Source organism: Mesoplodon bidens, assembly GCF_964165515.1.
Source record: "Mesoplodon bidens genome assembly, chromosome: 6".
Lineage (NCBI taxonomy): Eukaryota > Metazoa > Chordata > Mammalia > Artiodactyla > Ziphiidae > Mesoplodon > Mesoplodon bidens.
In genome coordinates this window covers 13,303,768-13,408,042 of record NC_138162.1, presented here as the reverse complement: position 1 = coordinate 13,408,042, position 104,275 = coordinate 13,303,768, and the positions used below count along the sequence as shown (strand labels likewise).

Here is a 104,275-nt window from a genome sequence, read left to right as displayed (position 1 = left end):
CCTTTATACTTCTTCAGCTGCTGATTGCTAAGTACTGTGAACTGCTTCCTACCATTCTGTAGTAAACGTTGCTCTTACTCACTACGATCTAGTTCCCTCTTCCTTCCCAGGCAGATGGCATACAGCACTTCCTAGCCCTTTTGCACTTGGCAGGGGCATGCGATAAGTCCAGGCTGAGGCACTGAAAAGTCGCTCTTCCACTGGCATTGTGACTAGCAATATCACAAATAGTGGACCCACTACCATTCTGGGTCCCCAAGTGACAATATGGAGCAGATTGCTTGGCTCCAACCCTCCTCACTGGTAATGTATGGTGAGTAAGGAAGGGTTTTTTTGTGTTAAGGTCACTAAGATTTGAGGGTTCAACTTTCCTACCCAACATGCCATTCCATAATTTTTTTCTCTGTTTAGATGAATCAGAATCATTTTCAATGTCCTGACAAATTCGGGTACTGGTACAAGAAAGAGGGGTTGTAGGCAACATAAACTTGGGGAAACTGGGGGACTCTAGAATTGGTTATTAGGCCTTGCTTGGGGCTTAAAGGCAACTGAGAAATCACATTAGTATTCAGAGAGAGGTATGTGGCAGGCTATGAAATATGGCATTAAACAGCTAATTAAATTATCCCTGGACTCCCATGAATGAGGTGCTCACTGATGACAAAGGCTTTGGGGAGCAACAGTTCCTGCCATAAAAATATGATGATGATGATGATAACTGGTATAACACTGACTTATGGGCCAGGCACTACACTACATACATATATTAACTTATATAATGAAATGAAGGACATAAAGAGATTGAGGACCAACTGGCAGGTTAAATGGCTGTATCTAAAGGCACTAGAGAGCTTAAAGAAAAATCACAAAGCTGGAGTTATAATCTCCTTTGTGATTCCACCTTCCATCAGATAGCTGTGCCCTTCATAGTTGTAGGGGGTTCCAACTCTCCTGATGGCCCTGGTTTTGGGCCTTTAGTAAGACCACCTCCTTCTGACTCTTGGGTTGGTCACAGCTTCTCAGTCACCTCACTGTCCCACTGAGCTCCCTAGCAATTCCTTCACCTGTGTAACCAATTCTTGAATTAAAACCCCTCATTTAAAAAACCCAGATTTTTTTGACTAGACCCTGATTGATATAGTTCCTAGTATATACTTGGGGTACTCTGGTATCAAATAGCTTTTGCTGTATAAAAACCCACTCCAAACCTTAATGGCTTAAAGCAACAATGCTTGATTTTTGCTCATGAGGCCATGCATCATTTTTGCTGATCTGGGCCAGGTTCAGCTGATCTCAGCTGGGAAAACATCATGTATCTACAATACTCTGGTCGGTTGGTTTGGGGATTGCTGGTCTATATTCACGTATCTGGCAGTTCAGTACATTAGCTAGGGCCATGCAAAAAGGCCATGGATATAGAGAGGGGATGATAATGTCCATTTTGCAAACTATCTGCCAAAGACCCTAAGCAATTGTCTCTCAAAATGGGATTCTGGTATTGGGTTGCTCACCTATTTAAGTTTGACTACCATGAAACTGAAACCACTAGGTGGCGTTTCAGGGGGCTCTTTATGTCTCAGTGCAGAAAGAATTCAGTGAGAGGCAAAGTAATAGATAAGAAGCGTTTTATTAGAATAGGACACATGTGAGGCTTACAAGCGGGCAGGTGAGAGGGTGCCATGCCCCGAGAACTTAGTGGGCTACAGTTTTATAGTCAAAGGAAAAGGGGGGAAGGGGAAAAGACCACTTCCTTCCTCATTCTTGAGTAGACGTCACACTTCCATCATCAGCTCCTCCTCCAGGTTGGGCAGGGGAGTTTTCTTGTCCCTGTGCGGTCAAGCTAGGACTGTCATGGCGCTATGGAAACATTATTTCACGTCTCAGTACAATGAGGGTCCTTCACATTGAAATGTCACCTTTCCACAAATTATTTTTTATGTGTGCAGAGAGCATGTCCTATGGGTCATTAACTTACTGAGCTCACTGGGCAAGATGTGGGTCTCATGCCACCATTGTTTTATTGTTTTGGGGCATGTCTCATTCTTCTCTTGCATGGTTTTGTTGCTAAGCAAGCCTGCTTGGTTTTGTGGTTAAGCAAACCTGCTTTCTGGAGTGATCATTAACTTACATGGTTCTCCCATACTTTTTCTTTACTTACAATCCCCTAGTGGGATTAAGTATTTAATTATCTACTTTGTCCCTTTACTCTGTCCCTATCAAAACCCTGTTCTACTTGTGGGTTACTAGAAATCTGTGGTATATAGTGGCATCACAATTATTTAAATTATAACCTATTATTGCTTGGTAGGAAGTGTCAATCAAAGGGAAGACGGGCTTCCCTGGTGGCGCAGTGGTTGAGAGTCTGCCTGCCGATGCAGGCGACACGGGTTTGTGCCCCGGTCTGGGAAGATCCCACATGCCGCGGAGCGGCTGGGCCCGTGAGCCATGGCCGCTGAGCCTGCGCCTCCGGAGCCTGTGCTCCGCAACGGGAGAGGCCACAACAGTGAGAGGCCCGCGTACCGCAAAAAAAAAAAAAGGGAAGACATTATGTAGCTGCTGTACGAGCCCTCATGGTTATAATGAGGACAAGGTCTGTGGGATGGGATTGCTGCTTCTGACTGTTCTGGAGAGCTTAGAGAAATAAAATAATAAGTCTAGAAATTTAAACTCTCAGTTCAAGGCATGGGCACAGAATAAGATCACTCTTATGGTGTCATTTGGTGTGTGTGCGTGTAAGTGGTCATCATGAGGATATGGATCATGAGCTGAGGATAAGGCTCAAAATCTAATTGTGTGTCCCTATCAAATTCACGGATGAAATACTGATATTTAGCAACTGGTAGAATATTTACATCAGTCTCTGACCCATGGTGTAAGGGCTACTGTGGTGAGCAGGGTCAAACGGAAGCCAACGTAAAAGACTCTCCTACTAAATAATAAATCAGGTGGAGTCTGTAAAGATTAGTGCAACGATTAAGGACTTGAACATTACAGGCTGTTCATCCCTATCATATCCTTGTTTAACTTGCTTGTTTGGCCAGTATAAAAGCCAGATGAATTTGGAGAATGCCTGTGGATCATTATAAAGTTAATTAAGTGGTGACTCCAATTACAGCTACTTTTCCAGGTGTTGCATCTTTTTCCTGGAGTGAATGAACATGGTCCCTGGTATTTGGCCTGTAGCTGACAGATGTTTTTCCTTATATCAGTTATATGGATTATCAAAAGCAGCTTGCTTTCACCTGGCAGAGACATCGATAAACCTTAGAGCTATGTGAATTCTCCTGCATTGTCATAACATAATCCACAGGGTCCTTGGTCACCTGGGCAACTCCCAGGATATCATTGTTAGCATCTTGCTGAATATTTTGAGCAAAAGAGAGTAAGAATCCCAGATGTCATGCTAATACAAATGTATACCAGAAGGTGGAAGAAAAACCCCATCACAGTTCAGTGGCTTGCCACACCACTGATGTTTCTGAGGAGCATGCAGGGTGTATCTGCTCTAAACAAGTTCCTGCTCATTGCATCACTTACCAGCAAACCAGGGGCATCAAGCTCAGTGGGACTGTTTGGATATTGGAGGCAACATATATTGTATTTGAGTGCACTGCTCTGACCTATTTATTGAGAAATTGGTAACCCTGACAATTTTGAGTGATGCCCAGGGCGAGGGAAGACTCTCTATAAGATAGAATCTGCAGAGGAAGCTTCTGTGCCCCTTAGCAGATTCACGTGGAAAATACACTGTATGGAACATTTTGCATAGCTCAGGTAGCAGATGAATGCTGGACACATGGGATTCTAAATCTGAGTTATGACCTTTCCTACCCACCATGAACTTAATGTTATCTGATCCAACAAACTAAAAGCTTAGCTATATGCAGCTACAGTCCATTATCAAATGGAAGTCATTTTTAGGAGCCTGGACCTTGGTAGATTGGAACATTGGTAAGGTCAGAAGTCCTGTAGGGGCTGAAATAGGCACAGAGTGTAAGGATTATGTGTATCCCATGAAAATGCTCCCCAAAGAGTGCTCTCAGGAGAGGAGGTTCACAGTAATCAAATAGAGAAGATCATTTGTTCTGTGATGTTGGTCAGCCTCTTTCTGTAGTCACCCCAGTGCTTGCTTGGGGGGCCTGTGTACGAAATGGCTTTAGTGGCAGGGATGGAGGCTCTCCACGGGCTTAGTAAAACAGACTGCCATCTGAAGCCTAATCTGGCCTCTGCACCCTGACACTGAATTAAATCTCAGTGACAGAGTTTTGGGCGAAGTAGAAAAGAATAGCTTTATTGCTTTGCCAGGCAAAGGGAGCCACAGCAGGCTAATGCCCTCAAAACTGTGTGTCCCCACGTGGAGAGAGTAGTGAGGAGTTTTATGGTAATTGTTCAAAGAGGGTGTGATCAGCTCGTGGGCATTCTTCTGATTGGTTGGTGGTGAGGTAAGTAGGAGTCAGCAACATCAACTTTCAGGTTCCAACTGGTCTGGGGTCTACGTGCTTGTGGGCAGCATACCATCATTAACCATTAACTCCTTCCACCTAGTGGGGGTTTCTGTATCTGCAAAACAGCTCAAAGATACTGTGTGTATCCTTTGATGGGGAACCAGGACCTTGCCCAAAGGCTGCAATACTGTTTCTCTTGACTGTGTGTTTCTCCCTTGTCTTGCATCCCCTCCCTTCCCTAATTAACAACTGCTTGAATCTGTCCATTGGAATGAAGCCTATTTCCTGTAATCAAAGAAATGGGGGACACAGAAAGGCTTTTGTGTCCAGGAGCCCCACAGGGCCCTGCTTGGTATCACTTTCATCACTGATGACCTGGCCTCTGCTCCACTGCTAAATGCCCAGCCATCCAACAGCAGAGGCCACCCAGAGTACTTCATATGGTGCCTTTCTTCTGAGGGACCAGCTGGCCACCAGTGGCTTATTGGTTACCTTGGATCTTTTCCATCAGGGAAGGGAAAGGAATTTGTCCTCAAACAAATATATTCTGAATACAGATTGCCTTTCTCCCCCACAGTGCTTTTTTTTTTAATTTATGTATTTATTTTTGGCTGCCTTGGGTCTTCGTTGCGGTGCACGGGCTTCTCATTGCAGTGGCTTCTCTTGTTGCAGAACACAGGCTCTAGGTGTGCAGGCTTCAGTAGTTGTGGCTTGCGGGCTCTAGAGCGCAGCCTCAGTAGTTGTGGTGCATGGGCTTCGTTGCTCAGCGACATGTGGGATCTTCCCGGACTGGGGCTTGAACCTGTGTCCCCTGCATTAGCAGGAGGATTCTTAACCACTGCGCCACCAGAGAAGTCCTCCCACAGTGCTTTTGTCAGCACCACCACTTGTGGACTAATAGAAAGCTTTATCCATTGCCTCTGATGGGGAGATAGATTTTATTGTCAAGTAAATGCTACAATAGGCTCATGTCCATGGGGTTCACTGGTTTTACCATGTGACTCATGATCCAGAAGCAGCTAACTTTATGAAATGGCTGGCTGAATACTCAGTTGTAGTATCAGCTGTAAGGCAACATTATGTGAGGTTGAGGTGCTATCCTAAAGGTGTGGGATATTTCTCAAAATAGTGGCCACTATGTCATACTGTCTTCCTCAAAGCCAGAATGCATGGGTCCTAGAACTAAGAGGTAGAGATGTAAGGCCTTCTTTTATAATTGCACCAATTAATCCACTGGAGTAATATTTGCTTTCATCTCTACAATCTTGGGCTCAGTGAATTTGGAAGGTCCTAGGGCACAAAGAAGGAATGTTTCCACTAGGAAACACAGTGATGGTCCTGTTGGATTGGAATCTGAGACTCCTCCTGGCCATTTTATGTTCTCATCATGCTGAATCAACAGCCAGAGAAGGGGTCTGGATGGGGGGTATTGATCACAATTACCAAGATGAAAGTAGATTGCTACTACACAATAATGGAAGGAGGACTGTATTAAGAACTCAGGGTGTTCCCTGAGAGCTTCTTATCCAACAGTCTTTGTTAAGAGAAAACCGGCAATCCAATAAATAAAGACCCACAAAAGACTCAGATCCCACAGAACAAAGGTTTATGCCACAGCACTAGGTAAAGAACCCTATTCAGCCGAGAGCTTCTAACAGAGGGTAAGGAATATGAAATGGGTGGTAGAAGGAAGAAATTATAAATATGAACTTGATCTTGTAACCAGCTACAAAAATAAAGACTGCAGCAGGCCTGCACATGTTTCTTATATTTATATTACAAATAGAAACATAATATATATATAGTTATATATAAATGTATATCTTTATATGTTAACCAATTATTTCCCCTATTTCTTTCTTCTACAATTTCTTTCTTAATGAGGAATGTTAGTTCTTTTCTTTACAATTTAGATCAAAGCTCACCAAACTGTGAAGAGACACATATGATCCTGAGAGAGAGGACCTCATATCATCTGGGGTTCCTGGGCATGGTGAGGGAAATTATGTCAGGTGGTAATTTGTGTTTCACCTTTTTGAGAAGAAAGTGATTCTTTGCTTGCACAAAAGTTAGTTGAATTCTGCAAAGTGGAAACATGAAGTTTTATGAGTTAGGTATGGGTGGAAGAATGAGAAGGATGGGTGGAAGGCAGAATGGGTGGGCTGTGGTAGCCATTGGTCTGTTTACTTTTGGGTCTCTTTCTCATTTTTCCCACACTCTGCCCAATGTAGCAGGGACCTACATTTCCCAGACTCTCTTGCATCTGATTATTGTACAGCACCAGAAAATGGAAAATACTGGCATAAGAGAGCAGGGTAGAAGGGAGAAGCCTGTATATTTCTCTCTCTGTGTCTCTGCCTTTCTCTGTCTCCTTTGGGTGGTGTCTCTAGCAGTGACTAAAAATCCTCTCTTTGTTGTCTCATCTCATGCCAGGCAATTCATGCTAGGTTCTAGCTCTTTCTGGACATCTACAATTTTTTCTCTAGCCCTAGGAGTGCTGTTGTCTTCATTAAAAAAATTATATATATATAAATTTTTTAAATCTACAAATAATAAATGCTGGAGAGGGTGTGGAGGAAAAGGAACACTCCTGTATTGTTGGAGATGTAAATTGGTGCAGTTGCTATGGAGAACAGTAGGAATGTCCTTAAAAAACTGAAAATAGAGTTACCATATGATCCTGCAATCCCTCTCCTGGGCGTATATCTAGAGAAGACTCTAATTTGAAAAGATACATGCACCCCAGTATTCATAGCATTACTATTTACAATAGCCAAGACATGGAAGCAACCTAAGTAAGTGTCCATCGACAGATGAATGAATAAAGAAGATGTGAGATATATATATATATATAACTTATTTGCTCCTCAGCTCTTTTATCACCTATATGTCCAGTTCCCTGTGTTAAATTACCACTGTTTGAAATACCTAGAACAGTAGTTCTATTTTCCTAACTAGACCCTGACTACCGATAAAATGTGTATGCACGCAAGTACATGTGTAAGTATGTGATATAAGTCAATATGTATAAAATAGTATATAAGCATATATGCATGTGCATCCACACGTGTGTGTGTATATTCATGTGGTGGGCATATAAATGCATATAAAGGATATATCGAGTGATAGGTTTTCAAAGGGAGAGTACAGGAAGACTTTCAATTTTCTCTCTATATTTAAATTTTTCTTATTAGTTTTTACAACAAACAACTTGGCAGTTTCAAAACACATAGTTCTTTTTGAATGACTCAAAGTTTTCTAAGTAACTGTCTACCCCTCTGGTGGCAGCTTTAATGTCCTCAAAATTTTACAGAGAGAGTAGATTAGTATAGTTGCACTGATTTCCCTTATCCACACCTTTAGACAATCCCTTTTCTTAAGCAATATAAGAAATATACGTCTACTTGGATCAATGAAAATATTTCAGGTTTCATTTTCTCCTGACAGATTCTATGTTATCCAATGTGATCCAAAAATAATATGTCCTAAAAATTCACACAAAATATAAAAACACTATATTTCCATCTGATGTCAATACATTCATTCTGCAACTGCTATATCCCTTGTTATATGATTCAAAAAGAATGTGAGGAAAAGTATAAATACACTGTGTTGGTAAGCTTGTCATTCTGTTAGTGATTTTTTTTAGCGCTAAAATTTGTCAATACTAGTTTTCTAAAGACAAGACAAAATAATGCTTTTAAATTTAGAAACACAAGGAAGGGCTATAAAATTACAGTTTGTCTAAGATAGTCATAATTTTTAACAGCCCAACAGAGTTTGACAGTGTTAATCTCACTATTAATTCCAAACATATCCTAGCAGTATTCTGGTGACAAGACTTTAGTGGGTTTATGGAGAAAGAAATACTTGTTTAAGTGACTTTCATCATGCCACACTGCTTCAATGTTATTTTTCTTGTTCAAGATTCCTTTGAAGCATTCCCTGGCAATATTGAGAACCTGAATGGGAGTACCACCAAATACAGCAGCATGGTAATAAAAATCTGCCTTACCAATAGGTATATATGCTTCTGATAACTGACTTCTCCCATAAGGTAACTCAGTAGGACTTGTCTTATACCAATGAGCATGTAACTGAGCTACTGACTCCCCCAGAGTTTCCAGTCCATATTTTCTTATGAAGATTTGATCCACATCCATGCAGAAGAGGAAATCAACTTCATATTGGATGTGATCCACAGCATGTTCACTGATGGTCTTCATGCGCATCATACTGATATCTTGCCATCTCTTCTCTCGCTTTATTTCAAAAACTTTCACTGTACGGAGGGGACTCAGCTCTACCCAAGGCAACTCAGAGAAGTCATCTATCAGGATGTAAATTATGACTTTCTGGCCAGCCATAAAATATTTATCAGCTGATGATATAAATGTGTACAAATAGCCGTCAGTGTATCTGTGAAGTAAATAAGAAGCAATTAAGTTCATATTCTTATAGTTTAGTGGAACACATATTATTTAAATTACACTGTAGTTTATCCAAAAATTCTACTAAGCAACCAAACATGAGATATGCTTTTTGAGTTGTATTTAAGTAGTATAAAAGTGAAATTATCTGCCTTTCCTCTCCTTGATGAGGTTTTATGGATTATAGGAGAGAAGAGGAATTCCTCATGAGAGAGAATGAAACTTGGTGAGATCAGGAAACTGCACAGAACCCAGCACAAAACAAAAGCTAGTTTTCAGGGTTATCAGAACAGTGGGGGCTTGCTTTGGAGGATGTAGGCAGGAAAGGTCATGGGTCATTGCAAGAGCAGTTATTGATGTTTGTGGCTTGCTTTTTTTTTTTTAATTTTATTTATTTATTTATTTATTTATGGCTGTGTTGGCTCTTCGTTTCTGTGCCAGGGCTTTCTGTAGTTGCGGCAAGCGGGGACCCCTCCTCATCGCGGTGCGCGGGCCTCTCACTATCGCGGCCTCTCTTGTTGCGGAGCACAGGCTCCAGACGCGCAGGCTCAGTAATTGTGGCTCACGGGGCCAGTTGCTCCGCGGCATGTGGGATCCTCCCAGACCAAGGCTCGAACCCGTGTCCCCTGCATTGGCAGGCAGATTCTCAACCACTGCGCCACCAGGGAAGCCCTGTGGCTTGCTTTTATTTATTTATTTTTTGGCTGCGTTGGGTCTTCGTTGTTGCACACAGGCTTTCTCTAGTTGCAGCGAGCGGGGGCTACTCTTCGTTGCCGTGTGCGGACTTCTCACTGTGGTGGCTTCCCTTGTTGTGGAGCACGGGCTCTAGGTGCACGGGCTTCAGTAGTTGTGGCATGCGGGCTCAGTAGTTGTGGCTCGCGGGTTCTAGAGCGCAGGCTCAGTAGTTGTGGCACACGGGCTTAGTTGCTCCATGGCATGTGGGATCTTCCCGGACCAGGACTCGAACCCATGTCCCCTGCATTAGCAGGTGATTCTTAACCACTGCACCACCAGGGAAGCCCATGGCTTTCTTTTAGAGTAGTTAGTTATGCATAAAAGGTCAGAGGTGACATGCTTTGTATCCACTGTCTGCACTGTCTTTCTTATTTTGCCATATTTTTGCTAAGATTGCTGGACTGGAAAACAAAACTTTCTCATTTCCAGTCTCTCCAGCCAGTTAAAGATTCTCATAGTAATAAATGGCCTCAGGTAAATTCAAAAAAGGAAAGGTAATATACGCAACTAGTTCAAATGATGTTCATATAATCATTAAAAATAAGATCTGGATATTGATCAGAGTTTTAAGAAATATAACAGATGGGGTCAGGAGAAACTTTCTAGTTTGGAATATCTAAAATTATTAGGTACATTATGACAAATATCACTTAAAATACTGTATTGAGCTGGAAGCTAGCAACTCAAATCCAAAGTCCAATTTATCCATATTTCTTTTATGGTTAGTGCTTTTGTGTCATACTTCAGAAATCTTTGCCCCCTTAAGGTAGTGAAAATATCCTCCTACATTTTCTTCTAGTAGCTTTATTGTTTTATCTTTCGTATTTAAGTCTATTATCCATTTGAATTAATTTTTGTGTATAGTGTGATATAGGGCTGTTTTGTGTCCATCTCAGCCTATAGATGGTGATGCTATTGGCTAGGAATGCCTAGGGGCACTCACTTGAGTCCCTACCACTTGTGGTGAGACAACCCCACTCCCCGCCAGACACTACCAGAGCCTACATTATGGCTGGACCAGCACTTGTCATTCTTATTATAATTGCAAGATGCACCTCAACAACAACCATCAGGGAACTTTGAGAAAATAAGCTTTATTAATCACAAATCCTGGTATGCGTGAGGCCACACAGGGAGGTCACAGTTTGGAGGGGGCGGGGAGAGAGAGAGAGAGAGAGAAACACGAGGACCTGGGGTTCTACCTTTATTGGGGTTGAGGGTAGGATGCCTAGGGTTTTGCAAGTTCACTCTTAATTGGCAAATTTTAAACATAAGAGCAAAAGTTAAGGCAACAGAGGGAAAAAGCGGGGTCATGCATACGATCAGTTCTGTAGATCAGATCACCCAGGGCTTTCTAAAAGGGAAATTTCATGGGTGGGATGACCTGGCTCTTTATCTAGTTGTTTAACTAGTAAGCGTGCCACACAGCTGGCAATATATTTATTTGAGATAGATGTCTTTAAAATAGACGTCTCAGGGAAGTCCCTGGAGGTCCAGTGGTTAGGATTCCGGGCTTTCACAGCAGATGGCCTGGGTTCCATCCGTGGTCAGGGAGCTAAGATCCCACAAGCCGCGAGGTGCGGCTAAAAAATAAATAAATAAATAAATAAAAGAAAATGGATGCCTCAGCAATCAATCAAAAGCTTAATGTCAGGCATTTACTTTAAAAAAAAAAAAAAAAGCTTACTGTCACTACAATGGCAAACTTTTTTTTTCAATTTAGAAACTTTCTATTTTGGAATGCTATTAGATTTACAGAAAAGTTGCAGATATATTATAGAGTTCCCATCTATACTCTACCCACCTTCCCCTAATGTTAATATATTGTATAACCATAGTACATGTGTCAAAACTAGGAAATTATCAGTGGTAAAATACTATTAGCTAAACCACAGATTTTATGTGGATTTCACCAGTTTCTCCCCTAATGGCCTTTTTAGTTTCCAGGATCCAATCCAGGACACACACTGCATTTAGTCACTATGTTTCCTTAGTCTCTTCCGCTCTGTCAGTTTCTCTTCTTGTTGGTCATGACCCTGACCATGTATTTTGTAGAGTGGCTCTCAATTTGGGTTTTTCTTAAGTAAAGTTAATTTTAATACAGTCAGACTTATCAACCTTTTCCTTTATGATTAATATTTTCCATGTCTTGATTAAGAAGTCCTTTTCTAGCTTGAGTTCATCAAGGTATATTATACTTTTTCCTTTACCTTTTGGTCTTTTTTTTTTTTTTTTTTTTGCGGTACGCGGGCCTCCCACTGCTGCGGCCTCTCCCGCTGCAGAGCACAGGCTCCGGACGCGCACGGTCCCCACTGCTCCGCGGCATGCGGGATCCCCCCAGACCGGGGCACGAGCCCATGTGCCCTGCACCAGCAGGCGGACTCCCAACCACTGCGCCACCAGGGAAGCCCTAACTTTTGGTCTTTAAACTAACTGGTATTTGATGTTTGTATATGTTTGTACATGATGTGCTATAGAGGTACAATTTCAGCTTTCCTGTATTGACACTGACTTTCTCCAGCATCATTTATGGAAGTCTTTCCCTACAGGTCTACAATGTCATTGTCAATAAATAGAAAGTCTTTAACATTTGCATGGGGCTTTCTGTTTTATTACATTGGCTTATTTGTTCATCCCTGTAGCAGATATTCATGTCGAAATGTTCCATATAGATACTTTCAATCTTTCCTCCCATTTCAGTCCCACCTATATTCCTAATTTCAGGGGAACTTGATGCCATTATTCCTGAAACTTTGGGGGTTCTTTAACACAGAGAGGGGGTTTCATGGTGAGGTGAATGAGATTCTTGTTTCAGTGCCCCTTCCCTTACAGAGGATCCTTCCAAGACTCAGTGTGTTCTATTGAGGGTGGGTGGGAAGGAAGCAGAAACTCCATCTGTGTCCTGAAGGTAGGAGCATTGCCCCAGCATGGGGTCACTCTCTATGCCCTGTTACAGATCCTGGGGCAGCAACTTGAAGGGATCAGAATGGGTCTAGCAAGGAGGTACACGGGAAGCTTCTGAAAGGATTCTTTCCTCCCTCCTCCCTTTCTTCCTCTTTCTTTCTGTGTTCTTTTTTTTTTTTAACTATAAATTACTATCAATATTTAATAACAAGTTACTGTAAGGTTGATAAACTTTATAATTTTAATGGGTGATATGTACATTGTTCAACTTAATACTTTTTGTACTTTCTTTGTATGATTTTGATATCAAGGCAGCACTTGCTTCATAAAATTATTTGGGAAGTGTTCCCTCCTATTCTCTTTTCTGAAAGAGATTGTGTAGAATTTATGTTAATTCTTCTTTAAATATTTGGTAGAATTCTCCAGTGAAGCCATCTGGGCCTGGAGACTTTGGGAGTTTTTAAAATTATGAATTCTATTTCCTCAGTAGCTATAGGGCTATTCAAATGATCTATTTCATGTTGGGTGAGTTGTGGTTGTCTGTGCTTTTCAAGGTCCATTTCATTTAAGTTGTCAAATATATGTGTGTAGAGTATTTTATAGTGTTTCCTGATTATCCTTTTGACGTCTGCAAGGTCTGAGGTGATATACCCTGCTTCTTTCCTGATATCGGTAATTTGCATTAATTTTTTTCTTTGCCAGTCTTCCTGGATGGTTATGGAGTTTATTGATTTTTTCCAAAGAACCAGCTTTTTTGTTTCATTGATTTTTCTCTGCTACTTTTCTGTTTTCAATTTCATGGATTTCTGCTCTTACCTTTATTATTTCCTTACTTCTGATTTCTTTGGTTTTATTTTGCTCTACTTTTTATAAATTCTTGAGATGGGATTTATTGATAATCTCCCATTTTCTACAATAAAAAGCCTGAATGTAAAGGACATTTGGCAATACCTACCTTCCGACAGCAAACACAGTCAGCCCCACAGTAATTTTATGACTTGCATAATAATTTTCCAGTGCCACTTCATTGTAAGTACCATGCCACACAACTGGAGCTGACCAGTTGGTAGTCATGTTTGAGAGACTTGATGCACTGTAAGGAAGATGTAAGAACTATGAACAAAATACTTTTTAATAAAACTGTAGTAGATATTGCTAATGTATAAAGCCTGTGTCTGACTGCAGCATTTCCTTACTTCTAACCCAAAGCCTTGATGGTCATGATAAACTGAAGAAACAGTTTATCAGAAATGGCTAGATCATTACAAAAGTTCATGTACTGATTAGTTATAATGTGCTTCCAAGATCCTTGAGGACACATAGTTAAAATGTTGCCCAAATTCTAAAGTAACAATTTCTCTTATATTTGGACAAAATCTACTGTCTTAGGCTTTTGGACATTGATTATTTACAGAGGCCGTATTTTTTTAAATGAACTTCCCAGTTTTCATAATCTGAAATTATACCAATGTTAATATTGCTGCATACTGTCAGAATCAACTTTGTCAGAACTTCGGAAGATAGCCAAAGGTTTAGAGCAGCCAAGCAAAAGTTACCTTAAAAAAAAAAAAGACTCAACATCGTAGGAGTAGAAAAGCTTTGTGGTATTTTAACTTGCACCAACTCCTTTCCCAGTATAGCTGTGGCATTGAAAACACCAAACCATGTTCCCAGTGTATCTGATTCTGAGGACAGAAGAGTAGATCTAATTCCCAAGGCATTATGTTTTTCTCTTTTGACCTATATGAGAGTTCCTTGAAGGACTGACTCATAGTGCTTTCTTTTCTTTCACTTAGAACTCTCTCAGAATAGAAAAGTGGCTAAGTGGAGGGTATTCCTTGAAAAAATTTTTAAAAAGAACAAGTCCCTGCCACCTGGGTCAAAGGATTACAGTTAGAATAAACACTAGATATGCTGAAAGCCTGGGGAGGAAACATTTGAAAGACAGTTCTTTGGAAAGTAAGGGCTTTGACAAGATCCCATGTGTAACAAAGAATTGAGAAATCCATGCACATGTTCAGGGAAGAATGCATGTTCAGAAAAGACCTTTGAAGATCCTAGGCTTTCTCCTCTGTCTGATATTTAGGCTCAAGGCACACAGGAAGTGAAGGCTAAGGCAGAGTTGTAAACAGCTGGGCTGTGTTGAAGGAGGGCCCAAACACAGAGACAATCTTCACAGACTATAAGTGTTTTTTTTCTTTTTCTTTTCCTTTCTTTTCTTTTCTCTTTTCTTCTCCTTCTTCTTCTTTTCCTCTTTCTCCTCCCCCTTCATCTCCTCTTCCTCCTCCTTCTGCCCTCCAATACATCTCTCTCTCTCAGGCTTTAGGCACTTAAGGAAATCTCTGTCAGACTACTAGCTGACCACAAGCTAAGGGTACAGAGACTTCTGAGACCAAACAAGACAAAGAATACAGTCTTTAAAAATAGTTTAGAAAAGCCACTAAACAAACAAACAACCATAACCAACAGCAAACAAGAACAACAAACTCTGAGGAGGCAAAAGCATCTGATTTCCAGAGTGACTATATTATAATACTCAAAATGTCTAGTTTTTTTTTATTTTTTTGCGGTACACGGGCCTCTCACTGTTGTGGCCTCTCCCGTTGCGGAGCACAGGCTCCGGACACGCAGGCTCAGCAGCCATGGCTCACAGGCCCAGCTGCTCCGTGGCATGTGGGATCCTCCCGGACCAGGGCACGAACCCGTGTCCCCTGCATCGGCAGGCGGACTCTCAACCACCGCGCCACCAGGGGAGCCCAAAATGTCTAGTTTATAACCAAAATTTAAGTTATGCAAATAAAGAAGAATGTACAGCCCATTCACAGGAAAAAAATTAACGAGAACTGTCCAGACATTGAGTTTTTCTAGAAAGACTTTAAATCAACTATTTAAAATATGTTTAAAGAGCAAAAGGAAACCATGGGCAAAGAACTAAAGGAAACCAAAAGAATGATGTCTCAACAAATAGAGAATATCAATAAAGAGATACAAATTATAAAAACAAACTAAATAGCAATTCTGAAATTGAGAAGTGTATAGCTGAAATGAAAAAATTCACTTTAGGGTTTCAACAGCAGATCTGAGTAGGCAAAAGAAAGAATTAGACACACACAGAACACTTTACCCATCAACAGAATACATGTTTTTCTCAAATACACATGGAACATTCTCCAGGATACATCAAATGTTAGGCCATAAAACAAATCTCAATGAACTTAAAATGTCTAGAAATATGCAAGCCATCTTTTCCAATGACAGTGGAATGAAATTAGAAATCAGTAACAGAAATAAACCTGGAACGTTCACAAATATCTGGAAATTAAACAACACACTCAGAAAACCAATGCACCACAGAGAAAAATCATAAGGGAAAAAACAAAAGCAAAAAACCCCAAAAAATCATAAGGGAAATTAGAAAATACATTGAGATGAATAAAAATGAAAATACAACATACCAAGACTTATGGGAGGCAGTGAAAATCAGTACACAGAAGGAAATATATAGCTGTAAATATCTATATTAAAAAAAGAAGAAAGTTTTTTAGGTTATTACCTAGCCTTCTACCTTAAGGGAAAAAAATGGAAAACTAGAAAAAACTAGGAAAAAAAGGGGGGATAAAACTAAAACCAAAGCAAGCAGAAGGAAGAAATAATAAAGATTAGAGCAGAGATAACTGAACAGAGAAAAAAAAATATAGAATCAATGAAACCAAAAGTTGGTTCTTTGCAAAGATCAATGAAATTGACTAACTTTTAAGACTGACCAAGAAAAAATCAGACATGACTCAAATTATTAAAATCAAGAATGGCAGTGAGGACATTATTATAGACCTTACAGACATAAAAAGGATTATAAGAGAATACTATGAACAGCTATACACCATATATTAGATAACTCAGATGAAATGGACAAATTCCTAGAAACACACAAACTACTAAAACTGGTTCAAGAAGAACTAGAAAATCTTATAGACCGATAACAAGTAAAGGCAATCAAAAATCTCCTAACAAAGAAAGCACAGGGCCAGATGGCTTAACTGTTACACTCTACCAAACACTTAATTAACACCAATTATTCTCAAAATCTCCCAAAGAAATAGAAGAACTTTCTAACTCAATCTATGAGGCCAGCATTCCTCCTCTGATGCCAAAGCCAGACAAAGACATCTCAAGAAAACTATAGATCAATATCCATTATGGATATAGGTGAAAAAAATCCTCAACAAAATATTAATGAACTAAATCCAGCAGCGTGTTAAAATCTCACCATGACCAACTGGGATTTATTCCAGGAATGCAAGGCTTGTTCAACATACAAATATTAATCAATGTAAAACACCACTATTAATAAAATGAAAGAAGAAACACATGGACATTTTTACTTATGCAGAAGAGGCATTTGACAAAATCCCACACTCTTTCACTATAAAAATACCCAACATATTAGGAATAAAAAGGAACTCCCACAACATGGTAAAAGGCATCTTTGTAAAACTGACAGCTGACATCATACTTATTGTTGAGAGACTGAAAGCTTACCCTCTAAAGTCAGAAACAAGACAAGAATGTCTGTTTTATCCACTTCCATTCAGCATTGTACCGGAAATTTAGCCAGAGCAATTAAGCAAGAAAAAGAAATAAAAGGCATCTAAATTGGAAAGGCAGAAGTAAAACTATCTCTACTAGCAGAGAAAATTCTAAGAAATCTACAAAAATTTATTAGAACTAATAAATGTTGCAGGATACAAGGTCAATATGCAAAAATCATTGGTGTTTCCATACACTAGAAATGAACAATCTGAAAATGAAATTTAGAAAATAATTTCACTTACAATAGGATCAAAAAGAATAAAATATTTAGGAATAAATGTAACCAAGGAGGTGCAAGACTTGTGCAATAAAAACTACAAAACATTTTTGAAAGAGATTAAAAAAGGCCATAAAAATGGAAAGACATCTGGTGTTTATGAATTGGAAGGCATAATATTGCTAAGATGGCAGTACACCCCAAAGTGATCTTCAATTCAATGTAATCCTTACCTGTAGAAGGATTAAATAGTGTCCCTTCCAAATTAAAGTCCACTTGAAACATCAGAATGTTACCTTATTTGGAAGTAGTGTCTTGCAGATGGAATTAATTATAATGAGGTCATTCTGAACTAGGTTGGGCCCTAAATCATGTGACAGGTGTCCTTATAAGAAGATTAAAGGACACATAGAAGAGAGACACAGAAAAAATCCTTGTGAAGACAGAGGCAGAGATTGGAGGAATCTCTCCTAGAACTTTCAGAGGAAGCACGGCCCTGGGTACACCCTGATTTTGGATTTTTGCATTCCAGAACTGAGAGAAAATAAATTTCTATTGTTTTAAGCCACCCAGTTTGTGGTGGTTTGTTATGGCAGCCCTAGGAAATGAATACAATACTAATTTTCCAACTGCCTTTTTTTTTTTTTCAGAAATGGACAAGTTGAGCCTAAAATTCATAGGGATTGCAAGGGACCCCAAATAGCCAAAACTGTCTTGTAAAAGAAGAACAAAGTTGGAGGATTCACACGTTTTGATTCAAAGCTTACTACAAAGATACAGTAATGAAAAGAGTGTGGTTATTGGCATAAGGATAGACATCTTTAATCAATACATGTCTACATCAATACATCTATTGATCAATAGATCAATAGAATAGAATTGAGTCTGTAAATAAACCCATATAACTACTTTCAAATAAAAGTGCCAAGACCATTCAGTGGAGGAAAGAATAGCCTTTTCAACAAATTGTGCTGTGACAACTAGATATCCACATGAAAAAAAGGAAATTAGAGGCTTATCTCATACCATATACAAAAACTCAAAATTGATCAAAGATCTAAATGTAAAAGCAAAATTATAAAACTCTTAGAAGAAAACTACAGTAAATTTTCATGATCTTGGATTTGGCAGTGGTTTCTTAGATATGACACCAAAAGCACAGGAATTGAAAGAGAAAAAAATAGATAAATTGGACTTCTTCAAAACACAGAACATTGTGCATCTAAGGACACTAACAAGAAAGTGAAAAGACAGCCCATGGAATGGAAAAAATATTTGCAAATCCTTTATCTTATAAGAGTCTAATAACCAGAATATATAAAGGACTCTTGCAGTACAACAATAAAAAGATAACCCAATTTAAAAATGAGCAAAGGATTTGAATAGACATTTCTGTCTATATACAAATGGTCAATAATCACATGAGAAGATACTCAACATCATTAGTCATTAGAGAAACGTAAATCAGAACTATAATAAGATATCATTTCACACACACTAGGATGGCCATAACATAAGCAAAAACAAAAACAACCCCACAAAATATAAAATAACTAGGGTTGGAAAGGATGTAGAGAAATTGGAACACTCATACATTGTTGGTGGGAATGTAAAATGATGCAGCCGCATGGAAAAGAGTTTGGTGGTTTCTCAAAAAGTTCAACATAGAATTACCATGTGACCCAGTAATTCCACTTATAGCTATATACCCAAGAGAAGTAAAAACACGATTTCAAATTAAAACTTATACATGAATGTTCATAGCACCGTTACTTATAATAGCCAAAAAGTGGAAACAACCCAATGTCCATTAACTGATGATTGGTTATGTGGAATATCCATACAATGGAATATTATTCAGCTATAAAAGGAATGAAATACTGATATATGCTACAACATAGATGAATCTTGAAAACATGCAAAGTGAAAGAAGCCAGACATAAAAAAACACATATTATACTCCATTCATATGAAATGTCCAGAACAGGCAAGTCCAGAGAGATGGAAAGCAGATTAGTGTTTGTCAGGGACTGGGGAGAGGGGAATGAGAAGTTACTTCTTAATGGTACAGAGTTTCTTTTTGGTGTGGTGAAGATATTCTGGAATTGGATAGCCTCTGAATTGTACATTTTTTAATTATTAAAATGGTGAATTTTATATTCTATGAATTCAAATCTATAAGAAAAAAGAAAGACAATCCAATGAGGGTTGGGGAGGGGAAGAGATATGAATTAGCATTTTACAAAAGTGAATATCCAACTGGCCGATATTCATATGAAGAGGTATTCAACATTAATGGTCATCAAAGGGAAAAAATGAAAAATGCAATAGGAATTGATGTTCAGTTGGAAGAAAAAGATTCTATTAGCTGTTTCTTTCAGAACTTGTTATAGACTGAATTGTCTCCCCCAGATTCGTACATCGAAGCTCTAACCCCCAGTGTGACTATTTGGAGATAGCGCCTTTAGAGAGGTAATTGAAGTTAATGAGGTCATAGGATAGGGCCCTAATCCAATAGCACTGGTGTCCTTATAAGAAGAGGGAGACAGCAATCCCCCTACTGGGCATATACCCTGAGAAAACCATAATTCACAAAGAGTCATGTACCACAATGTTCACTGCAGCTCTATTTACAATAGCCCGGAGATGGAGACAACCTAAGTGTCCATCATCTGATGAATGGATAAAGAAGGTGTGGCACATATATACAATGGAATATTACTCAGCCATAAAAAGGAATGAAACTGAGTTATTTGTAGTGAGGTGGATAGACCTAGAGTCTGTCATACAGAGTGAAGTAAGTCAGAAAGAGAAAAACAAATACTGTATGCTAACACATATATATGGAATTTAAGAAAAAAAAATGTCATGAAGAACCTAGGAGTAAAACAGGAATAAAGACACAGACCTACTGGAGAATGGACTTGAGGATATGGGGAGGGGGAAGGGTAAGCTGTGACAAAGCGAGAGAGAGGCATGGACATATATACACTGCCAAATGTAAGGTAGATAGCTAGTCCTGTTCCTGTAAGTCCCATTCCAGCAATGTGTCTTCACCGCAGCAATAGCAGTTCCTTTCCTGAGCAGCAGTTGAATCCAGCTTTCAGTTTTTCCAGCACCTGCAAAACTAATCTCACTGTGCCCCTCCTTAGAGGGCTGGTTCTCTGCCCCAAGAGGCCTCCCTAGAGCTCAGAGGCACCAGCACCAGTTGAGCAGCTTCAGAGTTTACGCTCTGTGAGATTCTTCTCTAAGTTTTTAAGGTTTAATAATTCCAGCCTCTTCCTTTTGTTTCTTCAGCACTGGGGAAAATAATTACTTCCTATAGTTGTTCCCTCCATAACACCTTAGAGTTCTCTTTTCAGTCTTTCAAGTAGCCTAGTTAACAACTTTATACTAGTCAGCAATTCTTTATACTAAATTCTCTGTTTAAATAATTGGTGTGCTTTTTGTGCCCTGATTAGATCTGACAAATGTCATGATATTATGGGAGGATGAGTCATGGACCATTATCCAATAACTGGATGTCTCCTTTCAAAGTTTTAATTAAGAGAAGTCCTCAGATCTACAGCATCAAGGTGAAAGATAGGTGGGTAGAGTAAGAAGATGGCGGCAGAGAGGCCAGAAGAAAGCCGTTATATTAAAGCATGAGCAAAGATAGCCCGTCTACCTGATTTGGGCTTTGGTTCTCTCATGGGTGAACTGAGGAGAATCAACCAAATGATCTCAAATATACCCTTATGTTTTTGACCCTCTGTCATTCTAGGACCCTTTGTGTTTCTGTCATCTAAATTCTCAATTCATTGAGGATGTAGGTACTAATGTCCATTACCAATTGGTCTTGGCTACTGCTTATTTTTTAAAATACAATCAAAAATCCATCTGCTCTCCAACATTTGGAATGCCAATCATAGTATTGTTGCTATCTATTAACTTCTATTGAGCAATCTATGGATTAATCTCACACGTGTTAGGTTTGGAATTCTTACTTGGGAAAAAACCAGTCTGACAGCTTTAATTCTTCTGAGTATTCATAGACCTATCAGGAAAAATAATGCAAAGAGTCACATTATATCTACTAGAGTTTGAGATAAATGAGTGTCTCTCAAGTCATGAGCTGTATTATCAGAGGTAAAATGCAAAATAAGCATGAAGGAGTAAGAAAAATAATAATGAATTTTGATGTTGGTGGCATGGAAACATCATGATTTCCACCCTCAAGTTAATTCTCTGTGCTTCCCAGAAGTCTTCATCTGTTTCCGAGTTCTCATTCTCAGCTTCTAAATTCACAGAGAAAATTGTAGCCGTCATATGAAAGCTCCCTCAACTTTCTACCACCTCACCTCCAAATTTACCTATAGTGCTGAATATTTTTTCTTTCTATCATAATGAAAATACATCCCTATTTTCCATCTAAGGTTAGCCTTAAATATCCTGTCTGCTCAGCAGCCTCGATTTGATAATTATTCTCAGAAGGGTTTTTCTTAGGCCCTCTGTTGGATCAACTGACAATCTTCTGGCCATTTTCCTGTGGCTTCAAGTCCTTATGTATAATGATACTTTTTCCATCAGTTTAAGACTAGTATATCCAACTGTGTCCTGATGTCTTCTACTTGAATTTTGCACAGACACTACAAAATGCAGATGTTTAATGTTAAAGTTATCATCTCTTCCCCAAAGTAGGTCCTCTTCATATGTTGCCTTAACTCACTGGATCTGCTTGGATTTGCAAGGCAGAAATATGAGAGTCCTTCTACACTCAGAGCACTCCCTGAATCCCAACATCAAACCCAACATTAAACCCTGCTGGTTTTACCTCCAAAACATCTTTCCCGTCCATCCCTTATCTCCATTCCCTGCCACCACATGACTTCAAGTCAGCATCATCTTTTGTCGGGGCTACTGCAATAGCCTCCTAACTGGCCTCACTGTACACTTTAAAAAAAGACTTTGTAGTATGAAAAATTTCAAAGGTACACAAATGTAAAGAGCACAATATAATGAACCCTCGTATTACTATCCATATAATTAGCGATGTGCTACCCTCTGCCTATCCTTGCATTGCCCCTGTTCAACTCATTCTCCATATACTTACACTCTGCTTCCAATAGCATGTTTCTGAAGCACCAGTGTTGCCATGTCATTATTCTGTTTAACAGTGTCCAGTGGCTCCCCTTGTCGTAAGGATCATGTCCACATTCCTTATATGGCCACGATATTCTGCATGATCTGGCCCTTCACACTGTTCCATCCACCTCTCTTACCTAGCCCCACACCAACAATTTTCTAGGCTCACTGGCCTTTTGTTATTTCCTTAAACATGCCACAGGTTCCACCAGCTAATTCCCACATAGCCTTTAGGTCTCATTTAAATATCCCTTCCTAAGGGGAGTATTCCCTTATCTGCCAGATGAGTTTAGATTCCCTTCATTAATCGCTAATACTTATTGAATACTTTAATTATCAAATTTAATTCACCACTATGAGATAAACTGAGGCACAGAGAGCTTGTATTATCTTGTCCATAGTTGCACAGTAGGTGAAAAGACAAGCAATCATGCCCGAGTCCTTACTCTTTCTCTTCCCTAAATACTCTAATAGCACCCTGCCTAGGACACCCTTAGAGAGCTGATCCTGGGCTGAGTTAATGAGGGGATGAGGCAGCTATGGAGCTGAGTCGTATGTCATGAGCCTGTCTTTGTGCCTGTGTACACAGATGGGAGTAACTGCTATGGCAGAGTGTGGCTGAGACATGACGTTCTACCAGGCACCAGCTTCCACTGATAGTGATGCCTTGGCTGAGGAGTATTACTATGCTAAGGCTATAGAATCCTGATGCTAAGGAGAACTAACATTAATACTAGAGAGAATGATTGTTAGGTTGTATTGCATTAAGTACATTTTGGCAGAAAACATTTTAATCCATTCTTTCTCTCAGTGTCTGCTGTAGCAGACTTTCCTTGAATGTTCCCACCTTTGCCTAGGATTTTCCTGCTTTTTTCAGGTGGTTGAAAGTTCCAGTGCCCTGCTAGCCATGGCTGTATATAGGGGAAACATACTCTGCCTGGTACATGAAAACCTTCTTTATTACTTTCATGCAGAGCACCGCTCACCCAAGTATGGAGTCCTGGTCTTAGTGGGGGTGTTAAAAATCACGGACCCCTCAGAGAGACCAGTCCCTGGACACAACGAGCAGCAGGAAGCAAAGTTGCTTTCACGCCACTAGGTTTGTTCCCAAGACTGTAGGGAGAAGTTGAGGAACATCTTACGATATTGAATCTTGGACAGTCTTTGGGGAATTTCCTCTCTGCACACATTCTGATGGCATGATTTTGTAGGTGGTATGTGGTTAATACCTGAGAGTCTGTTAGCCAACACTGGGCTCCTGCGTGTTTTCCCAGAGCTTTAAAGCTTGGGTCCTTTAAAGGACCCAAGGTTCCTGGAGGCAGGGTTCTGGCTTCTGTAACACACATCCTCTATCCAGGTCTCATTCCTCTAATCAGAGGTGGCGCTCTGCCAGTCTGCTCTTTCTTTGACTCCTAGTACTCTGACCTTAAACAAATATCTCCAATGCCTATTTGTACAATTGCTTTGGTCTATCCTGTCCATCGGAACCAAGGACTTGCATGTAGTCCACGGCCCTCCAACTGATTTCATCTTCAAAGAAGAGGTCATAGCATATCTGTAGATAAAGACTTACCAGCACTGATATATCCTTTGTAGTTTCTTTGTGCTTAGGATAAATGAAAAGCATTGTATTAATTTTAAAATAAAGGGCTCCCACATTTAAGATGACTAGAGTTATACCCCTATAAATCCATTAATTTTATTACCTAATTTTACTACTTAATATTACCAAATATTTAATGAACATATAATGTTATGCATGGAATATTTGTGTCCCTCTCAAATTTATATGTTGAAGTTCCAACCCCCAGTGTGACGGTCGGTATTAGGAGGTGGGGCCTTTGGGAGGTGAGTAGGTCATGAGGATGGAGCCCTCGTGAATGGGGTTGGTGCCGTTAGGAAAGAGATCCCATGGCAGAGATTCTTCTGCCATGGAAGGACACGTTGAAAAGATGGCTGTGTATGAACTAGAAAGTAGGTCCTCAGCATACACCAAATCTGCCGGTGCCTTGATCTTGGACTTCCCAACCTCCAGAACTGTGAGAAATTTCTGTTGTTCATAAGCCAACCAGTCTATGGTGTTTTGTTATAGCAGCTTGAATAGACTAAGACATACACTATGTGCCAAATACATAGCTGGTTATAGAGATACAGTAATAAACATGATAAATGTCACTGTAGTTATGACCTCATATGCTATATCTTAAAAAATAAAGTAATTATTTGAGATACAAATGACAGAGAAACTTACTTAATAACATTTAAACAACAAAGTTTGTGGGAACTCCCTGGTGGTCCAGTGGTTAAGACTCAGCACTTTCACTGCAGAGGGCCTGGGTTCAGTCCCTGGTAAGGGAACTAAGATCCTGCAAGCTGCATGACGAGGCCAAAAAATCCAACCAACCAACGAACAAAACCCCAGTGAAATTTGCTAATTGCCAATGAAGTCTTTCTTTTTGCTCAAATATGTGGAGGGCAAATACCACACTTAGTGTCTGAAGTCAACAATATTAGGGACATTTCTTTTTTTTAAAAATGCCACCTATTGTGCTTCCCTGGTGGCGCAGTGGTTGAGAGTCCGCCTGCCGATGCAGGGGATACGGGTTCGTGCCCCGGTCCGGGAAGATCCCACGTGCTGCGGAGCGGCTGGGCCTGTGAGCCATGGCCGCTGGGCCTGCGCGTCCAGAGCCTGTGCTCCGCAATGGGAGAGGCCACAGCAGTGAGAGGCCCGCGTACCACAAAAAAATAAATAAAATAAAATAAAATGCCACCTATTTAAAAACGGCAGTTTCTCTATAACATGTACTAACATTACACTGCCATAATTACCTGGTAACTGTATTGGTGGCTTAATGTTTCTTCTCCTCACAGACATGAGCCTATAAAATTTACATTTAACTCTGATCACATTAGAAACAAAGAACTTTTATGCCGAAGGCTATGTTTATGCTGATATACTTGGATATTATTTGGATATAATTGGGTATATTTGGATCAATATATTTAGATGCTGATCCATTCAGGGGGAAAACCTATCACCTTTCTGACATACCAGATCCTTACCAACACCAGAATAAAGTATCATTAATTTTTTAAAGTTACCTGAAATGATACGCTCTATGCAAGGCCCATAGAAACAATAAAATTAATAACAATTGAATTATTTTCCTTTGGTATCTCATTCTTTCCTGGGACGATAAAGAAACAGATAAAACGAGATTAAATAAAGCACAATGTACACTGTATGCGGTGCTGAATCCTACCTCTCCATGACTTAAACTATGTGAGGTGATAGCTATTGGCTGGGATGTAAGGCACCTCTGCTCCTTGGATATCTGTCTATATGAAAATAGACTTAAGTGAGTAGAAACACTGTTTATTCGAGCTAGCTGCCCAAAGACTTAGGACATTAGCTGGCATAAGCTGACCTGATACAAGAGCTCTTACAACCTTTATTTGTCTTTTTCTAAAGTACAAAGGGCTTTTCCTACAGAAAATAAAAGTATAAATGCCACTTCCAAGCCTAGCTCACAGGGTGGGTGTCAGAGAAAGAGATCATTATGAAAATACTTACTTGGACTCTAAAGAGTTGTATAGTTATGAAGGAAGTTATTATTTTTAATTAAACAATATTATGAAGATCATTCTAAGAAAGGTGATAGGATTGCTAACAGCATAACATATGTGCCCCTTCTCAAAAGCATTTGAATATAAAATTGATTCAGACCACTGGCTGGAGGCTAAACTATAATTTTTAGATTATTTGTGCATTGACCTTGGAATTTGAGCCATCAAGTTTACAGAACTCCTTTGTGATACGTAATCTATGGAATATGAAATTCTCTGTGTGCAGAAAGGAATTAGATATGGCTTGATGGTTGAACTTAAGGACAAACTGTTACCTTTTGTTTTACAAAGATCACATAGTAATTTTATATAGCTTCTTCTTAGAGATTTAACATTTATGGTATAATGGGTTGGGAATTCATGTAGAGAATCCTAAGAGGGTAGACGGTTTTCAAGCAGGACATTTTGAGACCTTTGAAAAATCGTGAATCAGATAACCTAGTATTTGTTTGGTGATACTCTCCAGTTTGTGTGTTTATTATTTCAGTCTTCTGTGACTGATGATGTCATCAGATTCTTTTTTTGATGATGAAAGAATTAGACACTTGTAGCCTTAACAATTCATATGCCAGTAGCTCCTCTTTGTCATTACCAGGGGACTAGATTTTGTCCAATTAGAAAAAAAAAATAGGATAACTTAAGTTTCTTTCTTTCCTTGGGGATTTTTTAAAGCTTCATAATACATTTTTAACTGAAGTATAATTTACATAAAGTAAAACACATGCAATTTAAGTGTACAGTTCATTGGATTTGTAACAAATGTACATGTGTATGTAAAAACCACTTTACGATATCAACAGCTCCATGATCCCAGTAACTTTTCTTGTGCCCCTTGGAGTCACTACCTTCCCCTACCCAGGAAACCAGTTTTCTGATTTCTATTACCATAGCTGAGTTAGTCCTGCTGTAAAACTTCATATAGATAAAATTGTACTGATATACTCTTTGCATTTGGCTTTTTTCACTCCAAAGTTTTGCAGCTCACCCATGTTGTTGTGTGTATTTCACACCATACAAAAAGTTAATTCAAAATGAATTACAGATCTAAGCGTAAAAGCTAAAGCCACAAGCTTTTAGAGAAAAACATAGGAGAATATCTTTGTAACTTGGGGGTAGATAAATGTCTCTTAGGTGACAGAAAACAACAGCTGAAAAAATGATAAACTATACTTCATCAAAATTAGAAAAACTTCGGCTCTTCAAAAGACACCATTCAGAAAAAGAATAAGGAAGCCATTACTATTCACCAATGGTTTATAGTTACCTGAAATAATATATACCATACATGATCCATACAGGAAATAAAATCCATATCAATGTTGGAAATTTTCCATTGATTTCCATTCTTCCTAGAAGAAAAAAAGGAGGTGGTGAAGGAGGATAATTAAATTAAATTAGTGCAGAATTAGAATCTATTTTGGGTCACAGCTGATTAGATTATACCAGACTAATACTCCCATAGATAACAGTCATAAGCTCTGGATGAAATTTAAAGAAAAATTAAATAAAATTATCTGAAGGCAAAGGAGAGGAACAAAAACAGACCAATCCTTGAAAGGAGGGAAGGTATTGGGTAAAATTCACATTTATACAGCTTTTCATTTGAGGTTATCTCTCAATTCACACAGAGCTAGGTGGCTAGAACTCACATAGAAAGACTTGAGGAGTCAGAGGGTAGAGTTGTTAGATGTAAAGAGGCTGAAAAGTAATAGAGAAATCCCAGAAAGAGGGATACACAAAATGGGGTATCCCAAAGTCGGCATACAGACTCTGACCAAGGGACTCCCCTGGTGGCACAGTGGTTAAGAATCCACCTGCCAATACAGGGGACACGGGTTTGATCCCTGGTCTAGGAAGATCCCACAAGCTGAAGAACAACTAAGCCCGTGTGCCACAACTACTGAGACCACGCACCACAACTACTGAAGCCTGCTTGCTCTAGGGCCTGCGTGCTGCAACTACTGAGACTGTGTGCTGAAAGTACTGAAGCCTGCACGCCCAGAGCCCATGCTCCACAACAAGAGAAGCTACTGCGATGAGAAGCCTGTGCACCGCAATGAAGAGTAGCCCCCACTCGCCACAACTAGAGAAAGCCCATGTGCAGCAACGAAGACCCAATACAGCCAAAAAAAAATTCTGACCAAAACCTTGGATGACAACTTAACTGTCCATGCATGGGAAAGATTTCAGTTTCCCCAGGAAATACGAATATCTAAGAGGCTATAAAAATTGAGTAATTTCAGTTGATGTCCCCTGCAGGAGAAAAGGGGTTTGGAATTTGGGTCCAGACCAGTTAACTAACTGTTCAAACAAAAACCAGCACTCTACAGAGGAAAATAACAGAATCCAGAGTCTCTACAACATGTCATCCATAATGTCAGACATATATTTTTTAAAAGTTATTAGACATGCAAAGAAACAGGAATATGTGACACATAGTGATGAGAAATGGACCCCAGTATAACTCAGATGTTGGTTATGGCAAACAAGGACTTTAAAACAGCTATTATGAAAATGTTTGAGAATTTAATGGACAACTTGGTCAAAATGAATGAACAGATAAGGATAAGCAAATAAATGGAAGCAATTAAAAATGGCATACTAGAACTTTAAAAGTACTATATTTGAAATGAAAATGTTAGTGGGTGGGCTTACAAACAGATTGAATACCATAGAAGGAAAGGTCAGTGAAATGAAAGCTAGATCAATGTTAATCATCCATTGTGAAAAAGAGTGGAAATTAAAATCTATTTACATTTAAACGGTATTCAGAATCCACCTTCACCACCCACATATGGAAGTTTCCACACTCTCTCACTGTGAGAATCTCACCAAGTTGGGTGCCTTCTGGAGGAGGGGAAAAGAGGGGGAGAATCAGGGGATGCAATGCCCTTCAGTTGGACAAATGAGGTGGTGAGGCATGAACAGGCATAATAATATAAAGAAACCTATTTTAAAGCCCACCTCCTTTCAGGAAGTGTTTGAGATGGCTTACAATTAAAGTGTGGTTGCAATAAACAGGGAAACAATACAAGCAAAACAAGCAAAAAGGAACAGAGAGAGAAACATCTATTTAGTCACTCAGGTAGGTATTTTCACATGACTTTGTTCATCCCAGCCACTCCATGAGAATAATGGTTTTACCTTTATTTTCATTTACATTTAAAATAAAGTACTGATAGGGAGGGACTTACTTGTCATTTTGCTATTTGCTTTCTTTATGCCTTATAGCTTTTTTTGTCCCGTATTTCCTGCATTACTGTCATCTTTTGTGTTTAGTTGATTTTTCAGTAGTGAAATATTAGAAATTCTCATTTCCTTTTGTATGCATTCTACAGCTATTTTCTTTGTGGTTATCATGGGGATTGCATTTAACATTTTGAAGTTATAACACTCAAATTAGAAGTTATACCAGCTTAACTTCAATAACACACCAAAACTCTGTTCCTTTACATCTCTGTCCCCATCCCTTGTGGTTGTTGATGTCATGAGATTACATCTTTGTACATTGTGTGCCCCAAAACGTAAACTAATAATTCTTTTAAATGTATTAGTCTCTTAAATTATGTAGAAAACAAAATTTGGAATTACAAACCAAAGTTATAATAATTCCACCTTTTAGACCAGTAACTTAAAAAAATATGTATTTGTCTCTTTAATAATGTAGCAAAAAAAAGTGAAGTTACAAACAGTTGTTACAATACTAGCTTTTATAATTGCCCATATATTTACTTTCACTGAGATCTTTATTTCTCCATATGGATTTGCATAACTGGCTAATGTCCTTTCATTTCACCCTGCAAGACTCCCTTCTGGATTCCAAAGTTCCCAATGAGAAATCTGCCAATAATCTTATTGAGGCTCTGTCATATGTGACAAGTCATTTCTCTCTTGCTTCTTTCAAGATTTTCCCTTTGTCTTCCAAAAGTTTGATTATAATGTGTCTCAGTGTGGGTCTCTTTGAGTTCCTCTTACTTGGAGTTTATTGAGCTTCTTGGATGTTTACAGCCATGGTTTTCATCAAACTTGGGAAGTTTTCAGGTGTTATTTCTTCAAATATTTTCTCTCTCCTCTCCTTCGGGGGCTCCTCCAAAGGAGGTCACTTATTAATTTTCCCATTATATGTGTTGTTTTTGAATGTCCTAGTCTTTAATATCTGGTCCCAAAGAGTGAAAAAGAAAAATGAAAGGAGAGGTAATGGGTGTTGACCCTTTAAATCCCCTGAAAGTTACTTCAGCCGGAGAGGGAGGGGCTTGCAACAATGGGGGGAGTTGCAACAACAATGAATGCCTATCTCTTTGTCTTCGCCTCTGTGATCAGAAGCATCAACCAGCAATCAGAGCACAGATACCCAATATTTGGAGGACAGGGTCTTTTTGCCCACTCTGGCTTCCACAAGCTGTGGGTGAGTCACCGCAGGAACACATGCACAGCTGTCTGCCAAATGGCTGGAAGATGGGGATGGGTGGCTGCTACTGTGCTAAGAGCTGAAATTGACTGCAATTAATCTTAATTTACCATTCAAGTTTTCCTCTGGAAGTTGCAAGCCTTCAATAGACTCCAGAGTTCCAAAATAGTTACATCAGACAATTCTGCCAGTCTAGGTGGAGAGACAGCTTCCTGGTGCTTTCTACTCCACCATATTACGAGAATCCTCTTCACCTGGGAAGCCCTTAAAAGTCCCAATGCCCACGCATACCAACTGAATCAGAACTTCTGGGGTTGGAACCAGGCATCAATATTAGCTCTCCAGGTAATTCCAGAATGCAGCCAAGTTTGAGAACCAGAATGCAGCTTTATGTCTCCTATTACTAAAGAGACACATAACTCTTATGTGATACTTTGGATTTTGTAGGCAGTGCCCCCACACATAAGGGTATCCAGCTACCTCCCACTTGTGTGATAAGTGTAAAAGCAGTAAGCTTCCAGTAGGACCTTGGACGAGAGAAAGCTCTCCAGCTGGTCCATGTTGCAGACAAGTTACCCTGCCACTGGACTCTTGTGACCAATCATATCTTACATAGCTCAAAGGGTCTGAAGTAGACTGGGATGATGGATGAAGACTGTTGCTAGCCTTGATAGGAAACTTAACAGCAGAGGTCAACTGAATTCCAGAGTAAGGAAATGCCCCTTGAGCAGGTAACCATCATTCCGTCCTTTTAGTTTTCTTTTTTTTCCTCTCCTTTTAAGTAGGAGTTAGTGTAACTTTCCCCCCCTCTTCCTTCCTTGTCTCTCACTATTGACTCTTGTGTATTTGGGTGTGAGCTAAATTTACCATTTATTTCACAGATTGCAGAATAGTCAGATGGGCTTTCTAAGGAACCAAAGGATAAATAGTTATTACCTGGAGATAGTAGGCTCTGAGAAGCTTAGCCCTCTGACATTTGCTGTGGATTCTGTGGCCTGCTATTAGGAGAGGGGTCTGTGCTAGAGTTGTGAATAACGTTTTTGAATCATGGTAGCAGGGAATATTTTAGATATGTGGAAAGAAGTGACCGACAGCCAGACAGCTGTAAGTGAACGTGGTATAGACACTTCTAGAGGCATCTACAGAGCTCACAACAGTATATCCATCTCTGAGAGCCTCCCCAGAGTGTAACCTACCCTCCAGTAAACCTACCCCATGGCACAGCTGCTGGGAGCATGAGTGGATGCTGTGCCACGTGGGTTTTCTTTTCCAGGAATTTAGAGTTTTGAAGGAAGAAATCTTGAGTCTGGAGATAGTTGGAGCTTGGTCATATTTGAAGACCTTTAGGGGAAGTTTACAGTGTTCAACTGTTGAAGCCCTTGTACTTCCCTGGCTCTTGCTTATGGCCTGGTTGTAGTGACGTGGTAGTAAATTTGTACACAGTCACCTCCTTAGAAAGATGGGAAGGGAAGGGAAGGGAAGGGGATGGAACCCTGATTTCTAGTGTTTGCTGATTCCCATGGTGCAAACATTCCCACCATGGCCGATATCAAGCTACCCCAGGGAAGTCACTGAACAGGGTTGGGAAGTGTTGCACACAACACGTTCTCGCAAGCAGGTATGACCCAGCTTCAGTATACCACTGTCTGGTTGCCACCTCTCCCTTGTATTTAGTAGAACTCTCCAGTAGCCTCACAGTAATCTCCCTTTTGGGTTTATACAGATCAAGGGGAATATCTGTTCTTTGCAACCGAAGTATCTTTAACTAAAACACCCAGCTAGCATAACCACCTTTTATTCTGAACAGTTACAGTCAACTTACTAAAAGCGTGTTCCAATTTTGGCTGATTTTTAAATACTTATAGCTATATTCATTTATATGCAAAGCTCATATCTATTTCTACAAATGTGCAGTCCTCGCCAGGTCCAGAAAAGACTGTCTTTAACCCTATTCGATGTTTTTATCCTAAGCAGTTGCTTAGGATAACAGTGTTGTCTTGGGAAATTCCTGCCCTCTGGTGTCCAGTATGGGGAACTACTTTTGTCTGAGCTGTGAAATGTTACAGGGGGACTAAGACCAGGTGAGTTTGAAGCTTTGGGCACCCATTAGGGACTATTCCCTGGGTATAGACAGGTGGGTATTATGCAAATTGGCTCCCCACGTTTCTTTCTTCATGAAGTTCAAGGGAACTTTACACCAGGTTTCTCAAGCTCATCACAATTGACATTTTGAACCAGATGATTCTTTGGTGGGGGGCCTGCCCTGTGCATTGTAGGATGTTTAGCAGCATCCCCGACCTCTGCCCACTAGATTTGCATAGCAACGGCCCCCTCCCAAGTATTGTGACCACCAACAATATCTTGAGAGATTGCCAAATGTCCCTGGGGTCAGTGCAGCGGTGGGGCGTGGGCGTGCAGCAGTGGCGGTGGTTGTACAAAATCATCCTGGTTGAGAACGACGGTTCTGCTCTGATGGAGTAAGCTCATCCCATGCATCACGGACCTTAAGCAGCACTGAACTCAGTAGGTTAGGGTACCCGGTTAGAGCCTGAAGCTCAGACCTCGACTCGGGTTCCCATACTGATAGAAAAGCATCTGCTTTGTAGTAGGACACAGAGTCCACAGTCCAAAAAAAATTTTTTTTTTTTTTTTTTTTTTCTTTTTGCGGTATGCGGGCCTCTCACTGTTGTGGCCTCTCCCGTTGCGGAGCACAGGCTCCGGATGCGCAGGCCCAGCGGCCATGGCTCACGGGCCCAGCCGCTCCGCGGCATATGGGATCCTCCCAGACCGGGGCACGAACCCGTATCCCCTGCATCGGCAGGCGGACTCTCAACCACTGCGCCACCAGGGAGGCCCCCGAAAAAAAAAATTTTTTTTTAATTAAAAAAAAAGCACTTCTTATGAGGCATGACGGGAATGGATGTAACAATTCATTCGTTCATTCACCTAGTAGATATTCGTTAAGCAGCGCCTCTGAGAAAGGTGATGGAATGGGTGCTGGAGCTGATGCAAAGGCAGACTATGGTCCTGCCTTTAAGGAACTCACAGTTCTAGAAGGGTTCAATGGGGATATTTGCAGTTGTAAGAGAAACCCCGATTCCAAGTGACTTAATAATGGGACCTCATTGGCTCACACATTCGAAAAGTCCACAGGCAATTCAGGCTTTAGGTAAGGCTGGAGCCCGTGGCTCAGGGTTGTCATCAAGGACTGTGGTTCCTTCGGTGTCCCTGCTCCTCCTGTCCTATTGTCAGTTTCATCCTAAGGCTGACTTCCCTTGTGATCCCCAGAAGTGTTAGTGGCTTCTAATGTTACGTGTCCGTATTTCCAGTAAAAGACCTGAGATTCAATTTGATTGCATTAGTTTAGATCACCTGCCCACCCCCGAATCAGTCATTGCCACCAGGGGGAGGGAAAGTGTTGATTGGCTTAGTCTGGGTCACTTGGTCCAACTATGGCACTAGTTTCCATAGAAATCACATAGACTCCATAGAGGAGACCAGGCTTTGCTGGGGAGGGAGAAAGAGAGCCACAGATGCTGGACGAATGTGCAGCCCTCAACCAGCCAAAGCCCTCTCAAGCTCTTTGCTGCTTTTCACACAGGCTCTGCTATGAGATTTCACCCAGTCCCAAGGCCTTGGCACCACTTGGGTGGGTCTCCGTGAAAGTCTCATCACAGTCCTCACTCCATGTCCACTCTTCACAGTGACCCCCTTCTCTTCTCGCAAAGCTCAATTCAGAGGCAGCCCCTCTGAGGCTATTTCCACCTCCCAGACATCCTTTCCTCCTCTGTACACCCTTGGCCCTTGAACTTTCCTGGGCCTCATATTGCTCAGGTTCCATTTGACTTTCTCCAGCGTGGCTCCAGGATGAGTTTAGACCTACCTTCTGCCTCTGAAGAGTCTGGGTCTACTAAGTTCTCTCTCTTTAATTCCTAAGACAAGGATTGAGAGCTTTTGGTGGTGATTCCTTGCTGTCCAGATATCAAAAACAAGATGGTTAAAGTGTGTGTGTGTGTGTGTGTGAGTGTGTATGCACATATGTGAAAGAGAGAGTAAGGGAAGCAGACTAGAGCTGTGGGAAGAGCAAAGGATTTGGAGTCAGACAGTCCTGGGTTTGAATCCACCCTTATAGACCTGAGGCTTTGACCAATGGATCCCCACTTAACCCAGCTTTCTCACCTTAAAAGAAGTATGCATTGTATATTATGCATTCATGCTTTCTATGATGTTTCACACTTGTGAGTATGCTACCATGCCTGTTACTCATTTACATAAGGTACATTTAATAAACAGTGATTAATAAATTCTTATAACTGTAAGTACTGCCATAGCTATCAGTAAATCACAGTGACTTTGGCTGAGAGAGAGAAAATGAGTCATTACAAGGACAAGAGAAGTCAGGCCCTTCTAGCCTTACAGAAACTTCTCCCCCTCCAGCTGCATGGAACCCCCCGAGTGGAAGGAGGAGGCATGGCTGTCCCTTCCACCCACCCCCTCACCAGCTTTGCCCTCTGAGGCACTTCCTTGGTATAACAGCTTATGAGTGCCCACTGGGCTTATAGAGGCCCTGCAGGCACAACATAAAGTTGAGAATGGTCGCAGAGTCTTTATTTATTTTTACATGATCCATTTTAACTAATTTAATGCACTTGGGGCAGGTTTCGTGCAGAAAAATTGGGAAGTGGTACAGGCCTAGGAGCATACCTAGCCTTTAAAATATTACTTCTTATGGCAAAAATTCCCCTTTATCAGATTCTTCTATAAAGCAGCATTTTCCTTGATAGGAAACATGGCCCTCCATATGCATGGTGTCAACACATTTATCCTCATCAGCTTCTCTGGTGTGAGCTTCAGCTCAGTTGCTTCCCAGCTGGGTGGCTTAACCTTTCTGAACCTCACTTTGCTCATCTACAAAATGGGAATAATTCTCTACTATGAGGGAATCATGCCCTGTTGCATATCCCAGGCACCACACTACATCAGGCTGCTCCACTTCAATTTTTGTATTTATTATAAATACACCCACCCAGTCTTGCTGGAAATTCAGCAAGTCTCTCCCAGGGCTCCCTTGGCCAGATATATTCCCCAGAGGTCAGGACTAGTAACCACCAGATATAGTTATGGCATTGTTTTCTCCCTCTGCCCTCGTGCCCCACCCAGACCTTCAGGGGCAAGCCTTATTCTACTGGCACTTAATTACTTCAGCGTATCACTTTGGGAAGCTCTTTATAAGCATTCATTGTTATAAAAGTGAGCGAATCTCAACCATGTTCTTTCTATCTTTGTAACAGTGGACAAATTTTTAGAAGGACACAGGGACTATTTGGAATCTAAGTATTTAAAATTCTGCAATTGACAATTCTGAACATCTTTGGGAGAAAATGCACACTCCATGACTGGACCAGAATATACTGAGAAAATAATTTATTCAATTGTAAATCAGGAATTTTATTTATTTTTTTAATACCGAACTATTAATAACATCTTGAGTTTGTCCATTTGGAATTTAAGTGAATTAAAAAAAAATCAAGATTCCTTCAAAAGGAAACATCAGTCCTTTAATCTCTGAGGATAGATCATTTCTTTGCTTTGGGACTTAAACCATGAACTCTCCCTACTCCAGAATGGATCCCAGAAAACTTAAGTTATAGAGAAGCAAGAGTCCTAACTGACCTGCAATCTCCTTTTTCTTTTACAAGGGCACTTCTTCAGGATTTTTGTTGGTTTTGTTTTGTTCTGCTGGGTTGTGAAAATTCTTGGCGAGAATTAGACTAGGAGGCACAGTAAAAACAGTAGCGAAAATGCAGGTTTGATTTTATCAAAGAAGCCCATGTGCTGAACATCAAGCCAGTGCAATGGCTCTTCAAGTAAATTGCTTGAAAATGGAAACCAGTGACCTAAACTGGAACACAAGCAAAATATAAACGTGCCTGCATATGTAAATGTTGCCTCCTAACTTCCTTTATGTTGAATTGCTTAACTTTAAATAATATGTAAGATTTCATAGCTTCTCTTAGAGAAAGGAATTGAATGTTAAGCTGTCAGTCACGAAGACTGGGTCTCCCATTTCCATCCCCTCTACTTTTGATATAAAATCAATGAACTGTTTTATTATACACATCTGGTTGTTACACTTCAGTAGTGCAGATGGGGCAGGGGAAAACAAGAGGTTCCTTGATGTCAGCCCTCCAAGTTGGGGCATGATGGGCTGAGGGTTAGAGCAGGTGGTGGCCGGATTTGCTGATGACTGGCTGTCCTGAAGCCCAGGTCTGGGAAACGTAACCCCTTGCAAGCCTCTTCAATCCCCTGCGGGTCTCTGTCTACTCTGACACCACCCACTTCCTCTGGCCAAGGATTTGAAGACTCAAGTTCCAGAGCATGGGGGACCGAATATGACTTGGCCAAAACAAGAAGCATCTTCTAAGACAACACTTCTCTTGGTGTCGTAACGGTTGAGGAGACTGGAGGCCACCCCACATTGCCTCCCATTCAGCGCCTGGATCCACGCTGCTGTATTTATGTGCCAACCCCATGCCCTGTTCCCCTCAGAGGTGGCACTGCCCCCACAGTGATCAGCCCCCTGTCTTTCTACTCTCTCTCCGCTATTTCATGGCAAACTTACTTTGAGGCTTTGCTTTCATTTCATGCCGAGCACCCACTGGCTCATCAGATTCCCTGTGACCCCCAACATTCGTCACTATGATATGCACTGGGAGTCTTGACCAGTCTTTGCACGGAAGCCAAACAATGTCCTGATAAGAAAAGGACATGGACCACAAACGGCCTGAAGTACTCTGCTGTTGAAACCACTTGAGGGTTGCCAAGGTTAACTGTGTCCTACTAAGAGTTCTCCTGTTTGCAAAGCAACCCTGTTGCTAGAGACTCAGCAGAGACAGGAAGACACTGAAATCAAGAGGACAACGGCTCACAATTGTATCTTGTTGCCAAACACTTCCCTATGCATACTCTTCTCTGGTAGGTCAACTGACGCATGTAGAGTGTTTCTGGCTTTTTCTTTGCCCATGACAATTTTCTTTTTTCTTTTTTTTTTTTTTGGTTTAGCTGATAGTATATCCCCCCAACCCAGAAAAGATAAGAAATCACTAGGAATTTACATCTGATTACCATAGGTTCATTCTCCCATATGACAAGGCTTGAAGTTGCAAGGAGGAATAATATGTACTTGCTGTGTTGGTGTTTTGTTAGTATTTCTTTTTTAAGTTAAAATTAAGTGTTACTTTTCTGGAGAAGTAGCCAGAATAATACTCTCTCAAATTCAGAAACCTACCGGCACAATTTAAAGTCAGACGTTATTTCTAACCAAATTATATTCTTTTGTCTGCCAAGATATCTTGACAAGCTTAATATCTGAAGGCAGGCCTATATGATAATCCCAGCAGTATTCTGGGGATAAGATTTTAGTGGGTTTGTTGAGAAGGAAATACTTGTTTAGATGGCTTTCATCATGCCACTCGGCTTCTATGTCATTTTTCTTGTCCTGGAGGATTCCCTTGAAGCACTCCTGGGTGATGTTTAGGACCTGAGTGGGTGTTCCCCCAAAAATGGCCGCATGGTAATAAAAATCCCCCTGGCCAAACGGAATGTATGCTGCGGACTCTTTCCGCCTCTCGTAGGTGAACTCGTCAGGATCTGCCTTGTACCACCAGGCCTGTAGCTGAGCCACCGACTGGCCCAGGGTCTCCAGCCCAAAGGTGTCTTGGAAGACCTGGTCCACGTCCATGCAGAAGAGGAAGTCGACCTCATGCTGGATGTGGGCCACAATGTGCTCCCCGATGGTCTTCATGCGCATCATGCTGATGTCCTGCCACCTCTTCTCAGGCCTGATCTCAAACACTTTGAAGGAACGCAGAGGACCCAGCTCTATCAAAGGCATCCTGGAGACATCATCCACCATGATGTAAAATATGACTCTGTGGCCAACCATGAAGTACTTATTAGCAGATGTTAAGAACTCCTCCAAGTAATGCTCAATGTATCTGAAAGAAAGAAGAGTGGGATACATGTAACCTCTAGGATTTCTGCAGGAGGCGACATGCTATTCTCATCATCTTGTCTGTATTTTGCAGTTTAGGAAAGGAATTATTTTTTCCCCCATCCCAGACAAGTGCTTTCACACAGAGGGATGTGCCTGGCCACTCTCCACCATTCAGTCACTCAACTTTGGGGAGGTGGAGTGACTTACCTGATGATTCTAGAAGGGTGACTGGGCATGCCCAGCCCCGCCCCCTCTTCTCTCACTCTTGGAAGCTGGCCAGGTGGAAAGAACATGTGTTCTCAACTGCTCTGGGCCTTGTACCGGTAGCTTAGTGGTACAGGCCCTGCTCCCACAACCAGAGGCTTGCAGTTTCTTGTGCTGTAGGTGCCTGGTTGCCCAAGTCTTTCTAATTCTGTGGTTCAACATTAGGAGGCCCAGGGCCTTCAGATATAAGCCACATTCTCCAGTATCAGCTTTAACTGTAATGAAGGTGGTATTCACTACCACCTGCCTTACTTAGCCCCTTGTCTCATTTATCAGTTGATTCAGACTTTGGGCAGGCAGAGGGGGCTCTAGTTCTTTTTTGTTCCTGCTTTCTTGAGATATAATTGACATATATCATTGTGTAAGTTTAACATGTGCCAAGTGTTGATTTGGTGCACATATATTACAAAATGATTACCACTGTAGCATTAGTTAACACCTTCATCACATCACATAATTATCATTTCTTTTTTGTGGCAAGAAGATTTGAGATTTATTCTCTGAACAGTTTTCAAGTCTATAACACAATATTATTAACGATAATCACCATGCTGTATGTTAGATCCCCAGAACTTATTCTTCTGTTAACTGCAGGTTTGTACCCTTCAATCAACATCAGGGGGCACTAGTTCTCAGGCCTCCCTTGAAAACCCCAACCTATACTCCAATGTTGCTATTGCCCTACCAGATGCAAGGGTGACGTGACCCTTGGGTCCTTTGGGGATGCATTAAGTCTAACCATCGCCACTCTCTTATCCTTCTCTGGGACCCAGAGAATGGGTTATGAGACATGGACATCCTTCCATATTACACATTCACCCTGTGAATTTCCCTCTGGTCACCCCAAACACCAATCCATTAACCAGATACCACCATTATAAGACCCATCCCAATACCAGAGCAAACAAGCTCTGATTTAACCTTATTTTAACTATCTCATTTCCTTTTTAAAAAATAGATTTTATTTTTTAGAGCGTGTTTAGGCTCACAGCAAAATTGAGCTGAAATTGCAGAGAGTTCCCATATGCGCCCCCACCCCGCTCCCCTGTCCCTCCCACAGCTTCCCCAATATCAACGTCCAGCACCAGGGTGGCACATGCATTGCAGTCAATGAACCCACATTGACACATCATTATCAGGCTAAGTCCACAGTTTACATTCTATGGGTTTGGACAAATATATAAATGACAGGTATCTTTCATTATGTATGGTATTATACAGAGTATTTTCACTGCCCTAAAAATTCTGTGTTATGCCTATTCATCCATTTCCCCACTCCAACCCCTGGTAACTACTGATCTTTTTACTTTCTCCATAGTTTTGCCTTTTCCAGAATGTCATATAGTTGAAATCGTACAGTATGTAGTCTTTTCAGATTGGTTTCTTTTACTTAGTAATGTGCATTTAAGGTTCCTCCATGTCTTCTCGAGCCTTGATAGTTTTTTTTTTTTTTTTTTTGCACTGATAATATTCCACCATCTGGGTGTGCCACAGTTTATTGATCCATTCACCTACTAAAGGACATCTTAGTTACTTCCAAGTTTTGGCAATTATGAATAAAGCTGCTATAAACATCTGTATGCAAGTTTTTGTGTGGACATAAAGTTTCAACTTCTTTGGGTAAACGCCAAGGAGTGCAGTTGCTGGACCGTACGATAAAAGCATGTTTAGTTTTGTAAGAATCTGCCAAACCGTCTTCCAAAGTGGCTGCACCATTTTGCATCCCACCAGCAGTGAGTGAGAGTTACCTCTTGCTCCACATTTTCGCCAGCAGTTGGTGTTGTCAGTGGTTTCAATTTGGGTCATTCTAATAGATGTGCAGTGGTATTTTAGCTATTTACTTATTCATTCAAAAAACATCATGTTTGGGACTTCCCTGGTGGTGCAGTGGTTGAGAATCCGCCTGCCAATGCAGGAGACACCGGTTCGATCCCTGGTCTGGGAAGATCCCACATGCCGTGGGGCAACTAAGCCCGTGGGCCACAACTACTGAGGCTGCGCGCCACAACTACTGAAGCCCATGCGCCTAGAGCCTGTGCTCCGCAACAAGAGAAGCCACCGCAATGAGAAGCCTGCACACAACAAAGAGTAGCCCCCGCTCGCCGCAACTAGAGAAAGGCCGCACGCAGCACCAAAGAGCCAGAGCAGCCAAAAATAAAATTAAATAAATAAATTAAAACGAAACAAAACAGAACATCATGTTTGTGTCTTCTGTAAGCCAAGCTACACGCTATCTTGTGAAGCCATGGAGATGATGGAGAAGGGGAAGGAGGAGTAGTTGGTTGGCTTAACACAACTCATGCCACCCCCAGACTCATGCTCAGTGAAGGTGGAATAAGTGTAATTTGCTGATCACACTAATGGCCAATTATGGTGTTTTGTGAGTAATAATAAGTGGCACTTCTTTTTGCTTTTTGGTTGCTGCTTGGATTCCCTTTCGTTACTACAAAAATAAACTGTGCTTTTAATATTGGTCTCCAGAAACCCCAGCGTTGACAGTATTGATTCTTTAAATGGAGAGAATATATCGGAGCAATATTAAGAGGGGCTTCAACATGACTCTGGGGCCGGTGGCCAGGAAATCCTTCCATACTCTGGAACTTTAAGAACAATCTATTGCACCCTGAAGCCTGGGAGACAATCCCAGGGGAAGGGAGGGGGCCTTTATTAGGTTTAACATTGTTTAGAGATTAAAGCACTGAGGTTGGCTCTGTGCATTGTTATTTGAAAACAAACCAAACATCATACCTCCTAAAAGTCCAAATCCACTCTTGGGAGGATTTATTGCTGCTGAGTACAAACAGTCCTCTCATGCCCCCGAGCGGAGAGCACATGGATTTCACCAGGATATGCGATTTACAGTTTAGTCCTGAGAAGTTGCAAGGAGATGGCAGAAACCATTGTGGAGCCGCCAGCAACGTTCTGCTCTTTTTGGAAACATCAGGATTAAATCTGTCAGCAGTGTGGCTGGCTTGTCCCCTCTCGTACCAAAGGACAAGGTGAGCTGAGCATCTGCTCCCGACTCAGTACAGATTCTTCTAGTAAAAATGTCAAAACTTCAGTCACCCTTCTCAATTAGAGATGCCGCCTAGGCCCCTGGGATGAGCACATCCAGTGACATTAGGACTTGATCAGTACGGTGATGGCAATGGCTTCTGGGCTCTGGGTCGGACGTCTCGGGAGAACGCTCAGATCTTCACTCAGATCATTCTGGGCCTTCACCTCTCTTTGTACAGGCGAGAGATCAACTTTCCATGTGGCTTTTGAAAAAGGTACAGATGGGAAGGCCCATGGCGGGGCGGGGAGGGAGGAGGCTAGTAGGAAAAGTGAACTTTTAATTTTGTTTTGGAAAAAAAAAAAATCTTCAATATAACCCAAAAGAACAAAAGGGGTTGTATTGTATTTTAAACTAAGATTACAGCTACTACTTTTAAGTAAGAATGACTGCAGTTTGGGGAGAAATGTTCTAAACAAGGAAATGGAAGCTGAAACAGGAACCTATCCAACCTCTGGAAGAGGAAGTTCTGACCAGCCAGATCTCCTGGGGCCAAAGCCTCCAGGATGAATGGGGCAGGAAGCAGCCCAGGAACCCATGGAGGAGTGGTCAGCCATGCTGATGTGGAAAACCACCGCACTTAGGTCACTTCTCTCCCTGATCCTTGGTCCGGGGTCTTGAGAGCGTAGGAGAAACAATGACGCCCATTTGGGCTGTCTAACAGCTGGCATTTTTGGAATTTCCAGAGAGCTGTGGAGGTCAGGGCAGAGGCGGCTGTGGGCGTGCTGTAGACTCCGGGCTCAGTGGGTGCAGCAGACATTCTTACCTGCAACTGAGGCCCTCAGTGAGGTGGGAAGTTGTCGACTCCCCGATCACTGTCTTGTTCTCAGCCTTTTGGGGCCTCAGCAGAAATGAGCCTGAAATGGTCCTACTACTCCATTCTCCTGTCTAACAATTCAGACACGTCACGAACAGCCTCCGTACGCCCAGGGGGCCCCTCGCCAACCTTCTGGCAGTGGAACAAGAAAAAGTTAAAGTCAGTTTTATTGGCCACACCTACCTTCCGACAGCAAAAACCGTCAAGCCCACGGTAACTTTCTGTCTGGCATAATAATGTTCTAGGATAGCTCTGTTGTAGGTGCCTTCCCACACCACCGGCGCCTTCCATCTGGTCATGGTCACAACTTCTGGGCGTTTACTGGTGACAAAACAGAGTTCATGAATCAGGATGGCTTTTAAGGTAGGGCAGAGACGCTCTGAGGGAAAATGGGTCAGCCGTGGCTTATGGTGACTGTCCTTGAATCTCGACTGTAGTTTAACCTCAAACAGTCGGCTGGTGGTACGACATTTGCATCATCTTCTGGGTGAGGGACAGGAGACCCTGGCCCAGGTGTCTCTGAGGGCTGCGTTGGGGGGCCCTGTGGGGACCTTACCTGTACAACTCAAACCCTCTGTCTCCCCGCCTTCCTGCCTTCCTTGTCCTCATCTTCCTTCTAAATCTCTCCTGCCGTCTCCCCAGCCCCTTCCTAAGCTGCCAGTGGCATCTCTGGGTGTTCTTCATCCCTGTGGGTGCCATCTGACCCTGAGAAAACCCTAGTGCTTGATGCAGGGGGACCAGAGAGTGCCACGAGAGCTGAAAGAGGAAGAAGCTGCTGTTTCAATTTGCCTTTTGCTAGAAGGGGATCCCTGGGTTGAACCTGGTTATAGGGCAAAAAGGGCCCCAGACTAAGGGGGTTCTGGTGTTTATCGTTCATTTGACAAACAAGGAGACAGTCACCCAGGAAAGAAGGGACCCTGCAGGCTGGGGCTCTTGCTCTGACCTCTCTCTCGCAGACCACGTGGCCTCTTTACTAAAGGCACAAAGCTGGGGGAGGTGGGAGGGGAGGATGTTCTCTGCACTCGGAACACTTGAAAGGGACTTGGCAGAGCCAACACAAACACAGGAAACAACGTAAGAGCAACAATGACAAAACACCAAGCTGTGAAGAGTAAATGCAGAAAGGCTGAGTAGCAGCTGGGGCCCAGCCCGAGGCGGGGTGGGGGGATGGGAGTGGGATGGCGGAGACTCAGCTCTGACCCCCATTTGCTCTGGAAGTGACTGCACTTGCCTGTTGGGAAGCAGCAGCGGAAACACAGTCATTTAGACTCGACCCCCGTGGGCGAAGCTGAGTTTCTCCAGTGAGGCTGGGCAAGGCTGGGTCACCCCCTGCTAACCCCAACCCCCAGTAGAGTCTCACTCATGCCTCCTGTCTCTCTGTCCCCAAGCTCTGCACTCCTATTCTGGAGCTGACTCAGCCCTCCCACCCCTGCCCTGTGCCCTGCTTCAGCTTCAGGGCTGCTTCCTTCTTCCCCACACAGTGAATCTCCTCCAGAGATGGGGAGGGACACTGCCAGGCTGCTCTCGCGGCCCTCCTCACCTTGTCTGGAGTCTCAAACCCCACCCCAGCTCTGCCCTCCCACCCCGGGTAAGACAGCTGCATGGCTGCACGGCTGCACAGGGAGAGCTGCTCTTGGTTTCCTTCCATCATGAAAGAAGCTATTTTGGACTCTGCACCAACCTGTGTGGGATACTTTCACATACACTTTCTCATGTAGTCCTTGCAAAAGCCCTGCCATGTATTATGTTCATTGTACAGATAAGAAAACCAAGGCTCAGAAAGGCTTGTTAACATGTCCAAGGCCAAACAGCTAATGATGTAACGAACACACACTGGACACTTCCTATGGAACCAGGCACAGTACCAAGGGCTTCACCCTTCAGAGGTAGGTGCTATTTTGAGTCCCATTTTATCAATGAGGAAACTGCAGCACGGAGCAGTTAAATAACTTGTCTGAGGTCACACAGCTAGTAAGAAGCCAAGCTGGGATTTGAACCCAGATAACCTGACTCTGTAGTCTGTGCTCTGAACCACTGTATCTATTGCTTCTTATATTGCTTATTTATTTGCTAGGCTGATGAACTGGGGTTAAAACACAGGTTTGTCAGTCATTTCCACTCAACTTACTACTTCAGCATTTTTTATCAGTGCAGAATGAGAAATGATGAGGTTTTTTGTTTTGTTTTTAGAAGCCTATGTGATGCTTTTAGTCACATAAAACTCCCAGCTTTGTTGAATGACTGGATTTCAAACCAACACACACACACACACACACACACACACACACACACACACGACTTATCCTTCTATAACCAATGTTTCTGAACATAAACCCTCCCATGCAGGGCTTCCCTGGTGGCGCAGTGGTTGAGAGTCCACCTGCCGATGCAGGGGACGCGGGTTCGTGCCCCGGTCCGGGAGGATCCCACATGCCACGGAGCGGCTGGTCCCGTGAGCCATGGCCGCTGAGCCTGCGCGTCCGGAGCCTGTGCTCCGCAACGGGAGAGGCCACAACAGTGAGAGGCCCGCGTACCGGAAAAAAAAACAAAAACCCTCCCATGCGTTGTCACCTCATCCATTGCCTGTCAAGGATCTCTCAGCAGTTCTGTCCCAGGCCATCAGCTAAGCCATGCAGCCATGCGTGAGCTGAACATTTGGCAAGCCGGTAATATCATTTTTAAGAAAAGGAAGAAAAAGAGGAAGAGAAAAAGAAGGTAAAGGCCGGTATTCTTATTTAATACTTCTGGGTACAGGGGCTGTCCTTGACTTTCATTCTCTCACTGAATCCTCACAACTACCTTCTAGAGCGGGTGCTGTCCTCACCCGTTTCACAAATAAAGAAAGCGGGGGTAGGCGAGAAGGAGAAGGGAACGACATCTCTCGCCATTTAATCAACAGGAGGGGCCAGACCAGGGCCCTCAGCCCCACCACGCACATCTGCTAAGTCTCTGCTCTGTGCCAGGCCCAGAGCTGAGCACGGAGATCAGAGGAATGAGACTTGTCCTACCCCTTGAGAGTCTCACAGTCCTGACAGGTGGTCTACCACATGCTCCTCCACCGCACGACCACTCAGTCTACACCTTCTAGAAAGACTGAGTCAGGACACCAGTGTCCAGTTTGTTTACTTGGCTGGGAAGAGTCCTTTGAGCAGGAAAAAAAAAAAAAAAAAAAGCAGTAGTATTAAAATTAACGTTTCATTAAAAATTAAAATGTTCTATTTCCCAGCTGTGAATTATTAAATTCCACGGGCAATTCCAACATGTCAGCGACCCTGACTAGGAAGCCACATGACAGGCTGAAAACGCAGGCCGTGGGGAGGAAGATGGGGTGTGGGGAGATGATCGAGATCAGCTTCCTGGATGAATCTCTGCTCAGACAGCCACCCCACCCCACCCTGAAAAAAAAAAAAGACAAGTGACAGCAGGCAAACCACACGTGTAAGAGCCAAAGATGTCCAAGGTCACCAAGATGGGGCTCTAAAAGGAGGAAAGAGTACCAGGAAAGATGGGAAACTGCCCAAATGCCTTCTTTCCAAGCAGGGCACCCACTGTGTTCCTTCAGCTTGTGGCGTTCCAGCAGTACAGGCTAAAGGTTTCCCACAAAATAAAAGGGCCTCCATAACCCAAACACACTCCTAGCTAGGTAATTGGTAGCTTTTACATTCTGTGTACTTATTTATGGGTACATTGTGGTCCCCAAGGATGGGGAAGAGGAAGCGTTAAAGTTCTATGAATCATGCAGCAGTTCAAAACAGGTGTGGAATGCATACAACGTGTTATTTACTGGACTCCTTCCAGGCAGCAGCACGTAGCCAAGAGCTGATGGTGACATGAACAAGGGTGGTGGCTGTGGGATGGCGAGAAGGAGATGATGTGGGAAGAATCTGGGGGGGAGAGTTAACAGAACATGTAAATGAATTAGACTGTGGGATGGATGAAGGAGCGGATGAAGGAGGAATCAGAGAGGTCTCCTGGACTCTGGCTTGAGATGGGGAATGAGAAGAATGAGGGTGGGGTAGGATCAAGAACTCCACCTGGGTCACGTGAGACACACAGAGGTGTCGGGCAGGCACTCAGACACAAGCAGGGGATCAGGGAAAACCTTTGGACTAAAGATATAAATGTGGGTGTCCTTCTCCCATGGATGGTGTCTGATGCCATGGAAATGGGTGAGAGCACATTGGAAGATGGTATAAAGAAAAGAGATGGGGATACTGGACTCAACCTCCAGAAACTAATATCTGATGGCTGGGAAGAGGGAGAGGCCCCAATTAAGGAGACTGAGAAGGGAAATGGAAGAAGTAGCAGGAAAATTAAGAGGATGTGATGATACAGAGAGTAAGTGATATTGATGTAAAAATGTATACACAGTATACTAAGATGTTTCAGACAGTTTACAGAAAAGGATACATTCCTATAAATATACTTGTTTATTCAATTATTCATCTTTCATTCAGTTATGCAAGAAATATACTTTAGTTCCTGAGAAGGCTTAGATTTGGTGTCACTACAAATCAATATTCTTTAAATATCTGTTCGCCAGTTGTTTGGAGGAGAAACTGAGCCGTGCGTGGGGGAGAGTGGAGAGAGTGACAGCTGGTGGCTGTGAGCTGTTCCTCTTCTCTGACCCCAGTAATTCAGCCCCGGCCCCGCCTTCCAAGTCCCACTCAGCAAAGCACAAGTACCACAGTAAAAGTGTGCCGCCCTCCTTTGAAGGGAGCTTGGCGACCATCTCTAGCTCATCTAGCTGGCCCTTGGCGCGGGGCACGGGGGCAGGGTGTCTCACCACCCCCCCATACACACACATCTAAGGAGCTTGTCAAAGCTACAGTGCCTCCATATTCTTACATTTCCAGGAATGGTTTAGCATCTCATAGATGGCTACCCTATGTCATTGTCCAGCTCTTCAAATGACACATGGGAGGCCAAAATTCCCCATCCTTTCACACTGACATGGATCCCTTATCCCAAAACAATAAGAGAACTTGCCAGAACATGTTCAGTCTTTCCAGAGCCCAAGACCCCTCATGCTGGAATAGATACTACTCTCCCCTGATCCTCCTCCTACCTCTACAGCCGCTCCTGCTCCTTTTCAGACTTCTCTTCCTCCACTGGCCCTGTAAAGGCTGATGTCAGACATCCACCTGGTGGCCTCATCCAGGCCTGCAGATCCCATTGCCACCTGTACTCTGATGGCTCCTCTTCTTACATCTCTACTACGTATCTTCTGCCACACTTATGGGCACTGCTATAGACTTGACTGTTGTGTCCCCCCAAAATTCATGTGTTGAAACCTAATCCCATACATGATGGTATTAGCGGGTGGGGCCTTAGGGAGGTGATTAGGTCATGGGGGTGGAATCCTCATGAATGGAATTAGTGCCCTTAGAAAAGAGACCCCAGAGAGTTCCCTCTTCCCTTCTACCACGTGAGAAAACAGTGAGAACATGACCGTGTATACATTAGGAAGTGGGTCCTCATCAGACACCACATCTTCTGGGGCCTTGATCTTGGACTTCCCAGCCTTCAGAACTGTACAAAAAATATTTTTGTTGTTTATAAGCCATCCAGTCTATGGTATTTTGTTATAGCAGCCTGAATGACCAAGACAGGCACCCTGTGAATCTCTGTCCAGATGCCCCACAAGTACCTGAATACATCCCCAGTTGAGCTCATCGCCCCTCATGCCCCCACCACCACTAACAAACCCTTTCCTGGTCAATGGCACCACCACCCACCAGTCTCTCAGGCCTCACGGTCATCCCAGACAGCTCCTACCTCCTTACCCCCAAACCGCATCCTTCTAAGTCAGGTTGATCACACCTCCTTACTAATCATGGCAAATATTAGTTGCACACCTAGTGCCCCTACAGGACAGTGAACTTCTTGAATATAACCATATTGATTGATTTCTTCTGTCTCCTGTGCCTAACACAATGTCTAGTACAGAATTTTTGACCATGACTCATAGTGAGAAATACATCTGTCACAAACACATATGCACATACACATATATACGGAAGCAAAAAATTCCACTAAACAATACCTATACTTACTTCATGTGATACCTTCTGATTTTCTATTTGATTTCAGTTTTTTTTAAAGTTGTTTTTAACCCATTCAGCTAATTTCTGAACACATTAATGGGTAGTGACCGGTAGTCTGAAAAACACCAGCTATCATAGGTGTTTGATAAATATTTGTTGTATGTTAAAGAATGCATGCATGGCCCTATGAGATTCTGGATCATCACTGCCATTTTACAGATGAGTTAACCGAATCACAGAATTTTCTTGCTCTGACTCTAGATTCTGTGGCTTTCCACAACACCCCGTGGCCTGTAAGAACACTTCCAGCCCCAGTATTTTGTGATTCATTTGCTGCCGCTGGCTAACTGCTGTCAGAATCACTGTAGTTGTTGCTCAAGCATTTAAGTCAAAATATCCAGCCTCTCAGTTTCTCATCTAATCTGTTTTCAAGGTCTAATAGATGCTAAGACTCTGTCTCCTCAGTCAGGAACACTCTCCACGGCACTGTTGCCTATGCAGCCCCCCACCACTGCTGAGCTATGGATTTACTGGACTTGGGGCGATGCTTCTTTTCTTACTGTGGATTAAACCAGTCCAAGAGCTGAAGCTCTTCTTCGTCCTCCTTTCTTTGTTCCTTTGCTTTGTCTATGTCTTCTTCTTCTTCGTGGTAACTGCGGGTCCTACATACAAAGGGAAAACAAGCTGAGGAAGGCAGGGAGGGAAAACAAGCTGAGGAAGGCAGGAAGGTGAGTGAGGATCCTGCAAAAATGGGTGCCAAGGCAGAGAACATGTGCACCAAGTGAATGTCTGGAGAAAGGTTCATGATACTAAACGTTTATTCATAAAGACGTACTTTTGATGCAAAGGTGCAGTACTCACCTTTCTTATTATCCTCCCAGGTCAGCACAGTTAGCAATTTAATGACCCAACAACCATCAGGTTATTTCAGGGGGAGGGAAACTTCATAAAACCGTCCTCATGAAAACGTTTTAGAGTATGACAGTCTTTCCTGCAATCCCAACTTTAGCCTGAATTTCACTCATCCTCAAGTTAAATGGGAAAAAATAAAAACATGAAAACCAAACTTAATGTCCCAGCCCCAACCATGAAATAGAGTCCTTGGGTGCTTCCAATAGGCCAGAAAGACAAGTGACTGAGTTTATGGCTGTGAAACCATGTTTGTTTGGTTTTTTTTGTCTTTAATTTTTTTTTACCATCTTTATTGGAGTGTAATTGCTTTACAGTGGTGTGTTAAGTTTCTGCTGTATGACAAAGTGAATCAGCTCTACATATACAAATATCCCCAGATGAAACCACTTTATTTGGACTCTATAGTGTCGGGTGGGTAAACAGACCATCGTCTGACCGCCTTACCCATTGTTAAACCAGCTTGGAAACCACCAGCCCTTCTGAATGTTGCTGTCACCAACTTCTGGGTTTCTAAGAAGTGAAAAAGATGACAAACATTTTTAGAAAATAAGGCAGTCCCAAACTGGGGGGTTTCCAAACTCTTTTTATGGCAGGTCACTTAAAAAAAATTTTTTAAATCACTAATTCATAAAATGAACCGAAGCGACACCGCTCTAGCTGAATGAGAGAGGATGGACCGGACACTCCCTGGATCTCCCCTCCCTTGGGCGTCCCCTGGCGCTCAGCTCATCCAGGGAGCCCTAGCAGGGAGAGAAGGAGAGAAGAATGACAAGATGTGGAGGTAACTAATACATAACTCTGGGTCCTGGATCTGCCACTTACTAGTGGTGTGACTGTGATCGGACATTTTCCCTCTCTGAAGCTTGATTTTCTCCTCTGAAAAGTCAGATGCTAATAATAACAACAACAATAATAAATCTACCATGAAGGTGGCTTTGAAGACTAAACAAAGTAGCATACGTAAGAGAGCTTTCTAAGTTGAAAATTACTGTAGCAAGTCGGCATCTTTCAAGAAAACAGTGCACGTTTCCAAGAATGATCTCTTTTGCTAAACGAGGAGAATTTGAGTTGCTACAAAGGTCAGCAGTGACAGACTCAGGAAATCTGAGGGTCTCTAAACCAGAAAGAAGCTCAGCAATCTGTAATCAGAACCACTTTCACCATGCACATGCTGAAGTGTCCACATTCATGGTAAGAGTCTCTCCAAGGTGGGCACCTTCCGGAGGAGGGAAAAGAGGGGGAAGCCAGGGGATACAATGCTCTTCTGTTGGACAAATAAGGTGGTGAGGCATGAATGGGTATAAACAATAAGAAACCTATTTTAAAGCCCATCTACTTTCAAGAAGTGCTTGAGATGGTTTATGATTAAGAAGGTATAGTTACTTTTCTTTTTCCCACTTGCATAAAATGAATAAATTTTCCAAAATTAAAAAAAAGAAAAAGAAGGTATGGTTACAATAAATAGGGAAACAATACAAGAATGAAGACAAAACTAAACAAACCAAACAAAAACAAAAGGAAACAGAGGAATATTTTAGTCACTCAGGTAGGTGTTTTCACATGACTTGGGTCATCTCAGCCACTCTGTGAGAATAAAAGCTTTACCTTTATTTTTATTTTATGGCTGAGATATTGGTTGAGTGGGTTTGAGCAAATTGCCAAGATCCCATGGCATGTAAGCACAAAAGCCAGGATTTAACACCAGGGGAGAAATTATATCAGAAATGAAGGCCGAGGAAAGTGCAAGTTAAGCTAAGCACAACACTTTGCTCTGAGCTTCTTGGCAACCAAGACAAAGACAGAAAAATGAAGGCTTTCAGAGTCCTAACTGCCAATCATCACCATCATCATCCTCCTCCTCCTCCTCCTCCTACACACACTAGTTCACTGGGAAACCCAAACTTTTTTCCTGATCCTTTGTCTCAACAAAATTTCTTGCAGGGGTCTTTATACAACATGTAGTGGGCTGCATAATGGACAATATCTACCCTGATTATTTTTATGAGCAAGGCAGGAATGTCCTCCAGACAACACTACTTAAAGAGATAGATAGTTGATGAGAAGCAAGGACAAGAGTCACGGTTCTATAAAGGCAAGACTAGGGGGCTGGAGGAGTACAGGCCAGACCCCTGGAACCCCTCCCCTCCACCTGTGACCAGAGCTGCATCACCACCTGCCATGTTAAGAATGGACTGTAGGGGTGCCAGAGTGGACATGGGAGGCATCCCGTAGATATCTAGAATTCAAAGCACTTACTTTGACTGGTTTATCCAGAACAAAGAGGCTTCTGGGCTAAAAGCAAATGAGAAATAAAAACATATCATGTTACTTTTAATTTGGAGAAAACCATTATCATTGAAGCCCTGGGCTGAGTTGAGAGCTTGGGTTTTGTCTACTCCCAGGTTTCCACCTTCCTTTGAGATAGAACCAATGATATCAAGGGACTTCAGTCACTTCTGGATTACTCAGAACAAGGGGTGGGAAGAAGGTCTCTGGAGAATCTCAAATCTCAGTTAAAAAAAAAAAAAAAAAAAAAAAGATGGCAGCTCTCCATTGTCCAGGGTGGCCTTGCTGAGGGAGAGGCTCCACAGACAGGTCCCCTCCTGCCACCTGCTCAGGAATCACCCAGGATTATCTTAAAACCAACGACTGCAGAGTCAGCATACCACCAGCTCAGAGCCTTCTACAGAGCAGCCTCAAAGGGCATTTCTTTAGCTAACGAAGGCAGTGAGACCATCTGAAGGCACCTACGAGACTGGACCAGCAACTGTATGACTCCTCTAGGGGACCACCTCCCTTCATTCAACAAATACTTGCTGACAGTGTGTTACATGCCAAGTGCTGGGGATATGGTATTGACTGAGACAGACACAGTCCCTATGCGTCCTTGGGATACAGACAAGCTAGTGGGGAGAGCAGAAAGAAAAAAAAAAAGCATAAGTAACCAGGAGCACTTAACAGGAAGACCTGGAAGGCTTCCCAGAGGAGGGGGATAATGTTTTAGCTGAGTTCTGAAGGATAAATAGGAGTCCAGGGGAAGAGGAAGTGGGAAGAGTGTCCCTAACAGAGACAAAAATATGCAGAGGCCCTGAGAAAGGAAGGAGGCACTTAAATGTGCAAGGAAATAAACAGAGAAGTAGCCAGAGGTCCCCTCGCTGGGGCCTGCTGGGGATTTTGCCCTTGAAGAATTTTAGGCAGGAGACGAATAGGGTCCTACCTGTAGGCCTTGTGAGAGTAGATATGGGTGACTAGTCATGAGGTGCTGGCAGTGGTCCAGGCCCAGGTCATGGCAGCCAGGGAGATGGAGGGAGAGGACTGCACTGACTTGAGAGGCATTTGGGGGGTAAAGGGACAGGACTTGTAGTACTAGATTCCTCCATTGTTTTGTGCACGGAAGCTGTGCCCAATGGCTAAACCTTACTTGCTCACTTCTCCTCCCTGTGAATAAAAAGGAGAGAGCCTGGTAGAAAGAGTTCTGGACCTGGGCTCAGGCACCTGCCCTGGCTCAGCGCCTTTCTGGCCCCAGCTGCCCTCATCTCTGGAAAAAATAAATGACTAATATTTGTTTCAGACTCTGCCTCCTGCCCCTGCTGGGGGTCCGCATCTCCTGGTAGGAGTAAAATGCATGCTCTCTTTCCACTTATGGTTTCCCCTCTGAGCTCAATACTTGTGGACCAAACTCTAACATCCCTTGTTTCTAAATCTGTTTATTGATCTGACAATATTCATAATAGCTAATACTTGGCCAGGGACTGTTCTAAGCAACTGACATGTATTAGCTCATTAAATCCTCACAACAATCAGTGAAGGAGATTCTGTTCTTCCTCAGAGGCATGGACACATTAAGTGGTTTTGTTCAAGGTCCTACTGCTAGGAGAAGAAACAGGATTTGAACCTGGGGAATCTGACTCCACGCCCTACAAGAGGAGGTAGGGAGAGGGGAGAGGAGGGGGCGGGCCCGCTGCAACTCAGCACTCAGACCCTCACCTAGCACTCAGGGCGTCAATCTGTAGATTCAGATTCACCACCTTGTCCCAACATTTTAATTTGCCATCTTGCCCTTTGCACCCTCCCCTCCCAGAAGCCTTCGGCATCTCAGGTCACAGCAACACCCACGCTGCAGTGTATGGCATTTGACACATATTCATCCTTCAAGGCACAGCTCAAGTGCCACCTCTTCCGTGCCTTCCTTGGTATGATCTTAGCACAGTGCCTGGCACACAGTAGGTGCTCAATAAATATTTGTAAATGAAGGCAAAAAAAATAGATCTCTCTCTAAGCCAAACATAATCTTTGCCTTCTTGAACTCTCCTGGTCCCTTTTCTCTCCCTCTGATGTCCTTCCTCCACTTCGCATTGTTGGCTATTTTTTTTTTAATTTAACTTTATCTAGGCTTTTGGTTTGATTTTCTAAATTTAACTTAAAAAAAATTATTTATTTATTTATCGTTGTGTTGGGTCTTTGTTGCCGCGCACGGGCCTTCTCTAGTTGCGTCAAGAAGGGGCTACTCTTCGTTGCGTTGCATGGGCTTCTCATTGCGGTGGCTTCTCTTGCTGTGGAGCACGGGCTCTAGGCGCGCGGGCTTCAGTACTTATTGCACGCGGGCTCAGTAGTTGTGGCGCACAGGCTCAGTAGTTGTGGTGCACAGGCTTAGTTGCTCCATGGCATGTGGGATCTTCCCGGACCAGGGATCGAACCCGTGTCCCCTGCATTTGCAGGTGGATTCTTAACCACTGTACCACCAGGGAAGTCCTGCATTTTTGGTTTATTGGTGTGTACGTCTGTTTGCTCCATGCAGAGCATAACCCCTTGAGGGTAGGAATTCTCCTTGGCTCACACTGTATCCCTCACAGCACTCGGCATGAACAACCAGCTCAAGAAGGAGCCCCAGACGATGAATCAGATCTGAGTTCTAGTTAGAACTTGGACAGAAATTCCCTGTTAAGTCATTTCACCTATTTGATCTCCATTTTGTCACTTGAAAAATGGGAACTCTCAACTAAAGGAAGGGTTGTAATCGTGGGTCGAGAATGGGCTGCAATCAGACAGCCCCAGACCTAAATCTTCCTGAAAATGTGACCTTGAACATTCACATTTAACACTGTGGAGATTCAGTGTTCCTCATCTGGAAATGCTGACTAATACTTACTTGCAGGCCTATTTTAAGAACTGGAGGGAATGTACAGTGCAGTTCCTGGCACCTGCAAATGCTCAATAACTAGTAGCTGCTATCATCAAAATCACCCTCACTATCATTACTTTATTATAACTTTTAAAGTTTCTTCCATCTCTAAAATTCTAAGAATTTTTTTTTTATCCAGCCTCAAATCAAACATTCTTTCAGGATGCTCTACCGACAATAGTTCTCTTTCCTAATCGGTTGATGTGTTCAAGTGAGTTATTTTACAACCCTTTTTAGCTACAGTGCTGCCCACCTGTCTAAGGTTAGTACCCTCAGCTCACCTCAGATCATCACATGGCCACTTCACAGGGCGGCGAAGAATCTGCTCCCTTTTAAACCTCTTGCAGACATTCAAATAGATTCCTCACATTGAAGAATTATGTGGCTGCAGTCTGGGTGCCAGACTATGGCCCTGAAGAGCAGCCAGAACCTACTCCAGTTACTGTGCAGAGAACAGTGTGCCCGGCACTGCAAAATAACCCTCTTTATGAGAGGCCAGTGCCAAGATGCACATTTGGGCCTTTGGCTCCCATAATTTAATTTTGTGAAGTACCCAAAATATGGAAGTATGACTCTGGCTGCAATTCAAAACACCAAGGTTATCCAACCAAGCGCTCAGAGCTTGAAGGTTACTGACACAAGCAACTCAATTCAGGGGAGGAACCCAAAGGGTGCTTGCTCTTCTGCTGGATTCTTCCAACTGCTAGAGCTCTTCCTTCTATTATTTGCCAAAATCCCCTGTCCTATTCTCCCCTCTGAGCAGATGATGAGGATGGCGGTAATGATGATGATGATAATGGTGATAGCAGCTAGCATTTACTGAGTGTGTTGCCCTAAGCGCTTTATACACAATAACTTATTTAATCCACCAACCCTATGAAGCAGGTACTACTGTTATGCCCATTTAAAAAAAAATAATCCAGGTTTACTAAAGCTTTTACAGGTATGCAAACTGGTCTGCTCCACAAATACACTCACTAAGACAGGGAGAAGAGCCCCCTATTCATCGGTCATTTCTTTTGTTTTTTTAACTTATTATTTTATATCGGAGTATAGTTGATTAACAATGTTGTGAGAGCTTCAGGTGTACAGCACAGTGATTCAGTTATACATAGACGTGTATCTATTCTTTTACAAATTCTTTTTCCATTTAGGTTGTTACATAATATCGAGCAGAGTTCCCTGTGCTATACAGTAGGTCCTTGTTGGTTATCCATTTTAAATACAGCAGTGTGTACACGTCAATCCCAAACTCCCTAACTATCCCTCCCCCCACCCTTCCCCCCGGTAACCATAAGTTTGTTCTCCCATTTTTAAAGATAGGGAAACTGAGGAACAGAGTGGCTGAGTAACTTACCCAAAGTCACAGAGTGGGTAAGTGGTGGCACAGGACCAGCCCCAGGCAGCCTAGCTCCAGACTCCAGTGAGGATATTTCCTCAGCCCTCAAGTATCTAAGGAAGCCCCAGGGTCCCTGCATCCAACACTGAGTCATCTTTTCTTTGGACTAAGTACCCAGTTTCAATTCAAAAGACCTGGTTTATAGACCACTTCAACAGGGTCACTCTCTAGCTTATCTTGTTTTTCTTAAAATTTGTTCAGAATGAAACAGGATAACACTCCAGAAGCCGTGAAATCTATGCAGCACCCCGGGGAATAACAGCTCTGGAGTCTAGAGAATCCTCCTTCTACTGATGTACCTGAAGGTGCAGTTCCTTTATAAGTGGCCAAGATTGTCCTGCTGGCTCATCAAATCTTAGAATTTAAGAATTGAAAGAGACATTCTAATGTTCATCCAGGCCATCATCTTGAACTTGGGAGGCTTCTAGGACACTTCACCATGAAAATATCAGTGGTGACGAGATAGCTCTCCTGGCCCAGAATTGTAAGATGGCCTTTTAAAAATTTATTTTATTTTTGGCTGTGTTGGGTCTTCGTTTCTGTGCGAGGGCTTTCTCTAGTTGCGGCGAGCGGGGGCCACTCCTCATCGCGGTGCGCGGGCCTCTCACTGTCGCGGCCTCTCTTGTCACGGAGCACAAGCTCCAGATGCACAGGCTCAGTAGTTGTGGCTCATGGGCTTAGCTGCTCTGCGGCATGTGGGATCTTCCCAGACCAGGGCCCGAACCCATGTCCCTGCACTGGCAGGCAGATTCTCAACCACTGCGCCACCAGGGAAGCCCTAAGGTGGCCTTTTTGAAAGAAAGGCTGAGCTGTACCAATGCCTCTTAAGTCAAAACCATCGTGCATTTTTGTAGCCACTTGCGGAGATTCCTTTCTGTCAGAGGCCTCTGCAGCTGGAATCTCCGAGGCATTGGTAGTTTCCAAAAACACAGAAGCAGCTCAAATATTTGGGGTGAATCCACGGATGAACTTGAAAACTCAGAAATATTTAATTCATTTTGCTTTCCAGGGTTAAAAGAAAGACAATATACCCCAAAGTTTTGCCAGGCACAAATGAATCACCAGCAATTCAGAGTGTATTTTGCACCAAAGTCAACAAGCTTGAGTTGTTCCTTTAAACTTTGCAAATATTTTAGGACTGCAAAAATCAGGGTGGATTTCTCATGGAATTCCTGTCTGAAATTTCTTAAGGTAATTTCCATATCTGGTCATATAAATAATTTAATATGACATTTTGGTCTTAATATGACCTTACTCTTTCTGGCTCTAGCCTACCCAGAACCGCAAAAGTATAAAAATCAAGACATTAGGAACATGGCAGGAAGGAAGATAATTAATTACTTAGAAGGTGCATGAAGATCTTATGATTTTGGGCTTCCCTGGTGGCGCAGTGGTTAGGCATCCGCCTGCCAATGTAGGGGACATGGGTTCAAGCCCTAGTCGGGGAAGATCCCACATGCCGCAGAGCAACTAAGCTCGCGTGCCACAACTGCTGAAGCCCGCGCGCCTAGAGCCCGTGCTCCGCAACGAGAAGCCACCGCAATGAGAAGCCCGCACACCACAACGAAGAGTAGCCCCTGCTCGCCGCAATTAGAGAAAGCCTGTGCATAGCAACGAAGACCCAGCGCAGCCAAAAGTAAAATAAATAAATCTTTAAAAAAAGAAAAAAAAAGGATCTAATGATTTTAAAGACAGTCTAGGGCTCAGGGATACAGGAAAGATGGAATCCCTTCTTTATGGTGTCAGTTAATCCTAATTTTAATTCAACCTGCTGACTTGGCTGATACCTGGAGATTAGAGGAGACTTTCATTAACATCGCTTTATCATGTTTCATAATTACCTGTTGATATATTCCCAAAACACAACAATTACAGTTGAGACAACCAGCATTGACAGAATCACTTTTCCTTTGACATTCATTATTTTCTCCTGGGAAAAGAAAAGAAGAGGGGGAAAAATAGATTAAATATTGAGAATGGGATATAGTTTTTTTTTTTTAAGATTTTTTTGATGTGGTCCTTTTTTTTTAAGTCTTTATTGAATTTGTTAGAATATTGTTTCTGTTCTATGTTTTGGGTTTTTGGCTATGAGGCATGTGGGATCTTAGCTCCCCAACCAGGGATCGAACCTGCACCCCCTGCATTGGAAGGCGAAGTCTCAACCACTGGACCACCAGGGAAGTCCCGGGATATGTTTTTTAAGAAATGCTTCTACCCATATCCTTTCTAAAAGGAAAAGTTGATGAATATTTAATGAGAGCTAAGGAGCATGTTCTACCTTAAACTGCATAGGCCTGTGTTGGCAGATTAGCCAGTTCAATGAATTGATGGGGCTGCTTGGGTTGGGAAGGACGCTAAGGCCACTTGGAGGCTCAGAGGGAAAGTATCCTGATTGATCACAAGGTTCACCATGGACGTGGGAGAGTGGGGGGTTGTTTGTTTATTTATTTATTTACTTACTTATTTTTATTGTAGTAAAGTTGCTTTACAATGATGTGTTAGTTTCTGCTGTACAGCAAAGTGAATCAGTTATCTGTATACATATACCCCCTTTTTTGGATTTCCTTCCCATTTAGGTCACCACAGAGCACTGAGTAGAGTTCCCTGTGCTATATAGTACGTTCTCATTAGTGATCTATTTTATACATAGTAGTGTATACATGTCAATCCCAATCTCCCACTTCATCCCATCCCTCCTTACCCCCTTGGTAACCATAAGTTTATTTCCTACATCTGTGACTCTATTTCTGCTTTGCAAATAAGTTCATCTGTACCATTTTTCTAGAGTGAGGGTCTAGCTAATGTTTCCCATGGACGCCAGCTGCCTCTGACTCAGATCGCCCCACCTCTTGGCATGTGATTTTGGGGAACCATCCATTCCTGAGCTCTGCTGCCCTTGATATACTGCCTATATGCCCATCCTCAGAGGGGAAAACGCTCTGGTCCTTTACAATCAACCACTTCCCAGCCAGCTTTTCTCCACCACACCCACACAATCGACACACAGTAGGTATATAAATATTTCTTGATTGCTGCATGAAATGGTGATTGAAGGGGGAAGGGGTGATGGGTGTGGAATAACAGTTTGGGAAGTACCTTAATTTGGGTGGTCGGGGAAGGCCTCACTGGGGAGGTGATTTTAAAGCTTCCCATGGGATGAAGATAGGATGGAAAAGGATGAAAAGTGCCATGAGAAAGGGTGAGAATATTTCAGAAACAGCATCTATACCAGGCTGACCGAGAAAAAGCTTCTTGTGTTTGGAATAACACAAAAGCAAAAAACCTGGACAAGAAAAAAACAGTGAAGTTGTCCCACCTGAGTGGCTGGAACGAGGGTGGGGTGGTGGTAGGAGGCAGCCAGAGGGTGGGCAGGGGCAGTCAGAGCCTGGAAAGGCATGGAAAGTGGGTGGGGACCCACCAAAGCATCCGAAGCTGAAGAATCACTTCATCCAACTTCATTCAGAGAGACCCATCTGAGTGCTGGGTATGCAGAACAGATAAGAGGACAAGAGCAGACTATTTTAATGGCCACAAAGAGGAGGTGGCCTGCCCCAAAGGGTGGCTTCATTCAAAATATACTTTGGAGACAGAATTGATAGGATTTGGCTCGTAATTTAGTCATCAGGGATGAGGGAAGAAACAAGGTTTCTGCTTAAGCAGGTGGGTTGTAGCATTTCCTCAAATGGGTTGGAGGAGGGACAGGCTTGGAGGATAATGATCATGAATTGCCCTTTGGATGTGTGTATTTCGAGGAGTGTGTGAACACCTGAATGGAGACAGGTAGGCAAGTGGACTTCCGAGTCTGAAGTTCATGGGAGAGATGTGGGCGGGCTGTGCAGTTGGAGGAGCTGTCCACGGACCCAGGACAGTATTTAAAATGAAGGGAATGAATTTGATTACCAAGGAGAGAATGTAGAGAGAAAAAAAGGAAGGAGGGCCCTGGGCTGAAGCGTGAAGATGCCGACACTTAGAGGTAGGATAGAGGAGGGGGCGAGAAGGAGAGGACCAGGAGGTGGAGAAAACACAAGCGTGGACACGTGGGAGCCAATGTCACCGCCTCTGTGAAGCCACTTCCCACTCCACCCTGACCACCAGCGAAGCCCCCTTTCTCTCCTCCAGCTCCCCATCACTTTCTTTCTTTTTCTTTTTTTTTTTTCTTTTTGCGGTACGCGGGCCTCTCACTGTTGTGGCCTCTCCCGTTGCGGAGCACAGGCTCCGGACGCGCAGGCTCAGCGGCCATGGCTCACGGGCCCAGCCGCTCTGCGGCATGTGGGATCTTCCCAGACCGGGGCACGAACCCGTGTCCCCTGCATCGGCAGGCAGACTCTCAACCACTGCGCCACCAGGGAAGCCCCCCCATCACTTTCTTTACGTTGCTGTACACATCACCTTGGGAGGCGGCTCAGGTGGTAACGTCCACATTTGGCTCTGTCTCTCCTAATCATTCGTTTGAGCTTCCTGAGGGCCAAGAGGATGTCTTCTTCTTTTTTTTTTACCACGTGGCATGTGGGATCTTAGTTCCCTGACTAGGGATGGAACCCATGTCCCCTGCACTGGAAGCATGGAATCTTAAACACTGGACTGCCAGGCAAGTCCCAGGAAGGATGTCTTCTTATTCAACCCTGAATCCCCAGTGCCCCACAGACAGCAGAGGGGGCTGTCAATAAATGTCTGGTGAGCGCATGAAATAAAATGAGAATGGCACTGAGATGTGTCCTTTCAGGGGACAGGTTATTCTCCAATTCTTTTCAAAGAGCGTTCTGAGATGATTCCCGGCTTGGATCTCACATGCTCCATCACCTTTATTATTAAATCCAGTTAAAGAAGAAAAAGGGGCTTCCCTGGTGGCACAGTGGTTGAGAGTCCGCCTGCCGATGTAGGGGACACGGGTTCGTGCCCCGATCCGGGAAGATCCCACATGCTGCGGAGCAGCTGGGCCCGTGAGCCATGGCCGCTGAGCCTGCGCGTCCGGAGCCTGTGCTCCGCAATGGGAGAGGCCACAACAGTGAGAGGCCCGCGCACCACAAAAAAAAAAAAAAAAGAAGAAAAAGTATGGGATCAGCCATAACACTCTATTCCTTCTTGCTTAGAAGGTGCGTTCTGTTTGGAAATGGAAAAGCCAGGGCTGAACTCGAGGTCATAACTCAACCTCCAGCTTTCAGATACAACTGATCGGTGGTGTTCCAGAGACCGTGAGAATATGAGCCTGCTGGGCCACAGGGAAACCTCGGTCTCAAGCTTCTTCCCTGTGAATACCTCGTGAGCTGGCACAGACAGCCCAGGGCCCACAGCAAAGTTACGAAATGCAGAGGGCTGCATGCAACTCGGCCCCGCTGTTGGAAAAAGCCACTTGATTTCTATGTCAACAGCATTAGCATTGAGTGCAAGGAAAGGCCTAGGTGTGGAAGCAAACAGATCTGGATTGAGACTGTGGCCATCTCTCTCTGCCACTGTCTTCACTCCCAGAGAAGTGTGGATGGTGATAGAACACAGGAGCTTGGGAATGAGGCGGGGATTTGAGACACACGAAAATGGGTAACTCCGAACATGTAAGCATCTTTTCAGACCCTCACCCAACTCCAAGCTCTGAAAACCAAAAGCCTGTTTATAATTCAATTGGCACCCAGGCCCTAACTGACATGAGGCTATTTATAAACTTTATCCCACTTAGTGAGACTGTTTAAATGTTTCTTTGCATAAATATTGATGTATTTTGTTATGTGCTTGCTGCTGCTGCACTGGGTGCATTACATAATATGATAAATACTCTGCATCTAAAAAATTCTGAATTCCAACATATCTGGCCCTAGGGATTCAGAAAAGGGATGGTGGACCTGTAACGGATCACATTTAGGTGGGTTTCCTCGTCTCTAAAATGGGGTTAAAAATGGTGATGACTGTAAGAGTTGGCATCCATAAAATATTTAGCATTGTGCCTGGCACCATATAAATGCTCAAACAATGCTAGTTCTTATTACTGGTATCCATAAAACAGGCTGTTGGGAGGATCCAATGAAGATAGCACAGTGCCTGGTAGTTAGCAAGAGCTCAAAGCATATTTGAGAGAAAAGAATAAGGGTTTTGGAATAAGAACATGTTAAACAATAAAGTGCAAACGGATGCAAATTAGGGACTCTAAAAGTTTATCCATCTGTTCTGTGCTGCAGCCTGATTAAGAGCTCCTTGGCAATGCCAGGCGACTTTGATTTTCTTTGATCAAGCCCAGGCCATCCGAAGCTTGATCAACCCCACCTGCTGAGGATCAAACGCAAATTTTCTCCTGGTGTAAGAAACATTAAATAGAGAAACGTGCAAGCTCTCATGGTAGAGAACATTGACGCTTACATCAGGGAGAGCCTGATATAAAATCAGACACACCCCCTAATCCCCTCTCCAAATGCAGCTGTTTGATTTTTTAATTTCAGAAATTAGCCTCAGAGGCAACTCTTGAAGCCCATTTCTTTCTGGACTCTATAAATGACTTGACTCTGCTTACTTTTTGCTGTGGCCAGGCATCACTCTTGTTGGAAACTTACAGTTGGAAGCTGTGCAAATGAGCCAATCTCACATCCTTTAGCAAAGCACTGGAAACGGGTGTATACACGCTTCCTGGAATCTGGAACCCAAGTCTCTGGGGACAGAAGGGTTGGCAGGGTGGCCAGCGGGTCTTTTAAAACATTTTTATTTTTCTCTCTGGATAAAATGAGGCATTTGGCAGCCAATGCGGCCTAAAAGCCCTTCGCTGATGTGTTTGTCTCTCAGAATTTTCAAAACTGTGTCATTCTGAAGATTCGTGGTTGACTCTCTTACCCACCAAGTAGGAAAGTTGGGGTTGCTTCCAAATATCCCATTTAGGGCTTCCCTGGTGGCGCAGTGGTTGAGAGTCCGCTTGCCGATGCAGGGGACACGGGTTCGTGCCCTGGTCCAGGAAGATCCCACATGTTGCGGAGCGGCTGGGCCCGGGAGAGGCCACAACAGTGAGAGGCCCGCGTACCGCAAAAAAAAAAAAAAAAAAAAAAAAAAAAACCCCACAAATATCCCATTTAAGGGGTTGAGCACAGAATTAGGACCTACAGAATACTAACACCCTGCCTTATATGGGAGAGTGTAACTAGCTGAGTCACCTGGACCCCACCCCTCAGAGGATCATGTGAGCCCAGCCAGGCCCAGTTCCACCTGAGCCCTCCCAGCATCTCCCAGGCCCTCTTGTCATGGTGTTTGCGATTTCCCTCTGAATCCATCCCAACACCGACACGGGCTGCTCCTGGGCCACTCCCAGAACTCAGTCCCTGCAACGGTTTCCACAGGAAACCATCCCCACTCCTGCAACAGGTGCAGACTGTGCTAAAAACCTGGGTGCATTTCGCAAGGCAGGATCACACTGTAAGCCTGTCGTTCCTCCGCCGTCCTCGCACCCTCCCCACCCCCGCCTCCTCTTCCTCTTCTGTTTGCCTGGAGTGTCAGATGTTTCCATGTGTCCCATAAATTAATTCTTCCACACAGAATGATACACACACCCACGACTTCAGAGAATCTTATAGTTTCACCCCAACTGATCTAAGTCAAGGTATTCCTTCCAAACAGAATTCCTCTCTGAAAGGATTTCTAGTGGCCCTTGTTTTCTCCATCCCGTGTCAGGGGAAAAGGTGAGCATCTCAGCTGAATCACAGGCACTCAGAAGCCCTGGAAAAGCCATTATCTTGGGAGAGAATGGGAACAGCAGTGGCAGAGGAAACCAAACCTTCCTGTAGGCTGAAGAATCTTCCTCTCTGCCCGTGATTCTTCCCCCTGCCCCTGGAACCCACAAGTGCTGCAAACAAAACAAAGCAGCTAAGGGGGTGGGGAGAGGGCTCAGGAGCTGACTGGGCATTAGTCACCCTGCACAAAACTCCTAATCTTTCACCTTCCACATCCTCCATTGTAACACTTAGATCCAGCATTCCAGGCAGAAATTAGGCCGGGCGAATGTGCAGCCCTATATGCACAACCCCGGGCAAGTTCTCTGGCTCTGAGCCTCTATTTACATAGACAAGATGGAGCTTCAAACACCCTCCTCTAGGGTTCTTGAAAGGACAAAAGGAGACATGTTTACACAGCACATTGTGCCTGGTGGTCAGTAAATGCTCCACCAATGGCAGTGGTAAAAGGATGATGCTTTCTCAGGGGAGAGATTCAGAAATGCGTGGCTCTGAGGGCAGAGCTGTGGTTCCCTCTGAGAGGAGTCTTGGCCCTCCAGGGCAGCACCACACAGAAGAGTCAGGGGAGAGCCCTCCAGGCCACGCTGTGACTGCTGTGACGGTCAGCTCGGCTCCCCACCGCCCCCCAGCTCGGGGTCCCGCTGCGCATGGCCTTTGCCCCCATGGCTCACCATGGGCAGGGAAGGAAGCGGCGGCTCAAACATCACCCCAGCTCCCACACAGAGCGGCTTTGGGAACCAGGGTCAAGGGTTCCTCTGGCCTCAGTCTCCCCGGCCTTGAAACAAGTCCTGTGGACTTAACTTTCCAAGACAGGCTTTCCTGATTGACCTAGGACCTGGATGAGAAATCAGCCACAGGGCTGGAAGTCTCATTTTATGAGGACAAGTTCACTCAGCCACATGGAGCTCGTTTTGCTGCAATGGCCCGCAGATTCCTGGAAGTGATGATCAAGAGAGAGGATGGCCAACCAACTCATGTTGAGCCCACAGGCCAACTAATCCAGAAGCTTATGAAACCTCTGAGTCAGGACCCCGGGCAAGACTGGGCCTGCTCTCCCATTGGGGTGGAGAGTGGGGAAGGCCCAAATGCTGCTCCGAGGCAAGGCGCTGCTCCTGCCTGGGGGAATCACTCCAGCCTGGGTGCCTGTCCCAGGGCTGCAGGTGGGGCCTGAATCCTGACCCCACTCCCTGCAGACCTACCTGGGTCCCAGTAACAACCTGCTCCAGGTAGGCCTTGCTGAGCTCCCAGGAGCCTCCCACTTAGATCCACAACAGAAGGAGCTGAACTAGCTGCTGTTCTGCTCCCTGCTCAGGGGTCCCAGTGATCCAGACCTCACAGCCACCTGGTACCCACACCCCCCTCCCGCCATCCAGGATCGAAGAGCTAAGTTCTTCAGAGATCTGGCTGGAGCCACCTGAGCAGGAAACTGCCAAAAGATTCACAGCCGTGGCATCACCGATAACAAGTTGTAAAGCTGAAAGAAACTTCTAAACTCGCAGTTATAAAAAGCAACCATTGACTAACCATGCTAGAGGCAAAACTGATTTGTCTTCCTTTTGCCTCTATTAAAAATGATACTACAGGGCTTCCCTGGTGGCGCAGTGGTTAAGAGTCTGCCTACCGAAGCAGGGGACACAGGTTCGTGCCCGGGCCTGGAGTGGCTGGGCCCGTGAGCCATGGCTGCTGAGCCTGCGCGTCCGGAGCCTGTGCTCCACAACGGGAGAGGCCACAACAGTGAGAGGCCCGCGTACCGCAAAAAATAAATAAATAAAATAAAATAAAATTGTGCCTACCACCAGATCAATATATTAAAAAAAAAAAAAATGATACTACAAAATCAGCAGACAAAGAGGCAATCCAGGAGTAGGCAGCCAAAATATGACAGGTGCATCAGACAGCTGAGTAATACTGATCATTTTTATATTACTTTCACATTTTATTAGGATGTTTTCTGGATTTTGTCCTATGTAGAGTATTTGTCAATTTTTGTTATTTGTTGGGATGTCTCCTCACATTCTAAATAGTTTTCCATAACCATGGGTTTCACATCCACGGATTCAACTAACCACGGATCAAAAATGTTAAAAAACAAAAAATTCCAGGAAGTTCCAAAAAGCAAAACTTGAATTTGCTGCATACATGCAACTATTTACATAGCATTTACATCATACTCGGTATTGTAAGTGATCTCCAGGTGATTTAAAGTAAACAGGAGGATGTGTGTAGGTTATATGCAAATACTATGCCGTTTTATGTAAGGGACTTGAGCATCTTCAGATTTTGGTATCTGTGAGGTCCTGGAACCAATCCCCTGTGGATACCCCGAGGGACGACTGCGTTCACTTCCACCCTAATATTATACTTGCAACTTTACATTCTTTTTCTTAAAGCGGACCCTGAAAATTGAATAAGCTTCTGGCCCTGCAACACTTGGATGCCCCCCAACTGAACCAGGCCAGGCCCCGGACTAAATGCTTTACCAGTAATCTCTCAGGTAAGCCTCACTACGACCCTGTGAAGTCATTCTAGTATCATCCTCATTTTACGGATATGAACATGGAGGCTCAGAAAGGTTAAGTGACTTGCCCAATGCCACACAGCATAAAGTGGTGGAGCCAGGATTCAGGTCCAGAGAGTTGGCCTCCAGTGCCCACCCTTTTAACTCTTTTGTTCTCAGTAAACATGCAGGCTTACCCATGGACTAACCACCCATGTCTCTTTGCGACATCCTCTCATTTTGCCTTTCATGATTACCACTTAGCAATTGACCCAAAGCCAGCTAATCACAGGCTAGACTCACTGAGCGGCTAGCTTCTCCTTGGACCAGCTGGTGAGCACTGGCTCAACTCCTCTGCCATTTCCAGGTGCCTCCTGTGTGCCTGGTGTGGGAGCCTTCTGCACTCACTCCATCCTGTTCATCCCTGATCCTGGTCAGCGCAGCGGCTTTTAGCTGAGGAAACTGAGCTTTAGCAAAGGCTGAGATCACTGGGCTCACCCACAAGGTGGGTGGTGTGTTTGAAAAGCAGACCCTCTGCCTTCCAGGCCCAGCTCTTGGCAGGGGGTTGGTGCTGGGGGTGAGGAGGGAGAATGCTGCTTTATCCTAAAACCTCTCTAAATTAGTGGGCATTATGGGGAAATGCTCCCTGTTGGAAGAAACATGTTATAATTCGTGCATGGAGGGCTGTTTCCAGTTATGTTTTTCATTATAAGGGTCAAAGTAAACACAGACGGAGGAAAATAAGAGACAAGCTTCAGACTAAATATACAACTAGCTGTCGCTCCAGCCATCACAGATGGAACAACCTGTTCTCGGAGGGACGTCTTGTAGTGCCCTTTCTTGAATCCCCTTCAGGAAATCTGAAGCCTGGATCCAGCCAGCTTTTCCTTGCTGCCTGGCCCAGAAATCAGTGTGCAAGAGTTTTTCCAAGAGAAATAAGGGGAGGTAAACGAAGGGTCGGCGCTGCCCTGAGAGGGCTCTGCATCCACCCGCAACGCAGGTCCTGGGCCCCAAGACTCGCCCTCCTGCCCCTGCAATGGCACTTTGAGTCCTGCACAGAAAACCCCAGGCTGCAGTCACGCCCTGTGAGGTCCTGCCAGGGGCAGCAAACTAACAGGGACTGGACCAGCATCCCGCCAGCACCCACTTCTTGATCCGACGCTGGGGAGAGGAGAACTCTGTCTTCTTCTAGAACTACCGAGGGGACCAGCAAGCAGTTAGGGGGAGAGTGGGGTTCCTCCCCCAGGGGCATGCACGCCGCAGCTGGCTCACAAAACCCCCAGTGACCCCGACAAGGCAGAGGTAAATCATTTCAACATGTCACGTACCTCATCGTCTGCTTCTCTCCCCCCAGAGTAAAAGGCAAAACAACAAAGTTCTATTGAGCTCCGTTCTGCAGAAGGAGGCCGGGCTGGGAGGAAGGGAAGGTGCTCCGTTCCAACTCCTGTCAAAAGAATAAACAGCTGTTTCAGGAAGAGGGGGGCAGACGGATCCCGCAGCAGCAGTCAGGGCTTTGTTCCTTGCTGGCCCTGGGAAGTGGGCCGTTTATCAGGCCTGTTGACTCAGAGCTGCATGCCAAGGCAGAGACGTTCCTCTCTGGGCCCGGGAACGGCCCGGCCTCCCTCACCAAGCGAAACTACAGGTCCAAACTAGGGCTGGTGTTGGAGGAGGGAAGGCCACCACCCTTGGGAGAGACGTACCGGCCACCTGCGTCACCCACTCCTGGGCGAAAATGAGAACCGTTCTGAACCCAAACAACCCCAAGTGACAGCTACCAGGAACAGCCTATGGAGAATTAAAAAGGAAGGGAAAAAAAATGGAGAGGGGTGCCTGAAGGAGAGAGTCCTCAAGACTCCTGTTGAAATGCCACCTAAACGTTCCTCCACATCGAGCCTCTCATCCACATCCTTTAGGCTTCAGAAGTTGTTTTGTTTGAGCGCTATTTTTATAGAATGTTCTGAGATCGCCCGCATTGCAAGCCGAGCTATAAGAACTTTAAAAGGTCACCGAGGCCCAACCCTGCTCTTTGGCTGAATAATGCTTAACCCTTCCCACACCCACCTCCTGGTCCCAAAATAGAACTTCCCAGCTGGAAGGGACCTCACAGCGGTGGATTTTCAAATGTTGAAACAGCGAAAGCTTTAAAAAAAAAAAAAAAAAAAAAAGCACATGAAGTCATTCCCAGAACCCCTATGTGAAACAGAGGACACAGGGAGCTGTGGGTGATGCAGGGAAATGAAGCCTAAAGCCCCCCTACCCATCCCTCCCAAGTGGCCCTGGACACCTCCTTGGGAGTACAGACTGGAAACCCCAGACAGACCAAGGAGACGGGACCAAAACCAGACAGAAAGGGGCCAAGGACTGCCCCCCAGCCTCCAAGGGATGCCTAATCCAGCCTCTTCCTCTTGTTTTCCAGAGCTTTCACAGCCCCCTCCTCTGGGGGCATGAGCTAGTCGACCACAGTCTCCAGGGTCTGGAAGTCCTGCTTAACTACTTCCTAAAATCCTTCCCGCCGACATCTACTACAGCTAAACCAGCCATACCTTACAACCCAGTTATTCCACCCAGGTCTATACCTCAAAGAAAATACACATAAGCTCACACAGAGACACGGACTGGAACATTCACAGTGCACCAAAAACTGGCAACGACCCCAAGGCCCACCATCAGACAGATTGGGTGTGATCGAGCATGGGAGTCCACGTATATCAGCGAGAAGGAACCAGCTACAGCCACTGACATCAGCAGGATGAATCTCACACACACTTCTTTCTCACTGAGCAAAAGAAGGCCTGGATGATTCCATTCATTGAGCGTTCAAAAATAGGCAAAACCAACCTGTGGTGCTAGAAGTCAGAGAGGGGGGTGGTAGAGACTGGGGAGGGGCCCCGGGGGAGTTCCATGTTGTTTCTTGAGCCAGGTAGTGGTTACCCAGGTGTGTCTACTTTGTGAAAATTCATCACAAATGTCCCTTCTCCGTGTGTATGTTAAGAGCAAAAGTGAACAGAAACCCTCCTGCTGGAAACTGCATTCTCTGGGGCATTCGGTCTTTCCCTGACTCTGGCTCTCAGGACACAGGGTCACGGATAGACCCTGCTTTTTTCCTTCTCTTGGGGTGGACACCCCAATACCGAGCACCATGGAGCACCTCACTATGGGCTCAGGGAAGATCTGTTGCATTAAATGATCCAGGCATCTGTACTGCGGTCAACAGGGAAGGGAAAGATAACAGCATTTGGAGGCTAAGGAGCTGCGCTAAGATAAACCGGTCCTTTCAACAAGCAAGCGCTGATCACGTGGGTCTTCCATTTTACAGTTTACAAAGCAGCCTCTCTCCTTTATCTCAGTGAATCCTCAGGCTCACCCACCCAGTGGTCAGGGAAGGGAGGGAGGCTCTGAGAGCCTCTGTGACTTGCTCGAGGTCACCAGCTGGTGGGTCTGATGCTGCCTTTCCTCCTGAGCTGCCCCCGGGGGACACTCTACAGGTTAGTGGAATCAGAAGCTCCAGGTTGGTTACCCACAGCTCGACAGAGCATGCAAACCTGGAAGGCAGAAAATTCAACTTCCAGAGGATCCAACATGAAATTCCTCCTTCTCTGAAGCACAGACTCTCAAAACAAGGGAGCACATACTTGTGGTCAGTGTTTAATTGAGAGGCGGGGAACTGGAGCAAGGGAGCCTCAGGCCACGTTGCTCTCCTGATCAAAGGAGGCCAGAGGCTGTCCAGGTTTTGAGCCTGGCATCCCAGCCGGGCTGGCTGATCTCATCACTCGATGATCACCAAGGTCCCTTCCAGCCCTAACAGTCCACGGGCCTGTCAGATGACAGCCAGCATTCAGTGCCTGTCTGTCTGCCACACCCCAAGTTAGAGGATCACACAGCGTCAGAGCTGCAGCCAAGGTAGCTGTAGCCCAGGTGTGGAGATGCCCTGGCTTCACATCCCAGACCCCTTCCGGCTGGGAATCACGAAGGGTCAGATCCCCACCCTGCTTACCTCTGTGGAAGTGTGAGGATCAAGTGTTCTTGGCAAAGAATGCTACAGACACAAAAGTGTCAGGCTGTCACTGTTTGTTGAATCCTGAATGTGTTCAGGGCAGTTATAAAAGACATTCTTTTTTTGTGTGTGGTACGCGGGCCTCTCACTGTTGCGGCCTCTCCCGTTGCGGAGCACAGGCTCCGGACGCGCAGGCTCAGCGGCCATGGCTCACGGGCCCAGCCGCTCCACGGCCTGTGGGATCTTCCCGGATTGGGGCACGAACCCGTGTCCCCTGCATCGGCAGGTGGACTCTCAAACACTGCGCCACCAGGGAAGCCCTATAAAAGACATTCTTGCTGATGCTCATGAGTGATGGAGCAATGTGGTTGGTTTCCTCTTCTCTGTGTTGGGGATAATCATAATCCCCACCTCTCAGGGTAGGCGAGGAGCTTAGAGCATGGTGGTTCTGAATTTGGACTCTGGGCCCAGGCTGCCTGGGTTTGAGTCCTGGCTCTGCCCCATATGCTGTGCAATCCTGGGCAATTTAATTCTCTGTGTCTCTGTTTCTACAGCTATAAAATGGGGATAATAGTACTTGTATGGTAGCTGGCACATGGTAAGGGTATAGAGATACATATTACCCATTATTGCAAGAATTAAGGAGATACTCCTTGAAAAGTGCTTGAGGTTCTCAATCACTGATACTCTCTAGTGTTCAATTAATCCAAGGTGGCCATTCCCTCGATTTTACATTGGTGTATGAAATAAAAATTTTGATCATGTATTCCTCCAGGTTGGGGAAATGTGGGGAAGGAGAGGTTCCGGCCAATGTTTCCATTACCATTAAGTACTGCCACACACCTGTGAGCATCAGTGCTGAAATGATCTTGGTGAAAGCCCATGCAGTAAATAACTGCACTGAGGAGAGTCTGCACCTCTAAGTCTATTTCCTTGAGAAGAGCTGGAAAAATGAAATCATGATGACTCTCTCCAAGCAACACAGAGCAAACCTTCTTGAGATGTGCCTCCATCCCACCTAACTCCAGGACAGACTCCACCAAAGCCATGCTGGAACGCTCCCCCTGCTTCCACAAGCTTCCATCCTGAGCCTCAGCCACACCCCTTGTGCCAGGAAGACCCTTCCTGGGGCTAACCTTGGTTCTTCATGCTGTAGGTCAGACTCTTTCTAGAGAAGGAAGATGCTGGCTTTGTTGACAGCTTGGAAGGTATGAGGAGCTCCCACCGAGGGGCAAGGACTGGGTTCTGAGGACAGGCTGGGCTTGAGCCCCCAATACAGGTGGCTGGATTTCCCCAACCGAGGAGTCTCCCCTCCCCCTCTCCCCTCCCTTGGTTCCTCTCACTGCTTCCTCAGGCTGGTGGCCCCAGATGGAGGTGAAAAAGAGGCACCTGGTGGTTCTTATCACAATCGGGCGGTGGGTGCCAGGGGGTGCCCTCGACTCCCCTAGAAATTCTCACCCTTCCCTGAATGGAGAGAGGCTTGAAGCCAGTAGGCCAGTGCCCTGCCTCAGAGCAGAACTACTTCCTGAACAGGTGAGAAGCTCAGCATCCCTCAAGGTCACAATCATGCCCTGTGTAGAGCCACTGCTGTCTACAACGACCCATATACTTCTACACAACCCTAGGAGGGTAAGTAGGGTGAAGAGTACAGTCCCAAGTTATAAAGAAGGGAACTGAAGATAAAGTAAGAACCTTACAGAAGTGTATGATCTGAGTCATTAACCCTGGAATGGAAGACAAGTTTAGGGTTTTTCCATGCTTCTATCCCACCATAACCTCTTAGACCCCCGATGGTGGTGAAGCCAGAGCAAACTGGGGATGCTAATGGATGTAGAAGAAGGCGGGGGCTGTGAACCAAATGCCACTGGAACCCAAGCGCTATTGGGGGGCGGGGGGTGCTTGTCTTCCATCTTGGTCACTTCTGGGTTTTCCCAGTACCTGGAACAGTACCTGGCACCTATTAGATGCTCAATAGATATATGTTGAATGAATGCTGAGTGAAAGCCAGGAGCCAGGTGGGCAGCAGAATTGTGTGAATTTGACCAGGTATAATGCAATAGGGAGTGATGGGGTCTGTGGTAGACTGGGGAACTTCTGCCCAAATCAGATCGAAATCAGATTTTAAAAAGAGAAAAAAAAAAATTGGGAATTCCCTGGTGGTCCAGTGGTTAGAACTCTGCGCTTCCACTACAGGGGGCCCGTGTTCGATCCCTGGTCGGGGAACTACGATCCCGCAAGCTGCCCAGTGCGGCCAAAAATAAAAAATAAAAAAATAATTATAATAAGAGAAAAATAACTGCACCTAAACAGCACTTCTCTGATTACGGAATGTGATATACTGGCCACAGATGACTCCTTTTTTAAGGGGAATCATTTTGTACCAGAAACTAAAAGTACTATTTGAACCCCTGCTCCGTTATCACCAGCCTGTGTGATGCAGCCATGTCCAGTTCCCTTCTCTGTGCCTCTGTTTTCTCATCTGTGGAGTGGAGGGTCCCTCCCAATTCCACTCTGCCCTGCCTGAGCCTGAATCTGGGGGTACAGCTGTGAATCAGGCTCCTATAGAAATCTGACCAGGAGAATCTCAGAAGCCTTCATGGAGGAGGTGATGTGACTGGACCTTTTCAGGTGGGCTTCTGCCTCCCAGGGACCTGGCATGTCTGTCTGCACAGGCCTTCACCCCTCTCTTCCTTCTCACTAAAGACAGGCTGGCAGGCAGCACCCCCCCCTTCAGGATTTGTAAATCCTCTTCTGCTCAGGCCCAGTCCCCCCAGGAGGTCCTGTGGGGTCATCTTATGAACCTTTTGGCTTTTGGAGGCAGGGGCCAGGATGCCACAGAACCTCCAGGCCACTCAGGAGCCCTGCTGAACCCTCCCAAAGGAGGCCCCAAACACACCGCTGAAAGAAAAGAGGAAATGGGGCACAATTCTGGCCACAAAACAGAGAAACTCAGCCAAGCAAAGAGAGGGGAAACCAGCTTTTTGAGAGAGGGGACTCCGAGTCTGGCAGAGCCACAGAGAACTTTCTCCCAACCTGGCTCACTGCAAGGCCGGGGTGAGGACTCAAGCAACTATGAAGGTAAGGAGGAAAGGCAGGCCTGCCCCATTCAGCCCAGCCCAGCCCAGCCCCAGAAGCATTTCTTTCCAAAGAGCCTGTGGAAGGGGATGGATTGCAGTGAAGAAAATGTTTTTTTTTGTTTGTTTGTTTGTTTTTTTTGGTACGCGGGCCTCTCACTGTCGCGGCCTCTCCCGTTGCGGAGCACAGGCTCCAGACGCGCAGGCTCAGCGGCCATGGCTCACGGGCCCAGCCGCTCTGCGTCATGTGGGATGCTCCCGGACCAGGGCATGAACCCGCGTCCCCTGCATCGGCAGGCGGACTCTCAACCACTGCGCCACCAGGGAAGCCCAAGAAAATGTTTTAAAAATTGAAGTCAAGACTAATAATACAACCAGATAAAAGAAAGCCCAAGAAAGTGCTTTCTAAATCCAGTGACCTGCTTCCACAGGCCATGTGGCTCCAGGCACATCCTTTTCCCCATCTGGGCCTTACACGCCATGTGGGCGCTGACCAAGCTGAAGCAGAACTTTCCCAGGATCCGTATGGCTCCTTGGAGGGGACCCACGTGGGCTCGGTGGCTGTGAAGAGCCTGTTCTCACTTGCTCTGCAAACCTGGCTGATGAATGTGCAGCCTTCAGAGCTCAACGTCACCTCCTCTGAGATCTGTTTCCCGGCTGGAGCTGATTCTCTCTCCCAAATTCCCACTGCCCTTGTGCAGCCTACCTGGAGCACAGGTTGCTGTGCGAGTGTCCATCTCGCCGTCCACGTGCAAGCTCTCAAGGGCCGCAGGGAGCTCTGCTTTAACTCAAGGTCCCTGGTGGTCCTCACACAGGGTCCAGTACAGAGGCGGTCCTGAGGATCGGTGCACGGATGGACAGATGGATGGTATATTGGCTTGCTAGGGCTTCCGTAAGAAAGTACCACACACTGGGTGGCTTAACACCACAGAAGTTTATTCTCTCACAATTCTGGAGGCCAGAAGTCCAAAGTCAAGGTGTTGGCAGAGCTGGTTCCCTCTGAAGGTCATGAGAGAGAACCCATCATGCCTCTCTCCTAGCTTCTGGTGGCTGCCAGCAACCCTTGGCGCGATCCTCGCGACAGCATAACCCAATGCTCTACAGCGCCACACAGTGTTGTCCGTGTGTGTCTGTGTCGAAGTTTCCCTCTTCTTATAAGGACACCAGTCACTGGATTGGAGCCCTCCCAAATCCAGTGTGACCTCATCTTAGCTTGAGTCATCTGCAAAGAATCTATTTCCAAAAAAACTCATATTCATAGGCACCGGGCGTGAGGACTTGAACACATCTTTCTGGTAGACACAGTTCTACCCAGTAGAGACAGTTATCCAAATAGCTATTGGCTGGAAGCCTATAAACACTCGCAGAACCACCTGCGTACAATTACAGAGCTGAGAGCAAAAGGCCGGAGGTGGGTGGGGACGTGGAGGTGGTCTTGAGAGAGAGGAAAGTGGGTGGAATCCTTAGAGCATCTCTATTTGATCAGGATTATAGGAAGAAGAGAAATGCCTCCCTGAGACAGGCTCTGTGGGATGGCCAGTAGAGATGCTGCAGGTCAGCCAGTATTCAGCTCTGGGCAACATAGAGATGTGAGTGGGTAAGATCACCCTAGGAGGGGAAGTATGTGATAGAAGAGGGGGCCCCCGGGGGCAGCTGGCATCAGAAACCCACGGAAGCTTGGAGCCGGGTACCAGGTTGCAATGTGTCGAGGAAAGAACCTCAGGCGAGGAAGTGACGTCAGTGAGGGCAAGGACCTCTTGCCAGCAGCTTGCCTTGGGAAGGGCTGGAGAGAGGGTCCAGTGAGAGAAGCCATGGAGAAAAAGGGAAACACTCCTGAGTACACTGCAGACGACGGGAAACCCCTGAGGAGACCGAGCCATGGAGAGGAGGGTTTGAAGGTTCAGAGGAGGGAAAGGACAGGTGCTGAAGAGCATGCCTTCAGGGAGGATGGGGGTGGGGATGCCACCAAGACAGGCAGAAGGTGCTTCCCCTTGTGCAAAAGCGTGAGGAGACAGGGGATTTCCTTGGTGGCGCAATGGTTAAGAATCCGCCTGCCAATGCAGGGGACACGGGTTCGAGCCCTGGTCCGGGAAGATCCCACATGCCGCGGAGCAACTAAGCCCGTGCGCCACAACTACTGAGCCTGGGCTCTAGAGCCCACGAGCCACAAATGCCGAGCCCGCACGCCTAGAGCCTGTGCTCCGCAACAAGAGAAGCCACCGCAGTGAGAAGCCCGCGCACCGCAACGAAGAGCAGCCCTCGCTCGCCGCAACTATCGAAAGGCCGGTGCAGCAAGGAAGACCCAACGCGGCCAAAAATAAAAATTAATTAATGACTAAAAAAGTGAGAAGACAGGATGGGCGACTTGGTACCGTGGGGGGATAAAGTGGGAAGCTGACAAGCTCCAATCCAGAGCAGCTGAAGTGGGGTTGGGGGAGGGGCACAGAGAAGCGGGAGGGCCGTGCAGAATCCTGTCACCCCGCGCCTTGTACCCGAGGAATCTGCATTTCCTCCCGAAGGTGCTGGGGAATCCTTGGATGCCATTAAGCAAAGAGAGGTACGTGATTTGCTTTTTAGAAGAATTCCTTGGCTGCAGGGTGAGGGTGGGTGGGAGAAGTTAAATCTCCAGCCAGGGTGCCCAGCCAGGAGGCTGCTGGCCAATGTCCAGGGGAAAGAGTGGAGACCTGACGCCATGGGGTGAGCTGGAAGACAAGAAAGAAGTGGCATCTTGAGACCTTGGGTTACAGGAACTAAATTCTCTTTCAAATTTTGCTTCAATGTCACCTTCTTGGAGAGACTGTCCCGGATTTACAATTACTTTCGTATTGTATCAAAGTGTGGATCAAACAACCAGCAGCACCAAGCATCACTTGGGAGCTTGTTAGAAATGCAGGGCATCAGGCCAACCCAGCCCTAAGGCATCAGGATGCCCAGGGTGTGGCCCAGGAATCTGTCAGCAAGAGGTCTAGCAGGAGAGTGGATGGCTGCCTGAAAAATAAAGTGGAGGGGTTGGGAGGAGGGGGAGCTGGTGAGTTCTGTTCTGGAAGCGCTGAGTTTGAAGAACCTTCAGAAGTCAGCTCAGTAATGCTGTCCTAGACAGAGAGCCTGGGCAGAGCCCGATTTGGGAGCTGCCAGCGTCAGGCAAGAGCAGGCAGGTCTGCTGTGCGCCGAGGGAGGGGAGCATTGAGAACAGAGCAGGGCAGCCTTAACGGACACCGCCCTGAAACCTGGGGGGCAGAGTAGAGAGGCAGGAGGAGAGCCAGGCGCAAAAGTTGTCCACGATGCTGGAAGCGAGAGAGTGGCATGGACACATATACACTACCAAACGTAAAACAGACAGCTAGTGGGAAGCAGCCGTGTAGCACAGGGAGATCAGCTCGGTGCTCTGTGACCGCCTAGAGGGGTGGGATAGGGAGGGTGGGAGGGAGACGCAAGAGGCAGGAGATATGGGGATATATGTATATGCACAGCTGATTCACTTTGTTAAAATACAGCAGAAACTAACACATCATTGTAAAGCAATTATGCTGCAATAAAGATGTTAAAAAAAAAAAAAAAAAAAAAGCAGCAGCTGGGGGCTTCCCTGGTGGCGCAGTGGTTGAGAGTCCGCCTGCCGATGCAGGGGACACGGGTTCGTGCCCCGGTCCGGGAGGATCCCACATGCAGCGGAGCGGCTGGGCCCGTGAGCCATGGCTGCTGAGCCTGCGCGTCCGGAGCCTGTGCTCCGCAGCGGGAGAGGCCACAGCAGTGAGAGGCCCGCTACCGCAAAAAAAAAATGCTGGGATTAGCCCCATCTGAATTCTCAGCTCAACTCAGCCCGCTGACACTCCTCTGGCTGCCTCTGGCCTCACTTGCCCCCGGAAGAGGGAAGGCTGTGGAGGGAGGGTTGTGTTCCCCGGGCAAGGGTGCTGCTGCCTGAGAATCCCAAGGAGTGGGTTTGCCAGGCAAATGAGGGGTGGCAACAGACAGAGATCCTGTCGCCTGCTGTGCCTCCAACTCTGAGCAACTCCCTGTGTGTGCCTCGCTGTTTCCCACCCTCCTCCCAATCAGATGAAAAGGTGGGGCTGGTGTCTCAGACTCTGCATCGCATGCCTGCCAGCTCTGGGGGCTCACGGCACCCCTCATGCCCAGCCACAGGCTCTCAGCGAATGACCCCCCCACCAGAGGAGCAGTTGGTGCGTTCAGAGCATGTGATGAGGCTCCAGAAACCAGAGTCAGAGGGGAGATCACAGCCTTTGGGTGGAGGGAGGGCACCCTGGGGAGGGAGCCGGGAGCCCGAGCCAACAGGCGTGATGCATCCAAAGCTCTACCTGGTTCCCATCAGAACAGCTGAGCAGTCAAGGTCTAAAGAAGACTCCTTCCCCCTCAGCCAAAATGGGAGGCCCTGGAACCAGCAAGGGGCCGTTTCATGTGGGAGGAAGTGAAAGTTTTCAGGGACCTCTAAAAACTTTTCTCCCTCCTAGAAGGAGATCCCCCCTCTCAAGGGGCCAGCTCCCAGTCGCAGCCTGTTGCCCCCGTTTGCTCCCCTGGCTGGCCGACAGCACAGTCTTCCAGGTGACATGAACAGTGACATAAACAAGTCACTCTCATCCAAAGGAGTTCAAGTCCCTCAGGCTTTGACGCCAGTGGTAATCTGTCAGCTTGCCTCTCCCGGTGTCCTGCTAGCCCAGCCTCCCGCCTAAAGGTGGTCACACCATTTACAGCATCCATGCCGGACAGCCTCTGCCTGAAGCCTTCTAGTGAGGGGGAACTCACCACCCACCCGAGTCGTCTGGTTCATCTCTGGACTTTTCTGATTGTAAGACACATCTTTTCAGTGTGGAACTGAGCTCTGCTTCCCAGAATGTTATTATTAATAATAAGGACTGGGCTTCCCTGGTGGCGCAGTGGTTGAGAGTCCGCCTGCCGATGCAGGGGACACGGGTTCGTGCCCCGGTCCGGGAAGATCCCACATGCCGCGGAGCGGCTGGGCCCGTGAGCCATGGCCGCTGAGCCTGCGCATCCGGAGCCTGTGCTCTGCAACGGGAGAGGCCACAACAGTGAGAGGCCCGCGTACCAAAAAAAAAAAAAGACTGCCTTTCATTTACGTACACCATCTCATTTAATCCTTTCTACAATCACTAATGAGCCCTCCATTCCCCAGACAGGGAATCTGAGGCTCAGAGGTTGAGTAACACAGACCAGCAGATAGCAGAACCAATAAGTTCTACCTGTCCGTGTAGCCTTGCCTTTCCCATTCACCCTAACGGCTCCTCAGAGATAGGACCCTTGGCTCTTTCCTCTCCAAGCAAAACATCATCTTCCCTGGCACACTTCAGGAAAGCCGTGCCCACAAGCATTTATTCCATCAGTAAACACTTGGAGGACATTTACTCAGTCCTGGGACTGCTGGGACTGGGGTGGGCACAGAATGAATCACATCCACTGCCTGCACTTGTCAAGCCCAGGTCTGGTGAGAGGGACATGTGTGCCCACAAATGCCAAGTGCTCTCTGTGGACCTCAGCTACTGCCATTGTGTTAACCAGGCTGGTGCTGGCACAGAGCCGGGGCTGCATAGGTGTCCCCTGGCGGAAGTCACTGCTCCTCTCTACCCCTTGTCTTGTTCTTCTGTTTTGTTTTACCATCCTCCTGTTTTTGACATCTGGGCTTTGCCTTTTCACAGCAACCCTTCCTGGCGTGGGTAGTTTCTCAGAGCCTATAAAATCAAGGTGCTTTCCCTAGGACAGTTCTGATTTATGCTTGTCGTGGATCAGTTTTCAGGTCAATGTTTTAGTGCCCCCTTTCACTCTCAAAGGTGTGCAGGTCTGGGCGATAAATCATAGGGTCACTCTATGTAAAAACTGTTCAATAAAATAAAGAGGGTTCAACGAAGTCCCCTCGGACCCTCTAGGATGCAGAGCTTGTGTTTACTATCAACCGGTGCCTTAGGATACCCGCTTCAGCAGCCAGACTCTTTTCTGAGGCCGCTTGTGGTACAAGAGGTGGTACAAACCCAGTCCCTCCAGACGCATTTCTGCCCCCACCCCCAACTTGTCCCCCTTAGCGCCTGCGGCTGGGATCATCTCAGCTCACCCTGCTTCCCCTGTGTAGGCTAGGAGGTATTAAGAGTCTAAGAATTTACTGAAAAATCCTGAGGTTGTTTTTGCCTCGGGCTTCTTTTTTTTCCCCTCCACTAGATTTTTTTCTTGTAATAAGTTGAGCCTAAAAGGCCTTCCAAGAAATAATCTCTAATGATGACGTTCTAGGAACCTAAAGTGGGAAGCTAAAAAACAACAACAGCTACAAAACCAAAAAACAATCTCTTAATGGAGCCCACAATGGAGATGACTTTTTCTCTGCCTGTTCTTGGGATGAGCCAGTCCTGAGTTCAAATTCCAGCCCCGCTCCCTACTTTCTTGCTGTGTGGCCCTGGAAATGTCACTTCACATTCTGAGCCTTGGTTTACTCATCTGTAAAATAGGGATAATAATTCCTTACTCCTTGAGTTGTTGAAAGGATGAACAATAACATCTGTAAAGTTCCTGGTACCTCATAGGCACTTAGGAAAAGGCAACTTGTATTATTATCACTGGTTCCTAAGAGACAAGCACTGTCCCTACCTCATCATAGCAGCAGGAGGCCGTAGAGCATAGAGGTTAGAGCCTGCACTTGAGTGAGCCCAGCCTGGGCACTGACTAAGTGTGTGGCCTTGGGTGAGTCACTTGACCTCCTGGGACTTGATTTCTCTCCTCTGTAAAACGAGAATAACAATGTCTCTCTTAGACCATCTTAAATGAGATAGTGCACATCAAGTGCTTGGCATAAGGCCTGATGTTGGAGCAAGTGCCCAATAGACGGTAGCTACTCAATTCCTAATGATGATTATTCCAGAACTCTCCACCTCACAGGCTCCAGCACCACCTGCTCTGTGTCAAACAAGGACTTGTCCTCATGTCCTAAAAACCACCAGCTCTTCCTTTGCACGGGGCATTTAGGAGGCCTCCTGCTTGCTGAAGCCTCTGACACAGCCCGTGAGGCAGGATGGGTCCCTGCATACAGAGGGAGTCTGGTGACTTGCCCAAGGTGGGAAGCTGGGTTTGGATAGAGCCCAGAATTTCTTCAACCTCCTCCTGTCCCAAAGGAAGTCTGCAAATCACTGATTCAGAGTTGAAGGGAATGATGTGCTCGTTTGTTCATTCATTCATTAAGCAAGTATTTATTTAATGTCAACCTTGGCAACCTACCAAGTGCTAGGCACTGTCCAGGCTGCTAGGTCGACAAGGATTAGCCAATACGGCCTCCCTCTCACGGAGCTCCGTGTAGTGGGAAGTGGAGCCAAGAATCCAACTCTCATGCCACCATATACATCCTGCAACCGCGGTGAGTGTCCTGTGACAGCAATGAGTCACCCCCTTACTCTAGGCTCCACGGACTTCTGGCGGACTCAGAGAGCAGTCTCACCTGCCTCTTCGCCCACGTGGCTACAGGAACACCCCCGCCACCCAGGGTCACTCTCCTTTCAGGCCTGGCCTCAGTCTTTTGAGCTGCTTCATTTTCTAGATGAGAAAACGGAGGCACCAAGGCAGGGAAATAACTTATCCAGGGCCCCTCAGCAATGAAGTGAGGAGGCTGGGGCTAGTACCCAGGTGGCCAGCATCTCTCCAGGACAAGGACGAGAAGCCTCCTAACAAAGCACAGGAAATCAAGAACTCAGGGAGGGGCTGAGGGCTGCAGTCGATAGTCTTCTCCCAGAGTTTCCTTATTTATGCCCAAGAAAACCCCAAAAGCCTCTGCCAGGGATGGCCATGTCTCTGTCCTTCCCTCCCCCTTCCACCCTCACTGCCCTTGAATGATTTTGGATGCCACGATGGGACACAGAAATGCAGCTGGGAAAAGGTGAGCATCGTAGGGAAAAGGTGAGCACCGTGTGTGGACTGGAGACAAGTGAGGCACCCAATTCAGAAGGAACATCCCTCTCATAAACATCAAATAGCTCAGAAATGGAGGGAGAACGCCTAAATATGTGCGATACTTACAAAACGTCATATGGGTCTGTGATGAAGAATGTGGTTTGCGAACCCCAGTTCAATACCATTGCCTCTGCCTTCCCTGTGCGTTTAGCACCTGGAGCTCCCAGCAGGTATCACCTGCCCTCTTCAGGGCCGCTGCCTTCTTCACTGAGCTTCTGCTTTTTATTCCCCCAGAGGCTGGCAGCTGCATGTGCCTTTTTGTTCTGCTTAGCACTTGGGGCTAAGAAGCGCCATTGGGGTTTTTTCTCTCTGGGTGTGGTTTCCTAGCACTCACAAAGAAGAGCCTACAGCCCACTCTGTTTGTGCCATCTGCCTGGTTGTCTCAGCTTGCAGAGTTGACCTAGCAGCTAAACAAAGAAACGAGTGGCCCACCTGGGGTATTCATTAACGCTGTTCTACTAAATAGTTCCTGCTCTCCACCTTCATGGTAGGCTTTCATTTCCTGGTCCCCTTGTGGTTGAGTAGGGCCATGTGACTAGTCTGATCAATAAGATGTGAGATGGCCCAAGCATTTAACTGCCAGTGGAAGACCCTCTAGGGCTCTCTTTCTCAGTGCCATGAAGTACATTCAAGGAGGTAACTGCTCCATCAGCCCGATTCCTTGAATGAGGAACACAGCCCCAAGCTGACCCAAGATGCTCATATTAACTAGAGTAAGAAATAAACCTTTAGGGAATTCCCTGGCGGTCCAGTGGTTGGAACTCTGTGCTCTCACTGCTGAGGGCCCAGGTTCAATCTCTGGTTGGGGAACTAAGATCCCACAGGCTGGGAGGCACAGCCAAAAAAAAAAAAAAAAGACAAACCACCTTTATGGGTTTGGCCCCTAAGATTCAAGGGTTGTTTGTTACTGCAGCGTACCGTACTCCATCCTGACTAATACACTGCCCATCTCACACAGAGTAGGATATTCTCTAGATATTAGTCTGCCCTCTTCCCTATAAAAATCTTTACCAGGGCTTCCCTGGTAGCGCAGTGGTTGAGAGTCCGCCTGCCGATGCAGGGGACACAGGTTCGTGCCCCGGTCCGGTAAGATCCCACATGCCGCGGAGTGGCTGGGCCTGTGAGTCATGGCCGCTGAGCCTGCGCGTCCGGAGCCTGTGCTCCGCAACGGGAGAGGCCACAACAGTGAGAGGCCCGCATACCGCAAAAAAAAAAAAAAAAAATCTTTACCCTCCTCTTCAATGAGAGCCTTGCATAAACAAAGGAAAATGAAGTGGAGGCAAGAGCGTCTCTCCAGTGTCCTGTAGAAATTTTTTCCTCCTTAGGTTTCAAAGATGGCTGAAGATTCAGCTACATTTGAAAGGAATGAGAAGGAAGTTCAGCGGGTTGTCTTCTGTGGCTTCCCTTTCCTATGAGATAAGGAAGCTAGGTCACTCATGAGAACGTCTTGCAGGCTTGCAATGTGACAGCCACCCAGGTTAGGAGCAGATGCCTTGGGCACTGGGAGAGGACACTGACCAGGAATGAGAACATAGGGTGTCAAGCAGCTCTGCAACCCTGCTGGGGTTGTAACCAAGCGAGCCACACCAGCCCAAGGACAGTGGCAGGGACGGCAACTGGCTGGATTCCTCCCCAGTTAGGGGCTGTCTGGCCGGGGTAGGCGGCAGTGAGGGTGGCTAGAAAGACAAGGAGGGCATGTGGTTCAAGGCAATGAAGGATGTGTGATTTAACTGGTTGATCACGGGAGGGAAGGAGGTGGCGCTCACAGCATCCCTGTAGATTCTACTGGTATTCCCAGGGAGGATAACCAAGGCTCAGAAAGGTGATATCTCTTGCTCAAGCTAAGGATCAGAGCCAGAACTAATCCAAGTCTGGCTGACACAAAAGCTTAGCCACCACCCAGTGCTCTTTCAGCCGGAAGACATTTCACTCCCTCTGAGCTCCCCTTAGTCCCCTGATCAGGCTTCTTTTCTGCACCTTTACTTCTACCTTTAATTACTTACATATAATTACATATATCCCAGTCCAGGCTGTGAGTTTCTGAAGAGCAGGAATCTGTACCTTATATAATAATAATAATAACAACAGCAACAAAGCAGGAACAGCAGCATATGCTACTATTTCTTGAATGCTGAGCTGGGTTCTAAGCACTTTACACTCATTATTCACTTCTCACTAAGCTCTCTGAGAGACAGGTACTGGAATCATCCCCATTTTACAGATGAGGAAGCATCTCAGTTTGGTTGAGCTGAAAATCAATCCCTAATATTAATATTGGGTTGGCCAAAAAGTTCGTATGGGTTTGCGGTAAGATGGTATGGAAAAACTTTTTGGCCAACCCAATATTTTAATAACTACAGTTCAATTTGAGTCATTCTCTCTATAATCGTATTCATTTTATTTTTCACATTTAAAACATTCCCAGAAGGAGTCTATAGGCTCCCCCAGATGCCAAAGGAGTCCATAAAGGAGCACAATAAAGGTTAAGAACCCCTGCAGAGGCAGATGCCAGGATTCCAGAGGCTGGGTTCTGTCCCACATTGTCCCATAGAACCCAGAGTTCCTGGCTGGGATGGGGTAAGGAACCCTATACCACCTTCATGCAACAGTGGGGAGTGAATAGAAGTTACTTTATCCCATCCCCACAGCATAAATACATACATAACATAACTACTTTGATTTCAGCAGTGTGAGCCTGTGTACAACATTCATCATAATAAACAAGGCATCTGTTTCCCCGATTTAAAAAAACTATTTTTAGCATCCCGTGTGCTAATTAGAAAAGCAGCAGTTGTTGGTCACAAATTAGGACAACAGGAGGGCTTTGTAGCAGCCACCTCTGGATAGAATGCTGGCTGGCCCTACCCCCAGACAGTCCCTATTAGATTTGCTTTCTTAGCTTCTGAGCACTGGCTTAGTCCAAGCAGCACTCACATAATATCCCACACTGTATATGTTGAAGTTTTATACTTTATAAAACTTTTTGAAACTAGAATTTACTTAATTCCAGGCATCCAAACACGTACACTTGAATCACAAGCAAGGCAGAGCTCTCTGGATTTCCGAAAACCAGGGCTATTATAGGAGTCAGGGATAAGGTAGTGGGGCCAGTGCTCTCTGCCCAGAGCAGACGGCTAGTTGCCCTCCTGGCCAGCTGGCCAGGTCTGAGTGCTGAGCCTCAGGACACCCGGGTGGCAGTCTAGTTCCATAAACTGCAGGCTCCATCTGGGCCTCGGTTTTCTTACCCTCCAAATATGGGTCTGTACTAGATCCAAGTCCAGCCAATAAACAATAACAAAGCACCCACTCTATGCCTGGTACTGTGGGGAATGCAGAGATTATACAGACTCCCTAAGGAGCTGACGTTCTAGTCAGGGAGCCAGGCCTGGAAGCAATTAACTATTATGCACGACAGAAAGATGTGTGAGTGGCTGAGTGGGGATGGAGGCCCCGTGTTGTGTTCTGGGGCCACAGAGGAAGGACTAAGCCATGGTGTACGGGCTGTGTAGCAAGGCTTCCAAGAGGAAGAGGCTACATTTGAACTGGGCCTCAGAGGGTGAGTAGGAGTCTGGTGGGTGGGGAAGGGCACTTGGGTCGAAGAGCCAGCATCTGCAAAGGCAGGGGCTGTAAGGGGAAGACCCCCAGTGGAGCGCAGTGTGGACTGTGGAGCTGGGTTTCCAGTCCTGGTCTCTCCATACATCTACTGCTTTGGAGTCTGGAAGGAAGAGTCCTGGGAACCTGTTTGTTTTTTTTTTTTTTTTTTGCGGTACGCGGGCCTCTCACTGTTGTGGCCTCTCCCGTTGCGGAGCACAGGCTCCGGACGCGCAGGCTCAGCGGCCATGGCTTACGGGCCCAGCTGCTCCGCGGCATGTGGGATCCTCCCGGACTGGGGCACGAACCCGTGTCCCCTGCATCGGCAGGCGGACTCTCAACCACTGCGCCACCAGGGAAGCCCCCGGAACCTGTATTTCTAACAAGCTCCCTAAGTGATACTGACATGCATGCAGCAGGTGTTAAGGGTTGAGAAAAAATATGAATGAATGAAATGAATGAATTAAAAAATGAACTTGACCTCAGCCAAGTCCCTTCCTCTGTCAAGATGCCTACCCTTTGTTCAAATAAAGGTGCTGGACCAGCCTGGTGGTTTTCAAACTGTGTTCCAAAAAAACCCCAGAATCTCCCAAAGTCCCTCAGAGACAGAGAGGAGCTGGAGAGGCTGAGAGAACAGGACTCTGAGCCCCACCCACCCTCCTCTAGATCATCTCTCCTTTTATCTCTTTGCTGTTTTGTTTGTAGTAAAGGTTCCTTGGCTTCAAAGAACTTTTAAAACCACTGAATTGGATGATCCCCAAGAATTCCCAAGGAGAAATTAAAAAATTTCTTGAGGGCAGCAACGTATCTTTGGTGAGTATTTCTTGAACAAGTACGAACAGAACATAAGGCTGTTTTATCAGAAGCAAGTTATTTATTTTATCATTGTATTTTAAATTCTTTTGCTGTGGCCCAGAAATCAATGAGTGGAGAAAAAGGAAATGTGGTATAACAACCCAGTGGAATATTATGCAACCTTTAAAAAACGTTGTTGAGGAATAGTTGATACAATGGAAAATGAAGTGAGAAAATCAGATACAAAATTGCACAGAGACTATGATTTACACTATGGATCTTACACATCAGAATTACTGGACATGTAGGGGAGCTCCTCAAAAAATTAAACACAGAGTTACCATATGACTCAGCAGTCCTACTTCTGGTTATACACCCAAAAGAACTGGAAGCAGGGACTCAAAGAGATACCTGTACACCGATGTTCAAGCAGCATTATTCACAATAGCCGAAAGGATGGAAACGACTCAAATGTCCATCCATGAGTGAATGGATAAACAAATGTGGTCTAGACACACAGTGGAATGTTATTTGGCCTTAAAAAGGGATGAAATTCTGGCACATGCTTCAACATGGACAAAACTTGAAAACATTATGCTAAGTGAAATAAGCCAGACACAAAAGGACAAATATTGTATGATTTTACTTAGATGAGGTACCTAGAGTAGTTGAATTCATAGAGACAGAAAGTAGAATAGCAGTTACCAGGGGCTGCAAGGAGTGGGAATTGGGAAATTATTTGCTTAATTGGTTTGAGATGATGGAAAAGTTCTGGAGATGGACACTGGTGATGGTTGTCCAACTTGTAAATGTACTTAGTGCTACTGAATTGTACACTCAAAAAGTGTTAAAATGGTTTATGTTCTATTTTACCACAAAAACAAAACCTAGCTTCATGTGGTAAAAGCGGTGAATTCTGCGCGGTGAGATTGTGGCAAAGTGATCACTTTATTCTTTCCACTTCTCTGCATTTTTCAAATGTGCTACAATGAGAATACGTTATTTTTAAAACCCAAAAAGCAGGGGCTTCCCTGGCAGTCCAGTGGTTAAGACTCCATGCTTCCACTGCAGGGGGGACGGGTTCGATCCCTGGTGGAACCCTGCCCGGGGAACTAAGATCCTGCATGCCGAGCAGTGTGGCCCCCATAAAAAACAAAAAACAAAAAAAACAAAGCCAGATGAAGAGCAATTTAATTAAATAAAACTAGTGGTTCTCTGGTACTTTCCCAAGATGCATTGTTGTCTTTTATGTAAACGTAAGCAATACTTTCTGTACTTAATAAAAGCAGCCAAGTTCAAGGATGCCATCTAAAGAATACACCAAGCTGCTCAGTCAAAATAAACGACAGGCAGAGCAGTCCCCCTTTCTAAGGCTAGTTGTTCTTGTCTATATTTAAATAAATTTCAAATAAAAAAGGAACCAAAACAAATCCTCTAACGAGCCTCCCAAGAAGCTGTCTGGCTTGGAAAAGCTCAAACTGCAAACTGAAGAGAGAAAGAAAAATGGGGAACAGCTGGTGTTTTTTTAGGACACTAACTCACTGCAGCTGGGAAAGTGACTTTGTCAGTGGATTTCTATCCCTTCTGTTTCTGGAAAACGTTCTCGTGTAGAATGAATTCAGAATCCAGGAGAGGCTCACCATCTGCATCACTGCAAATCCACTTCCTCCAGCACCTTTCACCCCAGATAAATGTCGAACAAAGATATAAAGACTATTGGTTTGAAGGACAGCCAATGTGTCTGCCGGCCAGGGTGCCCTCTGCCCTAGGTCGCGTGGGTCCACCTTCCTGGTGCCTGGGCCCTCTGCTCCGGGCTGGCTCAAGGGCAGACAGACCAGAAGGTAGCCTCCAAGATGAGCAGGCTGGGGCTACCCCTGGAGTGGCCCTTCCCTGGCTATGTGACCTTAGGCAGTGTCCTTTAGAGATTCAGTGTCCTTCCCTAGCCAATAGGCAGAACCCTTGCAGGGTTGCTAGGAGGGTTAAACAGTGCTGCTTGTGTGGAGTGTCTGCTGAGATGCTGGATGCATAACAGGTGCTCCCAAGCTTCCTCCTTTATTTCCTATAAGTTCACTGTCCAAGACACGTATGTGTCTTGGTGGGGCATTGGTACCATATGTGATTAATGCTGACTGGTGGATTATAGGATTACAGTCAAATGATGGGGCGGAGAGAGGCTCCTTCAGATCTGGGGCCCAGGGCCAGCCCTGGAGGAGACATGGGAGGGGAACCAGCAGTCCCGCTGTCCTGGGTCTCCCTCCCACATTGACTGGCCAGCACAGAGCCCTTTCACAAGAAGTCTGTGTGGGATCCACAGAGCAGGTAGGTGGGCTCCATATTACAAATGGAGAAACAGGGGCTCAAAGAGGCTAACTGTCTTAGTCAAGGTCCCACAGTTCGTAAACAGCCAGTCTGAGGGTTTTCTAAAATTCCCTTGGCGTGAAGGCAGAGGGGGGTGGGTCCCAGTACTTTCAGCTCTGCCACTGACTCACTTGTTTAGTTAGTTGTTTATCTTCTGTCTCTTTCCTTTAAAAAAGTTTTAAAGAACTTGGGGGTGGGGGAAGAGAAAGATTCTCTGGGGCACTAAGCTAGATCGGTCTCCAATCTCTGGGCTTCGGTTTTTTCATTTATAAAATGAGGCACTTCCTGCCTCGGGACCTTTGCACGTGCTCTTCCCGCTGCCTGGGACACCTTGTCCCACCCCCCTCACACCCGTCTACCCCCTCCCTCCGTGTCCTTTAGGTCTCAGCTCCAATGTCACTTCCTAAGGGAAGAGTCTTATTCTCCTTGTAGCTTCCTGTTCTTTTCCTTGAGGGCAGTGAACACTCTTTGGACAAATATGCAAGATTGTTTGATTAATACCCACCTCCCCACCAGATGGAAAGTTCTTTGCTAATCAGCATCAGGCTGAGAGGTGGCATTCAATGGTATTTGTTGTACGTTGATTCAAAAAACCAGTTCTCCTCAGGGCTCTGCCAGCAGCCAGCTCTAGGATCTTAAGAAAGTGCTCTAAAAAGAGGGGATATATGTATTATATATGTATAACTGAGTCACTTTGCTGTACAGCAGAAACACAACATTGTAAATCAACTATAATCCAATAAAAAATAATTTAAAAAATTATATTTGATTGCCCAAAAAGTTCATTCGTGTTTTTCTGTAAGATGTTATGGAAAAACCCAAATGAACCTTTTGGCCAACCCAATAGTTTCTTAAGTGGCCCAAATTTTCAACAATAAAGTAATTATTAAATATATTATGAAAACATTTATACAATAAAGCATTACACAGTTAAAAAAAAAAAAAAAAAAGGAAGTACTCTTCCATCCCCACCCACCTCCACCCCAGTCTCAGGTTCTCACCTAAGCAACCTGGAGAGGTGAACTGGGGCACCGACTAAATAGATCTCTGCCAGCTCAGCTCACACATTCTATGATTGCGTTGTCTCAAAAAGAAAAAACAAAACAAAACAAAAAAACCTAAGCCAAACCAAACCCTAAAACCAAAAACCAAAAGCCAGCGTGATTCCAGCATCCTCTATGACCTAGGCCAGGTTCCTACATCTGGGGGGCCTCAGTGTCCCTATCGACAAAATGAAGCATTTAGGCAAAATCTTCCAGCTCTTTCTACCTCCAGCTATTCTAATTCCCAAAAGGAAGGCCCCGCCCTCCCCTTGCCCTTCACCATGGACTCTACCTCAATCCAGGCTCACAAACAGGAAATGTGACATCCAGGAGCGGATGGGCCGCTTGTTTCTCTACAGCATGGGGGGCTGGCGGGGGAGCAAAGAGTCTCTGAACTTTTCCAACTAACGCCGGGACTCCATGCCCGAGACCCTTCTCAAGCAGTGTAGGCAGAGGGCGCTGTTGGGGTCTGGCTGGGCCTCCCATGCCCTTCCGGCCCCCACGTAACCACAGGGGGACCCCCGCAGCACAGAACCAGCAGATGAGCCTTCTTGGCGATGTTACCTTGTAATTGTTACTCTGATGCTTGACCCAAGGTGGTAAAACCTCAGGACAGAGCCCAAGGTGGCGTGTAGGACTCCTGGGTTCCAGCGCAGGCCCTGTGTGACCTTAGGGAAGTCCCCACCCCTCTCTGGGCCTGGGTTTCCCCATCCAGTTGAGTGAGAGGGCTGGATTGGGGGCTATGCCAGCTCCCTGCTTGCTCTGACATCTTCTTTATGAAGGCAGTACGCGGCCCTGATGAAGGGTCCCATCATCTCACCCGTACCTGAGTCCCAGATCTCTCCCCTACCGTGTGGCCCTGGGAAATCGCTAAATCTTTCTGTGCTTCCTTGCCTCATTTATAAAAAAACAGGTTTCTGGGTGATGAAAAGGCAGGGCTCCTGTAAAGCTACTAGAACAGCGTCTGGAGTAAGTGCTCAGGAAGCGTGAGTTGTTCCTGTTTGATGGTATCTCTGGTCTCTGAATCGCTCCTCTTCCCAGTGTGCTGACTGTAGAGGGGGCAGGCAGAACCCAGACAGCCCTACTTGCCCGGCAGTGGCAGTCCACGTCCAAGCCCCATCCCTCAGGGAAAGCCAATCTGAGTCTCAGTGTGAGCCACGCACCGTAGGAAAAGGGAACTATGCAGGGAAAGGCAGAAAAACCTACGATGCTGCCCCAAAGCAGATGCATTGGGGGCATCGGCTGCTCCCTGGGGCTGCTGGGCACCAGAGAAGATCTCCAGCTGCACCCAGAGTCAGTAGTAGAGGGAGGGTCCCCGCCCATCTCCACCTTGCCCTGGAGGGGGACGACCTTGTGGAGGAGGGCAATGAGATGCAGAAGAAGATGCGGCTTCTGCCGGAGCCTCCCAGGGAAGAGGAGGCTGGATTCAGTCATCTCAGCCTCAAGGGGAACAGGGAACAGAGAAGGGATGAGGATGATTCCCTCAGACAGCGCTGGTGGCCTCTCCCCTGGGGACATGGAGGTGTGGGCCTCACCATCTCCCTCCACTCCTCAGGGACCCAGGGAGGGTCCTGAACCCCTCCTGGCCTCAGTGTTCTCACCTGCAAAGGGAGGAGACTCCAACACCTGTTTCCACCAGCTGCTGTGAGTCTCAAAGTGGGGCTGCTGACAGATGCTGTTTGTTCCTCCACAAGGAGGGACAGAAATTGAGAGTAATTCACGTCTATGGTATTTTACCAAAGGGCCGGTCCACGGCAGACCAGAAATAAAGGAAGAAAGAAAGGACCGGTCTTTTACCTCACTGTCCTAAGATGTAAAGCATGATGCAGGAGACACGTAGGGTCCCTGTTCTGCCTCCCTCCTAGGGCTGCCCCACTTGGCTCCAGCGGGCTCTGTGTTCCAGGTGGAGCTGTGGGCGCCCATCCTGCTGGAACGACTCACCCAGGCAGACTTCCCTCCTTCACCCTAGAGCATTTCACCCAGCTGCAAATGCCACAGGCCTCGAAATATCTGCTGCCCCTGAACAGGCAGGGCCTGGCTCTCTCTCTGCACAGCCCAGAAGGCTGGGCTGGATGGGGCCAGTCATGGCAGCTCAAGGCAAGCCATGCTGCACTCAGTGCTGAAAGCCGTCCTCGGAGGAAAAGAATAAAACCGACGGTCCTAACAACCAGTGCACTGGCTTTTACCCTTGAGGCTGCTCAGTTGAGAATCCCTGTTTGGCTGCACTGTGGGGAAGGGACGCCTTTATCAGGTACAGAGACTTTTTATACCTGAAGGGAACCCTAGGGGTCTCTGCTCAAACTCTTTTCTTTTACAGATGAAGAGGCTCAAGGAAACATGCACCGTTTGGGGATTAATATATACACACTGCTGTATGTAAAACAGATAACCAACAAGGACCTGCTGAATAGCACAGGGAACTACATGCAATATCTTTCAACAACTTATAAGGAAAAAACCCATATATATATATATATATATATGAATCACTTTGCTGTACACCTGAAACTAACACAATTGTAAATCAACTCTATTTCAATTAAAAAAAAAAAAAGATGCACTTCATAGCAGAGGCAGGATTTGAACCCTCAAAGGGTCCTAGCCCTGCCTCTGCTTGAGCAGTTGATCCATGGTTATTGAGAGTCAACTACACGCACGCAGTGTTCTAAGCACTGGGGATTTGGCGACGAACCACCCAGGAAAGTCTTCTGTTCTCACAGAGCTCACATTCTAGTTGGTAAACAAATACACAAAATCAATAATTATAATTAACAAGTCATTAAAGACATAATTTCAGGTGGGGAAAAGGGTAATAAAGCCAATAAAAAGGCTGGCATGTTAGAGACTGCCTGAGGGTAGGGGAAGCTGCTGTTTGGGGGGATGGCCTATTTTCACTGGGTCCTCTGGAGTCCCCAAGGACCTCCCAAGCCAGTAGCATCCTGGAGCTGGCTCATGCTGGCTTGCAAGAGCCAGCTGTTAAATTTTTAGGAACTTGGCGAGCAAGTTGTTAAACACAGCCATTATTAAAAATTAAATTCTATAAACTCACAACTAAGTGAATTACAGTAAGATCAAAGGTAATCATCAGGGCTTCCCTGGTGGCGCAGTGGTTGAGAGTCCGCCTGCCGATGCAGGGGACACGGGTTCATGCCTCAGTCTGGGAAGATCCCATATGCCGCGGAGCGGCTGGACCCATGAACCATGGCGGCTGAGCCTGCGCATCCGGAGCCTGTGCTCCGCAACAAGAGAGGCCACAACAGTGAGAAGCCCGCATACCGCAAACAAAAAAAAAAAAAAAAAAAAAGGAATCAAAACTCATCACTTCCACTTTTCTGCTCGTGGACGCCGCCGAGTAAGCATCGTTAACGTCTCCCCCGCCCCCCTCCACTGCCGTCATGTCTAAGTCAGAGTCACCCAAAGAGCCCGAACAGCTGCGGAAGCTCTTCATCGGAGGTTTGAGCTTTGAAACAACCGATGAGAGTCTGAGGAGCCATTTTGAGCAGTGGGGAACGCTCACAGATTGTGTGGTAATGAGGGATCCAAACACCAAACGCTCCAGAGGCTTCGGGTTTGTCACATATGCCACTGTGGAGGAGGTGGATGCGGCCATGAATGCAAGGCCACACAAGGTGGATGGAAGAGTTGTGGAACCAAAGAGGGCCGTCTCAAGAGAAGATTCTCAAAGACCTGGTGCCCACTTAACTGTGAAAAAGATTTTTGTTGGTGGCATTAAAGAAGACACTGAAGAACATCATCTAAGAGATTATTTTGAACAGTATGGGAAAATTGAAGTGATTGAAATCATGACTGATCGAGGCAGTGGCAAAAAGAGAGGCTTTGCTTTTGTAACCTTTGATGACCATGACTCTGTAGACAAGATTGTCATTCAGAAATACCACACTGTGAATGGCCACAACTGTGAAGTAAGGAAAGCCCTGTCTAAGCAAGAGATGGCTAGTGCCTCATCCAGCCAAAGAGGTCGAAGTGGTTCTGGAAACTTTGGTGGTGGTCGTGGAGGTGGTTTTGGTGGGAATGACAACTTTGGTCGTGGAGGAAACTTCAGTGGTCGAGGTGGCTTTGGTGGCAGCCGTGGTGGTGGTGGATATGGTGGCAGTGGGGATGGCTATAATGGATTTGGTAATGATGGAAGCAATCTTGGAGGTGGTGGAAGCTACAATGATTTTGGCAGTTACAACAATCAATCTTCCAATTTTGGACCCATGAAAGGAGGAAACTTTGGAGGCAGAAGTTCTGGCCCCTATGGTGGTGGAGGCCAATACTTTGCCAAACCCCGAAACCAAGGTGGCTATGGTGGTTCCAGCAGCAGCAGTAGCTATGGCAGTGGCAGAAGGTTTTGATTACTGCCAGGAAACAAAGCTTAGCAGGAGAGGAGAGCCAGAGAAGTGACAGGGAAGCTACAGGTTACAACAGATTTGTGAACTCAGCCAAGCACAGTGGTGGCAGGGCCTAGCTGCTACAAAGAAGACATGTTTTAGACAATACTCATGTGTATGGGCAAAACTCGAGGACTGTATTTGTGACTAATTGTATAACAGGTTATTTTAGTTTCTGTTCTGTGGAAAGTGTAAAGCATTCCAACAAAGGGTTTTAATGTAGATTTTTTTTTTTTTTTGCACCCATGCTGTTGATTGCTAAATGTAATAGTCTGATCATGACGCTGAATAAATGTGTCTTTTTTTTAAAAAAAAAAAAAAAAAAAAAAAAAAAAAAAAACTCATCACTTCCTAGTTGTTTTACTACATGCTATACCCTTGAGGTTATTTACATCTGCTGTATCTAGACATAGTGGAAAATACTTTACAGCAGCATGCTCCCAGCTCCTCCAGTGGTAGCTTGAAACTGGTCACAGTGGAAATATCTATACTATGGGAATTGGCAAATACCATGTAGTATCAGGGCTTGCTTTTTTTTTTTTTTTTGGCCTGGCCGTGCGGCTTGCAGGGATCTTCGTTCCCTGATCAGGGATCAAACCTGTGCCCCCTGCAGTGGAAGCGTAGAGTCCTAACCACTCGACCACCAGGGAAGTCCCTGGGCTTTCATTTTTCAAAGAGCTGGTCATGAAACATTTACTAGCATACCATGGCCTTCAGCTCTAATCCAGGCCTTCTGTGTTTGTGGGAGTCTGTTTTTCTGGGGAGAGTGTATGGTGGTGCAGCCCAACCCTCCTGGGGCTGTGTGTGAGAGCGGTGGCTACAGTCCTATGGCCGTGAACTTCCCTCTTCCTTTTTTAAGGCTTCCACAGCGAGGAAGCGAGTCTGGGATCTCTAAACAGATCTATCAATTCCTGTAAAAGAACTGCTCTCTTCAACAGTGTTTAATGAGGGTCTGTAAGATGGTGATTCATTCACTCCTCTGGTTTATTTTTGATAAGTTAAATCCTATCCTAAGTATACTGGGGAGGTAAACATTTAAAGGAACACCCTGCAGAGAATCTGTTTGTGTAAATGTGTGTGGTCACTTCTGAATTCCTCTAGATTTTCGTACGTTGGGTTTCTTCCTTCGAGAACATAACTGTTCTGATAACGGCGGAGTGAAGTTACTATTACTTCTACCAATAATAATGATAACAGTAGCTGCCATTGACTAGCACCATGTCAGGCACTAGACACATAGGTTATCTCTTAAATCCACACCAACCCATTTTACACATGAGAATGTTGAGGTTCAGGGGCTCAATAACTTGACTAAGGCCAGGCTGCCCCTCTGGAAGTTCCCCAGAACACTTTTCCCTCCCATAGCTGTGGTCCTGTGACTCTCCTTAGACCTGCAGGATTCCGTGACACTACTGGACCCCCTATCTCTGGTGACTTTGGAGGATTTTGTGACTTCTCAGCTTAGCGTCAGGAACCCTCTTCCACCACCAGAGCAGAACGAACCAAACACTCCCCCTGGTCATTCATCTGCACCTGGAATGCAGGAGAGTGACCCAGGCCTGGTCAGCTTTGCGTCCTAAAGAAGTAGCGCTAAGGTTCAGATGCCAGTGAAATGTTACAGCAGCTCCAGTGGCAGCAAAAGTGACAATTAGCTCCTGTTGGGAGACCCTAACTGTGTTGTCTGTTGTCCAACCTCTACTGGTTCTGCGCAGCTTGCTTTTCCAGCTTCCCCAGGGATACTGTGAGCAATAACAAAAAATTCTTCCAATGTGTGCCTCCTCCGCCCCAGCGAGCTATAATCTCCCTCGGCTGCTTGCAGCCATGACTTCTGACCGGTACCTCTTCTCAGGTGCTTCTTAATATACCAGCCGCAAACATTTACTAAGCCTTTTCATGCCAGGGAATGAATTCCTAAGCACTCAGTTTGCACATGAGACTATGAATTCCCCCTTCCTCTGCACAGCTCTGGTTAACATATGAAAATAGAGTTCGCAATAAAAATACCAACCTACAAACCACCATCAATCAACCGAGAGCAAATCCAGACCCAGTCCCTGCTCTCCGGGAGCCATATTCCCCTTAGAGAAAACCCCGCCCTTGATTTTGCAAAGTGTCTTGTCGTTCCCCACAGATGCCAGGCAAGTTCCTCTCGGAGACAGCTGGCCGGCCACTTGAGGACTCGTGGTTTCCCTGACGGAGGAGAAAGGACAGCTGCGCTTCTGCATGCAGATGCTACCAAACACAACCTCACCCCGCTGGGCAGCTGACCCACTGCCCCAGGCTCGCTCCCTCCTCGGTGTCGCTTCAGACACCAGGGCCATCTGGATTCTGGAACAGCCAGGGGTAAGATCAGGATGATTGCTTCTCAGAGCCTCTTCCCCGTGCGTGCCTGAAATACTCTTCCCTCTTCAGCCTCTATCTCCTGCAGGCTGCAGTTTGAAGGTCATTTCCTCAGGGAAGCCCTTCCGGACTACTTGCCCCGACAGCTACAGGCCCTTGTGACCCTCCACCCTGTACTTCTCCTTCTTGGCTCTCTCTGTGCACTTGGCTGTTTAATGACTGTCTCCCAAGCTAAATTCTACCTCTGCACGGGCAGGGATTGTACCTCTCTATTCACTGCTAATCTCAGGTGTCTAGCAGGGCACGTAGCAGACGCTCAATAAATTCTGGATGCTTTAACAATGAGTGAATGAAGTCCTGGCAGCTCAGTGAATGTTGAATGAATATGTGATTCAAAGCATGAGTCTTGGCAAGAGGTGTATCTTTGAGAACCACAGTTCCTGGTACCCAAACTCACAAATGGGGGCTCAAGACTTGATCCCTCTGCCCAAAGCAGCTGCTTCTCCCTTGCACATTTTTAGTTTGAATGTTCATTTCCTGTTGGTTTGGACTTGTCTGCGTTTTGTTTAACAGCAGATATTGCTCAGAGAGAAGTTTGCCAGATCATGTAGCCTTGTATCATTTTGTTGACAGAGAAAATGAGGCTCCGACAGCTCCTGGGGCTGGCAGCACCAGCTTCAGGGGGGCAAGACGAGCTCACCTTCAGCCCAAAGCTCTTTTGAGTGTCCCTCCCACCCCCCATATGGGGCCAAGTCCAGGGCACGTGAAGCAAGTCTACAGAAGATAAGAACACCTAGACTGGGACGGAGTTTGAAACTTTTATTAAGAACTAATCATGGGCCTCCCTGGTGGCGCAGTGGTTGAGAGTCCGCCTGCCGATGCAGGGGACACGGGTCCGCGCCCCGGTCCGGGAAGATCCCACATGCCGTGGAGTGGCTGGGCCCGTGAGCCATGGCCGCTGAGCCTGCGCGTCCGGAGCTTGTGCTCCACAACGGGAGAGGCCACAACAGTGAGAGGCCCGCGTACCGCAAAAAAAAAAAAAAAGAGCTAATCATAAGGGACTTCCCTGGTGGTCCAGACTCCGCGGTCCCAATGCAGGGGGCCCGGGTTCGATCCCTGGTCGGGGAACTAGATCCCACACGCATGCCGCAGCTAAGAGTTTGCACGCCGCAACTAAGAGTCTGCATGCCACAACTAAAACCCGGCACAGCCAAATAAATAAATAAATAAAACTAATTACAAGACCTTACCTCTCTCTCTCCAACCTCTTCCAGCTGCTACTTTTCACTCTCTCTGGCTAATTTCGGGCTGAGCCAGGCAGGAGCCCTCAGCTGGGCTGGGCATGGATCTGTGCCCCAGCACCCTGGCCCCCCTTCAGAATCACCTTCACTCCCCCTGCCCACAGCCCACCAGAGTCTCCAAGCCAAACTAGGTGTGGAGTCAAGACTGGGCTTTCATGCCTTAGTTCTGCTACTTCGTTCTTGAGAGACTTTGGCCAAAAGATCAAAACTCTAAGCCTCAGTTTCCCCACATGTAAAATGGGGGAAATAATTCGTGCTTTGCCGACTTCACAGGGCTTCTGTGAGCCTCAAGCAAGGTGGATATACGATCTCACTTGTCTAACTGTCCACTAGTGTAGGGACCTCTAGTGAGAACAACTCTACAGTATTTTTCCGTTCCCTCCAGGGTCTTGCGATCAACCCATAACCAGCCGACCTCTTCCAGGGCCCAATCCTCTATCCATCCTCTCAGCCATGCAACCCTCGACCACATGCTTCTAGAAATCCTTTCTCCCTCTGCCTTCCCAGATGTGCTCCTTCTGTCTCAGACCACTCAATCTCCAGTTAGGACCTGGCCCAAGCAGCAGCTCCATGCTTTCTCCTGCCCTCCACATCTGCCCACCACACACGGCCTGAGACAGGCACTGCAGGAAGGAGAGGCCCTACACCAACTCCCCGGAGAACGCCTGGGTTCGGTTTCCCCTGGGACACAAAACGGAAGCACACTGCCTCGGGTCTCCACCCTGCTGCCCTCGCCGCCTCTCCTTTAGGAGACTCTGTTTGGCAATAAAGCCAGAGCCCAAGTCCTGGCAAGAGCCGCAGCCTGACGGTAGGCAGCTGAGGTCTGTGGCCTCCACACCAGTGTTGAGACAAGATGAGCAGATTAGTTCCTTGGCTGGAGATTTCAATGACATATTTTTACTTCCCCTTTTTAGAACTGCAAGGACTTTTATTTATTTATTTATTTAGATTTTTTTTTGATGTGGACCATTTTCAAAGTCTTTATTGAATTTGTTACAATATTGCTTCTTTTTTTTCTTCTTCTTCTTCTTATTGCTTCTGTTTTTTGTTTTGGTTTTTTGGCCGTGAGGCATGTGGGATCTTAGCTCCCCGAACAGGGATCGAACCCGCACCCCCTGCATTGGAAGGCAAAGTCTTAACCACTGGACTGCCAGGGAAGTCCCTGCAAGGACTTTTGTAAATAATTCTGAGTTAAGTATACTAAATGATGACCCCTTTGCCTTCAGTCCACAGTCCAAATGTACATTACTTTTTGATTTCCCAGACTGGCCTACATGGCCTCCCTCTCGCAGGACTGAGGGTGAAGCTTTTATCAGCAGACCTTTCAGCCCAGGCTGAGAGGGGAGGTATTTTACCCTGGGTCTGACAGGCATTAAGGGTGCAAACTCAGGCAGTGGGCCTCCAGAGGCCACTCTCAGCCAGCAGCGTGGGTCAGGTAAAGAGCACTGTGGTCACGTGCACAGTGCGCTCCAGCAGCTTATAGTCGAGGAGGGGAGGAATGATGACATGCGACAGAATGTATCTGGGGTGTGTACTGCAGGGTGCCCAGAGACTTGGGGGGAGGAAGGGGAATGCCTAATTCATGGGGGGCAGGATGAAGAGACTGCCATCTCAGAGAGGGTGATGGTTAAGCCGGGTCTTGAAGGATGAGTGGGAGTCTGTGAGTGGGCTTGCGGGGGAGGCGGGGAGGGTGTTCTAAGCAGAGGGAGCAGCATGGGGAAAAGCCCAGAGAGGGTTTCAGGAATTGCAGTCGTTCCCTCGGGCTGCAGCAGAAGTTCCAAGGGGTGGGGAGGTGAGGGATGAGAATTTCAAAGACCTTGGATGTCACCTAAAGGGATATGTGCTTTATCCTGAGAGCAGAGGGGAGCCTTGGAAAGATGGAAAATGCCAATCAATTTGGTGTCTAGAAAGAGGACTTGGGCTGCAAGGAGAGGGTGTGCGGGAGGGTGCGAGTCTGGAGCAGAGAACAGGGAGCACATAGCAGCAAGGTCCAGGATGAAAGAGCTGCACGCCAACTCAGCAGGCGCAGTTGGGTCAGGGGCGGGGGGGATGATGATGCCTAGATAGAGGGATATAGAGACTTGAAATGCCATTGCCATGCTTGAGGAAAGGGGAACAATGGTACCAAAGAGCAGTGTGATGGGGATTAGTTTGGAGAGATAAAGATAGGTGGGGACCTGTGTGAGGGAGTTTCTAACAAATATATGTGGTCAACTGGATTGCTGTTCCCAAGTATCCATTCCAGGCCAATAGGTAGAGGACATATATCTCTGTCCCATTGACTTCGGACTTGGTCATATGACTGGCTTTGACCAAAGGAATATGGGTAGAAGTGATCATGAGCCAGTTCAGAGACTTTAAGAAGCATCAAGTCATCTCTTTCTTCCTCTAGCTCTCACCATAAAATAACATATACCAGGTAGAAGCAGCAGCTTCAGCCTGGGTCCTGGGAGGAGAAGATACAGGGAACAGATATTCTGTCTGGCTGGCACCCAGAGCAGATCTACAAAACCATGCAGTTGCAACTGCCCTCCAACTGACGTGTAGTGTGAGTAATAAATAAACCTTTGTGGTCATAAACTACGAGTTGGGGGGGATGTTTGTTATGCAGCAAAAGCTAACTGATATACACTATATATATGAGATGAGACGGAAGCAGGTGGTGAAGAACCTCACACGTCATGATTAGGAGTTGTCCACATGGAGAGTCAACAGAGAATTTGGTAGTTGATGAAGCTTCTCCATCTTTTTTCAAAGCCAACCCTCCCCACTCCCTCCTACTCCTCCCAGCACCTTGCTGTATTGGCCATCCCTTCCCTCTCCTGGACTAAATCCTTCCCCTGAGCCTACATCTCCCTTATCTTTTCCATCCTAAAGTCCTTTTCTTCACCCTGTCTTCCTCCAACTATAGCTCAATCCCTCCTCTGACTTTCTCAAACAAACTTCTTCAAAGAGTTGACTCTACTCACCATCTCCAGTTCTTTCTCTCTCACCTACTAGCAACCTAGTGCCCTCCACCCCACCAAAACCACTCCCAGTATATTTCAGTAATCTCCTAATTGCCCAGTGCAATCCAGTCTTTATCTTCCTTGATTGCTCCACACCATTTAGCTTGGAACTAAATTCAGTATCTCCCTGCCCAACCTCAGACATTCCTCTTTCCATATTTTCTCAGCTAGTGGCACCATCCAATGACCCATGACAAAAAGCCAACAGGAGATAATGAATTCTGTTCTGGATTTGTCCAGTCTGCAGTGCCTTTGAGACATCCAAGAAGAGATACCCAAAGGGCAGTTAAACATGTGATTTGGGGGGCTTCCCTGGTGGCACAGTGGTTAAGAGTCCGTCTGCCGATGCAGGGGACACGGGTTCGTGCCCCAGTCCAGGAAGATCCCACGTGCCGCGGAGCGGCTGGGCCCGTGAGCCGTGGCCGCTGAGCCTGCACGTCCGGAGCCTATGCTCTGCAACGGGAGAGGCCACAACAGTGAGAGGCCAGCGTACTGCAAAAAAACCCCAAAAAAACCCAGAAGCGGGCTTCCCTGGTGGCGCAGTGGTTGAGAATCTGCCTGCCAATGCAGGGGACACAGGTTCGAGCCTTGGTCTGGGAAGATCCCACATGCCGCGGAGCAACTAGCCCCGTGAGCCACAATTACTGAGCCTGCGCGTCTGGAGCCTGTGCTCCGCAACAAGAGAGGCCGCGATACTGAGAGGCCCGCGCACCGCGATGAGGAGGGGCCCCCGCTTGCCGCAACTACAGAAAGCCCTGGCACAGAAACGAAGAGCCAATGCAGCCATAAATAAATAAATAAATAAATAAAATTAAAAAAAAAAAAAAAAAAATTATTAAAAAAAAAAAAAAAAAAAAAAAAAAAAAACCCAGAAGGTATAAGACACCATTACCCAGGCACTAAAGTGGCTAAAATAAAAAAGACAGACAATACCAAATACTGTCAAGGATGTGGAATAATTATGTCTTATACATCGCTGTGGGGATGTAAAATGGTATACTCTATGACCCAACAATTTCACTTCTAAGTGATAACAAATGACCACAAAAGATTTCTACGAGAAATAATAGTCCAGGGACTTCCCTGGTGGCACAGTGGTTAAGAATCTGCCTGCCAGTGCAGGGGACACGGGTTTGATCCCTGGTCCGGGAAGATCCCACATGCTGCGGAGCAACTAAGCCCATGCGCTACGACTACTGAGCTCGCATGTCTAGAGCCCGTGCTCCACAACAAGAGAAGACACTGCAGTGAGAAGCCTGTGTACCTCAATGAAGAGTAGTCCCTGCTCGGCAAAACTAGAGAAAGGCTGCACGCAGCAACGAAGACCCAATGCAGCCAAAAATAAAAAAGAAAGAAAGAAAGAAAGAATAGCCCAGATTGGAAATAACCCAAATATTCATCAACAGGAGAATAAATATGCAAATGATAGTATATCCATAAAATGGAATACGACTCAGCACTAAAAAGGAACAAACTACTCATATACACAATAACACAGGTGAATTTAACAAACATCACGTTGAATGAAATAAGCCAGACGTGAAAGAGACACACAGTATGATTCCATTTATGTGGAGTCCAGGAGCAGGCAAAATTAATCAATGGCAAGGAAAATCAGAAAATGGCTGCTTGGAAGGGCAGAAGAAAAATTCATTGGAAATGGGAACTTTCTAAGATGATGCAAATATTTCATATCTCATTTTGGGTGGTGGTTACATAGGTGCAAACAACTTTCAAAACTTGTTGAACCCAATACTTACCATCTGTGGATTTTATCATATGGAAATTATACTTCAGTTAAAAATTAGGAAAAGAAAATAATTCTAAAGTGTCTAGAAAATAAAAGCTAAAATAAAGACAATGTACAGGGTGGAAAACACATTCAGTTCAAATATATCAATAATTATATTTATGCTGTGAATGCACCTATATTAATGTCCAGCCTCCCCCTTAACCCAGCCCCCCTTTCAGCCATTCTCCCCTCACCCTTGCCCCCATCTCAGTGACATCTGTCCATTAACCGTTCTCTAGCCATCATGAGAGACGATGTAATGCAAAGAGCAGAAGCCTTAGAGCCAGACAGGGCTGCTTTCAAATCCCGGCTGCAATTTAGGAGCTGAGTGCCCACGGGCATGTTACTTGGCCTCTCCGCACCTTCATTTCCCCAACTATAAAGGAGGTTGATGATACCTGTTGGGCTGGGCTAAGAAAGGGGCAGTGTGCGGATTAGTTTCTGGGGAACCTAATTCTTTTGACCTCAGCCTGTGAAACCAACTTGCATGTGAAAGGCCCACTGAAGGCCTGGAAAAGCTCAGAGGATGAGACTCCTGGGCTTCTTCTCCCTCAAGGGTAGGGAGGCAGCCCTGGGGCCCTGGAGTTAGGGTTTAGGCTGGTTGGTGCTAAGAGGTGAGCCGGTGCCTCAGAGCCACCAGGGTCAGGAAAAGGCGTTGCTGACCTAGGACTAAGGAGACAGGTTTCCTGGCTAGGCTTGGCCACTGGCGGACCTTGCCCAAATCACTGTGCACACCTCTAGATTTAGTTTCTCCACCAAAGATGGCCAGATCAGACTGGATCTGAAGAATCTGATACCAAAAACAGCCTCTGGGGTTTCCTAATCTATAGAAGAGGCAAAGGCAGAACTGAACCGGTTCTGTCTGAAAGAGGGAAGGGAAGGACCAGAGCCCTGCTGCCTAGGCTCCCCTCCCCCACCATGGTGCCCCTTGAGCCAGGACCCTAGGCTTCCCAGGGACAAAGTTTGAAATCTCCCTGACCAGGTAAACCCTAGGGTCTTTTTCAGCTCTGTCTTATTCAGTCATTGCGCACCTGTTACATGTAACAATAACTGGGAATCTGCACCTGCCCCCCAAGCCTGGTAGGGGAGGCAAGGTACACCCAGAATTAACTCCGAGCAAGGTAGGAAGTGCTGAGTGTAGCCAAAGAAGCGCAGAAGTACAACAGAACATCCACATCCTTCCCCTACGTACACACGCGCGCCCACACACACGCACATACACAGCCCCTTGGCACTTGGCATTTCCTTACTCACTGCAGTATCTCTATTTCGTAGTTATGGAAACTGAGGCTCTCCCTGGGAAAGGGTTTCCCAGCTAGGAGGCGGCGAGGCCAGGGCTACCCCCACCCTCACCCCGTACATCCTGCCTCCTGAGACCCACCTATTTCTAAGTAAATGAAGGAGGCAGCAAGGCCTGCTCAGGGGCCAGGAGCGCAAACGACAAGCAGAGCTACAAACGCAGCCGCCGGGGTCTCGGGTCTTTCCTGGGGGAGGAGCGCGCTCGCAGACAGCCTCCACGCCTCCCTCCCTCCCTGGCCCGCGGGAAGATCGGGGAATCTCAAGTCGCTCTGCTTTATCTCTTCGCGCGCTGACATTTTTTTCCACTTTACTGTTTCTTGGACGCCTTTCAAGAGTGTGTGCAATCATTCTGTTTAGCTGTTTTTCTGCCATTTTCAAACGCGGAGTGGTGTCCCTTTGAGTGGGAACGTGGTGGTTTGAAGACCTGAAGGGCTTCGCCTCCCATCACCCCGATGCAGCAGGCCTGGTAGCTGCCAAAGTTACAATGTTTGAAACTTTCCCGGTGCTGGGTGTTGGGTTGATCCTCGGCTCTCTGAGCTCCCCGACCTCTCCCGCTCCGTGCCCCGGCTCTCGGGGGTTCCTGCGCCCCTCACTTCACCCTCCCAGGCTCCCCCTTCCCGGAGGCATCCTCTTCCCATCTGGTCCTGGGCGATGGAGCCCTTCCCCCATCCTGCTCCATACACGGGGGCAGAACCCTCTCTCCTTTCGAGACTTCCTCGGTGGTCCGCCCCCGCGCCCCCTGAGCCTGCCCTCTCCCGCCTCCACCTCGCGAACCCCGTGGGAAGCCCACCCCGCGGCCCTTCCGGCCCGAGTCTGGAAGGCTGGGCAGAGGCAGCGACAGGGACAGGATGGGGACAGAGACGCGGTCGGAGTTGGGCGCAGTGGTAGCGACAAGAACAAAAGCGGGGACACAGGCAGGGCAGCAACAGGGCAGGGCCGGCGCGGTGGCCCGTCCTCTCCCCGCGCCGCCCTCACTCGGCGCCCGCCGCC

The 104,275-nt window shown here is 45.8% G+C and overlaps 2 protein-coding genes across 3 annotated transcripts; one reads left to right on the top strand and one right to left on the bottom strand.

The window, feature by feature from the left end:
* Positions 1-35,887: 35,887 nt before the first annotated feature.
* Positions 35,888-88,638, bottom strand: GGTA1 (glycoprotein alpha-galactosyltransferase 1 (inactive)). Of its 2 annotated transcripts, XM_081236774.1 has the most exons (8): positions 88,614-88,638; positions 67,675-67,790; positions 57,994-58,082; positions 51,828-51,863; positions 50,016-50,081; positions 49,220-49,321; positions 42,796-42,933; positions 35,888-38,477 (listed from the first exon to the last, which is right to left on the bottom strand). In XM_081236774.1, exons 3-8 carry the CDS (start codon positions 58,071-58,073, stop codon positions 37,784-37,786), a joined length of 1,116 nt encoding a protein of 371 aa, XP_081092900.1. In that variant the 5' UTR covers positions 58,074-58,082; positions 67,675-67,790; positions 88,614-88,638; the 3' UTR covers positions 35,888-37,783. The 2 variants fall into 2 exon arrangements, with proteins under 2 accessions (XP_081092900.1, XP_081092901.1); XM_081236775.1 differs by lacking the exon at positions 51,828-51,863 and having other exon boundaries at positions 88,614-88,637.
* Positions 88,639-92,479: 3,841 nt separating this feature from the next.
* Positions 92,480-93,860, top strand: LOC308618388 (heterogeneous nuclear ribonucleoprotein A1-like). The gene has a single exon (XM_081236151.1). It carries the CDS (start codon positions 92,547-92,549, stop codon positions 93,507-93,509), a length of 963 nt encoding a protein of 320 aa, XP_081092277.1. The 5' UTR covers positions 92,480-92,546; the 3' UTR covers positions 93,510-93,860.
* Positions 93,861-104,275: the final 10,415 nt, after the last annotated feature.

Bases quoted from the DNA above. Each gene is read 5' to 3' on its own strand.
- GGTA1 (XM_081236774.1), bottom strand. From the start codon at position 58,073: ATGAATGTCAAAGGAAAAGTGATTCTGTCAATGCTGGTTGTCTCAACT. The intron at 51,864-57,993 runs GTAATTATGAAA...ATTTGCTTTTAG, and splicing joins TTTTGGGAATATATCAACAG to CCCAGAAGCCTCTTTGTTCT. The intron at 49,322-50,015 runs GTAAGGCGGTCA...CTTTGTATGTAG, and splicing joins CCAAGCTGGTTTAACAATGG to GACCCGCAGTTACCACGAAG.
- LOC308618388 (XM_081236151.1), top strand. From the start codon at position 92,547: ATGTCTAAGTCAGAGTCACCCAAAGAGCCCGAACAGCTGCGGAAGCTC.